The 121,896-nt window shown below is 44.4% G+C and overlaps 1 protein-coding gene across 1 annotated transcript; it reads left to right on the top strand.

Annotated features, from left to right (window-relative positions):
• Positions 1-5,150: 5,150 nt before the first annotated feature.
• Positions 5,151-103,359, top strand: RCAN1 (regulator of calcineurin 1). Its single transcript, XM_033232404.1, is given in 5 exon segments — positions 5,151-5,655; positions 5,658-5,800; positions 96,150-96,323; positions 98,180-98,339; positions 101,588-103,359. Coding segments are annotated over 5 exon segments (747 nt in total). The 5' UTR covers positions 5,151-5,558; the 3' UTR covers positions 101,761-103,359.
• The last annotated feature ends 18,537 nt before the right edge of the window (positions 103,360-121,896 follow it).

Below are 121,896 nucleotides of genomic sequence, written 5' to 3'. Positions count from 1 at the left end.
CCTCAACAGGGCCCAGGAAGGCAGACCAGCTTCTGAGCAGCATCAAGGTCCATCTTCTAGACCCTTCCCGAGGCGGTATTCTCACCTTAGGCTTCCAGAGTTGCCTTACATCCTTAATTTAAATGATCTCCTGTTTAAGCTGGCTTCAGAGGTTGTGGTTGCTGACAACCAGAAGACTCCTAACTCAGCATAAAAGTCACAAGAGTGTCAGCACGCTTCAAAGAGAACTTAGAGAAATGTCAAAGTCAGTGAAGTTCCTTTCCACACTCAGAAAGACAAAGTCACCAAATTCTACTATTTTCCCTCAAATCAAATTTATAGCTGTCTTTCTAAATTAAAAAAGCATCATAAGACCATCAAAAATAACAGAAAATTTAAAGAGTGGGTTTTAAAAATGAACTTTGAGTAGGGAAAAACAGTTCCTATTGCTAAAATAAAACAAAACAATAATAATAAAATAGCATAACATTTGTATTCATTTTATAGGTGGTAACAAAATAGAGCCTTCCGAATGAATTATTTAAGGGGTTTATTCATCGAAGCAGTCTTTGGTACTGTTCTTTCCTTGTGAAAGCAAACACTCAGAAAGTCAGCAATTTGCCTTCCACCTTAAATGAATTTTTTAAATGTCTGTAATTTCTCAGAATGTGCAGAAATGCCTTTGGTTCATTTAATAAACACTTGGCAAGTGACTACTGAACACAGCGTCCTTTAATTTCCAGAATAAAACAGGATGCAACTAAAAGTATCTGGAGTAAAACTTTCCCACCTGGCAAATGAATAGGCACATTTATCCATGCATCGGCACGTTTGCATAACCAGGCTGCAATTGATGTAAGAGACAGGTGCTAAGAACAAAAATAACCAAACACGGCTTTCTAAGCGCCTCTTCCCCTTTTATATTGGGTAATTGCAATGGCTGACATGAAGGAAATGTAAGGAGAGGAAATGATTGGGAGGTGGTAGGATATATTAATTAAAATGTGTGTCCCTTGCCTATTTGAAAAAAAAAATCACGGAGATTTTTTTTTAACTTATTTTGGTTCCTTCCCCTTCTGAAGAGCTGGATCAAATCAGCTCCATTGATCCAATGAAAAAGGAAGGCTCTCTACTTAGAAGCCAAAGGGGGAAGCAGAGATGGATTTTAGGTCCTGTTGCCACAGCTGGTAAAAGAGGCCCAGCTAACAATTTCCAAAGAACTAGTGAGGAATTTGTACACGTTTTATGGCAGCACAGCCTCTTAAGAGATTATCCCTAGGTATAGTTGATTTCACCCTTGGAGATGTCTGCAATGGTGTTGAAAGAGCATGTTTTATTTCGTTTCTGCCTGTGCTGTTGACAGCTCATAGATTTGCTTTTTCCTTTTATTTGGGAGAGGCTATTTATTGTTTATTTTTATTTTATTTATTTATTTTTGAGATGAAGTCTCGCTCTGTCACCCAGGCTGGAGTGCACTGGCCCGATCTTGGCTCACTGCAACTTCCACCTCCCAGGTTCAAGTGATTCTCCTGTCTCAGCCTCCCGAGCAGCTGGGATTACAGGCATGCACCACCATGCCTAGCTAATTTTTATGTTTTTACTAGAGACAGGGTTTCGCCATGTTGGCCAGGCTGGTCTCAAACTCCTGACCTCAGGTGATCCACCTGCCTTGGCCTCCCAAAGTGCTGGGATTACAGGCATGAGCCACCACACCGAGCTCTCTGCTTATTTTCTTGTGCGAAGGTCATTGATCTCTTTGAGCCTCAGTTCTAAGAATCTGCAGTAATAACACCAGTTTGTTAAGATGATGTGGGCTAGTTTACGTGTATACCCATTAATGATTTAAGAACTACACAGAAGAGATTAGTATTATTATTCTTGGAGTTACACAGACAAGTAATTAATCTGGTCGGAGAATTAAGAAAAGTCGCCCTCTTCACTTAGCTTCCTGGGGGGGTGTAGATGGGGAAGGAGAGGAGAGAGGTGAGGATCCACAGATGGGGAGGAAAACGTTTGGTGTGGTCTGTATCTGAGCAATGACCAGCTGCATTCTGGAGTCAGTTACAGGTAACTTTGTCCTCACCACTCGCCTGAGGTTGTTCCTGCTCACTCCTGTCTTAACACATCAGAGAGCCAGCTGCGAGGGTTTGTTCTGCTTGCATTTTGGCTTTCTGTTTTGTTGGTGCTTTCCTTCCCCTTGAACACTTTGTCCAACAGGCCCACTTTGCATGCTGTAAGCAGCTTATGGTAAGCCAGCAATGAAAGAGCATACCGTCCTAAGGATGAAAACACGGACCCACCCAGCAACAGGTTGACTGGGTGTTGTTTTTCCAAAACTAGTGCCTCATCCTTTTGTTACCCTTTTCACAGTGCCTGGCTGAGTTTACCAAGAGTTTTCAGCTTTGCAGTGTCATCCATTCTGCTGCATTTTATCCAACGTCTTGTGGTCTTTTAAAATACCAGCCTTACTGAAATATAATTTGCATGCCATGAAACTCACCCTTTAAGGTACAATTCAGTGATTTTTCAGTATATTCAAAAAGTTATGCAAGTATCACCACAATTGATTTTGGAACGTTTTCCTCACCCCCAAAAGAAACTTCGTACCTTTTACCAGTCATTTCCCATTATCCCCTTTCACAAACCCTGGCACCCACTAAACTACCTTCTGTCTCTGTGGATTTGCCTATTCTGAACATTTCATAGAGATGGAATAACATGTGGCCTTTTGTGACTGCCTTCTTCCAACTGCATAATGTTGTTTTCAAGATTCCTCCATGTTGTGGCATGTTATCAGCATTTCATTCCTTTTTAGGGCTGGAAAATATTCCATTGTATAGATATACTCCTGGTTTGTCCATTCTTCAGTTGGTGAACATTTGGACTGTTTCCACTTTTTGGCTATTTTGAATAATGATGCTGTGAACTTTTGTGTGCAGATTACTGTGTGGGCATATTTCTTCCTTCTCCCTTCCCTTCCCTCCCTCCTCTCCCCTCCCCTCCCCTCCCCTTCCCTTCCCTTTCTTTCGGAGTTTTTGCTTTTGTTGCCCAAGCTGGAGTTCCTTCCCTTCCCTTCCCTTCCCTTCCCTTCCCTTCCCTCCCTTCCCTTCCCTTCCTTCCCTTCCCTCCCCTACCTTCCCCTCCTCTCCCCTACCTTCCCCTTCCCCTTCCCTTCCCTTCCCTTCCCCTTTCTTTCGGAGTTTTTGCTTTTGTTGCCCAAGCTGGAGTTCCCTTCCCTGCCCTGCCCTGCCCTCCCCTCCCCTCCCTCTCCTCCTCTCCCCTCCCTCCCCTCCCCTCCCTCCCCTCCCCTCCCCTTCCCCTCGCTTCCCTTTCCTTTCGGAGTTTTTGCTTTTGTTGCCCAAGCTGGAGTGCAACAGTGCTATCTCAGCTCACTGCAACCTCCGCCTCCGGGGTTCAAAACATTCTCCTGCCTCAGCCTCCTGAGTAGCTGGGATTACAGGCATGTGTCACCACGCCCAGCTGATTTTGTATTTTTAGTAGAGATGGGGTTTCTCCATGTTGGTCAGGCTGGTCTGGAACCCCCAACCTCAGGTGCTCCACCCGCCTCAGCCTCCCAAAGTGCTGGGATTACAGGTGTGAGCCATGGTGCCCGGCTGTTTTCATTTAAGTATATACCTAGGAGAAGAATTGCTGGGTCACATGGTCATTCTACATAGAACTTTCTGAGGAATTGCCAAATTGTTTTCCACAGTGGCTGCGCCTTTTTACGTGCCCATCAGCAATATATTGTGAACCCTGAAAATTTGAGACAGGTCTCAATTAATTTAGGAAGTTTATTTGCCAAGGTTGAGGGCGCACTCATGACAGGCCTCAGGAAGTCCTGAGGACATGTACCCAGGGTGATCAAGGGACAGCCTGGTTTTATACATGTTAAGGAGACATGAGACATCAATCAATATGTGTAAGAAGTACATTGGTTTGGTCTGGAGAGGTGGGACAACTTGAAACAAAGGCAGGAAAACTACTGCAAAGGCAGGAGGTGGGAGGGAGTGCTTAGGGTACAGATAGGTGATACACAAACGGTTACATTCTTTGAGTTTCTGATTAGCCTTTCCAAAGGAGGCAAATCTGTCTCGGTGATCTGCATCTGTCTTGGTGAGCAGAGGGGTGACTTTGAATGGAATGGGAGGCAGGTTGGCCCTACGCAGCTTCCAGCTTTAGTTTTCCTTAGTGATTTTGAGGGCTCAAGATTTTCCTTTCACAGTATGATGGTTCCAATTTCTTCACATCCTTACATCACATTCTATTTTGTGAGTTATCTCTGCATGGGTATTACTATTCCTCTTGGGTTTCGCTCCTTGAGGACACAGACTGCCCTAAGACTGTAATAATAGTAATCATAGAACCATGCACATGGCAAGTTCTGAATAAATCTCAGCTGTTGGTTGGATATACTTTTTGTTATAATTACTAACACTTCCTAACTACAGAGTAAGCCTACTCTAAGAAAAATACAACTCTAATTTCACAACCTCCAAAGAACCGAGCGCATAAACAGAGCTACCATTTATTAAGCAATTACTGAATTCTTAGTAATATGTCATTTATTTAGATGAGGAAACTGAGATTCAGTTTATTTGTCCAAGTAGTTAAAAGCAAAACTGAAATTCAGACCCAAGTTCTCACTGTATCATACTGTCCAAAAAAAAATAATTCTATTTTTCAGGAAGAGACATGTCTGCTCACTTGAGGTCCTCTATTTTTCCGTTGTTCCCCAAAGGAAAGGGGTGATCTCTTAATTCTTTCGTTATGTCCTATTGTACATAACATATAGTGGTAATTCAGAAAAATTACTTCCAATTACATAAATTTTGGACAATGGTATAGTGACTAATACGCTGAAATAGAAAAGTAAGGCATTGTTATCATCGTCTAGTTCGGTCTTTATTGCGACTATATCTGACAATATACGGTAAGCATCTAACCACTTGCCAGTGGCCACAGAGCCACAGCGAGACTAGGTCTCGCTTAAATTCCCAAAAGTGGGCCCCTGTGCTTCAAAACGTCACCACATGGGAACCACAAAAACGTTGCCTCCCCAGTTATCACCCCAAGGGCCCAAGAGCCGAGGACTCTGCCCGGCGCTCTTCAGCGGGCACCAGCTGTCAGAAAAGCGGAACTCGCGACGATGACTTTGCCCCTAACCAACATGGCCGCCCTGAGGCTTCGGGCTTCGGGCGGCAGAAGGAGGGTCACGTGAAGAGAATTCCGTTCCTTTATTGGCCCCGTCTCCTGGAAGGGCGGGGTACAATAACACAACCGGCGCCGGCCTTAAAGGGGCCACCGTTGGATCCGCCGGTGGCCGGCCCTAGGGGCTGGGCGGGCGAGGTGGCGCCGCGCCGGGTTTCTGCCCCTCCCGCGCGGAACGGTGACGGGCGGGGCTGGCGCTGGGAGGCCGTGTCGCTAGGAGCCTGGTGACACCCGGCCGCCGGCCGCCGCGCGATCCCGAGGGGGTTAACCGCGGAGCTGCCGGCCGGGCGCGGACGGGAACGCGTGAGGCGCCGGCGCGCGAGCCCGGCGCAGCCAGCTGGGGCGCATAGGGTCGCGCGGGCGCTGGGATGGAGGACGGCGTGGCCGGGCCCCGGCTCGGGGCGGCGGCGGAGGCGGCCGAGGCGCGAGCGCGGCCCGGGGTGACGCTGCGGCCCTTCGCGCCCCTCTCGGGGCAGCCGAGGCGGACGAGGGCGGCGGCGACTGGAGCTTCATTGACTGCGAGATGGAGGAGGTAGACCTGCAGGACCTGCCCAGCGCCACCATCGCCTGCCACCTGGACCCGCGCGTGTTCGTGGACGGCCTGTGCCGGGTGAGTGCCGCACCGGGCGGGCCGTCGGGGCGGAGGGCGGACACTTGTTGCCCCAGGAGGCGGCGCGGGTCACAGCGCCCAGTCCCGGCCGCGAGCAGGGCGGGGAGGCAGCGAAGCTCCCCGGGCCGCCGGGCCGCGGACGCCTCAGGGCTGGGGCGTGGGAGCGGCGCCCCGAGAGTCTCGGTCTCCGAGCACCCCCGGGGCGCGCGCAGCTAACCGCGGGATCCCACAGGCTCGCCCCGGCCCGGTGTGCGCCCAGGCTTGTGCGACCAGCGGGGTGAATTCGCTCCCCAAGGTGGGGCAGCGCCGCCGCCCCCCGCGCTCTCGCCATGGCCCCGCGTTTACGCGCTGGAGGAGGGGGTCGCCTCATTCCTAGGGAGGAGGAAACAGACGTTGAGCGGCGACGTGACTCAGTGTTCATAAATAGGACGACGTCCCTGCATTCCCAATCTGCACTATTGGAAGCAAAGCCAATGTTTGGGTGAGGATCCGTGGTTGCTCATTAGCCAGCGGCTAGCCAGTTTTGGTGGAATGGTGTTGGGGGGAAGGGGACCATCTTTCAGACCTTTAGGATATTTAGTCAAGAACCTTGCCCCCTTGTATGAAGGTGTGGCTTGCTGCCATCGGGGACACCCAGTACATGGGGAGTTGACTCCCTCCCCCGCCTCTCCCCCGCAAAATCCACACAATTTAGACACTTTGGAGGGTGAGGGGCAAGTATGAATAATCAATAATGGTGGTGGGGAGGAGGAATTTATTTCAAATCTGCAGTTATTGTGCAGAGCAAAATTTGGCCAGCGTGGGCGTCGCAGAATGAAACCGGTCTTTGAGAGATGCCCCATTAGGAGAGCAGCTGTCAAAAAAAGCAGTGCTTTCAGCGCTTGGCTGTGGGTCCACAAATGCTGTCAATGAACTATAGTTGAAGGCTGCTGCCAATACACCACCACTGTGAAACACAGAATGGTGTGCGTAAATGTCATTTATTTATAACTTGTATGTTCGCTTACTTTCTGAAAGGAATTACAATGGCCGTGTGCTTAGGTAAGCTTCCAGGCATGCTTTCCAGAGCAACAATTGTCAGGAACTCAGGGTCTTACTGATTGATCTTACTCTAAAACCTTTTCCCCTCCGTATAAACTAAGCGCTAGCCAGCATTTCAGCGCTTTTCCTCAGGCGTTCTAGGCTGTCTTTCTGCTAGAACAAGGTCAAGTAAGGTAAGACGGCACTTACTTGCAGTGTTGGAGAGAATTCTTTCCAGTGTTGGAGACAATCCTGAAATTGCGTTGCATGAAAGTTTGCCCACTTCACTAGCTATTCATTTTAACAAATACTTATTGAGACTTTGCTACGGGATAGGTACTGTCCTAGGCTCTGAGGCTACATCAGTAAATAAAATAACATTTCAGCCTCCAGGGCGACATTTATTGGAAGGGAAACAAGCAATGAAGAAATATCAAATATATCAGAAAGTAATGATGCTATAGGAAAGAGTAAGACTTGGAAGGCAGGAGGAGGGAGTGGAGGTCTGGGAGAGGAAGGGAAATGGCTATTTTCCATAAGATGATCAGGGAAGGTCTTACTGACACGGTGATATTTTGAGCAGAGACGATGTAGCTTCATTCAGGCTTTGCTGTTGATTGAGTGCTTACTGTGTTCCAGCCACTGGTTTAGGCCCAGAGGATACAGGGGGGAACATTTCCAGCTCCCTGCTTTCATGGAGCTTAGGATCCAGTGGTTGAGGGGGAGATAGACAATAGGAAAAAGGCAAGTGAACAAGATCATTTCAGATAGTGATAAATGCAATGAAGAGACTGAATAGAGGTGAATAGAGAGCAAGGGGAGGGGGCTTGGTCAGAGTGGTCAGGTCCTAATGCTGTGGGGGTTCATGGGTTTTTTTTGAAGAGCTGGTGAATTGGGGCAGGCCTTAAGGAACCAACAAGGGATGTCCAGGCCTGCAGCCATGAGCAACAGCTGGATGCTGGAGTTGGGGGAGGAAGTCACATGGCCAGAAACCCAGGTGAGGAGCCGCCTGCCAGGAGCTGTAGACTTGAAGGTGTGGAGTTGAGATGCTAAGGCAGGGTACAGGCAGGGAAGAAATTCCCAGGCTTCTGATCTCATTGACAGAACTCAAAGGGCAGCCAGGAGGCAAGGGAGCCTCAGAAGTGGAGTCCACAGGTTGGGTCATCCTTTCAGGGCCCACAGAAGGGTAGATAATGGCTCTGGGGACAGTGTGGATAAAGGGGACTTACACAGGGGAGTCAGCAGGGAGCCACTTTAGATGGAGTGGCCCAGGGAGGCCTCTGCACAGCCTGGACCAGGCTGACAGGAAGAAGCTCCCTGGGGAGGTGTTTATGTGGCCGGCATCCCGGCAGACGGACTAGCAGATGCAGAAGCTCCAGTGCAGGGTGAACTCCATGTGTTTAAAGGACATGAAGGGTTGCATGAGAGACAGAGAGGTGAGTGGCGGCTGAGGCTGGTTGGATAAGCAGCCAGAAAACATCCCCTTGGGGCCATGGTAAGGATTCAGTGTGATTCTAACTGAACAGCCTGGTGGAGAATGGCCTTCAGGAGGGAAACTAGGTGGGCTAGAGAGGAAGCAAGGGAACCTGGTAGGAGGCTGTTGCCATCATCCAGGGGAGATAGGAAGGGAGTGGGACTAGGGTGGTGGTATTGGAGACGGAGAAAGGGGTAGAGCCTCCATCTGAGCCTCTTCTCTCCATTCGGAGAATCTGGAGCTTCAGAATGGGGGTGAGGGAGGGTTGTGCACTGGTGTTCAATTCTAGGGTCCTGTAAGATGTACAGCCATCAGTGAAAACCCAAAAACCAGCTGGGCTAAGGGAGTCCCAGTCTCTGAAGGCAAATAGTTCTATGCAGCGGGCAACCCGAGAGCTAAAGTCAGGGCGGGTCCTCGGTAAGCCTTCCAGCAAGTGGACCATTTCTCATTTAGCTGAAACCATCCTTCTAGGTGGGAATATGTAGTTTCTGAGGTTTCAGTGTGGCAGCCTTACTATTAAGACTGGGGTGTCACCTTTGGATGTTGTAATTTAAATGTCAGTCCACTTTAGGTTGGTGGTATCTCCCCTTGTGTAAACAGATCATTAACTGCAGTGCTGACAAAAGTCCCTGGGGGTCTGGCCGTCCCCTCCTTAGCCAGCCTGTTGGATCTGGAGAGTGACGGTGTGAGGAAAAAAGACTGGATCAGACTTCTTTACATACAGTCACGTGATTCTGTAAGCTTAGTCTTAAAGGAAAGAAAAAAAATTGACCTGAGCTACAGTTCTTTTGAAAATTTATGTCAGAAGCTGTTTGGTAACTATAATTAGCTTGGCCTGATACGTAAGATTTGTTTTCGTTGGCTGGCTCAGAATCAATATTGTAAATACTGTATAATGAGTTTGTTAATTAAATGTATTAGAGATTCACACTGTTACAGATGAATGAAAACTTTTATTAAAATATTATTTTCTGTTTGTACAAATATTTGATGAACATATTCCATTATAGTACTCTTTTTGTGAGTCTTTTTTTCTTTTCTATTTAGAAAAGCAAAGCAATTCAAAATGCTTTGAACCAGTAATTACATGTGCTTTGAATTGCTGAAAATGGTTAGTTGGTTCACTGGAATAAGAGTTTATTCAGTCATCATCAAGCTGACCAGGAATTTAAGAGTTCTCAGATAATATTCTGTTCATTTCCAAGCTGGGAATAGAGTTCTGTATAGTCATGGAAACAAATACCCCTTTTTCAGTTGTCCAAAATATGAATATATATTTGATTCATAGAGCTTTGCCCGAAGGCTAAGTCAGAAAATTATAGAAAAATTTACTCTTTTCTCTTGAGTAAACTTACTTAAAAAAAAAAACAAAACTCACCTAAGATTTGTGATAGATATAGTATTATGATGACTTTCTTTTAATAGCAAACTATTCAGATCAGCATAAAAGGAGTAGAAGTGACATCCTTACATTCTTTATGTGAGTGGAGACCTTTGAGCACGTCACAGTCTCTAGGAAGTTTTGAAAAATTCCCATTTCCAGGCCACTCCCATCCCATTCCAATCTCTGGGGCTGGGAATCGCCTGGGAAGCTCCTCAGATAATTCTAATAGTTGAGGTTGAGATTCGTTTTCTGAAGTCAGGGTTTGGCCTGACCAGAGGCATCTTATGTCTTAAAACGATCCCTGAAAATATGATGAAGCTCCACTTCCAGCTAGATGACTTACCCTTTCTGTGCCTCGATTTCCTGAACTGGGAACCAGGCCGTTGGTCTGCAGGCTTCCTTCTCCTGAGTATGATTTGACGGTGTGGCCTGCAGGCAGGGTTACTGGCACCCGCAGACCAGGAGATGGGTCATTTCTTTCAACCTCAGGTTGCCTCCCTTCGCGTTAATTGCTCACTCTCCACCCAAACGGCGGATCACGCACTTGGCCTCCCAAAACTTGTTTTCTGGTAGCAAGACATCATTCGAAAGCAATTTGATGATTGAAGTGTTTGAGGACCTAAGGTGGCCCTGCTGATGTACACAGTTTCCACTCCTGAGGTTGTATATACTTGGCTGCATTTCTGCCTGTTCCTTTTCCAAGTCAGTCTGTCGTAGCATATTGTAAAATGTGACATCCTAGCAGGAGAGTAACAGTTGGGTTCTATCGCACTGGAAAATCCAGGCAGTTTTAGGCCATTTTCACTTTTCACCCTAGTGTGAGAGTGAGGCATGCGGTTTCTCAGATTTAAATTATGAATAAAATTTCCCCTTAAATGAACTTATCTCCAATATGGTATGGCGTTTAATTTATTTAGGAAGGTTCAGAATGTTGTACATTTTTGAAAGCTACATGTTACATATGTGCGAAGTTTATTTTCAGTTATCCACTATTTTTCTAATTTTAGGATTTCTGACTCTAAAATCAGATGTTTTTGACATCCAGAGCTGCTTTTAATCCTCCTCACCACTCCACCCCCTAACAAGTGCTTGGTACCCCTCTCATCTCAATCTGCTGTCATCTTCATTACTTACAGCATTTTTTCCTCCATAGCAGTAGCTTTAAATGTTACTGCCTGCAACTTCAGGCTTTTCCAGCCTCAGGACAATTACATAAAGGAACAAAAAATAGGCTTTGTGCTAGAGCAGAATAGCTAAAGCAGGGGGGCTGTTGGTTCCAATGTTTATATTTCAGGCTATATTCTTTGTCTCTTTGTTTCTCTCCTTTTAAAAAAATGTGATCCACTCATTTTCATACATATCACCAAGGGGCCTGTTTGCGCAGGTCTGTGAATGCATCCCTCCTGGTACAGTAATAGTGACTGTGCACACATCAGTGTGTGTGGGATGGGTAGACCCTGGGTGTACATTTTCTATGCGGAATCATTAGGACTCATCGCAAGGATGTTGGGGAAGTACCAGTCATGTCACATACAGTTCAGTTGTGAGAGACAATATTTTCCTTTGTAAATACTAGTCACCATCAAAGCATGAGCTTGCTGATGAGACACAGCCAATCATTCTGCCTTGATCTCTGAGCATTAGGAGGCTATACCATGGCAGTAGAAAGTAAAAATGGCTCTTCTTGGGAAAAACAGAAACATTTTCAAAGTGTAACATCAGGAGAATATCAATTACCTTAACTCAAACTTTGTTGGGGAAAGGGTTGGCTTCATGTTGTGTAAATTTCAATCATCGCAGAAATTCTTTATTTGATTTAGTTGGGGTAGGGTTGTTTTATTTATTTTCTTCTCTGAAGATTTAATTGGGTTTAATATGCTCACATTCCCCAGTGAAGTCTACCTGAGGAGGCTGGGAAGCATACTGGTTAAGGCTATGGGTCTTAAGCATGCCTTTCCCACTTAGGCAGTGTGACTCTGGGAAGCTATTTATCCTACCGATGCCTTGGTTTCCCTGCCTGTAAATGGGACTGTTGATAGTACTCACATTTTATAATACACATAAAATGCCTGTCAGAGTGATTGGATCTGTATATACAATATAGGTTTGTGTATTAGTTATCTGCTGCCATGTAACAAATGAACCCAACATTTAGTGGCTTAAATAATCAATGTTAATTATGTCACAGTGTCTGTGGGTCAGAAATTCAGGGATGGCTTAGGCTGGTGCCTCTGCCTCAGAGTCTCTACCAAGGCTGCAATAAAATACCCGTTGTGGTTTCATCTGAAGGCTGAACTGAAGGAGTGGTATCTACTGCCAGGCTCACTCGTGTGGCAGATGCTGCACCCTCTCCGTAGGTGGCTTGCAGCCTGGCAGCAGGCTTTCCTCAGAGCAAGCCAGATGGAATGGGGTCCACCATCTTTTTGTAGCCTAATCTCAGTGATATCCCATCACTTTCACTGCGTTCTATTCTGAGAAGTGAGTCGGTAAGTGCAAATCTCACTCAGGGAGAGGCAATTACAAAAGGGCGTGAATACCAGGACGTGGGGCTCTCTGGGGGCCATCCTATAGGCCAGTGGTCCCCAACATTTTTGGCACTAGGAACCAGTTTCATGGAAGACAGTTTTTCCACAGACCAGGGGGCAGGGAGCTAGTTTCGGGATAATTCAAGTGCATTACATTTATTGTGTACTTTAGTTCTATTATTATATAATAAAATAATTATACAACTCACCGTAATGTAGAATTAGTGGAAGCCCTAAGCTTGTTTCCCTGCAATTAGATGGTCCCTTCTGGGGGTAATGGGAGACAGTGACAGATCATCAGGCATTAGATTCTCATAAGGAGCAGGCAACCCAGATCCCCCACATGCACAGTTCACAATAGGGTTCATGCTCCTATGGGACTGTGCTGCCGCCAGAGCTCAAGCAGTAATGTGAGCAATGGGCAGTGGCTGTAAATACAGATGAAGCTTTGCTGGCTCACCCACAGCTCACCTCCTGCTGTGCGGCCTGCTTCCTAACAGGCTATGGACTGGCACTGGTCTGTGGCCCGGAGGTTGGCAACCCCTGCTATAGGCTGCCTACCACAGATAGATATTCGTTAGTACACTTTTTTCTTTGTAAACTTTTTTGACTTCTGTGGAACAATCTGTGTTTAGAAATGCATATGAAGATTTCTTTCTAAGGCCGGGTGTGGCATCTCACGCCTATAATTCCAACACTTTGGGAGGCCAGGAGTTTGAGACCAGCCTGGTCAACATGGTGAAATCCCGTCTCTACTAGAAAATACAAAAATTAGCTCAGCGCCGTGGTGTGCGCCTGTAGTCCCAGCTACTCGGGAGGCTGAGGCTGAGAACTGCTTGAACCCTGGAGGCAGAGGTTGCAGTGAGCTGAGATTGCACCACTGCACTCCAGCCTGGGATACAAAGCAAGACTCTGTCTCAAAAGAAAAAAAGAAAGGGGAGCAAATGCAAACGAATCCCTGACATTATTAAAAAGACTTATTTGGGGGTGGGGGGGAAGGATTTTTTTTCTAATCTGATTTTTTTCTTTTTAGCTTCAGCTCCATAAAAGAATACAGTTTTAGCCACTACAGTTTAACATGGAACGCTTCATTGAGAGGACTATAGCTAGGTTACTAAGTTTCTAAGTATCAAGAGCAGTTACCCACTGTATTTCTGAACAAAGAACTCGGGAAACTAAACCTTTTTTTTTTTTTTTTTTTTTGAGGCGGAGTCTCGCTCTGTCGCCCGGACTGGAGTGCAGTGGCCAGATCTCAGCTCACTGCAAGCTCCGCCTCCGGGTTTACGCCATTCTCCTGCCTCAGCCTCCCGAGTAGCTGGGACTACAGGCGCCCGCCACCTCGCCCGGCTAGTTTTTGTATTTTTAGTAGAGACGGGGTTTCACCATGTTAGTCAAGATGGTCTCGATCTCCTGACCTCGTGATCCGCCCATCTCGGCCTCCCAAAGTGCTGGGATTACAGGCTTGAGCCACCGCGCCCAGCCGAAACTAAACCTTTTATAACTTGGAAAGGTCCAGTACTTTTCCTTTAGTTACTAATTTCAGCAGGTGCCACATGAAATTCCCATGTGCAATCATAATTAATGCCAAAGAGAGAGATATTTGAGGTCAGCCTGAATTCACAGTTCAGAGACAAAAATGTTATTTAATTCATAAAGTTCCTCAACATAATAATAACTTGTCTTATTTTATCACTGTATTAATCTTCTCAGGCTGCCATAACAAAAAACACAGACTAGGAGGCTTGAGCAACAGAAATGTATTTCCCACAGTTCTGGAGGCTGCAAGTCTGAGGTCAAGGTCCCAGCATGGTCCGTTGCTGGTGAGGCCTCTCCTCTGGGGTGCAGATGGCCCCTTTCCCCGTGTCCCTTTGGGGTCTTTCCTCAGTGTGTGGAGAGAGGAGCAAGCTCTCTGGTGTCTCTTCTTATAAGAACACTAATCCTCTTATATTAGGGCCCCACCCTTCCGACCTCCTTTAGCCTAATTACTTCCTTAGAGGCCTCATCTCCAAATAAAGCCACACTGGGGATTAGGGCTTCCGCATTTGGATTTGGGGGATGCAAGCATTTAGTCCTTAATAATCACCTTTAATTTTTGTTAATCTTTGTGCTTTAAAGATAATAAAATAGTTTCTGTTCATTAATACGAAGTGCTTTATTTTGTATATTAAGTACCCTGTTTATGTAATACATGTCACGGGTGCACCTAGCTGGGGCCAGTGTCACAGGCAGTAAAGGAATTTACCAAGACAGTTGTAGGTAAAGAAAGCCAGATTTATTAGAGAAAGTATGAAAATATGTTGCAGGGGTGCAACAGGCAGCACAGCAGAGAAGGGGCTGTCTGCCAAGCAGCAGAGGCTGGAAGGAAGTTTATAGGGTTGTGCTGGAGGGGGCTATGTGCTGAACGAGGTCACTGTGCCTGGGGGTTGTTTGTGATTTCTCAGAATTACTGTTCATTGCTCTGCCCCATCTGGGGCCCTTTTCTCATTGTTGTTTACTTATCAGGACTCCACAATATATATCATTTTATCTGTATAAGAACCCTATGGCATAGGTACTGTTATCATCCCGGTTCTACAGAGGAGGAATCTGAGGCCAAGTAACCTGTCTGAGGTCACATAGGTAAGGAACTGTTGATCCCTAGACTCAAACCCAGTTTCAGCTAACTCTAAAGCCTGTGCTGCTGCTCATCATCTTTTTTTTTTTTTTTGAGGCAGAGTCTTGCTCTGTTGCCCAGGCTGGAGTACAATGGCACAATCTTGGCTCACTGCAACCTCCGCCTCCCAGGTTGAAGTGATTCTCCTGCCTCAGCCTCCTGAATAGCTGGGATTATAGGCGCCTGCCACCACGCCCAACTAATTTTTGTATTTTTAGTAGAGATGAGGTTTCACCATGTTGGCCAGGTTGGTCTCGAACTCCTGACCTTGTGATCCACCCACCTTGGCCTCCCAAAGTGCTAGGATTACAAGCGTGAGCCACTGTGCCCAGCTGCTGCTCATCATCTTAAAGTGTGGCATTAATGCAAGTGAATTTTTCATATACCTTTCACATCTCATTTCAATCCTAGGACAGTTCTGTGAAGAGAGTATTTTTACCTATGGGAAACCGAGATTCACACGAGTTACGACTCTTCATTCTTTCCATCATGTGTTTATATTGTATTTGGGTTCTCTAGAGGGACAGAACTAATAGGATAGATCGATATATATAAAGGGGAGTTAAAGGGGAATTCATTAAGGAGTATTGACTCACACAATCCCAAGGTGAGGTCCGACAATAGGCTGTCTACAAGCTGAGGAGCAAGGAAGCCAGTCTGAGTCCCAAAGCTGAAGAATTTGGAGTCCGATGTTCGAGAGCAGGAAGCATCCAGCACAGGAGAAAGATGTAGGCTGGGAGGCTAAGCCAGTCTACTTTTTTCACAATCTTCTGCCTGCTTTTATTCTGGCAGCTGATTAGATGGTGCCCACCCAGATAGAGGGTGGGTCTGCCTTTCCCAGCCCACTGACTCAAATGTTAATCTCCTTTGGCAACGCCCTCACAGATACATTCAGGAACAATACTTTGCATCCTTCAATCCAATCAAGTTGACACTTAATATTAACTATCACATATATGTAATGGATGTTTATGCGTGCCAATGGCGTGCCAGGCAGGTGGCACCCTGGTACTCAGGTGGAAGGCAGTGCCTGGACACTGGCGCCAGGCAGACCCAGATTTGAATCCTGGCTCCATCATTCCATTCATTCATTCGTTTATTCAACACATACCTTTTGGGTGCCATCTATGTTCTGAGCACTGTGCTGGTTGCAAAACCGGCTGCAGGACCCCAGGCTGGCAGCCCACTTCCCCAATGTAAGGAGGGCACAGCCCTAGACAGATCTTGGTGAATGACAAACACCACCTCTCCCTTCATGGAACTAACAGCCCACTTGCCTCTCACTCCCCACACACTCATAAGGTAAATCTGACTTTTCCAAGTAGGAATCTGCTCAAAAAAGAGCATTTCTTCAGTGTGATTCTAGTTCTCTTCCATACAGCTTCTCTGGCTTCCACCTACACCCTGTTTTGTCCAGCATTTGGTTAGAGAGGAGATACATTTCAGTCACTTAAACTTTGTGTCTTCAATTGGTCTTGGAAACATACGCAGTACTGATCTGAGATGAACCGTGTGTCAGGGATGATTTAGATGATCCCAAGATGGCTGAGTGCTGTGGCTTATCCCTGTAATTCCAGCACTTTGGGAGGCTGAGGCAGGCAGATCACCTGAGGTCAGGAGTTCAAGACCAGCCTGGCCAACATGGCAAAAGCCCATCTCTACTAAAAAATACAAAAATTAGCCAGGCGTGGTGGTGGGTGCCTGTAATCCTAGCTACTTGGGAGGCTAAGACAGGAGAATTGCTTGAACCCGGGAGGCGGAGGTTGCAGTGAGCCAAAGTCGTGCCACTGCACTCCAGCCTGGACGACAGAGCGACCTGCGTCTCAGAAAGAAAAAAAAGTGACCCCAAGACGAATTCTGTCTGGTTACTGCTTGAAGATTTGCCAAAAATAGCCTCACAATGCCAGATCACTTGAGTAAAATGTTTCTCAAAACATCTGCCAGTCATTGAAGACTTTTCCAAATGTCATGATAGCAATATTGATTGATAGGGTGACATGTCTCATCCCACTTTGTGCATCCTGGTTTATGCCTGTCATCCAAGGAAAATCATTAGTAGCAACCCCTCCCACTCTGAAGCTTGAATGATAAATTGTAATTAGTAATTATACAGTCAATTATAGGTCCCCTATTTACTTAGCACTTACCACTTGTGCCAGATATTTTAAGTACATCACCTCTTTGAATCCTTCTTACAACCTTCTAAGATATATACTATTATTTCCCCGTTTCATAGATGAAGGAGACTTCTTCACCCTTTATAAAAATAATAAGCACTGTGGAATCCCGGGGTAACTGGATATCCGACTCTGGGGTTCTCGAAGTCCTGGGGCAAGAAGGTTCTTCCGAGGCTGTGCCTTTCATCTCTTCAATGAGAAATTCTTGCTGAGAAGGGTGACGAAATGTCCTCAAGGGTGCTCAATAGATGTTGGCAGAACTCAAAAGCAGGTCTTTTTTTCTTGCAGCCTGCTGGTTTTATTCTGCCCACTTAATTCTCTGACGAATAATGTTCTCCCCTTTCCCAGAGCCATCCAAAAGAACCGGGAGCATACAAACAGGGAGGACTTCGGGAGTCTAAGCCAGCTGAAACAGGGGTACCCGGTAACATTGCCAGGGAAGGCTGTCCCCAGGCTGCAGGTAGGGGTCTGCAGGAGAGCAGTCTCCAGCTTGTGGAGGGGCCGAAGAGCTTTGCACCTAGGGCTAGTCCAATGCTGGTCAAAGACCAGTGGTCACCGCTGGGGGGCAGTAACTTCATGTGTGTTCTGCAGTGGAGCTTGCTGGTTGACTTACACTTTATTTCAGGCATCAAAGGCAAAGTGCACTTTCAGAAGGAGAAGTCATGCCTTTTGCTGCAGAGAAGCTATTATTATAAAGATAAGTGTGTAATTGAACCTTTCAAGTGGAGAGACACCCCTCTCCCTCCAGCAGAAACCATGCAGGTGAGAAAACCGCTTCCTGAGTGGACCTATTCCCTGCTGCTGGGAGATGCTGTCCCCGTTGTTTAGAATACAAATAGGTGAGCGAGATCACCTGAGGGGGAGACTTTTGAAAGGAATGACCCTCCTCCTGAAGATGACTGAAATTATCAGCATTATTATGAAGAGAATATGAAATATGAAAAATCAGCATAAAGAAATACAGAGAGAGAACTCAGATGAACACATTTTATTTCAGAGATAATGGGAATTTTCTGAGCGGGCTTCAGATACTAGGTTACTCAGTAGATTAAGAAGGAAAAGCTTTTGCTAGTAGGCAGGACACCCGGAGGATTCCAGAATTACACCGCTCTGGTCCAGTAGTGACAGTGTTCTGGGCTGGAGTCACGATTCTGGGGAATTTGTACAGCTTCCCTCACATGCATCCAACCTGTGGTTCTCAGGGCTGGTCCACAATCAGTGCAACTGCTGTGCAGCTCCTCAAAACAGACCACCCTTCAGAAAAATTCGCTGTGTTACAGTTCATGAACTGCCTGGAAACACCTGCAGGTGTCTGGAAAGTGATTCAGGGTACATTACATTGGTATCACTTTCTAGAATAGCTGAATTCGAGATGTATCTTTCAACCTAGATACAGGGTGAAATGGGGTGGGGGTAGAGAGCTTGTTGGTTGTGGGGGTGACTGCAGCATAGAACATTCTGTGTTGCATTTGTGGCTTGGAATGAAGTGGACGCAGCTGGCTGCCTTCAGGGCTGTGCCTGAGATTCTGAGCATCTTCAGCTTTGTGTCTGTAAAGAGGGCTAGATGGTGGCTTACTAGGATGCTATGAGAATTGCATGTAGCGTAGTAACCTTTGTGATCGTATCGAGGACAGGAGGTACTCAGAAAATATTTATTTAGTCTTTATCAAGGATCTTGTTTTCGTGTCAGTGAGTATGTTGTTACCGGCTTTATCTTAGGTCACTGTTTAATTTTTGCTTATTTTTCTCTGTATTTATTCTCTTTTCCCTAGGTGCAGGTTTTGTTGCTGCTTATTAATCTTAGTAATTTTCATGGCTAAGCTGAGAGTGCAGTGAGTGTGAAGGTGTGTATGCCTACACTTGTGATCACTGTTATCTCTGAATGCTGAATGTGGACAGCATTCACCTTTATGGATGGACACCTACCTTAGTTTAGAGTTGTTCTTGTTAAACTACAGCAATGTACAGCAGTCGGGAGGATTGGCCGGGATTCAAATCCCAGCTCTGCCAGCAACTGGCTGTGTGACCTTGGGCAAGTAACTTAACTTCTCTGTTCTTAGGATTCCTGGTTTATCAAGTAGGATTATAAAAGCCCCTACCTCCTGGGGTTGTGTTGTGAGGATGAAAGGACATAATACAAATAGAGAGCTTACGATAATATCAGGCTCATAGTAAGTGGTTAGTGTGAGTTAGCAATTTTATTAAAATGCAGAGATTACAGTGTCTACATTGCTTGCAGCTGCTTAACCTGTTCCTGGAACAGTGCCTGCCACATAGTAGGCACTTAATAAATATTTGTGTATCAGTGGAAGTAAAAAACCATCATGAACATGAAAATATTGTTCAGTCTATTAAACAGTAAACTTTATTTTCCCATGAGTAGCTTAGGCACTTTCAGAAACTGTGTGTACTTTTTCAGGCCAGTGGGTTCTGCAGCTTAAAAATGTGCCTGCATGCATGTGTGTTTGTGAACTCATGTGCATGTGTGTATGAAATGAGCAGATTTAGATGCTGAATATTCAGAATACCGTAGCACCATATATGCTATGCCAGCAGACTAGCATGGCTTATTAACACTTATAAATGCTTGGAAAAACCTGTATTAATTCCACTATAGTATGTTGAGAGTTTGCTAAAAGGATGTTTTAATGTGAAATGAGCTTTACTACAAAGTTGCAAAAAACTTAAGATTGTAAACACTTTTTTGAAAATAAATCTCAACATAATGAATATGAAGGCCTCATGAACCATAAACCATAAAAATCATTATTATTGAAGAAAGAAATCCTAGGCTTCTTAGCACAATTTAAAATAAAAATATTGTAACTGAGAAATAAATGCTAATGCTTGGTGGTGAGGTTTTTCTCCTGTCTCCTTACCTCCTTTCCTTTCTCTCCCTCTCTCCTGACCTTCCACTTCCCCTCCTTTCTCCCTTCTCTGTCCTGATTCCTTGAATGCCTTTTAGAGGAAAAACAGACCTTTTCAGAAATACATTGTCATCTGCTAAATCTCCACCTACCGCACCAGCCAGCCCCAGCACCCTGCTAGGAGGTGGCTGGTCATTCTTTGCCATATCTTGCCCTAAGAGGGCAAAATCAACTTGTGATAGTTCCTGTCTCTGAATGCTGCCCTGGTTTCCGTTAGATTATGCTGGGGAAGATGACCTTTCTTAATGAAAGTAGGCAGCACCCTGCTGTGCTTTTAATTAAATGAACTAACCTTTAAAAACACAATTCTCAGCCCTGCAGCAGCATGCCACCCAGCAGTCTGTCCCCAGTGATGGTACGTGAGCCACCTGTGTCATAGGGAGGTACCAGGGACTGAAGATCGGAGTGAGGGGCTTTAGCATAGAGTGATCTAGACTCGTGGTTGTTGGGGCCAGTTCTCTGTGCTTTAGGTTCAGGGTTACTTGTCCCTTATCTGCCCTTCTAGCCAGAGAACACAACACAGCCATTACAAACTGACTCAAGCAAAAAGTTACCCTCCAGTTGCAATAGGTCTCCACCTGTTGCTCTTGCTGCCCACGAGGCTATTTTTTTTTTTTTTGAGAGGGAGTCTGGCTCTGTCGCCCAGGCTGGAGGTCAGTGGCCGGATCTCAGCTCACTGCAAGCTCCGCCTCCCAGGTTTATGCCATTCTCCTGCCTCAGCCTCCCAAGTAGCTGGGACTACAGGCGCCAGCCACCTCGCCCAGCTAGCTTTTTGTATTTTTTTAGTAGAGACGGGGTTTCACCGTGTTAGCCAGGATGGTCTCGAACTCCTGACCTTGTGATCCGCCCGTCTCGGCCTCCCAAAGTGCTGGGATTACAGGCTTGAGCCACCGCGCCCGGCCCCCCGAGGCTATTTAATGGCACTGGGGAGAAATGCCTGAAGAGCACGACTCATAGTAAGTACCATTTGCTGATAGTCAGCACCAACTATAGATTGCCACATTCGTTAGATGATTTTTTAATGATCAACTATCACTTTGTTAATTATGCCTCAAATCACAGAGGCGTAATTAACTGTCAAAGTAATAGTTGGTACCCCATCTTCTCTCAACCCTTCTTTAGGGATAGCCTCTGTTGAGTGTATGTATAGCCTTTCACACACACGTATAAACATATGTGGTGTGTTTGGAAAGATAAATACACTTAAATACGTACCATCTGCATGTTTACATTACATAGTATTAGATTGCATACTATATTTTGCTACTTGGCTTTTTAACATGTTGTGGATATCTTGTCAGTAGACTCAATGCCTTTCTTTTTTCTGAAACAGTCTCACTCTGTCGCCCAGGCTGGAGTGCGGTGACGTGATCTCAGCTCACTGCAACCTCCACCTCCCGGGTTCAAACGATTCTCCTGCCTCAGCCTCCTGAGTAACTGGGATTACAGCCACCTGCCACCACGTCCAGCTAATTTAATGCATTTCTTTTGATGACTACCTGATGATTTATGATTAGATCATAACACAACTCAACCAGCTATTCCTATTGATTGTCATTTAGGTTGTTTCCAGGTTTTTTGCCTATTATAAATAATGTTGCAAACAGCATTCTTTGTTTCTTATGTAAATGTATTTGTAAGATACATTGCTAGAAGTGGAATTTCTGAGCCAGAAGTATGGTTACTTTACGTTTTGATAGATATTGTCAGTTTGCTCTGCAAACTGTTTATACTGATGTATTACCCCCAGCATTGCACAAGTTCCTCTCTGCTCACATTCTCGCCAGTACTGGGGAATTAGAAATCATTTTGAATCATTGCCAGGATCTCTGATAGATGTAAAATAGTATCTCCTTGTTTGAATTTGCTTTTCCTTAATTAGGAACAAAGCTGACTCTCCAATATGCTTATTAGTCAGTTGTTGCTTTTTGTTTCCTCTGTAAACTGATTGTGTATATCTTGCGCTACTTTTCTGGTGAGTTTGTCATCTGTACTTAGGAATATGTAAGTTGTTTGCTTATTAAGGAAATTAATACCTTACTGCATATATTACAGATATTTTCTCCAGTTTGCCATTTGATTTTATGGTGCTTTTACTCCATAGAAATTTGTATTATTTTTATTTGTAGTTCAGATGCAGAAACGTTGCCTTCCTTTCTTCTGAGGTTGTCTCATACTTAGGCCAAGATGTATAGGAGTAGGTGTTCTTCTAGAACTTTTACAGTTCGTTGTTGATGTTTGCCTTTAATTCACTGGATATTCTGGTATGAGAAGTGAGTTAGATTTCTGGTTTTCTTGTTTGCATGTTACCTGTGGGGTGTTCCAATATTGTTTACTAAGCAGTGCTCTTTCTTTGAAGATTTGAAATACCACCTAAATGACCAAATATACTCTTCCATCAGGATTCTTCTCTTGATCTTTTCGTTCATTTCTAAGCCAGTTTCATACTGTTTTCATGACTGTGACCTTACATTTTAGCCTGGTTTAACAATTAATACAGTGAATTCTCCTATTCTTCTTTTTCAGTATTTGTTTTCCTGGCTAGTATCATTTGCTTCTTCTTCTTTGGGAACTCCAGAAGTGTTCTGTTACTTTCAAACTATCTTCTACTCCCTTACAAGAAAGAAAATGAAAATGGAACATCCAAGCCCATTGATATTTTGAGTGAGATTGCTTTGGCTTTATGGTTACTTAGGAAGAGTTGACGTCTTTATATCTTAGGTTCCTATGGTGTTATTCTACTTATGTAAGCCATCTTTTCTGCTACTCAGTACAGGGTTGAAGTTTTCTTTATATAGATCATATCTATTTCTTTAGTTTGTATTTATGTTTTTTTCTTCAATATGAACATTCTTAAGTAAATTTAAGAAATTATTTTAAAATGGGATTTTAAAATTACACTTATTTTTACCTCTATATAGAGAAAATTATTGTTTCTATGTATTAACTTTGTAACCAACCACCTGTACTAAAGCCTCTGACTATTTCTAACAGTTGATTCTTTTGCATTTTCTAGGTATAAAATCATATCACCTGCAAATAACGATGATTTTTCCATCTTGTTTATAATACTCCAAGTTGCATTTCAACATTAAATTATAGAGGCAGCAGATGGGTATTCTAATCTTATGGAAACATGCTAATCTTTCACCACTGACCAGGTAGCCTGGGTGTGGCAATATGGTATTTGATCTCACCTTCATGTATCTTGATGACTTTCCCTGTAACGGACCTAGTTACCCCAATAGACACATCTAGCTTTCTTTCATTACTTTTACATAGGCTACAAGCTGACACAATTCTTCTTTAAAGAAGCGGCTTCCCGAATGTTCTGTGAGCCACATCTCCATCGGCACGGTCTCGATGCTGCCCCATGGAGATCTGCCCAGGGTAATGAGAATGTCCTGTATCCACCCTGTCCACTGCAGTGACCACTGGCCACTTGTGGCCACTGGGTGCTTGAAATGTGGTGGCTATGACCGAGGAACTGAACTTTTAATTTTTTTTCATTTTAATTAATTTTCATTTAAATCGTCACACGTTATTGAGCACTTAAAATGTAGCTAGTACGACTGAGGAGTGTTTACTTTTAGCTAATTTTCATTGAAATAGCCCCACGTGGCTGGTAGCCGCAGAATTGGGCTGCACGAGTTCCTCGCTCATTCATGGCAAGGTAAGATACGAATGCTAGAAAGGCTCTGGTGACTACTCGCTATGCCCAGAGATGCTGAGATTGGGCCCACGTCACACAGCAAGTTCATAATGAAACTGAAACTGGGAGCCCAGGGTTCTTACTCTCCGTCTCAAGCTGGTGTCGCTGTCCGATCCCTACTTTACTCCTCCCCTCCGATTTCCCTTCTGTAAGTTATCACCGAAGTCCCAGTGTGTGCAGACCAACGCACAGCACAGTCAGCAAGCCCGAGCCTCGCGGACACCTGATCTAGTGTGGGTCCAGCCAAGGGCTGTGCAGTTGTTGAGTTTCCAGCCGAGTTCCTTCACTTCACAGTGTAAAGGTTCTCACAAGATAAAGGCAGGGAGGCAAAGTCCCTGGCCCTTTGTCGAGGTGGAAAGCGCCACGAGGCACTGTGTTGGTGTTCCATTATCATCAGTAAATGCCCGTACAGGTCCGAATGTATTTGCCAGTCCTTCTAACAGAAGACTTTCTGTATCTTCTGCATGGCAGCAGGGGTTGCTCCTGTCCCTGAGACTGCTCTAAACCTTACGAGAACCCAGCCTGCCATGGTCAGGGAATGGAGAGAATATAGAAAGCAGAGCCTTCAAGAAGGCCCTCAGCCGAGGCTCCAGCGGGCAAGGAGGCTCTCTCGGTCACAGAGGAGCCATAGCCTTGCTTGCACTTTGAGTTCTTCCAACTGTAGCCGACTCTTTCTCTCTTTCCCCAGTGAGGGGGTTCCCTGCATCAGTCCCTGGGCCCCTGTGGGTCTCTTCAGCCTTCCCTCCCAGTCGTTCATTCAAATGAAGTAGGAGGAACCACGCTACAGAGACTCTTGGCTTTTTTTGGAGGGCAGGAAGGCCTCCGCTCAACCTGGAGATCACCTGTTGGAGCTTAGAGGTTAAGAAGGTCGGACACTTGGTCTTCTTCCTGGCACTGCTGCTCCCTGGTAGCATGGCCATGGGTGCCTCAGTTTGCCCACTTGTTGGATGGGGCTCATAATAGCCACCTCACAGGGCTCCAGGAATGAGGACATGAGTCCACAGACAGAAAGTGCTCAGAGTCCACCCTCCACATGTATCAGCACTGATCCACCTGCTCTACCTGCTCCGAGGGCAGGTGACCTCCAGGCGGGGCCCCCTCTGCTCCTTGGGGAGAATCCTTGAGGCAGCCTTATCTGGGGAACACGGCCTACATCTGCGTAGATGGGCTGTGTGGGGGACCCCCAGACTCCCCTTTTCACAGCTGGACCACATATATATCCCACCCCTGCTGGGGGTTGGTCAGCTTATTTAACACCACAGGTCCCCAGCTCCTTGGGGCAGCCTGCCCAGTGGCCCCCATCAGAGCCGTCCAGGCACTGTGTGAGTGGGTGTTGGGAGCAGTGCCCTTCCAGTGGCCAGCGAAGGCAGTGTGCATGCCTGAATCTGCTGCCAGTTAAGAAGTCAACTCCTCAGGTGGGACAAGGAGCCTGGCCCTCCTGGGAACCTGAGCAGATTGCACAGTTTCCCTTTCTCAGCACAGCTCCTGCGCCGGCTTATGTAACAGCAACAACCTGCAGAGCCTGAGCTCCGGGGCTCATTCCCAGACCTGAAGTCTGTGATGAATAGATGGGTCTGCACACTCTTAGCAGAGAGCCAGTAATTTGCTCAAAGGTCAAACTCAGCTTGATTCAGAACACAAAATTACTAGCATTCTATTCTTTCTGCAGGTGTTGCTCCTGTGTTTTTCATGGTCAAGGAAAGGCTGTGAAGCACTTTCTTAGGCCTTAAGAGCTAAGGGATTTTTTTCCTCCTCCTTTGATGATCCTCTTTTCCAGCATCTCAGCACACCCCCAGATGGGAAAAGGCTATGATGCATTTCTCCCACCATTTATGCCACACCCACTCTGTGCCAGTCACTAGAGCAAGTGGTTTCTGGGTGTGCGTATAAGGAAATGCTCTTAGTGCATTTGTTCTGTATCAGGCACTGTTTTCCATAGTGTTTGTCCTGTGCCAGGCGCTGCTGTAAGTATGGCACTGCCTAGAAGTGTGAATGCATTTCATCCTCACATAAACCCTGTGAAGCAGATACTATGACTGTCCCCATTTTATGGATGGAGTCACTGAGGCATCTGGAGGTGAAGTAACTTGCCCATGTTTCACAGCTGAGTTGGAGGAGGGGGCAGGATTTGAACCCAGGTCATCTTACTCCAGAGTTGGCATTCTTAACCACTACTTGCACGGCCTGTCCACCCTGGTCCCCCATTTCGTTGGCCACCCAGGATCCCTGTGAGGTATGCACTTGTTACGATTCCATTTTACAGTCAAGACACTGAGGCCTGGAGGGTTTGTATGGGGGCCAATGCCTGCCTGGGACTCCAGTGCAACACCTGCAGGTCTGACTCCTAACACTGATCTCTGCTGTGCACCTGGCCCATTGGTAATTGTCATTTCTGAGCACCTGGGCTGTGCCTCATCCAGTGCTTCTTACGTTACGCCTGTCAAATGCAACCAACTGACTTAGGGGCCTGAGGCTCCCTGAAAGGGGTACCTTGCCACCCTTCTTCTTCTTCTTCTTCTTCTTTTTTTTTTTTTTGATACGGAGTCTCTCTCAGTTGCCAGGCTAGAGTGCAGTGGCGCGATCTTGGCTCACTGCAACCTCTGCCTCCTGGGTTCAAGCGATTCTCCTGCGTCAACCTCCGGAGTAACTGGGACTACAGGCACGCGCTACCGCTCCCAGCTAATGTTTGTATTTTTAGTAGAGACGGGGTTTCACCATGTTGGCCAGAATGGTCTCGATCTCCTGACCTTGTGATCCGCCTGCCTTGGCCTCCCAAAGTGCTGGGATTACAGGCATGAGCCACCGTGCCCAGCCCACCCTTCTTTTATGAAACATTCTCATTTTTTTCAGCTGTATCCCTGACTACAGATTATTACATCTTTCCATGTGCTTGTTTACTGGTTCTGTTTCCTCCTGTGAATTGACTGTTCATATCCTTTGCCCATTCAGCTCTCAGACTGTTTATTTTACACAGGTCTGCTTTCTAACTCAAGGGTCACAACAGGAACTCCTCCAATGTAATCCATCAACATGTAACATTTTTGTCCCCTTTCTGTTTTGCAACAACTCTGAAAATAATTACTTGCCTGTACTGCTAAATAAGAGGGTAAGAATGTGATTTCATCCATCCCCCACGCCTCTAGCCCCAGAATAAAAAGCAAGTGGAAACTAACGATTTTTTTCTTACACATATTGTAGAATTCCTAAGTCTGTCTGGAGCAGTGGGCACCGAGGCATAGACCACTTCTTTAGACTAAGCACCTGCTCTTTGAGGGCGGGGACTGTACCTGGTTCCGTTTTCCAGATATTCTTCCACTTGTTAATTTCCTAAACCTTTTTCCTATTCTGGAAACCGTGCATACCCTTTCCCCATGCATCAGCTGGCCCAGCAGCCAGAGCCTCAGCCCCACTTCCCAATGCCTTGAGGTCCAGCTCCTCAGTCTCTGGCAGGCCAGCATGTCCACTATCAGCAGGCACAGGTGTTCCGAGCCAGGCTGCCCCATGCCCTCTTCTGTGACTAAGAAAGACCAAGTGGGTCCATGCATAAGAGCTCTTCCAGTAATTGCAAAAGGTGGCAGGTGTGCTAGCCTTATTTGGCATCCCTTCATAATTTTGTGAAAGGGTGGCACTTCTGCCTTTGTCATATAAGCCAAGTGTTTTTCATAAAGATGTAATGATTTGGTAATTGGTAATGATGTATTGAGAGGGTTGGAGGAGGATGAGCTTTGCCTATGGTAAGAAGAGTTGTGCCTATTCTAGCAGCTCCAGGCACTCTGTAACCTGTGGTTAGGTGAGGGCTAGTTGGTATTATGTCAGAACACATGAAATTGCCAATACTTGAACATTTTTGATGAAAAGAATTGGTGCTTCACTATTGTGTTCCCCTCTGTGATCAGGTTTTTCCTATAGGACTATCTTATAATGAGCTTCTCCATAATTAAAGCAAGATTGGGAACGTCATAAAAGATGCTAGTGTATGTAAACCTGGGGTCAAATTTTATTGTAATCTAGATAAGAAGGATTTAACTCATGTCAGAGCAAAGGCAGGCAAATAGTAATTTTTAATACTGCACTGCATTGGCACATAACCACTGTCCTCACAGGTCTTCTGTACTGAAGCCCTCATGGGTACCCAGAGTCCAGTTCCCCGTCCTCTTTCCTTTGGTTCCCACATGCGCTTAGAAGAGCCAGCACTGTGGTCCTTTACCACATCCTCCTGGTGCTCCAATTAAGTAAAGCCACTGAGGTTTTCCTGTAGTTGTAGATTGATATCTCTGAATTAATCACGAGAGAACATAGACATCGTATAGGAAAATCTGGCCAGAAACAAGACAGCTTCAGCCAAGAAATGTTTTTTCTTGGAATCGGAAAACACAAGAAACAGATGATTGGGTTCTGTTCACGTTTGAAGGGAACATAAATCAACATGGGTTTATTCATAAATGATTCTCCTCTTACAGACTGGAGTCCTGGCGTAGAGTAAAGGCAGGCACGTAGATGGCTCCAGGAAGGGGGCCTCAGGGAACAAGGAGATCAGGGATTTGTGTGGGTGTGTGAGGGTAAAAATTGCGTATGATATTACTTTGCCATCTAATCCTAGGGCTGGGAAAATGGGACTTTGCTCCCCTCTGCTTGAACTGTAATCACCTCCTGACCAGTGTTTATGTTCAGAAGAACAGCAGCCCAGCCCTGATCCTTGGGGTTTATCAAAGCTTTTTTTAGCCCAGTCAGTCAGAAGACAGTTCCAAAAGGGTGTGGGCGTGTAGCAGACGCCATCATCAGGGACTCATGAGAGCTATGCTGTTACAGGAGTGTGTCTGAGCCCAGCATGGCATTGCATGCAGACCAGGGCAGAGGGTGGTCCTGATGCCAGGTGCCCAGGTGGGCTGCGAGGCCGAATGCTGCCCGTTCCTTTCCAGAATGGAAGTTCAGACACTGGACTGCACCTCCATAGTTTTCTCACATTATCTGGCTCCCCATCATTTTTTTTTCCTCTGTCTAAACCCAAGCATGGGGAGTTTTGATAAGACAGATCTGAAATGCTGGCAGAGTGCAAGGGAGGGGAGCGCTTCTTTATTTCATTGGGTGGCACCTTTCCCCCCAGCTTTATTAAGACACAACTGACAAATCGAACTGCGTGTATTTAAGGTGTGCATGGGATCTGCAATGGTGGATACTGAGAAATGACTGCCACAGTCAAGTTGGGGAACACGTCTTGATGGCACTTTTTAGAGCTCAAATCCCAGTCACACTGTAGTTTGCTACGTGACCACCTACATTGTAATTTGGGTGGGGCAGGGAGAATTGGTGCAATGAGATGATGGCCAAGTTCCCTGGACCTGTGTAAAATAATGGACATTTAGGTATTAGCGCAACATATGGATCCACCATGTGAGGATCTCAGAGTCCTTTATCGAGATAAATTTCATCATCAAATTAGAACCCAGTGGCAGCTTAAGAGACTTAATGTGAGCTCTATTTCATCTTAAAATAGTTGCACTCAAAGCTCAGCTTTAATTTTCCTCCACTTCATTCTGATCCTCCAGGGTTTCTCATGTCCCACAGAATAGAAGGTGCCCCTAGCGTGGCTGGTCGGGCCCTTCCTGTCTGCCACTGTGCTGTTCTTTGAATATATCGTGTTCCCCCCTCAGGCCCCACACTTGCCTTCTCCTGGAATAGTTTTCGCCCAGAAAGCCATGGCTCACCTCCGTTAGGTCTTGGCTCAGATGTCACTTTGCAGGAAACTGCCACTGGCCGGCTGGACCCATCCCTTGATCTTCTGTCCTCAGCCTACTTTTTTTTTTTCTCTGTGCCCCTCCCTTATGTCCAGAGGGCACACCGTGTTGTACTGATTACAAATTGTCCATCTTTTCCTATCAGAATGTGGACAGCATGTGGGCAGGGGTTTCATTTTGTTCACGGCTATGTTGTCAGCTCTTAGAACTGTGCCTGGTATATAGTAGGTGCATAAATATGTAGTTAGCATAAGCTGGGCAGTGTTCAGGGAGTGAGGACTGGATTGGGGATCTGTCTTGATTCCATGCCCTCCACAAGGAAAATAGGTTTTATGTGTCCTGGCAGGTTTCTTCTTCAGAACACTAGAGAGGCATCGCTGTGCACAGATCATAAGGGCTTTTATTCCATAAGCAAACCCTTCTTAGGACCTCCCAGATGAAGACGTAAAATATTGCTGTGCCCCAGGATTTCCAGACCATCCAAATCAAGTATTCGGATCACTCCAATGTACAGCTATCATTCTGTAGATAAACCTAATATTTCAACCACGACATAGTTGTATGTATCCATGAGATTCCAAGCTTCTCAGATACAGGAAGCACGTCCTCTAGTCCTCTTGTAGTCTCATCCTGAAGGCCTGCACTCAGGGACCATCAAGAATCTGACAGATCAGCCTTTCTTAGCCCCTGGCCCCAGCAGGAGGAAATGCTGTGTAAAAGCACAGCATCCTGGAATGTCAGACCCGGTAAGGTCACTAGGTGCTGAGCAGGTGCTGGGATGGGAGGAGGTTTGTTAACATGAAAAAATGTATGTCAGGATAATGTGGGGAAAACACTCACTTCAGGCGATGCAGTGTAGAAAGGAAATTCAGGACAGTTTTGCCTATAGGTCTCTAGTTCTTAATACCTTCTAGATGAGAGTACTGAAGTTAGTACCCTGTGAGATGTACTCATGATATATTCATTTATGTATTCATTTGTTCATTCAACAAATATTTATCAAATTGTTCTAGCAATGTACCTGGACCCAGGGGAAAGCAAAGCGATATTTTTGCTCTCATGGAGTGCACATTTTCATGGGAGAGACAGATACTGTTTTTTTGGTGTATTAGATTGTGAATACTACTGAAATTAAGCACATGGGGGCTGTGGTAAACAATAATGGGAGGTGCTGCTGGAGGGCCACTCTGAGGATATTTTTAAACTCAGCTCTGAAGGGGGTGGTCTGGACCTCTTTGGTAAGGTCCAGGCAGAGGGAATGGTTGGCACAAGGGCCTGTGGCCGACAGACTGTGATGTGTTCACACAGGAAGCCAGTGTGAACAGAAGGTAATGACCAAAGGGAAATGGGTATTGAAGAATGTTTGCTAGTCTTCTGTATTAGTCAGGGTTCTCCAGGGAAACAGAATCAACAGGATAGATACAGCGATAGATGTGTATATAGATATATAGAGAACTTCATCACGAGGACGTGGCTCACGTCATCGCGGAGGCTGAGAAGTCCCATGACCTGCTGTCTGCAGGCTGGAGACTTGAGGCTGGCTAGTCCGAAGGCCTGAGAAGCAGGGCAGCTGATGGGATAAATCCCAGCCTGAGGTGGGGGAAGATGAGATGAGCTGTCCCAGCTCAGGCAGGCGGGCAGGAAAAGGGGGCAGACTCCCCTTCCTCTGCCTTTTGTTCTATTCAGGCCCCCAACAGATGAGATGATGCCCGCCTACATTGGGAAGGGCAGTCTACCTTGCAGAGTCCACCAATTCAGGTGCTGATCTCCTCCAGAAACACCCGCACAGGCACTTCCAGAGATCATGCTCAGTCTGCACACGCCGGGGCCAATTTGACACGCAAAATTAACCGCCACTGAACTGCTCTAAGTCTTCTCATTTTTTTGATGATCATGCCCTTTTCCAGGAAAATTAGCATCGTTTACCTATTTCTCCTTCTTAAAACTGTAATTACCAATCCTGTAAAAATAGTAGTAAGGGGGAGAGTTTAAAAAGCCTTCCGGTTTTAGCACTTTGCCATCTACAAAGCTCTTTCACAACTGTAAGCTAATGAAAAGCAGTGAGAGACCTCATTTAAAAGGTCTACAATTAAATGTGTTCTTCTTGATCCCTTTGTATGATCCAAAGTATGAATACAATCCTTATTATGCTTTGATTTTTTTTCTTTACCAAACTTTTAAAAATTGTGGTAAAATGCACATAGCTTAGAATTTACCATCTTTTTTATTGTTTTTAAAGACAGAGTCTAGCTTAGTCGCCCAGGCTGGAGTGCAGTGGCGCAATCTCAGCTCACTGCAAGCTCTGCCTTCCGGGTTCACGCCATTCTTCTGCCTCAGCCTCCCAAGTAGCTGGGACTACAGGCGCCCGCTGCCATGCCCGGCTAATTTTTTGCATTTTTAGTAGAGACGGGGTTTCACCGTGTTAGCCGGGATGGTCTCGATCTCCTGACCTCGTGATCCACCCGCCTTGGCCTCCCAAAGTGCTGGGATTACAGGTATGAACCACTGTGCCCAGCCAAATTTACCATCTCAACCATCTTTACATGTATAGTTCAGTGGTATTAAATATTAAATATATTCATATTGTTGTGCAGCACATCTCCAGAACACTTTTCTTGCACAACTGAAACTCTGTATCCATCCAACATCAACTCCCCATTTTCTCTTCCCTCAGTCCCTTCCAGCCACCATTCTACTTTCTGTGTCTATGAATTCGACTACTCTAGGTTTCTAAGTATTTGTTTCTTCATGATTGGCTTACCTCACTTAGCATAATGTCCTGAAGGTTCATCTATATTGTACATGTGTCAAAATTTCCTTCCTTTTTAAGGTTGAATGATATTCCACTGTATGGATAGACTACATTTTGTTTATTCATTTTCCCATTGAGGGACACTTGGGTTGCTGCCATCTTGGCGATTTTGAAGGATGATGCTGTGAACATGATTGAGCATATCTCATCAGGACCCTGCTTTCAATTCTTTTAGATACATATGCAGAAGTGGAATTGCTGGATCATATGGTAATTTTATTTTCAATTTTCTGAGGAGCTGCCTTTCTGTTCTGCACAGTGGCTGCACCATTTTACATTCTCATCAATAGTGCACAACTGTCCCGATTTCTCCACATCCTTGCCAACTCTTCTTATTTTCTGTTTTTGATACTAGCCATCCTAATGGGTATGAGGTATAATCAATAAAAAGCTATACCTTTCAAATTGAAGTATAACATACATACAGAAAAATACACAAATCAAAACCTTGCTGAAATTTTACAAAATAAACACACCCATATCAGGTCAAGAAATAGAACAATACCAGCACACCTGGAAGCATCCTTCACGTCCGTCCTCAGCCATTATTCACCAGGCACCACCACGGCCCACCAAGTTACCCGCTCTGCTGACCTCCATCACCATAGAGCAGTTTTGCTTGTCTGGAACTTTATATAAGTGGAAGCATGTTTTTCATCATTTGCGTCTGGTTTCTTTTGTTCAACATTATGTTTATGAAATGCTTATTGACTACAGGGTTCTCCAGAGAAACAGAACCAATAGGATGTATATGTATACAGGGAAAAGTTTGTTTTAAGAAATTGACTCATACAATTATAGTGACTGGTAAGTCCAAAATCTCCAAGGTGGGTTGACAGGCTAGAGACCCAGGGATGAACTGATGTTACAGTTCAAGTGTAAAGGATTTCTGCTGCAGATTTCTTCTTGCTTGGGGCAGGCTAGTCTTTTTGTTCTGTTAAGGCCTTAACTGATTGGGTGAGCACCCCGCCTCCCACTGTGGGGGGCAATACACTTTACTCAGAGTTCACTAATCTAAATGTTAATCTCATCTCAAAACACCTTCACAGAAACATCTAGAATAATGTTTGTCCATATATCTGGTATCTGGGCACCATGGCCCAGCCAAGTTCACCTGTAAAATTAACCATTATATAGTAGTTCACTTTCATTGTTGTTTCTATTCTGTGGTGTGAATGTATCACATTTCCATTTGACTTTTCCAGTTGGGAGTATTATAATAATGCTGCAATAACAATCTCCTACATGTATTTTGACATATATATAGATATTCACTTTCCCTTGGTTATAGTACAATATTCTTTTTTATGACTCTGGCTTTGTTTTACTATTATTCTCATTTTGTAATTTTATATTTATGTTCATGAAAGATATAGGCTGATCACTTTTCTTTTTTATAATATTTTTCTCAGGTTTCAGGATCAAGGTTATGCTAAAAGCATAAAATATGTAGGAAAGGCCCTTCCTTTTGTTTCCTGTATTGAAGAGTTAATGTAGGATTCATATTATTTCTTACGTGTTTGGGAGATTTCACTGATAAAGATATCTGGGTGTAGAGTTTTCTTTTGAGAATGTTTTTAATTAGATATTCAGTTTTATAAATAGATATAGAACCAATTGATCTTCTCTTCTGTCATTTTTGTAAGTTGTATTTTTCTAGCAAGTAGTCCATTTTACTTAAAATCTTAAATATATTGGCATAATATTTATATAAGCTTTCTGATATCTGTAGGACCTGTAGTTACATCTCCTTTTTCAATTCTGAAGGTGATAGTTTGTGCTCTTTTCTTCAGTCCTGTCAGAGGTTTATTAAATTTATTAATATTTTGGAAAGTCAACATTTAACTTAATTTCTATTTTTTGTTTCCTGTTTCAGTGTTTTCTGCTTTTTTTTTTTTTTTTTAACAGAGTTTCTCTCTTGTTGCTCAGGCTGGAGTGCAGTGGTGCAATCTCGACTCACTGCAGCCTCCGCCTCCCGGGTTCAAGCAATTCTCCTGCCTCAGCCTCCTGAGTAGCTTGGATTACAGGCACCTGCCACCATGCCCGGCTAACTTTTTGTATTTTTAGTAGAGACAGGGTTTCACCATGTTGGCCAGGCTGGTCATGAACTCCTGACCTCAAGTGATCCACCCATCTCGGCCTCCCAAAGTGCTGGGATTAAAGGTGTGAGCCACCGCGCCTGACCTTTTCTCCTTCTACTTTCTTTAATTTCTTGTTCTGTTTTATTGCTTTTTAAAATCCATATGTAAATCATTAATTTTTACTCTTCTTATCGCATATATTCACATAAGATTAGAAATTTACCTCTAAGTATGGCTTTTGCTGCATCTTACAAGTTTTGATATGTCATATCCTTGTTATTTTTCAATTCAGGATGTTTTCTGATTTCCAGTGTAATTTCTTCTTTGATCTGTAGATTGTTTAGAAATGTATCACTTTGTTTATAAACATTTGAAGTTTTTTCAAAATGTTATTGATTCCCAGAGTAATTCCATTATGTGATCAGAAAACACTCTCATCCTTTGACATTTTTTCAGGCTTGCTTTGTAGCTCAGCAGTAAGTCGGTTTTGATAAGTGTTTCATGTGCACTTGAAAAAAATATGCCTTCTTAACAACAACATGTATAGATGCAGTCACGTAACAACAACATATATAGACAGTTGGGTTAAGTTTGTTGTTTGTATTGTTTACATCGTCTATGGCCTGTTCTTACCAGTTGCTGAGAGAGGTGTGTTAAAATTTCCCACCATGATTTGGAGTTGCTAATTTCTCCTTTTTGTCCTGCCACCTTTATAGATTTGAGGCTATATTGGATATATACAGATTTAGGATTACTGTATCAGCCTGGCAAATTGACCCTTTTTTATTATTAAATGTCCGTCTTTTTTGCTAGTAATGCATCTTGTCTTAAAGTCCATTTTGCATGATGTGCCAGCTCTTGTTTGGTTAGTATTTTTATAGCACAGTTTTCCATTCTTCTGTTTCCTGTCATCTTACTGTTTGTTTTCTGTTTGTTCTACTTGTTCTATAGTCCTTTTCTTTCTTATCTTCTTTTGAATTATATTTTTTGTTTGTTTTCTTTTTGAGATGGAGTCTCGCTCTGTTGCCCAGGGTGGAGTGCAGTGGCACGATCTCGGCTCACTGCAAGCTCCACTTCCCAGGTTCACGCCATTCTCCTGCCTCTGCCTCCCGAGTAGCTGGGACTACAGGCGCCCGCCACCATGCCTGGCTAATTTTTTGTATTTTTAGTGGAGATGGGGTTTCACCATGTTAGCCAGGATGGTCTTGATCTCCTGACCTTGTGATCCGTCTACCTTGGTCTCCCAAAGTGCTGGGATTACAGGCGTGAGCCACTGCGCCCGGCCTGAATTATGTATTTTTAAAAATTGTTTCATTTTCCCCCTCTTCTAACTTGTCTGTTAGACATTGCTGTTCTTTTAGTGGTTATTCTAGATATTACAAAATGGTCCTTGACTTATTTTATTAAGGTCTATTATGAATTTAAAATTAGAACTGATATCTTAGCATGTGCTGCTTCTGCAGCTAATGCATTATTCTAGGAATGCTTATAAATGTGGTTCTTTTTTGTATATCAGAATGGCCCTTAAAGACCTCTTAGAGCTGTTAATGTTATAAATAATCACCAAAGTAAGTGATTAGTACCTTAAATACATTAAAAGAGTGCAGTTGAAATCTTAGATAATCTTTAGAAATTATTCAACTTTTTTGAAATTATGTTACTAATTCTCCTAGAAAAAAAAGAAAATTTGTTTTAAACAAGAATGATTTATAATTATTTTTTATAGTAAACGACACTGTTTGTGGAAAATATTAAAACATTGCCCTTTGAGCATGCAGAAGTGATATCCATTAAATGCATAGCAAAGCATAACCTTCAGATAATTTTTGTTTTCAGTTTCTAATGCCACAGATTTACATGAAGTGATTAAGGACAGGTGGTTAGTGTGTGTTTAATTTTGTTATTTGGATTCAGGATGCTCTTATGAATCCTCTGGTGAAAGTCAGAAAGCAGAATTGTGGGTACAGGTTGATTTTCAGAAAGCCTCTGTCACCAGGCAAGCAGGTACACTCTTCTGCAATGGTTTGAAGAAGGTGTTGTCTTTTCAGTTTTTACCTCCTTTGGACTGATGTCCTCTGTGACCTTTGTAGTTTTCCCCCTGCCTATCCCTAATTGCACCATCTCGTCTAGCAATTTGATGAAAACCTCAATAGGTGTTACTATCAACAGGATTATATTTCATAGTGGAATGTAATTTTCCACTCCAGTCAGTGATGGAAGAAGAGTGGTCAGTAAGAGAAAACCTTTTTTGCAAGAGGGATGTATTTGAGGAGTGATTCACAAGAATGAACTCTCTTTATGAAGTTTTATTTTTGCAAGGTACAATTTCTTTCTTTCTTTCTTTTAACCATGGTGAGATCTGTTTTCTTAGATGTGGTAGAAACATTCAAAAAGAGAAATACTGTGGTGTTGGAAGGCTTATTTTTCATCATCATTTTGCTTTGAAGTTGTTTGGTGAATGCATTCTGAATGAGACAGTTTGGCTATTTCTAGCACAATTGAGTTTCTGATTTCCCTTTGGATTCTTAATATCTTTTGAGGGCCAGGGTGGGATATTAATAGAGATTACTTGAAATAAACTGTGAGATTTTTCTGCATCTGGAATACAGGCAACAAATTGTTACACGATGACAGCAGCAGGCTGTGATTGTTCCAGGCTGTCCTTGGCCAGTCCTATCCTCAGGAATCCAAGTAGGAGCAGGAACAACCAACCATTCCCTTATTCCCTTCAGGAGGAGGCTCAAAGAAAAGTTGTTCCAAGGTAATTGGGAGTAAACAGAAGCTGATCATTAGACTTTATTATTATAATCAACAACAAATATGTGTGTGTGTGTAATAACAAATTTTGTGTGTATGTGTGTGATGTAGGAGGGTGTAGTTTTTTCAATGGCCAGCCTTCAGGTCTCTGCAGTGGCTGATATGGTCATGGGGTCTCTCTAACTTGTGGTTAACTTTGTCAACTCATAGCGATTCAAAGCAAAATGGAGGCTATCTCTGTCAGTGTGCTAGGGCAGCTCTAGCATAATACCACAAATGGGGGCTTAAACAACAGACCTTTTTTCTCTCACAGTTCTGGAGGCTGGAAGTCTGAGATCAAGGTGCCGGCAGCTTTGGTTTCTCCTGAGGCCTTTCTCCTTGGCTTCTAGACAGCCGCCTTCTCCCTGTGTCCTCACATGGTCTTCCCTCTGTGCATACACATGCCTGGTGTCCCTTTATGTGTCCACATTCTCTCCTCTTATAAGGACACAAATCAGATTGGATTGGGGCCCCACCCTCATGACCTCATTTTAACTTAATTGCCTCTTTAAAGGCCCTATCTCCAACTGAGGTGGGTGGATCACCTGAGGCCAGGAGTTTGAGACCAGCCTGACCAACATGGTGAAACCCCCCATCTCTACTAAAAATACAAAATTAGCCGGGCGTAGTGCCACCTACCTGTAATCCCAGCTACTTGGGAGGCTGAGGAAAGAGAATCGCTGAACCCAGGAGGCAGAGACTGCAGTGAGCTGAGATCGCACCACTGCACTCCAGCCTGGGCGACAAGAGTGAAACTGTCTCAAAAAAAAAAAAAAAAAAGGCCTATCTCCAAGCGTGTAGTCCAGTTCTATGGTACTGGTGGTTAGGGCTTCAACACATAAACTTCTGGGGAGTGAAGGACATGAACATAGTTCAGCCCATAACGCTGTTAGAGTCAGCTGAGGTGTCTCAGTTATATTCAGAGTGTCTGCAGGAATTTATTAGCCAACACTGTTGTTCCTAAAACAACCAGCAAGAGGCTCTCTGTCTCTCTGACACTGTTTAGAATGGCACCAGCCTCTGTCTCCACACCGCACAACCAACCCAGCAGCTAGTCTTGGGTGCCTCTTCAGATGATGTTCTGGGCTCCCCTGCTTTTCACCCTCCCTCTCACCCCTGCCTGTGTTACCGTGGAGAACTCCCCATTCTCGCTTCCCTCTTGTCACCCTGGAGCTCTGCCCCTCCACGGAGCAGCCAGTGGTATTTTGAAAATGTAAATCAAACCTGGCCACTCTCTTGCTCCGAGTCCTCCCAGCACATTTAGCGTGGGCTCCAGATGCTTGCCTGGGCATGTGAGAACGTGGCCCACTCTGCCCTCTCCAGACTCAGCTCCTCCTCGTGTCTTCAATACCATAGCTGGGCTACTCTGGCCTTGCTGCTACTGCTCTCGTGTGGGTCCCTTCCTCAAAGCCTGGAATTCCTGGAAGGTTCTTCCCCCAGATACCCACACGGCTTACTCCCTCACACCTCCCAGTTCGCTGCCCAGATGCTCCTTCCTCAGGGACATATTCCCGAGCCCCTGGGTAAGCCAGCGCACTGTCCCCCGACCCCAGACCATCTGTCCTCAAAGCATCTTCATAGCACTGGTCACTCCTTGACATCGGGGTATATAATTGCCTATTGTCTGTCTTTGCTAGAACGTCAGCTTCACGAAGGCTTTTGTCTCATTTACCGCTAAGTACCCAGTACCTTAGAAGCTTAGAAGTTCTTAGTACCTAAGACTAGCGCTTGCTTCATGAATATGTATTAAATTGATAAATGACATTCTGTGGCTCAAGTGAGTCTGTGGTGTCAAAGGTTATGCTGGGCAGACTGCCTTTGGTCATGGGCATGGACCCCTCTTTAGGTCCAAAGCAACCCCCGGGAGAAACTTGTGTTTTTCTCTGCCTCGTGCCCAGAATACGCCTTGCCTGGGATGATGAGTTGAGAAGCTCTCCACAAGGGTAGATGATTCGTCTGGCTTGAAAGAGATTGGCTCTGTTGGCATTTTGTTAGCAAATTTAGAGTTGGGAGGTCACTAACAAGGCTAGTCCCCGATTCTGCAACCTAAATGGAAAGGCAGTTGCTTTGCAAGAGTGCCATAGAGTCCGTGGGAGACATGCTTCTCAGCCTGCCTCTTGGTCCACGTGTAGGCCAGCTACTTCCTGGGCTGCCTTTTTTTCAAAGATTTTTTTCATGAGTACTGTATTGAAACTTTCATGCAAAGTACCTGATAGTGTGTAATATTTTTAGGGCCTATAGGCAATGGAGGCTTTACATTTTTAGTGATTTTTTTTTCCTCATATACACTGGCATTGACCCTAGGAATGGTAGCTGTTTTTCTTTTAGGCTTGCTTGACTGCCATAACCAGAGCTTAGCAAATGGAGAAAGGGGAGTTGGGGATGTGGGAGTAGGGATTTCTTCTGCTTCCTCCTTCTCTTTCTTCTTCCCTTTATTCCTCTTCTTTGATTTGAGGGGGCTTTTCTGGTATGAGACTAGAGGGGCATGAATTATACTTCCTCAGACTGAAAGGGTCTTCCGGGGGCAACAGCAATTGGTTTTTCAACTCTCTGAGATACTCATTTTGTTTTGTTTTAAAATAAACCTTCACTTGTAGTCTTCCTTTCTCCACCCAGTCCTGGAACTGCCTAAGCAGAGGCAGTTTGGACCCTAGAAACAGCATCTTGATTTGGTTGGGATGTTGGAATAGGGATCTTTCCATTCTAAGACACTTAAAAAAATAGTTATTAGGGAAGTGCAAACATTTTAGTTATTTAGACTTTTCAGTCTAGAAAACATTTTCAGTGGTTTTTCCTGTAGAGACTAAGGCATCTCTGAGACAATGGTGGATCCATCTCCACAAGGACTTAGAACTCCCGAGTCACCACTTCTGGGTGGTTCTTCTAGTGCTTGTCTAAAGAACATTTTTGAGCTTTTGGCCTAAAACTTTCTTCTTCCTTCTTACCCGTCCTTTTCCATAGACCTCCCCTGTGTTGCCTGCCTGCCTATGCTTTGCCTTGATTTACAGCATGCGCATGCTTACGTAGGTGCACGAGACAGCCAGGTGCTAGAAAGTTTGCAAGGCCAGGAGGGACATCACAGGGTCCTGGATTTTGGTCTCTTCTTCGTGCAAGCACCAGCTAGGCACTTGACCTCTATAGGAAGGATTCCCTCATCTATAGAGTGGGGCGGAGATCATGGTGAGCCGTGCACGAAGCTGAGGAACTATAGACAGAGCATCCAGGAGCCACATCAGCCCTTCACAGGTGGCTGTCTATGCAGGCAGTCACCACACCCATCTCTCCGCCCAGCTTCAGCTCCAAGGAGCCCGCTTGGCCTGCTTTTGCAAACACTGTCTCCAGCTGCTTCGGGTTGCAGCATCTCATTCCTGAAACCCAGAGGACGTGACTGGATAATAGCCGGGCAAGTGAGCTGCGGTGATGTTTTAACACAGGCCTGATCTGATCATTCCTCACTCATTCAACCCTAGGCAAGCCTGGATTCATACTTTCCGTGGCCACCCGCACCAGCCGGTTTCCATATCAGCCAGGGCCTCAGGAAGGTGGAAGGACACACTGTCATTCTTTCCATTCGCGCTGACCCTGCCTGCTATCAGGCCTGAATGCCAGCAGGTTTAGCTAAAGAAAGTTGCAACTGCTGACCAGGCTGTGCAGGCTGGCCTCTGTCTCTAGCACACCCGGGGGTAGATAAGATGGTTCTTGATGCTCTAAAGCTGGGTCTGACTTCCCAGGAAAGGAAATCAAACAGGGCCTCCTCCATTCTCGCTGGGAATCCTTGGTTGGGCTCTCTTTTGTTTGAGCCATTGAAGTATTTGTGTAGACACGATGGGTCTGCAAGTAATGCACTGTGACACTTTCCCCTCTGTTCTCTGCCACCGGGTGTTAGTGGGATAATCAGACAGCAATTTCCCTGTGGATTCTCAGTGGCCCTAGGAGATAGGTTAGCAGTGGTTATTTCTGTTTTACAGAGTGGAAAGGCAATTTTAAAGAAAAAGATATTCTTCTGCTCAAGGTCACAGCTGCAAACCAGTGGCCCGGCTCATGGCTCTGGACGTGCCAACCTACCACTCTCCCCTTCTGAGGACTGGGTTGTGTCTGGCACTGTGTTTCAGTTTTAGAAAATGTATTTGAAGGAAATGGGAGAGTGGGGTCTATTTTGGGACTCTTGAATAATTCCTTTTACTCTGTTTTCTATAAAGTGTAAGAGTGATTCATTAGCAAGCATAAGTAATATCTGAGTGATGCAACTGTGCTAGGTTAGGTTTTGGGACCTGGTTATTGAATTGGTCATGAACACTTGTCACATACATGCATGGAGTCATACATTGTTGGAGATGGAAGGCAGCTTAGTAATCATTTAGTCCAATGGGTCCCAAATCTAGCTGTTTGTCAGAATCACCTATAGAGCTTATTAAAAATTCAGATACCGCGGTACTACCCAAGACCCTTTGTCTTTAGCATTGCATTTTTGGGGGGTGGGACTCTCGCTCTGTCACCCAGTCTGGAGTGCAGTGGCACAGTCTCAGCTCACTGCAGCCTCTGCCTACCAGGCCCAAGTATCTTCCCACCCCAGCCTCCCAAGTAGCTGGGACTACAGGCAGGCACCACCATACCTGGCTAATTTTTTGTATTTTTGGTAGAAACGAGGTTTTGCCATGTTGCCTAGGCTGGTCTCAAACTCCTGAGCTCGAGTGATCTGCCCACCTCAGCCTTCCAAAGTGCTGAGATTACAGTCACGAGCCACCGCGCCCGGCCATAACATTGCATTTTTAACAAATTTTTGCAAGCAGTTCCTAAACAACTGGCCTAAAAACCTTTAAGGAACCCCACATTTGAGAATCACTGGATGCAAGTCCTTTTTTTCTTGGCTTGTTTTTGTTGGTCTGTTTGCTGTATGTGTTGTTATTCAGGTGAGGAACCAGCGGCCCAAAGGGTAGATGACCTTGCCCGGACTCACACAGATCTGTCACTGTTGGAGTCGGGATGGGAAACCCAGCTCCGCTCTTCCCAGGCATGAGGTTGGGCACTGCATTTAGAGCAACCCAGAACACTTCTGGTGACACTTGGTAACATGCCCTGCACTCTTGGAAAGGCACTTTTGTCAGGGTGGATGTCTTACAGGGCCTACGATGTTCAGGAGATTCTTCCACAGCCCTTAGCAAAGGGCCGTCTACAAAGCCTCTCTTCCTCCCTGGGCAGGTCTATCCCCCTAGGGCCCAGAGCAGGGCCACCAAGACCATAGCAGACACCAGGAATTGACCCTGGTCTAGAACTAGTCTGTCCGTTCTGATCTGCTGCCCTGTGAAAGTCACCTGCCTGGGAACTCTGCTCACAGATGACCAGGCCCAGTGGAGAGATGCTAAGAATAGGTAGTTTGTTCGGATGCAGATTCCTAGGGGGTCTGGCTGATCCTGGCTGATGGCTGCTTACAGCACGAGACCTCAAGTTTCTTAATCTAATATTCTTAGTTCTGCATCAAACAGATGGGAGTTTGTTTTCTGGATCCTGCCTATTCATGGAACTCATTTAATATGGAGGATGTTGTTGATGTCCTTCCTCATCTGCTTCTCAAGCTAGATATTTGCAGGTGAGGGGAGAAGAATCAAAAGGTAAGCATTCAGAGATACAAGGGTCAAGGAGAATATAAGATCTTACGTTTCCAAACATACATCTTGCTCTTTTGTGTTTTTGCATGTGACCTTCATGCTGATTGTCCTCTGGACTGTGTGACCTTGGCACCCTCGGTTTCCTCATCTTATTGGTCCCTGTACCTCTAGTAGTCAGTGGGCTGACAGTCCACACCCCTCTGCAGGGCTCCAGACCTGGCTGTCTGACTTCCCAGCAGACCTTCCCCTCGGTCGTACCGCAGACTTTTCACACTGTGTCCGAAGCTGAGCCTTCATCTCTGTTCCTGGACTTGCTTCTCCTCTTTTGTCCTCTCCCATCCACTCCACTGTTTGTGCTAGAAACTGGGGAAGTATTGTTGGCACCTTCCCTCTCACTCCTACATATTAGCCAACGGTTTTATAGATTTCACACCTAAGCAGTGATGTTTCAGCCTGCTTCCACTTTCCTGTGCTCAGGATAACTGCCTTGGTTCAGTCACTTTCATGTAACACTTCTTGCCTGGAGTACGCAGCAGCTCCTACCTAGTGTTCTTATTCCGCTGTGGCACCCCTCAGTGGCCCTCTAGTGCTCCCTGAGTGATCTTTTCTTTTTTTGTTTTTTTGTTTGTGAGACAGGGTCTGGCTCTGTCACCCAGACTGGAATGCAGTGGCATAATCACAGCTCACTGCAGTCTCTGCCTCCTGGGCTCAAGTGATCCTCCCACCTCAGCCTTCCGAGTAGCTGGGACTACAGGCACATACCACCATGCCTGGCCAATTTTTGTATTTTTTGTAGAGACAGGGTTTCACCATGTTGCCCAGGCTGATCTCAAACTCCTGGGCTTGAGCGATCCACCCACCTCCGCCTCTCAAAGTGCTGGGATTATAGGCATGTGCCACCATGACTGGCCCAAGTGATTTTTCTAAAAACCTATGTATGTCATCATCTCACTATCATGCTTTTAGATACTCTTCAGTACTTGTCTGTTGTTCATAAGATAAAGCTCAAAATCCCTACTTGGTGAATAAGGCCTTTCATTTGGACCCTGTTGCCTCAGCTCTTGCTTCTCCCTCACTCAGCTCATCAGTGCAGTGGTGCTCAACTACCTGAGGTTCCTAGGACACAGGGCGCTGTAGGATGGAAACTGCAGTTGCCTCCACCTGGGATGCCCCAGACCCCTTCTTCATGGAGCTGACCCCTGCCGGCCTTCCGATAGCCTTTTCTCAGTAGAGGTTGACTCTGTTCCCAACTAATACCTGATGTTCTGGAATGAAGAAACGATTTTAGTATTGCCAGCTCCTAGCACAGTCATTGCCGTGTTATGTGTGATCAATATGTGTTTGATGAGTCAATGAATGAGTTAGCAACTCCTTTAGAAACCAAGTCCTATAATTGAACCAAAGAGAAAGTATTATCCATTAGGTATCTTTGGGTCTTCTTCCACCTGCTTGTTTGTGTTATAATATTGATGTGATTATCATAGATTTCTTGCTGAGCAGTGATTAGAGTCTCCGTAAACTCCATCCGTTTTAAACTTTGAAACATTCACAGACATTGACCAAAATATTCAGACTTCTTTAGTGCTAGTACATTGTTTTCAACCTGCTGTGACTTATTTCTTCTAAAGACTACTGCTGGCTGATTTGCGTTTTGTTTTTAATATTCATCATTCTTCCTGTGTGCACACAAGACAATCAAAGACTGATTTAAAGGTAAAGGGGAAAATACCATCAAGCCTGGAACGTGTCACAACTGCCCACCCCACACTTGGGTTTGTGTCTGAGTTGGACAGTGTCCCCGGGGCTCTTTTTCCCTTGTCCTGGGTTCCTCTGGAAGCTGTCCAGATCCCTGCCCTTGGAGGGGCCCCAAATTTTATTGCGAGAAAGAACAGCTCAGGTAGAGGGCACAGCCTCCAGAGAGGGGTGGTACAGATACGAACCTGCAGAGGTCTGTGACTTGTTTATTGCACTTATCTGACAAAGACAGTGTAAAATCCTGCGCTTTTATTGGGAAACAGAAGGAAGAACTTGTTGGACAATTATGGAATCAGAATTTTGTCACTGGGTGGTACCTTAGTGATCATCTAAGGTAAACGACATTGTTGAGCTCTTGGGTATGAATGAAAATTTTCCACAAGCTCTCCTGCATTTCTTCCCCTCCAGCTACCATATATAGGGCACAGCAGTTTTGGAGAATTCCACGGGACCCTGGCTCACTTGCTCACTCACTCGGAGTTAAGGATCCCATGCAGTGTGATGGAAGGAACCCAGACTCTGGTGCTAGACTGGCCTGAGTCTGGCCTATTCAAGTTCTTTGAGTTTATTTCCTCATTTGTAAAATAATGCCTACCTCAGAGCTGTACTGAGGATTAAATGACATCTTTTGGGGTCACTAATGGTCCCTTACCACACCGCTGTCTCGTCTCTTCTTCTGCGGTTCAGCTATAGGAGCTCGTTTTGCATGTGTCCTTGCTGTTAATGGAACTGCACTTAGGAAATCCAGTCACCAATCTTTCTATGTTAAATGCCTTTTGAAAAACACTGTCACCCAGCACGGTGGCACACACCTGTAACCCCAGCTACTTGGGAGGCCGAGGTGGGCAGATTGCTTGAGCCCAGGAGGTTGTGGCTGCAGTGAGCCATGATCGTAACACTGCACTCCAACCTGGGTGACAGAGTGAGACCTTGTCTCTAAAAATATACATCTAAATGCAATAAAAAACACTTTCACTTTGCATAGCTTCTTTCTTACCTGCAGGCATCAATTCTCTGGGCTCTAGGTTTGACCTCCTTTGGGTGGGCTCGCCTTGAGAATAAGACCATCTCAGCCATAGTGCTTGGCATACACTAGAAGCTCAATAAGTAGGAGAGGCAAGAGGGAAGGAGGAAGAGAAGGAGGAAAGGAGGGAAGCGGGAAATGCTGATACTAGCAAATGAGCATAGCCGCTCCAGATGGGGAGAAGGTGAACTGTGTTTGTGCTCCCATGGAGCCCTCCGGTGCACGCTGTGCAGGCTTGGATTGTGAAGAAGGGCCAGGTAACGGTGCAGAGAGGCTCCTTCTGACCACATCCTCTGATCTGGTGGAGAGTGACCCACAGGTGCTGTTCGAAAACATTTGATGTAAATGAACCAGTTCTAGCAGATGCCCTCACATTTTGCAGTTGTGAGTTTCCTCTCATTTCTTCTTGATTCCCGTCTGCCTGTGCAGTTCTGCCTCCATCAGCCGTACATTGACATTTAGGTGGTTAACACTTGATGCCATAACCATTGTCCGTGTTTTATTCATAATTTGACTCTAAAACCTGAAAAGTTGTCAGTATGGTTTATGCTATTACAGCTATAAAAATGTTCTTCGATGCCAGCTAAACAGCTGGTGAGGATTACGTTCCTTCTGAGTAGGTCCAGCTTCTGACGCGGGAGGCACCCGAGGAGAACGTGCTCAGCCACGGAAGCAGACAGACACTCCGTGTTTACACTCAACAACTGCTGAGAATCATTTCATGTCACGTTTACTTCATATTTGGATCTGACTTTCTTGAATAGCATTTTTATTTTTCTTAGAGTTTCTATTATCTTTTTTTGACATGTTGTGTGCTTTATTAGAGCCTCAAGTTCTTGTATCTTCTCCGTTATAGCAAACATTCTATTATTCACGTTTCCCATTCTGGACTGGCTTTTCCCAGGACCTGAGGCTGAGCTACCTCCTGGGGGCTTTTCTTCACTCTGTCCCTAAGTTGGGTCTAGTGTATCCTAAATCTCATGTCTTTCTCCTTTATGGTTTATGCCATCATTTTGCTGGACTACATTTATATTTTCTCCCCTAGAAAAGAGAATGAAAAGTCAATTGTCTGATTTCTTGAAAATATATGTAGTATCTCACCCTCACACTTGATTGATAGCTTATCCACATGTAGACTTCTCCAGTGGACATTGTTTCTCAGAACTTCTAAGGAAGCTCATTGGCTTATAGTGTCCAATTTGGCTGATGCAAAGACTGATGTCAGTCCGACTTCCACTCCCTTGTAAATGACTGATTTTTTGTTTCTCTTGAAACATCCTTCTTTGTCTTGGATATTCTGAAATGCTTTGTGGATGTGTCTTCACATGGGTCTCTATTCATAGTAGGCTTCATTTGGTGAGTCCCTTCCATTGGAAAATTCATCTTCTTTAGAACCTGAGGATTTTTATTGCATTCCTTAAGCTCTTCCCTTTGATTTCCATTCTTTCTGGGCCTCCTAGTAATGCTGGGCCTCCTAAGTTGGAACTCTGTATGTCTTATATTTTCCTCCTTTATATGTTTTCATGATACAGATAATTTTGATGGTTTTCTAATTAGAAAAGCAATGTATATTGTAACAACAACAACAAAAATTATAAGTAGGCACGATTATAAAATGAAGCAAGGCCTTGGAGGAGGCAGGAGGAAGCAGAATTGAGGGAACAAAAGATGGCATTATCTTTGGGAGGAAGAGGAATGCTCCTTATTGACAGACCAGAGAAAGGGCTAAGAAAGAGTCCAGATGCAGGAGCATGTTGTAGCACACAGGGGAGCAGTGAACTCGAGTCACTTGGCCTTGCTAGTTTTATAAAGTGGAAGTTGAGGTCTCCTACTTAGACTGAAGACTTGGGGTCATAAGAAGGTGTGAAACATGTACAGAGGAAACAAGTGGTGACTGGCAGTTTGACCCAGAGCCTTGAAGACCCATCTGAACTTATATAGGATGCAGTCGTAGTGGGACCAGTTGGCCTGGTTTTGTAATGTTCAATTATTGGAACCTATGAGCAGGAGCAGGGTTGAAATTTGGCAAGCTAAGCATGGTAACAGGACATTGATGAGGGAACTCAGCAAAGGCAAAATATTTCCATCAGTGATGGTTAATACAGATGATTAGCTAAATAATCCTTTTTCCATGTTTGTGACTTAGTCTCTTTGTGTATCCCTGCCCCATTCACCATTACCATGCCAAAATCTGTCCCAAGAAGAACTGAGAAAAAAAGGATATTGGGAACTTTTGGTCCCAGAATGGTCTCTGCTAAAAATCTATCCATTTACATCAAGTCAATTATCAAAAACCATCCTTTGATCACTGTTATAAAACCAACATCTCACCCAAGAGAATAATTGCATCTTGCATGCAGAATTTGTAGCTGACATTTGCTTGGATCTAGGAGGAGAGTCCTGATAAGCCAATGATATGGTTTGGCTCTTTGTCCCCATCCAAATCTCATGTTGAATTGTAATCCCCAGTGTTGGAGCCTGGTGGGAGGTGACTGGATCATGGGGGCGGATTCCCCCCTTGCTATTCTTGTGATAATGAGTTCTTACAAGATCTGGTTGTTTAAAAGTGTGTAGCATCTCCCCTTTCGCTGTCTCTCTCCTGCCATCATGTGAAGACATGCTTGCTTCCCTTTCGTCCTTCTGCCATGATTATACATTTCCTGAGGTCTTACCAGCCATGCTTCCTGTGCAGCCTGTGGAACTGTGAGTCAATTAAACCTCTTTTCTTCATAAATTACCCAGTCTCAGGTAGTTCTTTATAGCAGTTTGAGAATGGACTAATACAACCAAATTCACCCTTTTTCGTGGACTTTAGAATGTTGACACTGGAAGAAACCTTACAGATGGTCAAGCCCAGTGGTTAAACAGTTTCATTTTATTTTGTTGTTGTTGTTCTGAATGTCAGATCTTTATAAGTGAATTCTTTTGCTGAACTTCAACACATAAAACAGCAAAGTGGAGCAGCCCCTCATGAAGTAGGGGTCTACCCTGGAGCCCCCCAATTAGCTCCTAGTCACCCCCTGTGCCATCTCCACCAGCCCCAGGATGTCCCTTATTTTCTAGTTAATGGAACTGAGCCAGAAAGAGGCACATGGTGTCAGAGCTACATGTGCCTCCAGTATTCTGTAATCTTCTCCCTGCCACTGGAGAAGCAGTGGGTCCGGGACCCAAAAGGCATGTGAGTGAGTCCAGCCCTTGGACATCCTAGTCCTCACTGGGCAGAGGGAGCCATCTCCTGGGATTTTTAATTCGAGGCCTTTTTACCTTGAACTCTTGAGAAATCTTTGGGCATAGCAGGTTAACTGCTTGTGTTCTAGTCCCACCAATTTTCTGTGTTCCCTTCAGAGAAGGTGAAGGTGAATTCTGCAGATGTTCCATCCTACTGTCTTTCAAACAGCTGGGTACTGTGTCTCCTTAATGATAAAAGAGAGCTCTTCTTGAAATAGGATGATCATTTTCCACAGTTTCTTGGTTATCCAATTATACTAGTGGTGATTAAATTAGGTCTTTGATAGGCATGCAAGTAAAAGCAGTTTGTTGTAATTTACAATAATAAGTAAATTGTCTAAATGGTTTTAATATCATTAAAAATTTTTATCTGGTGGGCACAGTGGCTCACACCTGTAATCCCAGTACTTTGGGAGGCCAAGGCGAGAGGGTTGCTTAAGCCCAAGAGTTCAAGATCAGCCTGAGCAACATGGTGAAACCCCATATTCATAAAAAATTAGCCAGGCATGGTGGCACACACCTATATTCCCAGCTACTTGGGAGGCTGAGGTGGGAGGATCACCTGAGCCTGGAAAGTAACACTACAGTGAGCCGTGTTTGTACCACTGCACTCCAGGTGGGGCAACAGAGTGAGACCCTGTCTCAAAAAAATTTTTATCTGTATTCTCTGTACAGTTCTAATTTAAAACAAATTTTCTGACACTGTTAGGGACATTTGCTCTCTCTAATTAAAAATACATTAGTATTTTAACACAATACTTAACATTTAAGAGGTAGATACAAGTTTAAATTTTGTAAAATGTATTTAATTGATTTTAAGTGGTAATTTTTTTTCAGGATAATTTTGCAACTATGTCAGAAAACTAAATAATGTGACAAATTTAAACATGTTCCATTTTATTTATTTATTTATTTATTTATTTTTGGAGATGGAGTTTCACTCTTGTTGCCCAGGCTGGAGTGCAATGGCGCGATCTCGGCTCACCACAACCTCCACCTCCCAGGTTCAAGCAATTCTCCTGCCTCAGCCTCTTGAGGAGCTGGGATTATAGGCACGCACCACCAAGCCCGGCTAATTTTGTATTTTTAGTAAAGATGAGTTTTCTCCATGTTGGTCAGGCTGGTCTCGAACTCCTGACCTCAGGTGATCTGTCTGCCTCGGCCTCCCAAAGTTCTGGGATTAGAGGCGTGAGCCACCACACCCAGCCACATGTTTCATTTATTTATAAAAGAACTCCCTGTAAGAACAGATCCTTTTTACTCTTCATCATCATGATTAATTTTTGTGAATTTTTGTTAACGTTTGAAACTTGCTTGAGTCTATGATTGGGGAAAGAATTTTTTAAAAAATATATTTTATACTAAGTCACGTAAATTTCTATTAAAAAAAGGATATTCTAGGACTGTGCTAAAAGCAGTTTGTAGCTCTCTTAAATTGTATTTGGAGCAAGTTCACTCGAGAAAATTAGATGTGGATTCTGGTCACATTCTATTTTTGGTTTATCGTAGTGTTACTGGGTTGATTGTGCACTTCATGTATCATATTTTGGTTTTGAGTGTTCCAAAAAAAAAAGTCCACTATCATCACAAGACAGAGATGTATCATCAGAAAAAAGTGTTCTAGATGAAGGCAAAAAGAGTTTTCAGCCACTCAGCATGGATATGTGGAAAACATGCTCCAAGTGTTTCAGTGGTAGACCACTAATTCAAGACGTCAGTCATGCTGCTTTGTCATCTTAACTCATATTGCCTAAGAGGTTGTCATTTACATCCTGTTCTTAGGATGTTTTTTTCCATACTTACCAGACCTCTTACACCACGGGTAAGTAACGAAAGCTATATGCAGAAGCAAATCACTCTAGTCTTTTTGATAATCCTTGTGCTTAAAAAGCTCCTTCTTTCTTTTTTCTTATTATTCCCTTACTTGTCTAGTTCTCTTGTTTTCTCCAGATCATATTTTTAGACATCTTTAGAAAGGAAAGACCCTTTTTCACTGTCTAGAATTTTCTAGACTGGTTGGTTTTTAAAAAAATCTCTATAGTTACTAGACTTACTGAACACTCAATTTCTGTAGGGGCTTAGGGTCCTTCAGCTACCCCAGGGGGCTTGGGCCTGGGCCCTCCCGTCTGTCCTTCAACTTTAGGCTGTAGTTAGGCTGTGCCACCAGCTTCCAGGAGAAGCCATGGGCAGGCCTACCACTACCTTCACCCCCCCTTCCTCCAGCCCCTTTGCCTCTACCAAACCCCACCCGAAGCCCCTTGAGTGGATCTTGTCCTGAGCCCTGTGGTCTCTGCATTCAAAGACTGGATCCAGGAAGGAACTAATCAGTGTCCTTGGGCAAAGTCTTGAATCCTTTATTATTTGAGATTATGACATGATATTATTTCCTCATCTGTAAAGTGTAAATAACACCCGCCTCAGAGCCGAGATAAGAAATTTAAGATGATATATATGAACACCTAGCACAGTTGCTGGCACACAGGATGTGCTTAAATTGTGAGTCGCTTTTCCCTTCTTTTTCCTTCGTTTCTCTCCAATTGTTCCTCCCCTGCAGCCCATCATGCGCTCCATCCTGAAAGCTCTCCCACAGTGATTTCTCCACCTTAGCCTTCTGGCAGTAACTCCAGGGTGGGGAGGTGGGGGAAGGACAGGCCCTGCCTGTCTGTCTGAGCTCACGCATGCTATCATAAATGGGTTTCTAATCTAGGATATGGTAACATGCAAAACATCACCACGGAAGAAAGGTGTGTTTGTTAGTATTTGTATTAAATTATTTTGAGATAAAGGAAAAAGGCTCTTATTTGAGTCCAGTCTTTCAGGATTTATGGTGATTCCTACACAGCAATTCTTCCAATTTCAAAAATAAGCTTTAGTCCAAAAAAATTCTCTCTCTGCACTTGCTGTTTAGTGCTGGAAGGCGTTTTCCACAGAGACAATGCTGTGTTCTCAAGCCCACAGAAACCTATGCAACCTGTAGTGTGACTAAATAATACTGCTTAAAGGCTACTCTAAAATGTACACACTAAGGGATATGGTTTGGCTCTTTGTCCCCACCCAAATCTCATATTGAGTTTTACTCTTGTAATTCCCATGTGTTGTGGGAGGGAGCTGGCAGGAGATCATTTGAATCATGGAGGCGGTGTTCCCCACACTTTTCTTGTGGTAGTGAATAAATCTCGCGAGATCTGATGGGTTTTGTTCCTCATTTTGTTCCTTCCTCATTTTCCTTTGCCGCCGCCGCGTCAGAAGCACCTTCTGTCTCTCACTATGATTCTGAAGCCTCCCCAGCCATGGGGAACTGTAAGTCCAATTAAACTTCTTTTTCTTCCCAGTCTTGGGTATATCTTTATCAGCAATATGAAAACAGACTAATACACTGAGAAAGATCTTGCAGAAAGGAAGACACTGAAGAAAAAAGGGGTGAAATGAAATCAGACTTGTAATGGCTCCTCAGAGCTGCCGGAAAGAAGGCCCAGGTGCACCCTGCCCTGCTGGTTCTGCCCCAGCCGTTCATGAGTGTGGTTCCTCAGAGAAGCAAGGCTCCTTTCCTCTTGAAGACCCCCTTCATGTATGATTAGCATGGAAGTCCTCCAGTGGATGGAGAGAGAGCCCTCTAAGAGCTCATTCTGCTGTAAACACAGGGAACTAAGGTGGCAGAAACACACCGTGACTCCGGGAATTGCTGCCATCTCGCCAACAGACACACTTTCTAGACTCAAAGTTACAAGCTCACTTCACTGTGAAGCTGGAAAACCGAATTCTCAAAGTTAGCTGAAAAGTTAAAAAAAATTTGAGGTCAAGCTCTGCCAGCTCTTCTAAGTATATATAGCAAGGCCCTGTGATGGATCTGTGGGAGGCAGGGGGGAGATTTACATCAAAGGTAGAGCACTTTTAGTTGCTTTTTCTAACTTGAGCACAAAAAAGTGTCTAGATTTCAAGGCTGAATTCTGATTGTGGGGGCTGATGAGGTCAGTGGAAGTGGCCCCAGGCAGCTGCAGTGCTGAATGTAGCAGAGGTCAGCTTTCACCGTGCACTGCAGACCTCCTTCTAAAGGGACCATGGCATGCTGTCAAAGCTGGGGCAGAGGTCCCGAGTAGGAGGCTCCCATCCTGGTGGAAGCTGCCTGAAGAGCATTGCCAACGCCCTCACTGCTCCCAGAGCCGGGCCCCTCCTGTGCACTTAGCCATCAGATGGAATTTGGTCCTTACTTGGACACTGACCAACCACATACAGGAGAAGCGTAGGGAAATATCTAGTTAACTCCAGTTATCTTCTGTCCACATAGCAGAATGAACTCTGGAAGATAAGTGGCAAAAGCGAGCCTCATGGCTCCAACCCCATTTTCCTCTTAGGTTGCAATTTCCTTGCATCAGCAGCCCCGACAAGTGGGAAATTCCAGTGGAGCCCATGCTGCTAGGGACTTCTGAGGTGTAAGTGAAACCTTGGCACTTTCCCAGTCAGTAATTAGACAGAAATTCTGAATTTGAAAATAGATTTCAGATTAGCATGAGTGGTGAATTACTTTTTTTCCAACAGAAGGATGCCTCTTAGAGCTTGTGTTCTCAACTTTAGAAGTATTCAGGGTTTTTTTGTTTTGTTTTGTTTTGTTTTGTTTTTTATTTGAGATGGAGTCTCACTCTCTCTTCCAGGCTGGAGTGCAGTGGTACAATCTCGGCTCACTGCACCCTCCGCCTCCCAGGTTCAAACAATTCTCCTGCCTCAGCCTCCCGAGTAGCTGGGACTACAGGCATGTGCACCATGCCTGGCGAATTTTTTGTGTTTTTAGTAGAGACAGGGTTTCACTGTGTTGACCTGGATGGTCTTGATTCTCCTGACTTCCTGAACCGCCCGTCTCAGCCTCCCAAAGTGCTGGGATTACAGGCGTGAGCCACTGCGCCCAGCCTTGGGGTTTCTTTTTAGTGGAAATTACCTGTACCTTTCTTACTTTGAAGCGTTTTGTTTGTGTCTACACAAAAGTTTGAAATTTTACATAGAACCACAACAGGATTTGGGGGATGGGGAGGTGGGAGGCAAAGCAGTACCACGGATCAGGTTTGTTAGTTTAAAGCTGGCATAGTTTAGATGTTTGTCCCATCCAAATGTCATGCTGAAACGTGATCCCCAGTGTTGGAGGGAGGCCCGGCGGGAGATGTTTGGGTCATGGGGGTAGATCCCTCATGAATGGCTGGGTGCTGTTCTTGCAGTAGTGACTGAGTTCTTACTCTCTGAGTTCACAGGAGAGTTGGTTGGTTAAAGGAGCCTGGCACTTCCTCCTCGCTCACTCTTTCTCTTGCCATGTGACACGCTTGCTCTGCCTTCACCTTCCATGAGTAGAAGCTTCCTGAGGCCACACGGGAAACTGAGCAGAGCTAGTGCATGCTTGTACAGCCTGCAGAACCATGAGTTAAGTAAACCTCTGTTCTTTATAAATTACACAGTCTCAGGTGTTCCCTGAGAGCAACACAGCAGGGACCAACACAAAAACTGTCAGGTCATAGAACAGTGAAGTGGGTTTGCTTGGTGTGCTTCTGGCCCCTCCTCTGCCCCTTTATTCTGGTAAAGCCTAAGTCTCCCTGGTCCCACTCTGCATTCTCCATCCATTTCAGTGAGGGACTCAAGGGTGCTGAGAATCAATTTGAACATGGTCTTCCAGGTCACTGTGACCACATTTGTTTTCAAGGAAGGAAGATGGAACATATTTTATTTACAGTGTTGCCGTGAAGTGTAACTTTCAGCCATGTGGACTCATGGAATATTGGTGGGCATTTGTTCAGGAAGGACAACCTGCAGCAGACCCAAGTCCTGGAATATGGAGTGGATCTGGGGTTCACCCTGAATCTGGAGACCCTGGATTAGGAGAAGACTCTGGGAGTCATTTGCCCAGAAGCACTCCACTCGGGGACTGGACTGCCCCGCCCCATGCCACGTGGTTGCCCGGCCTCTACCTACTCTCAGGAAAAGGCAGCTTCCTCTGTCCCTAGACAGCCCATTTCATCTTTATGCAAATCTGAAATAGTGCCCCTTTCCCTTAGGCCAGAAATATCTCCACTTCTGCTGTAGTCTTGCGTAATACATTCCAGAGAGGTAGCAGGTTCAGTGAGTGGTGGAAGGCGTTCCTGCGTGAACATAGTCACCAGCCCCCGACACCCAGGAGATGGTGCACACGAACACACACACATTGGAGAGCAAAACCCAGGTGTGAGCTCCGCCCTTGCAGAGCTTCCGGCAAATGTGTATGCATGGTCACTGGGGAAGAGACACCGTGCAGTATGTTATATTACAAGGTATACCGGCTCTTTATGCTGGTATTTATTATATGTAAGCCACACATTTTGCCAAGCACACATAGAAGGGGGGTCATTGAATTCATCTAATACTGCCTTTTGAAATGACAAAAAATGAATGAGTTAGTCAGGAAGGGGTTCTGGGGCTATTTAATGGCACCATTTCTTGTGTAGGCAGTGTTTTCCCATCTGTTGAACAGTTTGTTCTATATATATACACACTCATATAAGTGGTCATTAAAGAAGCGTCTTCCTCAGTTATGGCTGTATTCCTGTGTAATACAGCTGTTTCAGCTGCAGCGCCCTCACCTTCCCAACCAGCATGTCAGTGGAGCAGTAGCCCCCATTGGAGGGCACAGGATGGGGTAGGAGACATTGCCACAGAGTGTGAGCTGGAGCAGGCTGCCCTTTGTGAACCACCAAGCCCTGAGAGCCCAGCAGGCATGTCATGTCTTTAGTTAGCACTTCTCAAACTATCTACCAGGGAAACCTGGTTTTTGTTTAAATTTCCAACCTCTTGCCAACAGATAAACGTAATATGATAAAAGTGAATTACTAGAAGAATGAAGTGGACCAAAAGAGACATGGAATACAAGCCTTAGCTTTTTCTTTTCTTTTTGAGACAAGGTCTCACTCTGTTGCCCAGGCTAGATTGCAGTGGCACCATCATGGCTCACTGCAGGCCTTGAGTTCCTGGGCTCAAGCAATCTTCCCCAGTAACCAGGACCACAGGTGCACACCACCATGCCTGGCTAGTTTTTGTTTGCTTGTTTGTTTAATTTTTGGTAGAGATGGGGTCTCACCATGTTGCCCAGGCTGGTTTTAAACTCCTGGGCTCAAGCAGTCCTCCTCCTCCTGCCTTGGCCTCCCAAAGCACTGGGATTACAGGGGTGAGCCACCACACCTGGTCAGCTTTTTCTTATTAGCTCCAACAGTCATACAAATTTTCTGATAAATTTAAAGGTTTTAAAGGCTAATTCTCTTTTTCTGGTTTTCCCTCATGGCATGTTGACGCCTGCCCAGCGATCACATTTTGGGGAGCACTATCCTAGATGACAAGCAGAGGTGAAGCTCCGGATTTTAAAATATAGATGTGTGTATTTATAATTATGAGGTTTTTATAAACTTTATAGAAAAAGAATTAATGAATATTGTATCCAACTTACATTACTTCAGCTTTACTTTAAATCTTTTCCAGTGATCACAGCCCACATTTCGTTTGGTTGTGACTCTCTGCTGTGTTGCTATTCCACTCTTATTCACTGGCCTGGCCCTCCTTGCTACCCAGGCTGTCTGTCCCCTGTCCCTGCCTCCCTGTTCTCCCCTTTCCCCAGTCTCCTTTCACATCAGGCTCTGGGCAGCCCAGGGCTGTCTTCCCTGAAATCGCAGCCTGGCTGCATTCCTTCCTTCTGGCGGTCTCACAGTTCTTATGGGGCAGCGTCTGGGTTCCTCCACCAATGGATCTGGCCCCTGCCTGCCTCTCTAACTTCATTTCTTATTCATTTTCTGCCCTTTGATCCCCCCTGCCTCACATGGTTTGGCTGTGTCCCCACCCAAAATCTCATCTTGAATTGTAATCCCCATAATCCCCACATGTCAAGGGCGGGGACCAGGTGGAGGTGGTTGGATCATGGGGATGGTTTCCCCCATGCTGTTCTTGTGATAGTGAGTCTCCTGAGATCTGATGGTTTTATAAAGTGTCTGACGTTTCCCCTGCTGACACTCATTCTCTCTCCTGCCACCCTGTGAAGGGTACCTTCCGCCATGATTGTAAGGTTCCTGAGGCCTCCCCAGCCATGCAGAACTGTGAGTGGATTAAACTGCTTTCCTTTATAAACTACCTAGTGTTGAGTAGTTCTTTTTTTCTTTCTTGAGACAGAGTCTTATTCTGTCGCCCACGCTAGAGTGCAGTGGCACTATCTCGGCTCACTGCAACCTCAGCCTCCCCAGTTCAAGCGATTCTTCAGCCTCAGCCTCCTGAGTAGCTGAGATTACAGGCACCTGCCATCATGCCTGGCTTTTTTTTTTTTTTTTTTTTTTTTTTGGTATTTTTAGTAGAAATGGGTTTCACCATGTTGGCTAGGCCGGTCTGAAACTCGTGACCTCAAGTGATCCACCTGCCTCAGCCTCCCAAAGTGCTGGGATTACAGACCTGAGCCACCATGCCTGGCCATCGGGCAGTTCTTTATAGCAGTGTGAGAATGGACTAATATACTGCCTACCCCATGGGCTTCAGCCATGCTGAGCTCCATGCAGTTCTGGAAGCCTTTTCATGCTTCCCTGCCCTTGGTGCTAATAAACCAGCACTCCACTGAGTGAATGGTAGCTGTTTCTTCATTTCCCCACATGTTTTTCTGTCATAAACAGCACTGACTTAAACATCTTCATACAATTTATCTTTTTTAATGTAGGAATTAATTTCCCCAAATGGAATTACCAACTCTCAAGGCTACGGACCCTTTATAAATATGGTTGCATATTGTCAAATGGCTTTCCAGAAAGGTTGGATTACTTTTCAGTGTCCACATCATTAAGCTCTAAATTTTAACTCAAAAATCTTGTGTCAGATTGGCCCCAAGTTGAGTTTTACGCTAGATTTTACTGTGTAGTCTCACATTTCTGGTGGCTAAAGTGGGTGAACTGGCTTTCTGCTTTAGATGTTAGTTCTTCTAAGGTGGGGTCTTTGTCTCCCCACATTCCTTTACCCTGAAAACAGCGGACATGACAATCAATACTGATGGCAATGGTGTGTGTGTGGAGGTGAGGGGAAGTTAAAAGGTTTGTTTATGGAAGAGTCTCTGTTCTATGTGTCAAACAAAGGTGGAAATGAAGAGGAACAAAATAGCCAACTTACTAAAGATATTCTGAGGGCGTGCTGGTGGCAGCAGGTTGCCATGGATGCAACATGAATAGGATCTCTGATTATCGTAGATAAGAATGTCCTACTGTGCGTTATTATAATGTCACTGGGCACCATGAGCATTTTACACGTGTCTCATTGAATCCTCATCACCACTGCACAAGCTAGGTACCATGGTATTATTATTGTATTTTATGGATGAGAAAACTAAAGTACATGGAGATCAAATAACTTACCAAAGATGGCAAGGGCTGAGCGAAGCTGGGATTTGGTCCTGGGTAACCCAGAGCCCTGATACCACCTGTGACAATGGAGAGTTTAACTTTTGCCTTTGCCTGAGTTGATGTAAAAGTGTCCTTTTGAAAGTATTCTAGACTTTCAAAGTCTGGGATAAGTTTCAGGTGAGTGAGAGCACCTTGGGAAGAGGGACTGAGGTGGCACCACCCATATTGCCTCTGCTCTCCCACATCACTCCTTGGGGACCCTTTTTGCATGCTCCCCTTGCCCACAGCATTTGTCACCTTTCTTCATATGCCAGCATAGAAATATGCTTCCCTGGGAATGCCTGGCACATGGTAGGCATCTAATCAGTGATGACCAAATGGAGCAGAATATTCAGGTAATTCATGGAATATAGAGTGTTTGATTTTCCAGGAACATAAGAATGTACCAAAAGATGTCACTGCAGAGTAAATCAGTGCTCCATGAAGTCTTTATTGATTTTTAGCCAAAATGTAGCCTTAAGAAATTGCCCCTGAGGGAAATGGAGCAAGGTGATTGTTTTATATGCCTTCATAATGAAATTCACAGAGCATTCAGTCAGATTTTCTTGAAGTGCTTGTTCAGTATGACCTCACAGAAAATATGGGGCAGATCTGGGAGTGCCCCCACTCTAGTTAATGCAGTCATATGGAAGGAAGTGTATTTGAGTGTGGCACTAGTGCACTGCAGTGATAAATGACCCAGGATTTTCTGGGTAGTCTCTGAATGAGAAGGGATAGGATCTGGAGTCTTTTAAGGAACCAAATCCCTGAATCCTGTGTGCCTATGGAAAATTGCAGTGGGCAGGAGCAGCCCACTGTGCTCCAGCTGTCCTCAACTGTGGGGCCACTGTGGCCCCGAACACGGGGCCAATATTGACAGAATATTCTTGAGTTAAAATTCAGGTCTTATGGGGATTGACACGGTGTATGGATTCATGTTTAGTTTCTGTTTTTTTCATAAGCAGGTTACTGAGGTAGCTAACTTCTTTGTAAAATTATCCAGAAAGAGGTCAACACTTTCCAGAAAGTGCTAGTTCTTGCAGTTCTGCTTTCAAGTATTCAAACCAGCCAAGCAAAACTAGCTCCAATATTTTTAACTCTTGGAGAAAGATTTCACTATTTCAAATGTATTTTTGTTTATGTAGAGAGCATTAGAATAATATTTAAAATAAGTTGGATATTGTAGGTGGGATCACAGCTCCTGACATCAAAAATAATCAAACCATAGCTTACAAATGGGATCATTTTCCCTTGTACTAAAAATAAAGTTTTAAAGTAGCCACTTGCCCCAAAAAAAGTTTCTGGTGCTGGAGAAAGTTGCATAGCTTGGGAATTTTTATCCCGTACTTACTCTGATCATGATGTCAGCACAGCACTAGTTTGTCAGTTAGTCCATTCTCATGCTGCTATAAAGAACTGCTCTAGAGAGGGTGATTTATAAAGGAAAGAGGTTTAATTGACTCACAGTTCTGCATTGCTGGGGAGGCCTCAGGAAACTTAGAATCATGGAGGAAGGCAAAGGAGAAGCAGACAACCTTTTTCACAGGGCAGCAGGATGGACTGAGTGCAAGCAGGGGAAATGATAGGCACTTATAAAATCATCAGATCTCCTGAAACTCACTCATTATCACGAGAACAGGATGAGGGAAACCATCCCTGCCATCCAGTTACCTCCACCTGCTCCCACCCTTGACATGTGGGGCTTATGGAGATTACAATTCAAGGTGAGATTTGGGAGATTTCGCTGGGGACACAGAGCCAAATCATATCAGTTTGTAAGAGTATAGTAAGAATGGCTTTACTGGACATTGCTCTCTTTTGTTTCTTTATTTGACCACTAATTCTCCATTTAGCTTCCCCCAGGCTCTTGCTGTACTTCCTAAACAAATGCATCATTCTTCTGACGTCTTTGTGAAATCATGTCGATATTTCCAATTTTTCACACGTATTTCTTTTTGTCATCACTTGAACCAAATTTTCTTCTGGTACATTCTAAATTATTCAGTACTAAAATTATTAAAGAATTGAGAAATAGTTTCCATTATAAAGCCCTGTTTTCTTCAATTAGAACTTTACAACAATCCTCTTTTGTAAAGTTTTCCAGGAAATGGATGTCCCACAAAAATCAACAACCTTAAAATAAATATCATTATGGGCACTATTGTTTGCCTCTGTTCTTTCTCCTTGATATTTATTCTTATTCTTTGTTACTTCTGTGTTCTAAGCGTAAAAGATGGAAAAATGATAAAGGAAGATCCTGCTTTCAAATTCTTAGGGAAGCCTAGGTTGCTGTGCTTATGTGGAGCCGTTCACAGAAGGAACTTTAAAATTAGCTGCCTCTCTGAAGCTCTGAGCCCCTCCCAGTGTGGACTTCCTTCCCTGGGACTTTCATGGGCTGCCTGCATCTATCCTAGAATCTGCCTGTACTGGCAACCCCTTCAGACTAAACCAGGCTTGTTACAGTCATGACCTGTGCAACCTCTTTTGCTCGCTTAGGCAAATTCTGGATTCGTGTTAGAGTGGTCAGAAATGCCTAGAACTTGACTTCTTAGATTAAAAGATAAAATTGCTGGGGGAGAAAGGTTTTTTAATGGTCTGAACATTTTCTCAGTTCAGAGCCTGAGACCTGCATGAGCTCACCCAGTGCTCTCTTTAAGTAATGTTCACTGACTCACTGTGGAAACTTGAAGGCGTGTCAGTGTACCTGAACCCTGCCTTTTTCAGGACTAACTCAAAGACCTTCAGGAAGGAATATTTGAGTACAGCCATCCTGGATCACAGAGTCACAGGGCAGGAATTTGAATGTTGATGCTGGCGATTGTGAGCTGCCTGACTTTAGGCAAGTAGTCTCAATTCGCCGAGCCTCCTTTCTGCAAGGGTAAGGATAGTAACACCTTCCCTCCATCCTCTCCAGGTTTTGGGGAAACTTGAATGAGTTAATACATGTGAAATGACCTTGTAAACTGCAAAGTGTAGGTTGACTGTAACAGAATTATTATCAGTCAGAACCAGCATAATAAACTGGAAAATGTATGCTATGTTCAAAGAACATCAGGACCCTCTGTGGGACCCAGTTCCAGATACTTTGGCTGACTCAATCCACTGAAACAAAGGGTTATTTCAGAGCATGGCATTTAAATCGTTAGGCTTATTAGACTATTACCAGCCGGGCATTTGTGTACCCTGCAAATGAGTTCTTTATCTTCCTCCTTGCCTACGAAAGTTAAAGAAGTGCTTTGGTGGCTGCCTACGTAATTGGATTCATCGTGGAGCTCTACTTTTAAGTTGCACTCGTCTGAACTCATTCTTGAACATATAAGCCACTGCCCAGAACAAACAGGGCTCTTCCTCCAGAAAGAATCCTGTGCTGTGAATCAGTCACAGATTATATTAAACTTCCCGACACTACTTAATTTGTCAGGCAAGTTTTGTTTTATTTTTTCCCTAATCCTGGCCTTATTCCACATTTTCCAACTATTCCTGGAGTAAGTAGACTACATCCATCCATCTTTGCATTCTCACAATTTCCAGTGGCCCTAGTGGGAATTTCATGTAGCTAGACTGACAGCAATTTATATTTTGTTAAATTATGATTAATTGGACACCTATTTTTAGCATTTAGATGGAAGGTTTTTTATAGTATTCCATTAGCATAGATATTAATACACTTGAGTGCTAATACCTCTGCCTTGCTTTCCCACACTGTGTTCACTTAAATAAGCTGAATGATACTATCCATGATCGTGTTCTTTCTGATCACATCCTTTTGAATTCCCTGAATTCCATCTGAGCGTTGGAGCCCAGGGAGCCTATACCATTGATTTTGTGACAGACAGGGCTGAGATCCGGGAGGTGAAATGTTCTCCCCAGTGTAACTCAGTTTGTTACTGGAAAAGCCAGGGCTAGAAACCAGGACTTCAGACTCCTAGAACCAGTGTCCTTTTGAAGATGTCACAGTTCCTTGAAAAACCAGAGTAAAACTCTGCAATTCAAAATCTTTAGGAACTATGTTAAGTTATTTGAGATGGCCAAATAATTTTCTGTAGAGCTGAAGGGTATATAGCCTCTTGGTTGTTAGAAAAATGTAATGTTTAACCATTTGAGGGATCAGTGTCTAAAATGGACAGTGCAGCCCTGCCTTTTAAACAATGATGAACGTTTTCTTCTTGATCATTTCCTTTCCTGATGATTCTTAGCAACACCTTTCTTGATCTTTCCAGCTCCTCAGTCATCCCGAGTCTCAGTCACGGTGGAGGTGGAGTCAGGTATCAGGTTAAACAGGTCTGAACCTGAGGCCTGCTTTCCTAGAGGAAGTCCTGGCCTGGCAAATCTTTCCATCTCTGACTGTCTCATGGAGTTCTTTGTCAGATTGTTGGTGGAGGGCTCCTGCACCAGGTAACAGGGCACCCCAACTGCAAAGTAGTTTGGTGACGGGAACCTGAAGCAGCCTTCTCCCTGGGAGTTCTCTCACTTATTAGAATTTCTTTTATGGAATAGCCAAACGTCTTGTGAATGGTCAGCAGCATGAAAAACATTATCCTTTTCTATCAGTAACGCACAAGCATCTCCTCAACAGCTTGAACTTGTCAACATAGTTCATCACGGGCTTGATGGATTCTTCTTCACTATTTTAAGAATTTGTGTTAGGCCAGGTACAATTTTGTTGTCACTTTACCTCAAATTCTGATTCCAGGTGAGACATCCAAGAGAATTAAGCACAACATGTAGCCTTAGTTCCTCACCTATAAAAAAGAAATAGTACCTGTCTCCTAGAGTGGCTTGCGGGTTACATGAGAGAGTGAGTGTTGACTGCTTGCATCCATACCTGATAGGTGCCCAGCAGTGGATTTCAGATCGATGCTATTTCTCATCATCTTCATCATCGCCATCTTCGTCACTAGTGGCTTCTAAATCTATCAACATCATCTTTTTTTGTGAAAGATCTTTCAAGTATGTTTCTCATCTTTCAAGTATGTTAAATGAGAAAGTTGTGTTGATGTTTACTAGTTTAAAAAATTATCTCAAATTTTAAAAAGCCACCATGTGATGCTTGCTAATGTAGCTGAATCTGTCACTCATTTTAGCGTCTTCCCCAAGCTTGGGAAAGGCACACTGTGATAGTTAAAGGTGCCTGCTGGGATCTCAGGATGTTGGGTTGGACTCTCTTTCTAGCCTTCTGTTTGACTCATTCCGCAACTTGAGCAATCACATGACCTGCATCAGCCTTCCACAGATGGAACAGAGTGTAGGCTGCCACCTCCTACACCTCAGTGGGGCGTTATGGGGAATTATGAGTTAGTGTTTCTGACATAGGTGCCTGGAGTGAGCCATCCGAGTGTGAGGTATCCACGTGGCTTATCTGGCCAAATGGACATTACCTTTACCAGGGGCTCTGGTGTGGTCTTCACAGCTTTTATTTTATTTTATTTTATTTTATTTTTTGAACAGAGTCTTGCTCTGTCACCCTGGCTGGAGTGCAGTGGCATGATCTTGGCTCACGGCAACCTCTGCCTCCCGGGTTCAAGCAATTCTCCTGCCTCAGTCTCCCAAGTAGTTGGGATTATAGGCGTGTACCACCACACCTGGCTAATTTTTGTATTTTTAGTAGAGATAGAGTTTCACGATGTTGGCCAGGCTGGTCTTGAACTCCTGACCTCAGGTGATCTGCCTGCCTCAGCCTCCAAAGTGTTGGGATTATAGGCATCAGCCACCATGCCCAGTCTTTCACAGCTTTTAAAGGACCATAAATGTGTCCCCATATTTTCATCAGGAGTGCAGTGAAAGCACCCTTCTCAGCATGGCCCTGCAACCTCATAGGTAATGTGATTGATGTGACACCACTGGGCTCAGTGTTCTCTGTTACATTGGAAGAAACAAAAACCTTAACAATACTTGGTCTTCACCTGAATGGTGCACTGAAACATTTTGTCGTATTTTCCTAGCCTTTTGAAAAGGGTTCTAATATTTTTGCTACTGACTGTATTACAATGATTGCAAAAATAAACTATTTCCAAGAGAGTTCTGTTGTATATTTTTAGTATCGTCAGAGTATCAGAGACCTCACTTGAAAAATCATTAAAAATTAAATTATGTATTTTCAACTTATATGAATTGTGCATTTTATTATGAAAGCCATCTTATGCCACATCCCTTTAGAATTAGTATGGATAGTGCTGACCTTATTTTAAACCTATTATTATTATTATTATTATTATTATTTTGAGACAAGGTCTCAGTCTGTCACCAAGGCTGGAGTGGAGTGCAGTGGCACGATTTCAGCTCACTGCAGCCTCAACCTCCTGGGCTCAAGCGATTCTCCTACTTTAGCCTCCCAAGTAACTGGGACTACAGGTGCACACCACCATGTCTGGCTAATTTTTCTATTTTTTGTAGAGATTGAGTTTCTGACCATGTTGCTCAGGCTGGTCTGAAACTCCTGAGCTCAAGCTATCCTCCTGCCTCAGCCTCCCAAAGTGCTGGGATTACAGGCATGTACCACCTCACTCAGCCTCGAGTCTTTACTCCTTTTTTTTTTTTTTTTGCCTTTTATTTTTTAAAAAATACCTTTTTATTATGGAGGTTGTCAAGTGTATACAAAAGCATGGAAGATATTCTAATGAACTTTCTATACTCAACTCCTCACCCAGCCTCAACAATTATCAGTACATGGAATCCTCCTTCCCACCCTTCACACCATGGAGTAATTTTATTATTATTATTATTATTTTTGAGACAAGGCCTTGCTCTGTCGCCAGGCTGGAGTGTAGTGGCACAACCACAGCTCACTACAGTGCTGACCTCTTGGGCTCAAGCAATCTTCCTGCCTTGGCCTCCCAAAGTGCTGAAATTACAGACATGAGCCACCCTGCCAATCATGGGATCATTTTAAACATATCCCAGGCATCATATCATTTCATTTGTATGTACCTCTAGGAGATAAGGACACTTAACAAAGATAAAGTAAATGTACTTTCTCAATATCATCAAATATCCATTCTGTGTTCAAAAGTCCCCAACTGGCTCATGCATATCTTTCTATAATTAGTGTCTTTGCATTAGAATCAAAATAAGAGGCACTCATTGCATTTCAGTGATCTGTCTCTTCTGTCTCTTTTCATCTGGGTTCTCCATCCTTTGTCATAGGTCCCCAGTGAACTGTTTTCATCTGTCTCATAGGCTGTCCCACAGTCTGGAAATAGCAATTGCACTGTTAGCACTGTTTAGCACGTCTCTGTGTTCCCTCTGATATGGTTTGGCTCTGAGTCCCCACTCAAATCTCATCTTGTAGCTCCCATAATTCCCATGTGTTGTGGGAGGGACCCAGTGGGAGATAATTGAATCATGGGGCAGGTCTTTCCCATGCTGTTCTCATGATAGTGAATAAGGCTCACAAAATCTGATGATTTTAAAAACGGGAGTTTCCCTGCACAAGCTCTCTTTGCCTACCGCCATCCATGTAAGACGTGACTTGCTCTTCCTTGCCTTCCACCATGATTGTGATGCTTTCTCAGTTATGTGGAACTATGAATCCATTAAACCTCTTTCTTTTGTAAATTGCCCAGTCTCAGGTATGTCTTTATCAGCATCATGAAAACAGAGTAATACACCTCTATTTATCTAAACTCAGAGGTCTGGGAGCTTGCTGAAAAATCAGTTTTTTGTTTTTGTTTTGTTTTTGTTTGGACGAGACTACTTCACACGGAATATCCTGTACTGACTATTGCTGTACACCAAGAGGCATGTGATCACTGAGTGTCTCCTTTTGTGATGTTAAAAGCGCCATCCCTGGCTTCAGCTGTGGTCAGTCTGGCCCAGCTTCTGCAACCCCCATCCGCCTTTCACCTGGTGGTTTCAGCAGCCAGTGTTTACCCTAGCCTCCAGATGTGTCAGCAGCTCTGAGGTTTCAGCACCACACTTTCAGCACCCAATACAGAACTCACTTTGAAAGAAAAATTTCTAAAAATGACTTGCTAGTAGGTAGTTAGAAATACTGAGTGATTCTTAATAAAGTAACGTTTCAAGGTGAAAGCGATGGCATAATTCAAAATGTGTTTACATTTTTTTCCCATAGAAACACATACTTCTGAGGATGCTAACTAGGAAAATAAAAAGAATTCTGTCTCAAAGGAAGAAGATGAATATGAGAAGCAACCAGTAGAGTTAGCTTGTTTACTCTCCTCCCGAGAGCTCCAGCTAAATATTTGAATAGTGCATTGTTTCTGAGATTTTTGTCTTAATCATAAGTAATTCTAAAGCATTTATCTTCCTTAAAATGCCAGCAAATTGAGGCAACTTAAAGTACTTCATTTCCTTGAGGTAATAATGTAAAAAATCACTGATTAAATATTGAAGCGTCCCTTTGAATAAGGTATAATGACATGCCATCTTACAGAGCAGGGGTGTAATTGCCGCTTCTTATCCCCCTTTGCATCCTAATCTCGATTTCAGACCTCTCTTTGGTCTGAAAAGATTTCACTTTATAGCTTATTTGTTTCATCACAAGTAGAGCTGACTCTGGAATGAACTCACTGTGTTTTCGTAATGAGCCCAACACTGTGCTACAGGCTCGCCTACGGGAATATACAGTGTCCTTTAGAATCCAGAAAGAGTGGTTCATCTTAGGAATATATGGCCAAATGTTGATTAGGGATTTAGAGTTAAGATTTTAAAATTGTACCTAGGTGTCTGGGTTTTATATACCGTTCCACTTTTTATGTGGAATGAGCTTCATCAGAATCATTTCAGGAAATGAGAAAAGTAGGATATGGTTATGAATCAGCCATGGAAAACTACGGTATGGAATGAATTAGTCAGAAAAAAGGTTTCAGTGGCCAGTGTGAGCTGTGTGCTATCAGGAAGTGGCATGACTTTCCATGATTTTATGTGCTATAAATCATGTGGCATACTGATCCAGACACCTGGAGTCTTTTTTTTTTTTTTTTTCATTATACTCTGAAATAAAACTGAAAAGCATCAATGGAGCAAAAGTACCAAAACCCTTTCAGTAGTTACTATCGGCTGGAATGGATCTCCACCCGCTCTGTGAGCTCTGCTGGGCAGGGATCATTCATCTAAAAGCCCATTGTGGCTGCTGGGTCAGGTTTGAGAAGCAGTTGGCTTCTGCAGAGTTGCTGCTACAAAAATGTGGCATCTGTCTGTTTCTTTTGTTTGTAATACTTTTTCTCATACCCCTGGTCTAGCCGCTTCTAGAGCTCTGCCATTTATGATCTAGAAGGTAGTTGCTTTTCCCTGTGTTGTGCTGTGTTTAGAAAGGTAGTCTGAAATTCAGAATTAGGCAGTTATGTTCCAGTCTTCCATCATCCTATTAAAGAGAAAAAGAAAAACTTGGGCAAATGGGGTGGATTAAAAGTTTGGGTCATGTGATGTTCATAAAGCTATATCTCCAGAGGGAAATGCTAAAAATATACTCAACCACTAAAATTGCCCATGGAGGGAAATAAGTTTATTGCTTTATTGGTCATGTAAGTCAGTTAAAATGTAATCAAGTCAGCCTCCTCGCTGTCTTTTATGATTGATGCGTCCATGCATAGGCATTCAATAATGACAACTTGGTATGTGTCTATGTGTGCATGATTTTTTTTTTAATAGGCACATGTAATGGAATAATTCGTTTAGGAATGGAGTCTGCATGTGAGTGGCTGCACGGCTATTGAACATCGATGTCATTCCCATTGATTCTGATGCCCTTGGCAACCTGGTAAACATTTTCTCTGGAAAAAAATCTCGTAAACCAGGTTTGCCCTGTTTCTCTGCCCTGTTTGCCATTTGTGGCAACCTGGCGAGCTTCCTATGGAGAATTGTTGGTCTGGAAGTTAACCCAAGTTGACATCGCATAGTATCACTTAGCAATCAGATGGCAAAAATTGGCATGTTCTTCCTCCCCCTCTACCTTAGACCAGTGCCTCCCAAACCTTACTATGCACAGGAGTCACTTCGGATCTTGTTAAAATGAAAATTCTCCTTGAGTAGATCTCAGGTGGAGCCCAAGATTCTGCATTTCTAGCAAGCTCACAGGTGATGCCGCTGTTCTTGGACATTATATACTGAATGACATCTGTAGAGTTCAGCAAGAAGCCCAACCCTAAAGGGTATCATGCCTCTAATGCTAGTAATGCAGAGCCAGCCCTTCTGTGTCCAAGACCTCAGACCTCTCTACATCATATAAACATCAGCCCCCAGCAGGACTGAGGAACACCCTAGGATGGAGAGGAACCTTGATAGGGACATCGCATGTGTCCTACCGGTCTTCCCACCTTGTGTCTTAAACTTCACTTGATCCTCTGAGCGCACAGCCATCTGTCCCAAACTCTACCAAAGCCTCATCAAGAGCTAGTGATGCCTTCCTTTCTCCATTGACTGGACACTTTCTTAGCAAGGAAGGTGGTTAGAACTGTTGGTCATCTAAGTCTTCCCCTGGGACCCATGACCCCTATTCCTAAGTCTTCATTCTAAGATTTTTCTTTACACAGCCCACTTGTCTTCATCCTCCAACACGCAGGGAGAGTTCAGAAAGTTTAGCAGGATAAGAAGGGATTTTGACATTAGTGGCAAGGAAAAAATGCTGGAAGTCCAATGAACAAAGGTTTAGGAGGCTTCAGAATTCTTTAAGATTGACTTGGCTGAGCACGGTGGCTCACATCTGTAATCCTAGCACTTTGGGAGGCTGAGATGGGCGGATCACGAGGTCAGGATATTGAGACCATCCTGACTAACATGGTGAAACCCCATCTCTACTAAAAATACAAAAAATTAGCTGGGCGTAGTGGCAGGCACCTGTAGTCCCAGCTACATGGGAGGCTGAGGCAGGAGAATGGCATGAACCTGGGAGGCAGAGCTTGCAGTGATCTGAGATGGCGCCACTGCACTCCAGCCTGGGCAACAGAGCGAGACTCAGTCTAAAAAAAAAAAAAAAAAAAAAAAGATTGACTTAAAGAATCAAAGAAGAATGTACACTAGGGCAAGTGGCCCAGCGTGGACACTTTAGCAGCTGTATTTCAGAATCACCAATCACCAGAACATGGGTTTTGGACTAGCTGAAGAATTGTTGAACCAGTGAGAGAGCTGCCTTCTGCCTTCTCCTGTTTTCCCTCAATCGCCCCAGTAAAAGTAGGTTAAATCTTTAATTGGTTACTTTATTACCATGGAATTTTCAAATAAACCAGCAAATCAACACCATTATTTTAAAATTTTAGGAAATATGATTCAGGGTTTGTCATTATTTTTTCCAAGGAAGAAACGATTATAGATATTTTCTGCAAGGGTATATATCTGTGACTTTTCCAGTTTAGAAGCCAGCCACAGACCTTCATACACAGCATCCAAAAAGGAAGAGTGTTCAGGACATAAGATTAAAAATAGTTACTATTGGTATGCACCCATTCTAATGTTTTCTCTTAGTGTCATGGTGCCTTTAAAAGCCTTTCTGCTGTTTCCCTTGGGTCTTCCCAGTTTTAAAAACAAGAGCCCCATTCCAGATGATTGCCAAAATGTGGCATTTGACAAGATGAGTTTAATCATTGTCATAGAGTTGCTTGTCTGACTTTATCAACATCATTGAGTTATGTGATGGTGCATATGTGAATGAGTTACTTATGGCTTGGTATTAGTTGATGGCAGGATACAGATTCTATCAGCTATATGATAAAGCTCTACCCACTCCACTGGATGGATCTAAAAGTAGCGGGGCATGCCTTAGTATGGGAGACTGAAGCTACATTCATTACATTCCTGTCTCATCATTTTCTTTCAGAGGCTTTTCCTTGAGAACATTAAAGCCAACTGTAGAGACCTGTAAGGGTGAAGGTGGTAGTTCAAGATGGGCATATTTTGTATTGTTACATGCTCTTAAGTTGGAAGTGGTATTAGTCTGCTTGGGCTGCCATGATGAATGCTACAGACTGGGTGGCTTAAACAACAGAAATGTGTTGTCTCGTAATCCTGGAGGCTGGAAGTCCAAGATCAAGGTGATGGCAGGGCTGTTTCCCTCAGAGGCCTTGCTCCTTGGCTCGTAGATGACATGCTCTCTCTCTCTCCTCACGTGGTCTTTTCTCTGTCTGGTGTCCAAATCTCTTCTTCCTATAATGACACTAGGCAGATTGGATTGGGCTCCTCCTTAATGGCCTCAATTTAACTTAGTCACCATTTAAAGGCCCTTCCTCCAAACATGGCCACATTGTGAGGAACCAGCCTGGTTAGGACTCCACATATGAATTTTTGGGAGGAGTTTATTTCAGCCAAAACAAAGTTCACAGAAACCACTTTTAATCTGCAAAACAGTTTCTCAAATGGAGATTATTTCATGGTTTTTCCATTTCTTTTTGAGAATAGTTCTATCTTCATCTTCGTTGAGAGATGACAGATCTGCTGTTTTATTGTGGAAGTAAGCATTGGGACAATAATAACGTAATTCTCTAAATGATATTTTAGGGTATCAGGTGGTTTTGCTCTGTGAGAATACTTCTTTAGAAATACAATGAGGGTGTCCTGCAGAGAACAGAATGGGCCTCTGCCACTCAGGAGTCTTGGCAGTGCTTCCATTCTTACATACTCCACCTCACCATTGATGTGCCACCCTGTCACTGCCACCACCAGCAGGCACATCTCAGGGAAGGAGTAGGGTGGGCCTCAAAATTTTACCTGGGTCTGTGTACCTCCTGGAGTCAGTCTGGGTGGCATGGTCATCTCTGGGTTCCAGCAGCTGGCATGGTCCATGCCTGTAGGTGTTCAGTGGATGGATGGATAGATGGATGGATGGATGGATGGATGGATGGATGGATGGATGGATAGATGGGTGGATGGATGGATAGATGGATGGATGGACAAATGAATAAACCGATAATGTTGGCAAACCACTTCCCACTTAGCTCCACTCAGAAATATTTCAGAACATCAGCCATTGAGGCTGCTGACCTCCTGGTCCCCATCATTGTCCTCTGTCTTGGAGACAGCTGCTGTAGATGACACAAACAGAGTTAAACCTTGTTTTGCTTGACATATATTAAAAACAAGGCAGATATATTGCTGTCGTGTTTTAGCCTGGACTGGAGGGTCGCCAGCACCACTCTGGCTGTGAGAGAGTACTAATTTTCTCAGTTTCCCTCCGTCATTTTTCATTTTGGGATCCTCAGTATTCACCACCTCGGCAGCCACCATGAATCATCTGGTAGATGCATTTTCAAACTCAAAAGCAGATTAGAACATCATCTGAACCACCTTCAGGTTAGAAAATGAATGTTGCTATAAAGGAAGTAAAAATAATAATTATACAAAGGCATAGGTTAAGTCTTTGGAACTGCCTGCATGGCAGATTTGACATTTATGAACCAAGGCTGCCGCAGCCGTGGCTAGTGGTTGTCTGACCCTCTTCTTTCACCTAGTGCCTTCAAGGGCCACTGAGAGCGTGAGTCAGAGCACACCAACACCCAAACACAGCACACATGCTCATGGCACCTTAGTCCCTGGCCAGAGACACGCCTCTCTTTCATCACATGGGATGGAGACAGTGAAGAGCCTGAGCAACAGAAGACTGATGAAGAGCTTCAGGCGTGAGATGATTAGGCACTGCACCTGGCAAACAGTCTCATAGTCCCTTTTCCTGGGTGTTGGACCACAATGAGCTGTTTGCTGACCATGCAATTTGGCAAAATCATCAAACCTACACAAAACAAGAAACAAGCGCACAAAATAAGTGCAAAGGGGAAAAGCAGGCATTTTTCTCTAATTGCTATATATTCTGGCATAGTCCTTTGCTTCGTTTACAATAGAACTTAGAAGAAGTACAGTTTTATTTAGATAGCACTAAGACAGAATTTGACATTCTATTGCCGGCATATTTTGCACTAAACTTTAGTAGGTTTACTGACAGATGTAGAAGTTAATAGCAGCTTTTTAAATTATCATGAATAATGTTTTCTATTAAAATAATATTTCTTATGCTGTTAAGCAAGGTATCAATTTTATCACAATATAAAGACAAAGATCTTACAAGTACTAAAATGGGATATAAGGTGTACCTCAGTAAAGCTGTCTTTAAAAGTTTTATATTTCAAAAATTTCGACATTGCAGAAAATTTAAATGCTCAGCGGTACTGCCTTAACTTTTTTTTAAATTATTATTTTTACTCTTTTGAAAACTACTTTCCCAGCTTCCAGTTTGAGAGGATATTGAAGAGCTTTTGCAGAAATCGGACGTGTCATTTTATTAGGAGAACTGATTTGATTATTGATATGTTAATTATAAAATTCTTAATCATCCAGCACATATCTAGCCATGCAAAACAAATTTCATATGTAACTTTGAAAGCAAGGAGTCCACTGTAATGAAAATCAGTTGAAATTACATTGATTGTCTTAATTCAGTTCTTCTCAAAGAGTAGTAAAATGCAGTTGTTAAGAACATAGGATCTATAGACTTTGGTTCAGAATCCTGGTTCCAAAGCTGAGTGGTGGTAGGTGTCTTCATCTGCTCAGGCTGCTAGAACACAATGTCCTATTCTAGGTGCCTTAAACAATAAACATTTATTTCTCACAGTTTTGGATGTTGGGAAGTCTGAGATTAGGTTGCCGGCATGGTTGGTTCCTGGTGAGGGCTCTCCTCCTGGCTTGTAGACTGACACCTTCTTGCAAAAAGGACTCTACTTGCCTGACTTCACTTAACCCTAATTACCTCCTGAAGGCCTCACCTCCAAATACCATGTCTTAGTCCATTTCTGTTGCTATAACAGAACACCACAGACTGGGTAACTTAGAAAGAAAATAGATTTATTTGGCTTGCGGTTCTAGAAGCTGAAAAGTCCAAGAGCATGGTGCTGGCATCTGGCGAGGGTCATCCTGTGGCAGAAGCTGAAGCAAGCACAGGAGACAGGAAGAGAGCATGGAGCCAAACTCATCCTTTTTATCAGGAGCCCACTCCCACCATGACTAACCTACTCCTGAGACAATGGCATGGATCCCTTTGTTAGGGCTCTGCCCTCATGGCCTCCTCACTTTGTCAAGGTCCTACCTCTCCACACTGTTAAAATGGCAGTTAAGTGTCTAACACATAAACTTTTGGGGGACACATTCAAACCACTCAAACCACAGCACCATTGCACGGGGTGTTAGGACTTCAACATGTGAATTTTGGGGGAACAGAATTCAATCCATTCGCATTGGACAAAGTACTGAATTGAGGTCATTTGCCTGGCCTCTTCATGACAGCCTTTTAGCATGATTTCTTTCCAAATTGTATGTCTCCTGGGGTGCATTCCCATACATGGCAGCAAGCAGGTGAGGGAGGGGGAGAAGGGTGAGGGGAAGCCGTGATGTGGAAAGAGGGATAGACCTAAGTAAAAACCTGGCTGCCGTGACGGGCCCAGACTCCTGGATATGCCCTGTTCTCTTGGTGTGTGGGACAGACCCTGCTCCTGGGCTCAGGCTTCTGTGGCACCTGGGTGATGGGAGCCCGAACCCTTGACTGAATCCTCAGCTACTCGATTTTGGCAGGGGCAGTGGCTGCAGCTGTGTAGGAGTTTGCTTGCGACCATTTGTGTTCCGAAGAAAACGCCAGCCACAGAATTCACTGTTTTGCTCACTGTAGACCTTGCAAAAGCGTGGACCCCAAACTAGGGTTTGGGGAGAGATTTATTCATGTAGGTATGTCTCTGTTACCCAGAAAGTCATTTTTAATAAGTCATGCACTGATGACTAACCATTTTCTCCACTTAAAAAAACTTTTTTCCAGGTAGGACATAATAATGGGTCAAGCTAGTTATACTTTTCCTGTTTCCCCCTTTTAATGGGAAAAACACGCTCTTTTTCCATATCTAAAATGGAATTGAATGTTTCTTGTGAAATGTACATCTCAGGGAAAAACCCATTGCTATTCTAAACCTGCTTCCTCCTATTCTTCAGTTCCTGGTACGGTGGATGTTGTTTGTGTCTTCTGACTTCTACTCTCTGAGTTGGAGGCTGATAATTATTGTTAGTATGTGAGCATGCAGTGTCTGTCTTTAAACTGCTAAGACAGTGTTGCTTTTAAGTGACAGTAATTTTTTTTCTTGTTCATGTTTGTGCTGTCCTCTTTGCGTCAGCTTCTAAAATAGAGGCGAGTTGTGCACCTGTTAACAATGTGTTTACAACATTGTTGGGGTTTTTCAGACAATTTAATTATACCAGTAAATTATTTTAAGTGAGAGCCCATTAGTTTGAAGCAAAGAAAATAGTTTTTACATTTCTAAAAAAACAAAAAACTAATAAACTGCCAACAAATGCTAGACTATATAGTTTTATACTATAAAGTCAGCATTTTAATGTTACTTTCTTCTAGAGCCGGAGTTCGGTAGTTCTTGGCCTGCTGGGAAGAAATGTTGTAGGTAAGAGAGTGTTGTTAGGTGGGGATTTTTTAACGCAAAAATATAAACTTGCCTGATGTGATTTCTTGCCATTTTCTAAGTCACTGAAATGTTTGTTACATATTTTATTTCAGTAAATCACTTTCTTTTAGCATCCTTCAGGTGTTCAAAGAGCATGTTGTATCTCTGAGGAATCTCGTCTTATTAAAGATTGACTGACATCCTTCAACATTTCTATGGGTGTTTTTCAACCCACAGAAATCCAGTTAAGATACAGACAAATGTCAGGATCGTCTTAGGACTTGTTTGAAATGGCACATTTCAAAGGAGCTCTGTATGAAAAGAAATCATTCTTTTCTGTTGAACAAGAAATTAAATGAATGTATTTGGTGTGCTGGGGCTATTCTTAGGATGTTAGAGCAGCCTGTTTAATTTTAGGGCCTAGGGTTGTTATTCTCCACGGGTGGTACCACTATCCTCCCAAGGGCATTTGAAAATCCTTGGGAGACTTTGGGGTTGCAGCAAGGACTCGGGGAAAGCTGCTGGCATTTGTGGGGAGAGGGGACTGACCAGCAGGGAGGCTAATCAGTCTAGAGTGCAAGGGGCAGGGCCATGCAAGGAGAAGCTGTTTCCTCCACAATGTCGTTAGTGTAACTGCTGAGGAACACCGGGAGAAGTCACAGGCTCAGGGAACACAAAGGATCTTTGTGCCTGGTCAGCCCCCTACTTCTTCAAGGAAGCGTACTGGGGGTCACATCTATTTTCTCAGTGTTTCCCTTTCACCCATGCCCTACATTGCAGCATTTTTCATCAGAAACCACAGGATCCTGAAATACACTTCCTCATTTCTGAAATGCCTTTCTTAGTCAGGGCTGAAATTAGTTTTCAGTGGGCACCCACACTCGGGCACTGTACTGGCAAAGCCTTTTGTTGGAAACTGTCACACTGGTGTTCAGATTCTCCTCTGCCCGAGTTTTGGAAGGGTGGGTGACAAATGCCAGCAAATAGTCAACACTGCCCGTTGTGCAGTATGCTGTGATCTCCGTCAGAGAGCAAGAAGCAAACTTGAGGTGACACTGAAACTAGGGGCACTGAGCCTGCTTTTGTAGCTTTGCTTTGTTTTTGCCTTTTGGTTTACTTTCTCTGGGGAACACATCCCGTAAGAAGGCTGGTCCAGCCCGCACCGTAATGGCAGGCTCCACTGATGGTGAGGAGTAAATGACACAGCAGGCTTTGTAGATGTGAAGTCACAAATCAGAGGGCTCCATCTATTCAACCATTCCCTGGCGTTCAAGGATAGATCTTGGAGTTCATATCATACAGCCTTTAAAAGGCTCTCCTGCCCGCAAGTTGCCCTCACCACCCCTCCTCCACCTGCATCCCTCGCACTGCTGTTTGCTGAGACTTACAGCCTTGTCCCGTGTGTGACTTTTACTCCAACCTGAGGCAGGCGCTTCCTGACAGCAGGGCTGGGCCTCCTTTACTTTCTCTCTTGGGGACCAGTGGGCTCCTCTGACAAGGAAGAGATTCAGCGAAGGCTCGTTGAGACCAGCCTGGGTGACACAGTGAGACCCTGTCTCAAACAAACAAACAAAAACCAGCTGAGTTTCTGATTCAGTAAATATATATTAGTTTTCTATTGCTGTGTGACAAGTTACTACAAATCAAGTGGCTTACAAGGCCCATTTCTTAGCTGACAGGTCTGTAGGTCAGAAATCAGCGTGTGCACAACAGGGTTCTCTGCTCAAGGTTAACAAGGCTGGAAACTGTTCTCTCCTGGGCTGTGTTCCTGTTTGGAGACTTTTGGGGGAAAATCTGCTTCTAAGCACCTTCAGATCCCCATGGCCACTCTAGCTCCTTGAGGCCACTCTTAGTCCTTACCACATGGCCCCCTCCATCTTCAGAATCAGCAGCAGAGAATGTCTCTCACATCCTTTCTCTGACTTCGGAAAGAGTCCAGTCCCTTTTAAGTGTTCACCCCGCATAATCTCCCAGGGTAATGTAACCTAACCGTGGAAACAGAATCCATCATAGTCAGAGTCTGGGGATCATGCAAAGCTTGTCCAGCAGGGGCCAAGATCTTGGGGGCCATTTGAGAATTCTGCCTACCAAAATAGGTAGGGCAAGAATTCTGGCAAGTTCCCAAGTAAGGCAGATACTGCTGCTGTGGGAGCCCCAGTCTGAAAAGCACCTACCTATGCACATTCTACAACAACCTTTAACTTAGATTGTTCCCAAATTGCAAATGAGGAAACTGAAGTTCATAGGATTCAATCTAGAGGTAATACTCATAGTACATAGTAACTGGTACTTCATGGGCACTGACCACTCTGAATGGCTACCAAAGCAATTGACTATGGCTGTCCGTGCCATTGTGGTCATCCTGGCCAGCACCACCAGTTGACTGAGGACCCCCAGCAAGTAAGGACTGCAGCCAGGATTCCCGCCCAGGCCCATCTGACACCCAAGCCTGAGCTTTGGCCACTTCACATGCTAGGATTAAAAAGAAAATGTCATCCCTCAAAGCCTAAGTCAGGAGTAAAAGAAATAAAGAGACAGCAGTTTATAGGATTCCAAAGCCCAACTTCTTTTGAACATTCTAGCTGCTGGGTGTTCTATAAAGCTACCTTTCTCTAGTCTTAAATTTGTATTTGTTTCCTGTTGCTGATGTAACAGAATACCAAACAGTTTTAGTGACTGAAAATAGCACAGATTTGTGACTGTATGGTTCTAGATATCAATCTCCAAAATCAGTCTCAATGGGCTAAAATCAGGTGTCAGCCTGGCTCCATTCCTTGTAGGGCAAAATCCATTTCCTTGTCTTTTCCCGTTTCAAAAGGCTCCCACATTCCTTGGTTCATGGCCCCATATCACTCGATTCTCTGCTTCTATCATCCTGTCTCCATCTCTGACTCCAACCCTGCTGTATCCTGCTTATAAAGACACTTTGATTACACTGGGCCCACCCTGGTAATCCATCATCTCCTGGTCTCGAGATCCTTAGCTTAGTTACATCTGCAGAGTCCCTTCTGCCATGTATGGCAACATATTTGCAGGCTCCAGGGACTAGGGAGGGGCTGTCATTCAGCCCGGCTCACAGTCTGAGGCCCACACCTATGTGGATCATAACAGTGAACACTTTAATAGAAACTTCCTATGCACCAAGCCTCAATGTAGGCATTAGGTCAATTTGTGCCACCACCACCACATGAGGTAGGTCCTGCGATTATCCTCTTTACAGATGAAGAACCTGAAGCACATGGGACTTGAGAACCTTGCCCAAGGTCACATAGCTAAGAAATGGAATACCAGGTTCAAACTCAGGTGGCCTGGCTCCAGAGCCCACACTTCCACAACTCTGTTGTACACCTCTCACAGATGTGCAGGTAAAAGGCAAACCCTACATATGTAGACGGCAAGAAGCCCCATACCCACCCATCTCTCCTTCCTCTTACACCCACTGTTCCACTAAGGACCCTGCTCACTCAGGTGACCTCGCCTTCTGAGTCTAATGAGTTACACAATGCTTGCCACTTCTGCCCATCTCAGAAATGTTGTTCCAGTTACTGTTGCTGCACAACAAGCCACCCAAAACGTAATGGCTTTAAATAACAAGTCATCTGTTTTGCTTGTGAATCTGCAATTTCACAGAGATGGTTCTTCTCTCCTCCATGCATCATCCTATGGGTTTGCTTGGCTGGCAACTGGAGGGTCCACTCCCAAGATGTCACACTTACATAGCTGGCAAAAATACCAGCTGCCAGTGAGGAGCTCAGCCAGAGCTTTGGGCCAGCAGCCTCAGTTCCTCTCTGGATAGGCCTCTTCATGGGCTGCTTGGGCTTCCTGACAGCATGGTGGGCAATGAGTTCCAAGAGAAGTGCCCTGAGAGAACAAGGCAGAAGGGCATGGCTTTTTATGACCTAACCTTGGTGTCTGTTCCACCATATAGTGTCAGTTGAGGCACTCACAAAGGTCCTCCACACTCAAGGGCAGAGGACATACATTCCTCCTCCCAACAGGAATGGTAAGGCTGTAGAAGAGCACGTGGAGTAGGAGACAGTGTTGCAGCCATCTTCAGAGAATTTGTTCTTCCAGAATTGTCTTTATCATAGCTACCTATGACATCCCACCACACCACACATGGCATCCTCCCCACCTCACCTCTGTTTATAGGCACTTTTCAACCCCAAATTTGGGTGTAGGCAGAAACATAAGATTTTGTCTAATATATTTATTTTGATGTCCTGACCAAAATTTTTAAAATGTGTTGCATGAATGGCATTTTTTAAAAAATTTTATTTATTTATTTTATTTTTTTGAGATGGAGTCTCGCTCTGTTGCCCAGGCTGGAGTGCAGTGGTGTGATCTCAGCTCACTGCAAACTCCGCTTCCTGGGTTCATGCCATTTTCCTGCCTCAGCCTCAGGAGTAGCTGGGATTACAGGCACCTGCCACCATGCCTGGCTAGTTTTTTGTGTTTTTAGTAGAGATGGGGTATCACCATGTTAGCCAGGGTGGTCTTGATCTCCTGACCTCATGATCTGCCCATGTCGACCTCCCAAAGTGCTGGGATTACAGGCATGAGCCACCACGCCTGGCCCACTCTGAGCTTTTTGAAGGAATAACCATACCTTCCTCCTCTTTGTTTCTCTGATGAAGAGTCAGTTACTTAGCTGCATGCATTTGTTCAACAAATATTTATGAAGGGTTTTAAGGGTTCCAGGGTCTCTGGCTTGGTCTACTCTTAGCACAGTGAAGGAAATCAATTAAAGTATGGTAAATACTAAGAACTAGGGGTAATTTTACCCAGCCAAGAAGTTCGAGAAGGCACGTGGCAGATCTTTAACAACTAGTGGTTGAATGAATGGAGACATGAGTGATTTCTTGGAAGTCTGCCCTTAATCCCAATCAGTCCACACAAGAATCTGCCCAGTGTAGGTGCTTGAACAATATGTAGGCCGTACCCAGCCCCGGAAGAGCCCACCTGTGCAGGGAATTTTCCCCTGTAACTGACGTACTGCCTGGAATTTTCCCCTTAGCAATGCATTCCTTTGAGATGCAGACTGATCTCCAGAATTTGCTGATTAAATACTAATTCTCTGGGAAGGCCTTATATATTAAACAACTGTCATCATTAATGCCATAATGGGGAAAAGTTTATTACGTCACACTCCAGTCTTGTTAGAAAGAAGATTCAGAGGAAGGGCCATCCAGGGAGAAAGAAAAGGGACTTGGATGTGATTCTGGGACTGCAAGAAGAATGGGGAAAATAGTGCAGATGAGCAAGGGACAGATGTGGGGACATGGCAGTAACAAGAAACAATTCAGGTGAGGGTCCCCTGGCACTCAGCCCTGACTCCAGTGAGAATGGCTCAGCCAACACTACTGATTAAATGGGAATTTCACCAGATAAAGATGGCGGGCAGGAGAGGTCATCAAAGAAAGACAAAATCAGTATTTTCTGGTGAAATCCCTGTTTCTAGGTATGAAATAGGATTCTTTCAATAGCTAGCACTCCAAAACGTTAATGGGTTAAAAACAGCGGTTTAGAGATTGTGCATAACAAATACCATGCAAACAAATTAAAGGCCGTGATACCAAACCACTATACAAAAACAGGGAAAGTCAATTTTGTCTCCAACTAACCTTTACCCTTACATACTGTGTCTGTTAACAACGGTTACCTTAACCATTGATATATAACATCTAGTGAGGACAGGGGAAAGAAGCCTTTTTGTTATTATAAAAGTAGTAAGTGTTCATTGTGGAAATTCATACTAGAATCTAAATAATCCAAATCCAAATAATCAAAAAGAAAAACACAGGAGTCTTCTAATACTATCACGCATATTCTTTCTTTTCACCAAAATGAGAACAGTAAACATTGCTTTGTAAACTGTTTTTTTCTCTTAATAGCGAGTCTTGAACATCTTTTTATGTTGTTAGTTTTCACCTCCTTACTGTGAGTGACCCTATAGTCTACTGAATGAATTTAGCATGTGTATTATCTGCTCATGGATCTTGATGTATTTTATTTACATAAAACTATATTATTTGCATATTTTACTTGCCTTGCAGGGACATATTTGCATCTAAATGTTTGCCCACAGCCATGAGGATTTCTTTAGAATAAATTCCTAGGAGTGAAATTGTTGAGTCAGTATTCAGGATTTGAGTTGATGCGGTTTATACTGAAAGTTTAAACTGTTTGAGTTTACCACTAATCTTACATCATTCCTCTTGAAGCTCCTTACGTGGATGATGAGCTAATAATGATTTGGGATGGAATAAGCAGCACTTTTGTGGTGTTCAGTTTAAAGGCCATCACATTTCTGAGATTTCAGATGATTAACGTAGGGTGCAAGTCTGGAGCCTTCTAATTCCTTGAGCTTGGGCCTTGCAGGTTGGTTGGTTAATTGGTTGGTGCACAGGTCACAGGGACACACCCCAGGTCACTTCAGAGAAACAGAATTTGTCTCCCAGCCTTCCTTGACAGTCAGCCCCATTGGGGCCGAGCAAAGCCACCTTGCCCAAGTTCCACCCCCTTCTCAGGGTAACCCCTTCCCAGAACTGACCAACGTGGGGGTATCAAGGCCCAGTCCTCCTGCTCCAACAAGGGTTGTCTCATCCTCAAAGCTCCCCGAAGGGTTGGCTAGGCTTCCACTAGGACCACTTGATAACTTCACTCTCCCTCTGCCCAGTTTCCTTTACCCCTCCCCTCCCCTCCCGCTAATAACCTCCCCTGCACAAGAACCTCTGTCTTAGAGTCTAGAAGCGGCCAGTAACCAGGGTGGGGAGTGGGTGGGGAATTGGTTGGGGAGTTGGCAGGTAGCTGTGGTTGATCACAGTATGTGCTACGTAATTTCAGTTCTACAGAGGACAGGAGAGCCACTGTGTCCTCCCTCAGGATGGAAGAGTCCAGGGTGGCTTGGACCAACAGGGAGGGTTTCTTAAATGGATGAAGCAGGCACAATCTTCCCATCATTTTCAACGTAAGAAATAAAACGTACCATAGATTTGTGCAAGAGCAGTTAAAACTGCTCTCTTCTCAGAATGGTCTTCTAAAAAACTGTCTTAAAGACCACACTCTGAAAACACCGGGACCTCAGGCTGCTTTCAAATCGTTTTTCTGTGTCTTCTAATGCCAGTCCTGACAAAACTTTTTTTGTCTCCATGAATCATAAGCTAATTCTGTAGAAATCTGTAAGTGAATTACAGTTTAGATTCTCAGGCATACTGTCTGCCTCTCTGGTATGGCCCAATCATTTCTTAATAATTGCTAAAGAAACCAACTGTGGTTTATGTTTGAGCAGAATCAAGATCATCACTATAACCATGTCACCACCATTCCTTGGCATTTACGGCATAATTTCAGGAGTGGGGGAGAAGATTTCACAGATGCCCAGGGAACCACCCATAGGACTATGATGTGCCCATAAATGGGCCAGGTAAAAAAATCAGTACATACACACACACCCACACACACCCACACACACCACACACACACACACACACACACAGAATTGCCATATGGGAGTGAGGGCCATGCCCTCTACATGTGTCATTCGGTATAAATTGTTAGGCATAGAACAGCTTGAGCTCCAGAGGTGAGTCAGCTTCTCTGCCTGTATGCCTGGCACCTCGCACCATGGCTGGCCCTAGCAGGTGACTAATCTGTTTTTGATGAATTACCAAATTAAGCTACAAATTGAGACGCCCTAGGGGCTGGTCAGCCAGCAGCCATCATTGGTGGAAGGGCGAATAGACCACAGACAGTGATGGGACCTGGGGTATTTGGAGAGCACGGGTTCCCCAACAAGGGGCATCTGCTTGGCCACAGTGAAATGGAGCTCTGGGCCCAGGGTCGCCACATCTCTCCCCACCACCACCACCAAAAAAAAAAAAAAGTCAGAGGTTCTATTTCTGTGTGACACCTCACAATTTTTAAATATTGACGACTAATTTTCCTTCAATGTTGATGGGCTGCAGTTCACCAGGAGAAAACTAACGGGGCCATTCTAGGCCTGATGGAAAGGGGACAGCTCTCAGGTATCAGATACTTGGTGCAAAGACGTGTGCCCACATTTTAGTCGCTTGACGGGAACACCTAGATTTTACTGATGAACCGGGTTGGCACAGTTGTTCTCTCTTTGGGTGGACAGAGATAATATCCAAGTTGTGATGGGGTTTTGCTTGTTCTTTGTGTGTAGTTTATTGTTCCTTAAGTATCTTTTGAATCGTTGGTGACCCTCATGAAGATGACAGGACATGCTTCCTCATGTGACTTGTTATCAGGCTTTTAAGTCATCAGCAAAGAATGTAGTCCAAGTGTAGAAAGAAAGCACTTGCAGTGCCCTGTTGGGACTTCTCAACTACAGACGTGGAAACAGGGTGTGTGGATGGTAATGGAAATAGCAGGTAAGAGCACATAACTCACTTTTCTCCCAGCACTTGGTGAAAAAATAAAAAATAAAAAAAAAAACCAATAACAGAAAACCATTTCTGACCTGCCTCCTGAGTTTTGAAACTGGGTGTGGATACAAACAATACTTAGCGAAGCCATTGAGAACTGGGTTTTCTGTCTTTATTGAAGAGTTGCAGATTTTGATCTTGCCCATTTTCTTCCCCTTTCCTCCATGACCCTCTCACCTTTACTCCTCCACTGACACTCAGCCAGCCATTCACCAGGTGCCGGCGTGGGGTGTGCCTGGACCCTTGCACTGCGCCAGCCTCCCTGGGAGAATCTCCTGGAACAAGACCCGACCTCTGCTTTCCCAGGAAGCCATTGTGTCACGTCTTCCAAGGACAGTATGGAATGCTGCAGCGGAAGGAAAGGTTTTCCAGGCAGCATTAACCCTAGAATGTAGAATTCCTAATTTGAGTGTGAAGGACTGAGTTGCTGAGAATGAACCAGCCGCGGGGTTGTGAGAGCTGCTTAGCGCAGGAGTGAGGGCTAACCAAACACTGGTGATCCCTGGGCCTGAGTGGACCACAGCCAGCCCACTCCTGGGCGACTGTTCTTCCCCAGGTTTTTGCTCCTGCAGTACTGTGCCCCTGGCTGAGAATGGCATCAAAGCAGAAATTAAAGTCAGTAATTAAAGCAAGGTGGGTCTGGAAAGAGAAAGCAAATAAAGAGTAATTAATTAGGGTGGCTTTGGCCCCAGTAATCTCCAAATAAATGTTACCTCCCCTAATCCTCATCTGCTGGTCTCCAAGTCATTAAGTAGAGTTTTGATTTGCCTGTGGCTATTTTTTCATCTTAAACATTGCAAGCAGTGCGTTTCCAAGAAGTTACAGTGGGGCGGTTAACCTTTATATATTAAGGAAAGATTGAGGCAATACGGAATAAGAGTTAATGGAATTCTGAGCGCACATGGAATTTAACAAACAAGATGAAATCTAGTATGAACTGTGAACTGTGACCTCAGTCTTAAGATGTACATTTGTACACACTCTTCCTCCCTGTTTTTCCCCAATTATTTTCTTTTTTTCTTCTCTTTCTTATTTTTTTCTTTATAGTTGGAATTTTATTTCTACTGTAAGTGTTAACAGATCATGATCACCATTGTACTAAAAAAAAAAGTCTTTAGCATTTCCATCTTTAACAACATGAATATCGAGCAGACATAATCGCAGCCATCATTTTGGTTACCGGCATAAATCAGCCACTCAGACTTTTTATCTAAGGAATAAAAGTTCTGTGTTATCCCAGAAATACATATTTGTAAACTCTCTTGTAGTAATGCATGCAAAGTATCAAAAGATACTTCAGGATTTCTTATTTTTTTCAAAGTATCAGAACCGTGCCTGAGTGAAGTTTAATATCAGTTACTGTGTTTTCTTACAGAAGATTAATACTCATTAAACTTCAAAATGTTTTTTTAAATGATTTTATTATTTCAGATTTAGAATTCTTAATTGTCATTCTCTGTAGTTGGAGAACCAGCACCTCCCTTATTTTCTCCAGGGCATTCTGGTTAACACCTTCAAAGCCCATCAAAAAAAAAGGTTATGTGTTTTGCTTTATATTTTCTTTGAAATGTTTGCCCTTCCCTTGGCCAAGCAAATTTTACCAGTAAGAAAACAATACTAAGAGAAATATACTCTTGAGCCCATCCTGATTTCCCTAAAAGTGAACAAAAATAGAAATTCCTTTAACGATATCAAGAAGAATGTTCTTCTGTTATCTTTCTTACACTTGCTTATCATGAAAAAGCCTAAAGAAAATTGGGAATTTAATCACACTATTGCTTAGACACATGGTCTCCAAATGTTTGGGATCATGAACCTCATTGGTAAAAGCTTTTTTAGTCCATCTGCCAGTAAAGCATTTTATTTGTAAATTCTATACACATTTTCCTATATGCTGGATACTTTATGAAACATGCCCTAAAGACAGGTCCTTAAGGTGGACATGCATTCAGCTGAAGCTGCTCTTCCTCTTGTCATGGAGTTGGTGCTGGAGACCTCTGCAGTGTACCCATAAGAAGAATCCTGAGTCTCTGCAGCATCCATGTGGTCAGGCCTCCCGGTCTCCACGTGATGGTGTGGACCAGTGCCTGGCATCCTGCTAGGCCCCCCACAGCAAGGACATAGGAAGCACATCCGGGAATGTGTCACCCACTGAGCACACATGTGGCCCTTAAGCACAGCGCTTCCCCTGCGGCCTGTGAGAAATGTCATCACAACCCTGTACCACCTCCTGTGACCACAATGAATGGCCTGGCCTTTGCTCAAACCAAAGACAAAGGCTGCCCTTCAGCCTGTCACACCAGCAGCCATGGCCTTTTGATGCCCTGGTGAATTCTGGCTCTTGGCTTGCATCAGATGAGCTCCCACTGGTGCACTTCTCTGAATTTCGGTGTTATTGACTTGCACAAGCTTTTATCTACATCTCTGGGGAGCTGCAGGACAAGCTGTATTGTCTTCATGAAGCTTTTGTTGTAGTAGGAAGATTGCCATGTCCCAACATGACTATGATGCCAAGCAGACTATGGTGACAGCGGGAGGTGGGAGTCACCAGGTTAAAGGAGGGAGAGAACACTTAGTCAGGGGAAGCTCCTGGAGGAATGGACTTAATGATGGGCTTTAAAGGATGAACAAGAGTTCAACAGGCAGGGATGAGACAGGCAGGAGCTGGCTGAGGAGCGGTAGAAAGTGGGTACTGCAGAGGGGGTCCCTGGAGGAGATATGGACACATGGCTGGAGAAGAAGGTCCCACTGCCCCGCCTGCCCCAGCTGCTTCCTCATGGGCACCTTGCTTCCCCCTTGCCCCTTTGCTGTATTCTGAACGCAGACACCAGAGTACTTCTGTAATATGGAAATCATGTCATAACAGACCATGCTAACCTTCGCCCAAACCCCCTTATAGCTCCCACTTCAGTAGAATACAAGCCAGGGTCCCTCCGATGGCTAAAGGTCTCTCTTGTCCTCATTCCCAACCACTTTCTCTGTGACCCTCCTCTGCAGCCACCCTGAGCGTCCTTGCTGGGCTTGCAGCATGCCAGATTCTCCTGCCTCAAGGCCTCAACACCTAGTTCCCTGGACTAGAATGCTGTTCCCCAGCATCCCACGGTTCACTCCCCTGCCTGCTTCAGGTCCTCATGCACTCACATGTCCCCTTCTTAAGGATGCCTTCCCTGGCCAGGCTTGCTTTCACCACTTTTCCATCTTTTCTGCCCCTCCACACTGCTCTGTTGCCCACACTCAAGGCTGTCTAACCATACTGTGGATTGTACCCATCTATCTTGTTTTGTGTCTTTTTTCCCCATCTGGAATGTAAGCTCCAAGAGGGCAGGGAGTTTTGTCTGTTTTGTTCATATTTGAATTCCTAGTACCTAGAACAGTGTTTAAACAAATGAATGAATAAATGGAGGGATGCATGAATGAATATGAACCAGAAGACTCAGGTTCAACTTCAGGAGCAAAGGGAAGTCATTGAAGGTTTGTTTTGTTTAAATATAGCATATTACCTTTTATTTATTTAAAGTGGGGGAAATAAAATCATAACTGCTTTTATTTGATAAAGAAACCCCAAAATAATAAAAATGTGTTTAAAACAATGAGGTTACACCTAACAGGCAGAGGGAGAATGGAGTGGACAGGGACAGAGGTAGGAATAGCTTTCTCAGTGCATCCTATAAGGCCTGGTGCGGTGGCTCACGCCTGTAATCCCAGCACTTTGGGAGACTGAAGCAGACAGATCATGAGGTCAGGAGATTGAGACCATTCTGGTTAACATGGTGAAACCCTGTCTCTACTAAAAATACAAAAAATTAGCTGGGCATGGTGGCGGGCGCCTGTAGTCCCAGCTACTCGGGAGGCTGAGGCAGGAGAATGGCGTGAACCCGGGAGGTAGAGCTTGCAGTGAGCCGAGATCGCACCACTGCACTCCAGCCTGGGCGACAGAGCGAGACTCCATCTCAAAAAAAAAAGAAAAAAGTGTATTTTATTTTTTATCATATGACGGTGTTATCAAATTATAAAAATATTTATTTAAATGAGACTGATCAGGTGGGCAGTGGGGGTTGGAATTTACAGTGGAGAAGGTACGATCCAGGAAAACTATCCAAAGTTCTGCTCATCTTTATGGCAGGGTTTACACTTCATTTATCTATTCTTTTCTAGAGTGTCTACAGTTATACCTGTCATGTAAAAGGCTATTCAGTATTTGCTGATCAAATGAATGGATATGTGAATGAGATGACATCTGTTGTCAAATGTATGAATGACTCTTGTGTCAAAGTGGAACTAGTTTTTAGTTCTATGTGATCAAAGCAGAACCACGGATGACAGTGACAGGAAGAAAGACATCCGTTTGTTTCTTTAGCTGGCATTTTTGAGACTATTTTGCACCAGCACCAGGACTATCAAGTGGAGTAAGATGTGGCTCAACCATCAGGAGGTTTACAGTTTAGAACCAGAGTGTCACCATATAGGTGGTCACCTGCTGAAGTGAGCACAATGCTAGAGACAGACGTAGGAAGTTTGGAGAGTGCTGAACAAACCTTGGACAAGGGTGCATGAGTGGGTTTGGGGTGACAAAAATTTTTTGCTTGGCCAAACTTGGGTCAGGCTTCTGAACCTTTTCCTAGGCTCACCTGTGCACTTCCTTACAAAACCCAGTTTTGGCAAAGAATCCTGCAAAGTCAGTTTAACAGGAGCACCCCCACCCTTAATATCTGATTGGGTTCTTCATCTTCTACCATCCTCCAGGTGATATCTGATCACCCAGGCCTGTCTTCAGGAAGAATCCTATTAGGTCAGTTTAGCCAGAGTCCTCTTTATCCCGAAGCTTCCTCTTAGTAATTTTCCACCACTGACCCTGACACTGCTCCTTGGCCATAAATTCCCACTTGCCATGCTGTATTCGGAGTTGAGCTCAATCTACCCCTGCCCCCAACCCCCACTGTAAGACCTGGTTGCGGTGGTCTCTATACCCATCGTGGCTTTCCTGAATAAAGTCTGCCTTGTCGGGCTTCAGCAGGCATCATTAAATAATATATATATATTTTAACACAGGGGGTCATGGTTCGCTTCCTGGAGAACGACGTGCCTGCGCTCAATCTTAAAATAAAGAAGGAAAGGAAAGGGGAGAAGGACGAATAATCCAGGGAGAGGGAGAGCAAGAGCAGAGACTCGGGGAAGAGAAGAGGGGAGGTGTTGTAAGGCACATAAGCCATTTGTCCTTGGAGGAGCATAAAGATGAGAGCAGCACTGGCAGGATATGTGACAAGAAAGACACAAGACAACCTTGAACAGTCTGCCTGGGCTACCGCAGGAATGGTGCTTATCACTGAAGTTTATGCAGCGGGAGAGGAACATGACTGAGCTTGGTCAGCATCAGGGATTTTTATGTGTCAGAATCGCACACTAGGTTGGAGCGGTAAGACATGGGCCAAGCGAGGCCAGTTAGGAGGGTATTACAGTTGCTGAGGGCTGCCTGCAGCGCTATGCAAGGTGAATGAAGGATGGGATAGAGAACCAGAGGACTTTCTGTGGACCTGCAGGGCATGTAGGAGGACATTCAAGGTGCCCTGGACCATCCAGAGAGATGGGGAAATGAGCTACAGTACCACAGGACGTTGGCACTAGGCAGGCATAGTTCCTTGGAACAAGCGTGGAATCTGCAATCAAAAGCCCAGAGTGAGTTCCGGCTCTCCTAAACGTAGTATGCCACTCTGAACCTCAATATCTTTATCGATGAAATGGGAAATAGAAAGGCAGCTGACATGCTTTAGCCACCACCTGTGTTTCGGGCATTGTGCTAGGCACTTTGCCTCCATCACTAGAGCAATCCTCTCCACAACTCTGAATGTGATATTCATCCCTCTTACAAGTTGAGAACAAGTACCCTCTCCTTAGTTAATAATGCCTTTTAGACCGCAGAGTGGTAAAGATGAGGAAGAGAGCAAACCCTTGCGGTTTTGTTTTTGTTTTTGTTTTTTTGTATGGTAACTTAGCCTGGGGAACAATGCTGCACATTCTATAGGGAACGGTTACACATATGAAGTAACAGTAAAACTATTTTACCACTTTGGGAGGTCGAGGCATGTGGATCACGAGGTCAGGAGTTCGAGACCAGCTTGACTAACATGGTGAAACCCCATCTCTACTAAAAATACAAAAGTTAGCTGGGCATGATGGCAGATGCCGGTAATCCCAACTACTTGGGAGACTGACTTGAACCCAGGAGGCAGAGGTTGCAGTGAGCCGAGATCACGCCACTGCACTCCAGCCTGGGCGACAAGAGCAAAACAGTCTCAAAAACAAAAACAAAAACAAAAACTATTTCACTATTGTAGAAGCAGAAAACTAAAAGAAAATGTTGTCATTTTCATTCACAAGAGAGTCTTTGCAAGTTGCCTCATTTTATGCTCAGTGTTGGAAGTCAAAACTCAGTTTCTGTCTTTGGTCAGTTCATGTTATAGACAGCTTCACAGGGGGCACATTCTTGGTGCAGTTGTCAGCTCCTTAGAGTTAATAATGGATATGCTGAAGTCATCCTAATGATGCTTTCAGAATGCTGTAATGGGAATGATGGAATTCATCATAAACCTTAATTTTTCCTCACTGAAAATAGAAACTTCCTAATGGAAACATGCTCTAACTGTTTGGAGCCAGAGGAGGCAAATGCAGGTTAAAGAGACTCATTTATGATTTTTATGGTGTGAATGGAAGAAATGCAAAGCATCTAAAGCTTTGAGTTGACTAAAACATTCATTTACTTTAACTTCTGGGTTCAGTTTTATCATGGTGAGTGCAGTTTTTAAAATGCTTCTCAAGAGCTCTAATGAGACTGTATTAGTGCGTTTTCACGCCGCTGATAAAGACATACCCAAGACTGGGAAGAAAAAGAGGTTTAATTGGACTTACAGTTCCACATGGCTGGGGAGGCCTCAGAATCATGGCAGAAGGTAAAAGACACTTCTTACATGGTGGCAGCAAGGGAAAATGATGAGAGAGCAAAAGTGAAAACCTGATAAACCCATCAGCTCTCATGAGACTTATTCACTATCACGAGAATAGCACAGGAAACGCTGCCCCCCCCCCCCCACCGTGATTCAATTACCTCCCCCTGGATCCCTCCCACAAGACGAAGGAATTCTGGGAGATATAATTCAAGTTGAGATTTTGGTGGGGACACAGCCAAAACGTATCAGAGGTCTTGCTGTAGGCACTGCTTTCTTCAGATCACTCACATTCAACCAGCAAGCAAGAATGAGGAATATACTTGCCTCCAAAATCACAAGGAATATACAAATAGGAAAGTCAGCTTTTTAAATACTTGCTTTGGATCCATTTTTATTCTCACTGGGGAGAATCACTATTTATAAAGTAAATTCATTTGCATAGGACCTTTAGAAATCCAAGTTCACATATAATAGACATGCAATCAAAGACAGCCTTTCTTAGCAAGAATTGTCAGATGAGCAGATGAGGAGGCATTGACATGAGCATAAGGCAGTCTTACCTATGGTTACAGGGACGGGTGTCCCAGGAAACCCTGTGCTTTGCCCTTTTGGCCAACAAGAGTGTCCAATTGCCACTGAGGATTCCTGCTACTCAACAAGACGCACTTTGGAAACTCAAATCTCCTCCATACCTCTTACATTTTAGCCAAGGAAAACCAAGGTGGCAGATCCTAAGTGCCCTCCCCCTGTTCCAGGGCTCTGGTACAATTTGTGAACCAGTGTTTGTTTGTTTGTTTGTTTGTTTGCCAGAGAACATGCATTCCAGCCTCCCTACAAAATGCCAGCCACCATTTTGACCAGCTCTTACTCCTGATCTAAAAATAGAAATGCTCAAATTTACTAAATTCAATTCAGGTAGATAGAACCGATCAATTCAAAGGCAGATACAGAATTACGTGTTTGGGGGCAATCTAGTGAAAGATTTATCATTTCTATGAGCAAAGACAGTTGAACAATCTTCAAATACCTCACTGTTCTTTTTTTTTTTCCATCCATATAACAAAATCAAAATTGTAAATTTGGGTGAGCCCATACTGTTGTCTCAGATGAACAGAGATGTTTGAGATTTGCCCACAAAATTGAGCTGGAACTTTGTCTTGTGATTTTAAAGGAAAAAGGAAGACAGTGAAATTAGTCTCTTGTGTCTAAATTAGCCTCTTCTGTCTCTTCTGATTGCCTTTTAATGAAATTTGCCCAGGTGCATGCCAGGAGAAGAGAAAAGGGGGAGACAAGAGTTGGAGATGGGGAGGGAACATCAGAGAAGTTCCAAGCCCCTCGAGAGGAGTGGAATGCAGGACTGTGTCTGCTGCCCCCACCTCTGTTTCCCCTTAGCCTCTCCTGCCCACCACCATAATCTTCATGTGCGCCCGCTGGACAGACAAAGGCTCCCTGTACTGAAAATGCAGCACTGCAAGCACACACGCTCCCTCTCGAAGCCTCCTCCAGGATGACCACTTCCCCTTGGTGTTTGATGCATGTTGCACTGTTCAGTATTCTACACTTTTTTGGAATACATGCCTTTATGTCTTTTCAGGTTGGGTGTTATGGGTAATTTGGCAAAGCAGACACCGTAACTGGTTTCTTACATAACTCTACAGTTGGCAGCAAGGCACAGTGCGTTGAAATTAAACAACGTTCACTCATCCAAGAGGACTTTGCTTTTCCTTTTTTGGAAGGCTAAATGCCCTCCTTTATTTTTTCCTCTTGCATGTATTTTAAATTATTGGCTGACTTTAATGATTCTTTGATGTTAATTTTTAAATGTGAATGGCAGCATTCCATTTAACTTCTGGAAGCTTGAGAGCTATCCCTGTGTGCCCCTAAATTAGAGAAAGCTTAACTTGAGTGCTTTTAGGTGATAACAAAATTGGAGAGAGTGAGAAGAACATAGGACTCAGGCTGCCTTAGGGATCTAAACTGGCAAAATACTTAGAAGGTTCAAGAGTTGCAACCTTTTGAGAGAACTAGAGTCAGTCTTGCATCCCAGTGCACTTCTCCAAACCAGGCATCTTTCCTGCATCTTCCCTTTCAATTATAGTGTACATTCTTTCCATTTCTTCTTCCTTTCCTTTTTCTTTTAACATTTAGTTTATGAGTCTTTAAGCAGGACCTTTTAACCCATTTATGCCTAGTGTTCCATTATTGGAACACTAAGCATGTGAGAGTTATTTATATCCTACTGCTCAAGGTCATCACCAAGGTCTGATGGCAAAAATTCAAAAAATTGCAACCTCTGGCATAAATGGGTTAATGCTTCTTAGCTCAGTTTCAAAGGCTAGGTTCTCTAAAGTGTTTTTGTATCCTTTGCCGGAATTCAGTAGTGCTTTGAAAATGATCAAAGTGTTGCATATTCCTAGTTCTCAAATTATAATAATAAAGTTTTCAAATGAAAATCCTAGGAGTGTTTTAGGTTCTCTTTGCTCCATTCCACTGTGGGATACAAGTACAAATTGGGACATTCATCCAATAAAATATCGTTGGAAAAAAAAAAATTTAACTACATTTCAAAATGATTCCTTTTTTTCCTTTAAAATTTTTATTGACCGAGACAGATTTCAAAATGTTTTCTCTAATACCCCAAAGTGAAACTTTGATTGAGGTTTTCAGGAAATTCCAGGGATCAAGTATGTCACCCGGACTTTGGTTTCCAGGTTTCCCAAAGCCTTGAAATTTCCCTACAGTCTAATTGCTGTTTACTGCCACAGACCTCCATCCTTTTTCTTTTGTAACATTTTCCATCTTAAGAAGGGTCGTCCCATTCAGCCAAGGAGCGTGTTGTCTGAGTAGCTGAATGGAATTACTACCAGTGGAAACTATGCTGCAAGAGGGGTTGATAAAGCAGCTGCAAAGCAAACCTCAGCTGTTTTTTCCATTCTCCCCAAGCAAAGTTAATTAGCATAGGGAAAATGACTAAGGTGTTGACGTCACCTCTTTCCAGTAGAAACTTACACTTTGTCCCTGTCTGCCTGCAAGCATGCAGGACTTGACTCAGGAATTTGCTGTCCAAACAGGATGCTGTGGAAGCTGCGCTTTTTTTTTTTTTTTTCCCCAGGGAGTGGGGGCTGGTCCTCACTGCTTTATAAGCACCGGCTCAAGAAGGAACCTACAGCCTCTTGGAAAGGAATCTCACTAGGGGCTTGACTGCGTGGGTCCCTAGCGCTTTCACTGTAAGAAAGCAAGATGCACTTTAGAAACTTTAACTACAGTTTTAGCTCCCTGATTGCCTGTGTGGCAAACAGTGATATCTTCAGCGAAAGTGAAACCAGGGTAAGGCTTCTAATGTAACGTGATTTTCTTTAGTTTTCAAAGCATTATGCTAATTGGGACTACTAACTGAAATACTTGGGGGAATGTGGCTGTCTTGTGGGTTTGGGGGTTTTGAAAGAAATCCAAAGTCTTTTGAGCCTTGAAAATCAAAAGCTGTTGCCTGAGGAATTAACTGAGGAAGGAATTTCTAAAGATCTCAATATTTGACAACATCCAGGTCCCTGAACCAACTAACCAGGAAGGTGAGAGCTGGGCATCGTGTGTTTTTCATTCTGTGTATGTTATAAGTGAACTTTTCAGAAACTGGCCTCTTCTGACAGTGAATAGTGTTTTACTTTTACAGCCAGCGTTGCGAATAATTTTGTATCGTCTTAGGAAATAAATGTTATAAAGATATTTGTATGTTGGTAGTAATTACGAGGGCCTGGCCTCAAGTGCCTAGATTTCTCTAATGAGAGAAAATGCAGCCAGAGCAAATAATAAAACTGGAGAAATTAAGTGTGAGATCAGTGTGCCTCCTGGGCAGCAGCTCTCTTTGATAGGGATTAATATATTTTAATCAGTATACTTTTCTTCTTCATTTGACTAAAATGTTAACTTTTTTCATCAGCAGCTACCCAGCTATCTAATTGAACTTTAATAATATCATATAGGAGTGAATCCTGTATGTTCTATTTGAGAGGTGGTATTTGTGCATGGTGGTGTTATATGCTTTATACCCAAAGCCATATTGGGACATGTGAAGGTTTCTTTTTTAAAATCAAATGTAAGTCCATAATTGTATATAATGCTTATGATCTGGCACCATAGTGTTTGGACTAGATCGCAGAGCACATTCTATGTTTTTAAAGTCCTACAAAGTGAGTGCACTTAGCATTAGCCTTATGTGAGTAAAATCACTATTTTTTTAAAATGAAATAGAGATGCCATCCAAAAGCTATAATAACTGGATATCAGTTATTGGAACAAATAAGATTCATTTATAAGAGAATGGCATCATAGTAATCTAGATTTTAAAGATAATGTGAGTTCTCTTTTGTTCTGGTCCTAAGCCCTGAACCTGTATTCTAAAATATTCTTCAAAGTCATCTCTCCCAAATTCTGAATCATAACTTCAAAACTAAACAGTGGGTCACAGTGCCTGTTGATGAGGTCATACAAAATTCCAAATGTACGAAGACACAGTTTTGCCAGAAACTTGCTGGTGCTCAAGAGAGGTGGGGAAAAGAGTGAGAGGCGGCCAGATGGACTCCACTGTCTGCCAGCTCCGCATTCCTTCGCACGTGCCTCTGCAGGATCCCTTGTGGGAAAGTCGCAGAAATGTTCATAAACTGAAGAAAAAGCCAGGGAATGCAAGGAGAGCAAGGTCGTAGGTTGTTCTGACTGCCCCTTAACGACCTGCCTGGCAGGGACCGGCTACCCTGTTCCTTCCTACCCGCAGCCCCAGCCCCAAGTGGAGCAGGCACCATCCACCCATGCTTCCCCGCGCTTGCCAGCAGTGAACATTCCTGAAGACACTCTCCTCTCTTATCCCGAATTCTCGCTCCCGCTGCAGAAACACTGCCTTCCATAGGTTCTCCAAGGTCCTCAGTGAGCTCTGCTCGCGCTGCCTACCATCCACACCCCGTGCCGTCGCCTTCCTCCTGGCCAGCCCCTTCTGCCTTTCACACAGGCTGCCACAAACTGTCCTAAGTGTTTTTGCCTGGTAAAAAGATTCACAGAACCCGGCGACTAGAAGCCCATTTGGAGCTTTGACTGTCCACCAGTTAAACTCCCTCTCCGAGGAGTTGCAGTGGCCCCCAGCTGCCCCCACTGACATCCACACTCCAGGACCCAGCCCAGGGGGCTCTCCCCTGAGCAACCTAAGCTTGGAATCCCCCACCTCGGGCTTTGCATTCTAAGAGCTCATGACATCTCCTAATTCTCACTAGCCCTATGGCACCAGAGCGAGGTGTGCATAGACATGAAAGCCAGGATGCAGAAAACAGTCCATTTGCAGAACATTAATTTTTAAACCAGTATCATTTTAGAGAGTTAAAAAGTAACAGACTTGAGATAAAAGCGATCGTGGAAATTTTTAAAAACTACTGATTCTAAGAAATGCAAAACTTTCTTTCAATTTTGTTATTTTTCAAGTATTTCTTTTTTTTCAAATTAGCTGCAGTGTTTTTAAGCCTTAAAGAAATACTTCATGTATACAACATTGCCCTGAGCTGAATGGCGGGGTTGGAGTTGGCTAGCGGGGAAACGCTAGAGGACAGAGAAATATAGGGGGGTAAGCGGGGAAAGTCATAGGACAGAGAAACACTGGGAACATTACCAAACTGTACCTCCCTGGAAAATGCTCATTCGACTTTTTTAAAAAGTTTGTTACCATAGTAGTGTCTATGTATTGGCAATTGTTCTGCTGATTAGATGAATGTAGTAAATCATACCTTCTTACCTTCTTGTAAAATATCTGCATTAGGACTAAAAGGCCATAGGCCCCTAAGAGGGGAAAGGCTTTTCTCTAAGAAGTTAGGAGTTCTTGAAAGGATTGATGATCCACTTCCTCAGTAAGAAATGTATTGAGGAGACCAGGCACAGTGGCTCACGCCTGTAATCCCAGCACTTTGGGAGGCCAAGGTGGGCGGATCACCTGAGGTCAGGAGTTCGAGACCAGCTTGGCCAACATGACAAAACCCTGTCTCTACTAAAAGTACAAAAATTAGCCAGGTGTGCTGGCAGGCACCTGTAACCCCAGCTACTCTGGAGGCTGAGGCAGGAGAATCACTTGAACCTGGGAGGCAGAGGTTGCAGTGAGCCAAGATTACGCCACTGCACTCCAGCCTGGGTGACACAGCCAGATTCTGTCTCAAAAAAAAAAAAGTAATGACATCATCTAGTCAAGGGTCATATGCAGGTAAATTTCAACTCCTTTTATTTTTATTGTTATTTTTCAGGCCAAATTTGAGTCCCTCTTTAGGACGTATGACAAGGATATCACCTTTCAGTATTTTAAGAGCTTCAAACGAGTCAGAATAAACTTCAGCAACCCCTTCTCCGCAGCAGATGCCAGGCTCCAGCTGCATAAGACTGAGTTTCTGGGAAAGGAAATGAAGTTATATTTTGCTCAGGTGAGTTGGGTTCCTTGCTATGCATGCTTCTCCCTACTCCCTCACTCCCTTTTATAAAGCATCTTGTATGTCACTTATGTTGTATGCTGACCGGAAACTCTAAGACTTTATCTTAGATGAACAGAAAGGCAAAATTCCTAATCGGAATGTTCAGTGCCTCCCTTGTTTTAAGAAGATATCAAGGTGCATTTGAAAGCAATGTTAGAAATTGACCCTGACCTTCCTGGGTTGATAATGATGGGGGAAAGAAAGCCTTCCCTGTTCACTGGGGAGCTTGCAGGGTGCAGCAGGGTGGGCATGGCTATGCAAATACCCTAAGATTTGCACAGCAGGTTTCCATGGATTTGCTCCAGGGTTGGAGCTAACGACCCACTCCAGACTGAGCAGACCAGAGTGGTTCCCAGCTCATGTGGTGCTGGGGGCACTCAGCAGAGAAAGAGGAGTCTGCAGAAGATGCCTGCAAATCAGCCCAGGACTGCTAGGTCTGGCTTGAAAGGAAAATAGGGGATAACCAGACTGGGCGCAGATGCTAAGAAACCCTCCAGTTGGCAAGGTTCCCAGCCCCAGGGTACCCACGGTAGGGAGAGGGGTAGCTGGGGTTGGGCTTGCTTTTTCTCCTGCCCGCTACCATTTTGACCCTCCTCTGGGGCACTTAGGACAGGTGACCCACCTTCAAGGCAGCTCCCAGAGTTCCATCTGATGTCCTTAGGGGCTGACAGATTGTCAGGGAAGGGGAAGAGCTTCTAGAATGCGGCTCCTCAGTAAAGCGAGTCCCCCTCAGGCTCTGAGCACCCCCCCACACACATACCTTGCTGGGATGGGAGAGGACCCTGTCCAAAGGCTTCCCACAGAGGGAGGAAGCTCATCTGACTCCATCCCAGAGAGTCAAAGTGTCTTTTCTTCCCCAAAGTGAGGACAGGGAACTTGCTGGGCCCTTCAAATATAAATAAAGCATTTGGGATGCCCGCTGCACCCCCGACCTTTCTGCCCTGGGAGGCATAGGCCAAGCTTTGACCTTGGGTGCCTAGGGCTTCCTCTGTGAGTACACTCCTTTCTGCACTGGATGAGATTTTATGCAAATAATTACTTACTACTACTCTGACCTTTTCTGATTGTAAAACAATGCATATTCGTTGTGAAAACTTGGGGAGGGCAATCTGGAAGTGCAGAGAAAACCTACACTGTGCAGCTTGTGATATGTGTAAGAGCTCTCTGGACAGCCCTCTCATCACTGGTCAGCATTTCTAAAACCAAACTAGGATCATAGGTTATTGTTCCTTATTGTTATTTTTTAAAGTCTTCTGGGAGGTGGCTTTTTTTTTTTCTGGCATCTGATCTAGAGTCCCCGGGAGGGAGTCACAGGGCTGCTGCTGGGTGGGGAACCCTAGGGGCAGGTGGAGCCCTGGCTCCCTGTCCCTGAGAAGCTGTGTCCTCTCAGAACGGTCGCTTAGGCTTTGGACTTTCAGAGTGTGCCTCTGTGGTGTGAGGAGTGGGGAGAAATTGATTCCAAGAGCCCTCTTGACCTCAGTGACAGTGACTTTAATTTTCCATGTATACTGAAGTCACCTCTGCTGATCTTCTGTCCATCTAGGTCAAGGGTAATTATTTGCAGTCCCTGTGCCTGTGACTCCCACAGCCCTGGGAGGGGGCTGTCATCCTGTCTGCACCATAAGCAGAGTTCAGATGTCCTTTTGCCCTCCCCGTTACAGACCATCTTACAATTGGTCCTGGAATCACACCTGTCCTGACGCCTGGACATTGACCCGCCCATCTCCTGGAAGCTGGCGTTAGGTGCTATTGCCTCACTGCAGTTCTTCCCTGGCAACAACTGACCTGTGCTTATTTTCTCCCCTCAGACCTTACACATAGGAAGCTCACACCTGGCGCCACCAAATCCAGACAAGCAGTTTCTGATCTCCCCTCCCGCCTCTCCGCCGGTGGGATGGAAACAAGTGGAAGATGCGACCCCAGTCATAAACTATGATCTCTTATATGCCATCTCCAAGCTGGGGCCAGGTGAGCAGGGCCCTCGAGTGGGAGGGAGGCAGGGGGAGACACAGCTGCTCCCCTGCACTGGGGAGCAGTACCCCCACTACCCCGTAGCTCTCCTGAGCCCATGCAGGCGTGTTTTGTGAGCTTCTCTGTATTCTTCTGCACCACGATCCCTTGTGCTGGGAGCATGCCTGCCTCTTGGCGCCACCTGCAATGTTAGACTGGGGCTGATCGTGGGGACCCTGCATCACGCCCCCCCCAACCCCCACAGTGTCCCAGGAATCCATTCTTGTGTCCACTGAGCACAGCCTGCATGGGAGACCTGAGCCCCGGCCCCAGGTCCTGTCGCTCCAGATAGGGATAAGTGATTGGACTTTGGAAAGGGAAAATTGATGCCCCCTTTAAGAAATGTTATTTTTAATCAAGGTAAATTCATCCTTTCCTGTGATTCTCACCAGGCCTTCTTAAAGGAAAAGGGAAGGAGAACCGTAGGCCATGGTGAGGGAAGGGCCGCGGCCAGGCTGCCCTACCCCAGGGCCCATGGGCTGGTCCCCTACAGGGCTTGCCAAAGAAAGAGGAGGTTCCCGTCCTCTGGAGGGACAAAAGTGTGAGCACTGCGGGGAGGGGGTAGGTTCCTCAGGCTCTTTGCCCAAAATGTGGGCCTTACCTGGTGGACTTGCAAGCAGTAGATGAGATCATGGAGTGAAAGGCGCTTCAATCAGCGCCTGGTTCACAGTGTTCAATGCAGGTTTTTTGAAAACCATAAAATGGTGGTGGTTCCTGTCCTGTCCACTAGGGTTTGGGTGAGGAGGCAGGTGTGAGGGAGAGTCCTGGGGTGAAGAGGTTTGAGCCTTCTGTCCATGGAGCAAGTTGAATAAATGCTGAGACCATCAGCTCCTCGTTTCTCCTTGACCAGCAATCTGATGTTCCCTTGGGTTGAGGGTTTTGTTTTCTTGGACCATCAGCAGTTTCATATTGAAAAGATTATATTTCTGAAAACATTGCCCAAACGGAAATTCCCTCTGTGGAATAAAGCAAGAGTCACATTACTTACTGCTAATTGCGGCGTGAAGGTCAAGATCAGAAATGGCCATTCTGAGGAAGTGTGTGCCCCCCCTACAGCAGCTCCTGGCCAGGGGCATGAGCATGGCTGAGGGTGTGGAGTCTTCCCCTAGGTTAGGGATGGGAGGAAACAGGGTCTCCACTTGCAAAGAGGTGTGGCAAATGCTGTTAATAAAAATTCTTCATACTCCAGAATCTACCACTTCCTTCACCGAGGGCTTATTGGAGAAGGCTTTTTAGGAAATAGATGTAATAAAATCAGTTTGTCCTTGGTTCACTTAATAGTGAGCTTGAGTGAGATTTCATATTTCACCTGTGCTTTTCAACCAACGGGATTGCGGAGATTTTGCAAATTATGATCCTAAACCCTGAGCTTTCTGGATTTTGGCTGATTAGTAGGTAGATAAGAGACTTGCAAAGAGATAGATTTGTAAGAGGCTCTAACCAGCATTTTCAGCAATCAATCTGACCTCCCGTGCCTGAATTCTGTCTCTCAGAGAGCTGAAGCTCCTTTACCTTTTTCAGTGCAGTTATAATAACATTTCAGTCCCACGTGTGATAGAGAAAAGACCACCACCTTCCTTATAAGTAAAAGTATCTTCCAAGTTTAGAGGAATAACCAGTGTGGCTGGAGGTAGGAAGCTCTGCTGGGCCACTCCTGCCTGGTGGAAATCAGTCATGTGATGGGCACACAGTGGTTGGTGAGGTGCCTCCTCGCTTAGCCAAACTGCAAATAAATCCCAAGCACAGGCCAGGCCGGGTGGCTCACGCCTATAATCCCAGCACTTTGGAAGGCTGAGGCAGGCGGTTCATGAGGTCAGAAGATCAAGACCATCCTGGCCAACATGGTGAAACCCTGTCTCTACTAAAAATACAAAAATTAGCTGAGTATGGTGTCATGCGCCTGTAGTCCCAGCTACTTGGGATGCTGAGGCAGGAGAATCACTTGAACATGGGAGGCGGAGGTTGCAGTGAGCCGAGATCTTGTCACTGCACTGCAGCCTGGGCAACAGAGTGAGATTCTGTCTCAAAAAAAAAAACAAAGAAAGAAAGAGAGAGAGAAGAAAAGAAAAGAAAAGAGAAAAGAAAAGAAATCCCAAGCACACAGCCCTGGAGGAAAACTCACCATGAGGCCACATCCTGTGGGTGTAGCAGGTTGAAGCAAACCTCCTGCCCCTATTTCAGACCCCTGCCCAGCATCACACCAGTAACAATGGAGCCTCAATTCTTAAACATCTTTCTAGGTGACATGGGTTGGACAAGCATGTGGTGAGCCGGGTTCTCAGTGCCTCGGGCACTCACTTATGCTCTTAGCTCCATGAAGTCAATACCTTTACCATCTCCTTTACTGAGAAGGGAACTGAGGTGCACAGGGAAGCAGAATAAAGTGCCTATGAGCCCTGGGTACTAAGGAGCCAGGCTCAGAGCTGCCTTCACGAGCACCAGAGATGCACACTTCCTGTGGCCAGAGCGGCACCCCAACGGGAGGCCCCAGCCCCTTTTTTCTACATTGCTGGGTTTTTCAGTTGCAGAAAGCTCACCCTACCCTTGCTGGACCAGAGTGGCCTGAAATTGGCCAACCTGATAGAACTCAGGCTGACACAGAACAGCAGGGCACTCCTGGTCCCGGGGATTAGAAGTTGTTCTAAGGAAAAGATGCCGAGGTCAAAAACGTTTCCAGGGCACCTGGCTCCGTGCAGCCACCCCTGCGCCTGCTGCAGGACCTCCCATGACTCCCTTCCTGGGCGTGCACTGCGACCCTCAAACAGGAGCCCCACGAGGGAGGCACAGGATTTTGTTTCCAAATGCGCTTCTTCATCCATCTTTTTCCTGAACCGAAGTTTCTCACATTCACACTTGAGGAAATGCTGACAGAAGGGGAGTTCTCTGGGTAGTCTAGATGTCTGGTGGACGTGCGAAGTATATCTAGAAAATGCGAAGTATAACTAGAAAAATTCCTTCTATACTTTTCATGTGCCTGGACTCCCAGAATGTTTGACTAAAAACAGAGCCATGCACAGTGGAAATATCTCTTTTTCTGAATGAGCTAGCAAAGAAATACAAACCCAAAATATATCTGGCTGTGTCTCTCAGCCCAATCGAATGGTCACAAGCAGCTGGCCCAGCAGAGCCCTGAATGCTCTTTTATGTTTGCCTTTTGACTCCCAAGGACTTGCCGGAGTGACCCTGCAGTTATTTTCTTTCCTTAGGGGAAAAGTATGAATTGCACGCAGCAACTGACACCACTCCCAGCGTGGTGGTCCACGTATGTGAGAGTGATCAAGAGAAGGAGGAAGAAGAGGAAATGGAAAGAATGAAGAGACCCAAGCCAAAAATTATCCAGACCAGGAGGCCAGAGTACACGCCGATCCACCTCAGCTGAACTGGCACGCGACGAGGACGCATTCCAAATCATACTCACGGGAGGAATCTTTTACTGTGGAGGTGGCTGGTCACGACTTCTTCAGAGGTGGCAGCCGAGATCGGGGTGGCAGAAATCCCAGTTCATGTTGCTCAGAAGAGAATCAAGGCTGTGTCCCCTTGTTCTAATGCTGCACACCAGTTACTGTTCATGGCACCCGGGAATGACTTGGGCCAATTACTGAGTTTGTGGTGATCGCACAAGGACATTTGGGACTGTCTTGAGAAAACCGATAATGATAGTGTTTTGTACTTGTTCTTTTCTGGTAGGTTCTGTCTGTGCCAAGGGCAGGTTGATCAGTGGGCTCAGGAGAGAGCTTCCTGTTTCTAAGCAGCCTACAGGGCCACTCTCTACTGGTAGGAAGAGGTACCACAGGAAGCCGTCTAGTGCAGAGTGGTTGTGAAAACAGCAGCAATGCAATGTGGAAATTGTAGCGTTTCCTTTCTTCCCTCATGTTCTCATGTTTGTGCATGTATATTACTGATTTTCAAGACTAACCTCTGTTCGTATATAAAGTTAAACCATTGTTGTTTTACTTCTTTTGGGAAGCCAGGAAAGTGTTTGGAAAATGTATCACCTTTCCCAGATTCTCGGATTCTCGACTCTCTTTGCAACAGCACTCGCTTGCAGAACTCTCCTGGAATACATTCACTCGGCATCCTCAGCTGTGCAACGTATAACTTGTGCTTTTGCAAAAGAAGTTGATCTGAAATTCCTCTGTAGAGTTTAGCTTATACAATTCACAGAATAGCAGTTTCACTGCCAACTTTTAGTGGGTGAGAAATTTTAGTTGAGGTGTTTGGGGTTGGACCTCAGTTTCTGTTACTTCTTTTATGTGGTGGTTTCTATACATGAATCATAGCCAAAACCTTTTTGGGAAACTGTTGGCTGAGATAGTTGGTTTTTTACCCCACTAAGACATCAAGATACACTTGTAAATAAAGCTGATAGCATATATTCATGCCCGTTGTACACTTGGGTGAAAAGTGTGGCAATGGGAGACTAAGATATATTAACCTACCTGTGAATCGTATGTTGTAGAAAAAGCTGTTCCCGTGTCTAACAGGACTTGAATTCAAAGCATGTCAAGTGGATAGTAGATCTGTGGCGATATGAGAGGGATGCAGTGCCTTTCCCCGTTAATTCCTGATGGAATTGTTATACTAGGTTAACATTTGTAACTTTTTTCTAGTTGTAATGTGTATGTCTGGTAAATAGGGATTATATTTTGGCCTTACAATACCATAACAAAGTTTGTCATTTTGAAATACCTAATGCCAAGTAACAATGCATGCTTTGGCAATTTGGAAGATGGTTTTTTCTTTGAGAAGCCAATATGTTTGCATTAAATACTTTGATTGTTCATATCAAGAAATCGATTGAACGTTCTCAAACCCTGTTTATGGTACTTGGTAAAAGGGAGCCTGTTTGGGAGAGACCATTGCATCGCTGTCCAAGTGTTTCTAGTTAAGTGCTTTTAAACTGGAGAGGCTAACCTCAAAATATTTTTTTTTAACTGCATTCTATAATAAATGGGCACAGTATGCTCCTTACAGAAAAGTTGTTTGTCATTTTATTTCTAGAATAGATCTGTGAACCTTTTAAATGCTGCAGTTTAAAAGGCTTTTAAACCTTTTTAAACATTTTAAATTCACGAGGACACATGCCTTTGTCAGTTTGAGCTTAGAAATTCCTGATTCTGTGCTGTGGTCCACAGAGGGTCCACCACACTAAGAATGCTTCACTTGCAAAAGAAGAAAATGGATAAAACTGAAATCAGAACTTTGAGTATTTCCTTTGTACAGGTAGATGCTACTATGATGAAACCCCTGTTCACCAGCACCTCCACAAGACAGCAATCGTTTTGGTCATTTGAAGAGCTTCTTTTCTATTAGAAAAGATGTCCATGGAAGGTACTAAGTTATAAAAGCCAGTTCTCTTCGGAAGATACATCTGTAAGCCTTCTGTTTAATCTCTGGCAGCTTTTTCCCTGAAACTCTCGTTTCCAATGGTGGTGACCTTCCTGGGAAGCCCACAAAGGCCTAAGTAACGCAGTGTTTATTTGCCAAAATCTAGGAAATGACATTAATCCTGACCAATATTAGCATTAGATATTTATCTATGAAAATTCACATGCTACCTTTTTTTCCCTTTCTTGAGAACCATCATCCTGTCATTTCCAAGAGCATTTGCACATTTTCAAGCCATATATGTTCAAGGTTTAATCGTGCTGGAAAATCCACACTTTAGTCAAGTTGGTCAAGTCTGATTATTGGACAGATTCAGGCGTTGACCCCCCTAAGGACACGCAGGAAATATTTCCAAATAGAGACTCTCAGCAGGTCCCCTTAGATAAAGGAGGGAAAAAGTCAGCGATCCCACTGCCAGTGAAGCCAATAGACCTTAGAATTGAAACACAAGTCAAGGAACAGGCTCACTCAGGACAGCCTGTTTCTTTTGAGTTGTTCTGTGGCAGCCTCAGCTGAAATTGTAAAACCAATAATGCATGAAGTTTCTGGTTCCCAGGCTGGTAGGCCTGAAAGTCGTTGAATAATGAATGTACCTAGGACCTATGCCTTGCTTTGTAGGAGAGGGGTTCAGTAAAATGTGAAACGACCGACATTCAACAGGCAGAATCATGCAGGATGCACACGTGGCCATTGATTGAAAGTGTTTCTTCAACAGGCTTTGATAGAATATATTACTAATGTGATGGGAAACAGCTTAGGGCCATGCAAGAAAAGAAAGTCAGCCCCTGGAGACGAGTGGCTAGATCAAAGCAAGGGCAGTAGATGGAGGGGGCCGAGCAATTCACAGAGCAATTCAGATGCAGGCTATAAACATTGATTTCAAGTCAGCCGGCATTTAGGATTCTACATTTCCAGAATATTGTGTGTGAATTTCTGCCCACAGGAGATTTGGGTTTTCAGAGAGCTTTAATTTTATGTGAAACGTACAGAACTCACTACAAAGTAAATCGATTTTCTCATACGTTAAATTGCAGGAGATTAAAAGCACTCTATGGGCATGTTATGACCAAAAGTCATAAAAAGCCAAAGTCTGTCACACTTCACAGTGCCCGCAGAACCCGCGGAAAGTGTGCCTGGGTACCGTAGGTGCATATCCAGTAGCATTCACCCCAAATCAGCGACTCAGGTGGAAACCACATACATAATCCCCCTAAAAATTCTTCAGGAAGAAGGTCCACTACGAGTAACAAGTACTCGTCCCTCCTGCTTCTCTGGCCTCTTGATTCTAAAGTAGAACATGGAGTAGAACATGGAGGAAACCTTTCAAGTATATCAGCAATCCTTAATTCACATCTCAAATTCGCACTCCGTGACTCACCAAAAGTTACGTGGCAATCAGGTAGATGGATTTGCTTCTCACATACCTCATTTTCTTCCACAATCCTTCCCTGCTGTTCGTGAAATGTCATTTCAATCATAGCTATGTTTATGAAAGACAGAAGGAAATTATTCACAAATGATTGAGGTACGCTGCCTGGGCCCACCGTTTCTCCTTCTTTCAGGATTCTGATGAGGGACTTGGTGACCCTTCTACACAGCGAACAAGTGCCAAGTAGATGCAGTGGCCACTGCTCAAATCCCTCTTTCAAGAGTGTCAGGGCCTTCCTGGCTGACATTTGTACTCTGGCAGCACAGAATTTTCAGTGTTTTTAACTTACCATGTTATCTCTTTTCTCTGCCTAGAAAATTATCTCACTGTCCCAGCCCGGCCCTGCTAGCCCCACAATGAGGCCCACCATGTTCAAATTACCAGCAGCTACCTCTGTGCCTAGCCACAGAACACGTTTCGAGGGGCTGATTTTCTTTCCTTGCATGGCCCTAAGCTGTTTCTCATCAGATTAGTCATATATTCTATCAAAACCCGTTGAAGAAACACTTTCAATCAGTGGCAAAGCGTGCATTCTGCACATTTCTGCCTGATGAATGTCGGTCGTTTCACATTTTACTGAACCCCTCTCCTACAAAACAATGTGTGGGTCCCGGGCACATTCATGACGCAGTGACTTTCAAACCCATCAGCCTGGGAACCCAGAAACTTCGTGCATTATGGTTTCACAATAAGTGTTATTGAAATGATTGACTCTTTAATATTTCTCCTGCAGGTGTCCATTAGGAATGTCTCTTCCCCCTGAGAATCATTGCCAGCTACCTACTCCTGCTGGGTCTCCCATCGTGCCCCCTTCTTTTCCATTGTATGGCATATTTTCTTTTTTTATCATAATTGTTAAATTGTTTGTCTTCCCTGTTGAAACATAATTTGGGTGGAAGTGGGATTCCTGGTAGCCAGTGGCTCATAGTAGACATTCAACATGCAAGTGGATTGGATAGATGGAAGGATAGATGGATAGATGGAAAGATAGACGGATCAATGGATGGATGGATGGATGGATGGATGGATGGATGGATGGATGGGGATTTGGGAGGAAGAGGAGTGAACAGTCACTGAAAAGAATAGAAAAATAATGAGGCTTGTTCCCTCTTCCTAGTCAGAAGGGCCAGTAAGCAGCTTAGAGCTTTAATCCCACAAATTGTCAGGCAGCTGGTGCAAGAGCAGTGAAAGAGAGAGAGAGAGAGAGAGAGAGAGAGAGAGAGAGAGACTCTGTGGTAGGTTATGGTCATCAGTGAGAAAGAAAAAAAAAAACCTTTGTTTCAAAACTCTCCTCAAAACAGATGATTGACTGGAGGGTGCAGCACAAAGGAACTTGTCAGGTGATAGAGACCTTCTGTGTCTGGATAGAGCAATGCAGGAAACTAGGTAAAGACACAGTCATGGTAACAGCTGTATACATCTGTTGAAAACTCATCAAACTTATAATAATTAGAAAGGGCACATTTTGCTTCATGTAAAGTATACCTCAATAAAGTGTATTTGATTTTAAAATCAGGATAAAGGAAAAAAAAAAAACATTTATCCTGGATAATGGGCAGGAGTTGGGGAGAAGGTCTTAATTATCATCATATCCTTTAAAAAAAGACTTTTCAAGTGTGTAATGCTTTGATGACATTCTTAAGACACATTATACAGCAAGGCAAAGCAGCATCCCAAATGAGAGAATGAACATTCTAATAAATATTTTCTGTAAGACACTGATATGTCTATGACTATTTGCTAAATTTAAAAATCAACTTGGACCATATTTACTTCCTTAAAGTCTAATAGATGACTAATTTCTTATATATTCAGAACCAATATGTTGCTCCTTTAAGAACAGCATACATAGGTGTGGTCGACCCTCTGTGTCTGAGGCTTCTGCATCTGCGGATTCAACCAACCATGGACTGAAAATATTCCAAAAATAAAATAAAATTAATGAAACAACAATAAAAATAAAACAAATAAAAAATGCTAGGTAGCAACTACTTACAAAATATTTACATAGTATTCAGTGTTAGAAGTAATCAAGAGATTATTTAAATCACCATCTATGATTGGCTGATAGGCATAGGTTATGTGCAAATACTATGCCACTATGTATAAAGGACTTGAACACTCACAAATTTTGGTATCTGCAGGGGATTCTGGAACCAAACCCCATGGATACCAAGAGATGACTATATATAAAATACTGAAAGAGGCATGGAGAGTGATTTTCAGGCCTCTACCTAAAGCCCTGAATATTAGAAATTACTGAATTTCTTCTCAAGAAGGAAATTACGCCATACACCAGTGTTGCCACACACCCAGAGAACAAGATGACCCGACGCCCCAGCCTGGTCGTGCCACATGAGCTGAGCAGTGGGTGGGCCACTGAGCCTGTGATAGAAATCACAAATTACAAAACATCAGAGTACTTTCTGGAAATAAGTCTTCCTCTCCAGGGAACAACACATTTGACACTTGACTGGGATACACTACCGGATCCTCCAAGGGTAATGGTTCTCAAGAAGGCAGAAGCGATGGCGACCAACAGACCTCCTTAAGGCTCAGATGCTGGAGACCTTCCTACTCCTCTCGACCATGCTAGGATGACTACAGCAGAGTCCCTGAGTCCTTTGATGCAAGGGTCTAGGTGAGTTCAAAGGAGAGCCATACAAGGCCAGGCAGACAGACCCATGCTGTTCAAGGGAATTCTAGATTCAGGCCATGTGGCAAGGTCACCTTGAGGGACATGCTTTGCTCTAAGCTCAGCTCAAGTTTGTCTGAACGCTCCTCACTTCTTCCAACTGCAGAAGCACATGGAGAAGGGGGAGAAAGGGTTTTCCGCCTCCTAAAATGAGGGCAGCGTGAAGAGCCTCATCATGCCCCACCCAGGTCCCGTGTGCAGGGCAGGGCAGTGCCTATTTAGCAGGCCAGACCTCAAACTGCTGTTCTGTAGGATGTCAGGGCCTCACATGCAGGCTCCTATAAGCTGGCTGTCTTGGCAAGAGGGCCCTGGTACAGCACTGTCTTCATCAGAGAAAACCACACCCTGCATAATTTGTAACAGACAGAAATGCATTTGGCTCATGGTTCTGGAGATTGGGAAGCCCAGGATTAAGGGGCCACATCTGGCAAAGGCCTTCTTGCCACCACATGGTGAACAGCATCACATGGTTGTGGAAGGAGGGTTGGGCGGGGCGGGAAGAGAGAGAGAGAGAGAGAACAAGAGAGACAGAATCCATTCATAAGGGTGGAGCCCTTATGACTAAACATGTCCCATTAGGTCCCACCTCCCAACACTGTTGCTTTGGGGATTAAGTTTCCAACAGGTTTTTTTCAAACCTTAGCAACCACCAAACAGACAAGCCCTTCAGCCTGTCCTGGAGGGCGTTGAATGGCATGGCCTGGAGCTCACCCAGGGGAACCGTGCTCAGGAGGAGGAGACCAGAAATTCTGAGAAGTTCCTAAGACCACCTGAAGAGAAGGAGCCTGCTGCCAATGGTGTGGACACCACAGTGTGCTTGAGGAGCCTTCAGAAACGAGAACGGGTAGGAAAAGGGGGTTGCACAGACCCTTTCCTCAGTTAGGCACCCTCTGCTCCCACTCTCATGCCCACCCTGACATCAGGCTAAGGGGGAGGCACTCATCCACTGACAGGCGCCAGGCTGTCCCGGGCCTGGCAAACCCTGGCCTTGTATACCCACTCTCCATACCTCTGCCCCTACCCTCCCAGGGGCAGGGCAGGGCTCCCCTGCGGAGACACAGGGTACAGAGGGAGAGAGAAGGCCTCAGGCCAGGGCATGGCCTAGTGCCTCCCAGCGCCAGGTCCTGACAGCCTGAGAGAGCTGGAATCAAGGAAGGCGATCCTGGGCCCCAGACAGACGTAGGTGAGCTTCAGCCTCTGGTGGCTGCATACCAGCCAGGGCAGCAGCGCCCCCTCCTGCCTGTGTTGAGCTATGTGGGCTGCAAGAGGACTAAGGAGAGTTTAAAGGAGGCAGGCAGTGAGGGAGGAAGTGTCCCAGGTAGAGGCTGAAGCTTTAAGGAGGATGGGAGGGGAGGCTTCACCCGGAAGGAGCTTTTGGAGCAAGGGCCTGAAGGAAACTGGGGAGAGAGCCTGAGTATCTTTGGTAACTGGGAAGAGAGCATTCCAGGCAAAGGGAAAAGAAGAGAGGCTGTCGGGCAAGGGTGCACCCACCATGTCTGGGCACATAGAGGAGGACCCTGGGGTTGGAGGGGAGGAAGGAGGTGAGAATGGAAAGTGAGGCCAGAGGTGACCTGGCCAGGACCTTCGGGGCCGTGTGGAGAAGGTGAGGAGCTCAGCGGGTGGGTGTCATGGGTGTGAAGAGGTAAGTCCCTCGTCACCAGTCAGCAGAGCGTTCCCTGGGCTCAGCTGAAGTCCTGCTGGAGTGTGTGCCCCCTGGGCTGGAGGGGACAGGATTGGAGGGGATAAAGTTGTGAGTTTGGGGTTGTGGTGAGCAGAGCGCTAAGTGAGCCCCCAGCACTCCCACTTCCACATGAGGCGTGAACTGGCCCTGCACACACTCCTTGAGTGTGGGCAGGACAACCCTCTCTGCCTACTACAGTTCAGCACTCGTACTATAATGGGACAGTGCTTCTATGATTACATTCCTTTATAGGAAAAATTGATTTTGCAGATGTAGGTAAGATCCAGACTTATTTGACTTTGAGTTTATCAAGAAGGAAGATTAACAGACACAGGGGCTACTTGAGAGTGGATGGTGGAAAGAGGAAGAGGATCAGAAAAAAATAACTCCTGGGTACTAAGTTTAGTACCTGGGTGACGAAATAATCTGTACAACAAACCCCCGTGACACAAGTTTACCCGTGTAACAAACCTGCACATGTACGCCTGAACATCAAATAAAAGTTAGAAAAGGAGTGGGGTGCGGTGGCTCACGCCTGTAATCCCAGCACTTTGGGAGGCCAAGGTGGGCAGATCACGAGGTCAGGGGATCGAGACCATCCTGGCTAACACGGTGAAACCCCGTCTCTATTAAAAATACAAAAAATTAGCTGGGTGTGGTGGCGGGTGCTTGTAGTCCCAGCTACTTGGGAGGCTGAGGCAGGAGAATGGTGTGAACCCGGGAGGCGGAGCTTGCAGTGAGCCGAGATTGGGCCACTATAGTCCGGCCTGGGTGACAGAGTGAGACTCCGTCTCAAAAAAATAAAAAAGTTAAGAAAAAAGAAAGAAGATTATCCTGGTGGGCCTGACTGAATCAGGTGAGCCCTGAGAGGACACTGGAGGCAACAGTGGCACCCCCTGCTGGCCTGGAGCTGCCACAAGGTGAGGGAGGGGGCCATGTGGTCAGGACCTGAGAGCAGCCTCTAGAAGCTGAGGATGGCCCCCCAACAGCAGCCAGCAAGGAAGAGGATACCTCCGTCCTACAACCACAGGGAAATGGATTCTACTAACACTACATATGTTCTGGTGAGTTCTGCATTAGTTCAGATGAGACCACAGCTCTGGCTGCCACCTTGATTTCAACCTGGTGAGACCATGAGCAGAGGACCTAGCTAACCCACACCTCCAGTTCTGACCCACAGAAACCGAGATGATGAATTTGGGCTGTTCTGACCCACAGAAACCAAGGTGATGAATTTGTGTTGTTTTAAACCTCCACAAAGTAGTGTGAGAAAATACACAGTAGTTGTTTTATACCACTACATTTTTAGGAAGTTTGTTATCACAGTGGATAATTAAAACACCAATTTAAATCTTTTCTCAGCTAATTTTGTACCATTAGTGAAGCATAAACACTCCAAACCATAGTACTGTAGTCAAGAAAACCACCTGCTTCTATGCGTGAGAAGAACACTTGGGTGAACACATCAATAAAAATGGTGAAGAAGGAACTCTAGCTGTATTGCATTTTGCATCATTTATATTCACTTCTATGACTATTTTTATAATACTATCCAATGACTGTGTCCTCTCTTTTTGCATGCTTTCTATTAAAAAAATAAAATTTATTTAATAAATTAATAAATTAATAAATTAATAAATAAAAAAATTAATAAATTATTTATTATTTAATTAAAATTAAAATTAAAATTTAAAAAAACCCAAGCCAGGCACAGTGGCTCACACCTGTAATCCCAGCACTTTGGGAGGCCGAGGCAGGCAGATCACCTGAGGTCAGGAGTCCAAGACCAGCCTGGCCAACATGGCAAAACCCTGTCTCTACTAAAAATACAAAAATTAGCCAGGTGTGATGGCGTGCGCCTGTAATCCCAGCTACTCAGGAAGCTGAAACAGGAGAATTGCTTGAATCCAGGAGACGGAGTTTGCAGTGAGCTGAGATGGTGCATTGCACTCCAGCCTGGGTGACAGAGCAAGACTCAGTCTAAATAAATAAATAAATAAAAAATAAAAAATAAAATAAAATCCAGCCAGTGCAGTGGCTCATGCTTGTAATCCCAGCACTTTGGAAAGCTGAGGCAAGCAGATTGCTTGAGCCCAGGAGTTTGAGGCCAGCCTGGGCAACATAGTGAAACCCTGCTTCTACAAAAAAAAAAAAAAAAAAAAAGCTAGGTATGGTGGCACACACCTATAGTCCCAGCTACTCTGGAGGCTGAGGGCTGAGGTGGGAGAATTGCTTGACCCCAGGAGGCAGAGGTTGTGATGAGCTGAGATTGCACCATTGCACTCCAGCCTGGACAACAGAGCAAGACCCTGTCTCAAAAAAAAAGAACCCAAAAGCGACAAACCGTCTTGATTGTTCTGAAGCCTTTCAAAAGCAATCACCTCATACATGTTCTTCCCGAAACACCAGTAGCATGCATGAAACAAGGGAGCTAACCTAGACCTAAGGTGATATGTGAAGCCCCTTGTGTGCCTCTGAAGAAAGACGGTGTATAATTCCAGGTAGTGGTGTCGTTATGCATGGTATTTGCTCTAGAAAGCATTCTAAAAGCCAGAGTAGAGGTCTTTGAAATGTTTTCAGAAGCATGCCATAGTTGCTAAGTCGGTGGGACCCTCTCACCTCTCATATAAACTCCATTCTTAGAATGCAGGGGAGCGTTTAAGGCAAAGGCTTTGCAGTCAGCTGAATGTGACCTGCTCAAAAAATCGTCTCTCTTCTCTAGGCCCTCTCCTGTGCAAGGGACATTCTGGGGTACCCCATCCCTCAGCCATCATTTAATCCCCCAGGAAAGATATTTGAGGCTGACTCGCAGGTTTGTGGTTATTTCTGTCATCGTTAGAGATGGGCTTTATTTCTTTCAGAAAGAAGTCTTGATGAGCTTACGGGACCTAGCCCCTTACTCGTTTCATACTCATCCTTGTGTGTTACTCAGTTGTCTCTTAGGAACTTCAGAATTGCGTATGAGCATTTTCCTCTCCCAGCTTTCTGGTCTCAATGACGACCACTCCTGTCCACATAGTGACTCAAGCTATAGCCATAGAAGGTGTCCCCTGTCTCCCTTCAACCACTCTCAAGTCCTGGTCATTCTCTCATCTATCTTTAGGACATACCCTCATGCTCCACCCCCAGAGCCATTCTCTTAATTCAGCCCCCATCATTTCTCACTTTATTATAAGCAAAGCCTCCCCCATCCCTTCTCTACGCTACTGTCAGAGCGAGCTTTCGAAAGCATCAAGTCTTCAAGCCTATGTCTGATCATCTTCGAAGACCAGTCTCAGCTTCGTAACATGCATCCATCTACCCTGGGAATTCTTTCTCACCTCCCGTAAAGACTGCAGGCATGACAGGGCGTCTGCACTTCTCTGGATGTGCCATGCTTCCCCCACCTCTATGCCTTTACATTCAATGCTTTCCTCTGACTTTCCAGCTTCGAATCATTCTTCAGGACCCTTCTTGAACATCGTGTCCTTATGGAAGCTTTGCCTGACATCGGCCCAGTCCCACCAAGCAGAACTACATGTCTCTGCTCCAGGCTCCTGCAAAGCCATTGCATTCCCCAGCACAACTTTCACCACACTGAACCAGACTGCAACAGTTGGCTTCCCTGCCCATCTCCCCAGCTAGTTTGCCAATGAGTTCAATGTATTTGTTTCTGATTTCTCAGCACCTAGCAGAATGCTTGGAATGAAATAGTCACTCAATAAATATTTATTGGATGTTTTGCTTATAACTCAATTCAATTCCTTTTTCTTTAACTCTTTGTAGATGCAGATCTCCCCTGGAAGTGCTAAGCCTGGTGCTATTGAGCAACGCCAGGTCTGTCCCTTAGGTAACGGAACCTAAGGCAAAGTGGGTGACACACATAAATGTTTCACAAGGGTTGTTTTCTTGGTGGAGACAATGTAATGCATTCACATATGGAAACTTGGGCCTGGCTTTCCCCACGTGCTGCCAGGATTGTCAGGATAGCTTGGTTCTCATCCTCCATGCCCCCCTGGCTGTGTTCAAATTGTGAGCTGCCTGATCTATGGGGCCAGTGGGGTTAAGCTGAAGCAAGAAACCACGGAGTGACAAGAAGACATTTCAAAGACGTGATTGGTCTAGAAACCCAGCAATTTTCCAAAAGCTGTCCCCGTGGGATCTGTAGGGCCCAATTTGAAGAGTTGGGACAGAGGGGACATTCCTGGGTTCCCAGCCTGCAATATGGAACTGCTACAGCCACATAATTCTGAATGCACAATAGCACTTCATTCCCAAGGAATTCTCTGTAGGAACTCAAGAACAAAATAATCTCCTAATGTAGAACATGTAACATACAAGCACTTTTACAAATCACCTGACAGTAGATGTCAAAGTAATTTCAAAATAATGTTCTATTTTAAGAATACTGTAGTTAAAAAACTTTTCCCCCAGAGTCTACTGCCTTGCTGTGTCATATAAGCAGCACAATACACTTAGAAAGTTGCAGCAACTTGGAGGCAGGACCTTTGCTTGTCCTGGGAGGTGGGATGACTGTAGAAGATGGCCCATGCCAGGTCTTCTTTAGGATCTAATCTGGCCTCATTTGAGCTACAGTAATGCATAAGGGTGTTTGTACTCACTTTATCTCCTTTTATTTCAAGCGAGGAGTTCAGATGTAGAAATCTGCTTGGGCCACTCAGAACACACCCACAAGGCAATCACAGGAGGTGAGCAGCTTATAGGCATTGCAGTGAGGATAAGAGGACATTTGTTTGTAGCCTGTGTCAGCTGGGCCTGCTCAGGTCTCTAAGACCTGGGAAAGATGGCTTCAAACCCCAGTCCCAAAGCTTTGGGGATACCCTAAGCCTGGCATGATGACCATTGATCCCTGCCTCACACTCTCCCTCCGGCCTCTGCCTCCATGCCTCCCAGGTAACAAAGTGTTGTTCCCTCATTGCTTTCCAAAAAAAAAAAAAAAAAAGGGTGGTCAAGGTGGTCAGGCGTGGTGGCTCACGCCTGTAATCCCAGCTCTTTGGGAGGCCGAGGCAAGTGGATCACCTGAGGTCAGGAGTTCCAGACTAGCCTGGCCAACATGGTGAAACCCCATCTCTACTAAAAATACAAAAGATTAGCCAGGGGTGGTGTTGGGTGCCTGTAATACTAGCTACTTGGGAGGCTGAGGCAGGAGAATTGCTTCAACCCAGGAGGCGCAGGTTGCAGTGAGCCGAGATCACACCATTGCACTCCAGCCTGGGTGACAGAGCGAGACTCTGTCTCAAAATAAATAAATGAATAGGAAAGAAAGAAGATCTGTGTTCTTAGTTTTTGTTTGGTTCTTACTGCCTTCACTGAGATACAACTTGCATGTATACAATTCGCCCATTTAATGTGGATGATCAATGGTTTTTGGTCTATTCGCAGACATGTGCAACCATCACTTTGGTCAGTTTTAGAACATTTTCATCACCTCCAAAAAAACTCCAAACCCTTTAGCTTTTACCTCCCATCTTCCTGCCCCTGCCCCCACCTCACAAGCTGAGCCCTAAGTTCCCACTAATCTACTTTCTGTTTCTATAGATTTCCCTATTCTGGACTTTCATATGAATGAATCATATAACAGGAGGTCTTTTGTGACTGGCTTCTTTCACTTAGCCTAACATTTTTGAGGTTCATCCATGGTATATCATGTATCAGTACTTCATCCCTTTTTATGACCGGATAGACCACATTGTGTCAGTTCATTCATCAGTTGATTAACATTTGGGTTTTGGCTACTATGAATAATGCTGCTATGCACATTTGTGTCCAAGTGTCCATGTGGACCTGTACTTTCATTTCTCTCAGGGTATATATGTAGGAGTGGAATTGCTGGGTCCTGTGACATCTCTGTGTTTAACATTTGCGGAGCTGTTTTCCGAAGCAGCTGTACTGTTTTACATTGCCACCGGCAGCGTAGGAGGGTTCTGATCTTTCCACATCCTCCCAATACTTGTTCTCGGCCTTTTGTATTCTGGCCACCCTGGAGAGTGTGAAGCGGTTTCTTACTGGGGTTTGAATTTGCATTTCCCTGATCACTAGTGATGTCAAGGATCTTTTCCTGTACTTATTGGCTATTAGTTTTAGTTTGAGAGGAAGGGTCTCATTCTGTGGAACATCCTACCTTCTCACTCTCCCAACTCCTCTTCCTCACCCTCTACCCTCTGGAATCCCTCAAACACACACTCGAGTCCAAAGTGTTCTCCCTCCACGACAGAGTGGCTGTCCTTTCCTCTGAAGGCCCTGTGCCCATTGATGTGGGGCCTAGGGACTGGGGATCTTTCCCATGTGGGCTCAGCTGACAGAGGCAGGACTTCTCACACCAGCTGTTCAGGCGAACGTTTCTCCATCTTCTCACATCTGTGTGACTGGACATGGGGTGTCCAGCCTACTTTTCAGAAGAATCTACTTTCTTTAGAGTAAAACGGTGGTTTCTAAAAAAGAAGGAACCTTTGAATGATGAGACACTCACCCATGGCTGATGGCAGCTGTAATATTGTGAAATATATATTTGGTCTTCATCCATGTTTCCTGATATACAGTTGGGATCTCCAGAGTGATGAGTGTCTTTTGTATGCTAATGAGTAACGGGTGGATGAGTCCTCTAGGTAACTTCAGAATGGGGAGTGGTCGCCCATAGACCAAGGCATGATTAGAGGATTAGGACTTACAGCCCAACTCTCAAACTCCAGGGCAGGAGAGGGGCTGAAAGTTAAGCTGATCACCAATGGCCCATGATGTAGTCAGTCATGCCTATGTAATGAAGCTTCCATAAAAACCCAAAAGGGCTGAGTTTTGGGAGCTCCGCACAGCTGAACATGTGGAACTTCCTGGAGGGTGGTCCCTAGGAGGGCATGGGAGCTTCTCGGCCCTTCCCACATATCTCATCCTGTGCCTCCTTTTCAGCCGGCTATTTTACCCTTTGTAAGGTCCTTTATCATAATGGATAAACATAAGCAAAGTGTTTCCCTGAATTCTGTGAGCTGTTCTAACAAACTAATTGAACCAAAGTAGAGGATTGTAGGAACCTCAATTTGTAGCTGGTTGGTCAGAGGCGCAGGTCACATCCTAGGGCTTGCAACTGGTGTGCAAGGTTGGGGAGAGTCTTATGGGACTGAGCCCTTGCCCTGTGGGATTTGATGCCGTCTTTGGGTAGTTAGTGTCAGAAATGAATTGAATTGCAGGACATTTCGTTGGTGTGTGCTGCAGAATTGCTTTACTGATATGTGTGGGAAAAATCCCCACCTATCTGGTGCCAAAAGTGTGGTGCTGAGTGGTGAATGAGAACACAGAGTAGGGAAAGCCCTGTAGGCTTATGCGATCTCTAATAGAAGTCATGGTGAGATGTATATGGAAAGCTCAGAGACTCTAAAGCCATGCCTAAGGCAAACTACTGTGACTTTAAAAAGAGTGTTGTGACCTCTGATCATGTGTCATTACCAGCCTTGACTGAATTACGGGCTCAGGCCAGTTCCCTTAGCATGTCTTTGTGCTTCACATGTGTCCACAGACAACAATGGACAGTAGCTCTCCAGTGCACTCCTGGACTCATAGAGGAACCAATATGTCAAGTTATCAGGTGGAGTCAGGTGAGTGAGTGCAGGGGCTGGAGCTGGCTCTCTTAATCATAGCCCAAGGTGAGCTCCATCCGGGTAGGCACAAGAGGGAATTATTAGGAATGACAAGAGTCTAATGTAAGTCCACACCCATATAAAGGACAGGACATGTCTTGGGATGAAAAGCCAATCTAGGTTTTGGCCTTTATTCCTAATTGGTGTCAGGAGGTGAGAAACTAACAAGCTGGATGAATTTGGCAAATGGGCAAGTCATTTTCAGGCCAGTTCCTTCATCTTTTGGAATCATTCATTCATTCATTCACTCATTCTCTGAACAGTTACTGGGTACAGCTAGGTGCCTGACACAGTGCTAAATACTAGGTATAGAGATGAATTGAAGTCCTTATAATCCAACCAGGACTGTCTTAGGAACCGAAAGGAAGGACTAGGCCACCCTTCTACCCAAGGCGGCCCAAGACAAGCTCTATTAGCAAGGTGATGCTAATGCTGATAGTTGACAGATGGAAAGGTCTCTGATACATAGACCAAAAAAGGCAAGGTATTTTAGAGAGCTGGCACAACAGCAAAAGCATGCATGAATGGAGTTTATCTCCTCTGTCCCCAATACCCATGACATCAACATTCCTGCACTAAGGTATGGGACTCCCAGGTCCACACCCACTGGTTGGTGACAACACCAAGTTCAAAGCCCACCTTGCAATTTAGTGATTCCCCAGGGCATACAGACAATGGTGCACATTGTTACTACAGTCCAGAGTGTAGCTCAGGTGCACCTTGACTGGAGATTAGCAGGTATCATTCTTTAACCTGCAGAAGTCCTGGACATTCAGCTGCAGAGCGGGGGCCTGCTAGGGGTGAGATCATAGTATGGGGCTGGGTTCTTGCGTCTGGGCTTGTTTCTGGGCGCTTGCCTGGGGCCCATGTGCTTAGAGCTTTGTTTTGTCTATCAACCCTTACACCCTCAGGTTCTGCTAGTTCTTCTCCCATATGCTAACCAATCACCGCCTCTTGGACCCAAAGACTAAACCCTCTCATCCACCTCTATCCTGCCCTTAGGGTCCTGCAAATCTATTTCTAGGTCCTAAAACCAATAGGGATGATTTCATACTCTTTATCAGACAACTGAGCATCTACTTCTGAAAAAATAGCAATGTTTGAGATGTGGGCATAAAAGTTTCTTCTCAGACTGATGGATCACTGTGCCCACTTCCATGCTTGAAACCCCATCTCCATTCTCAATGGAGCCATGAATGTATACCTCAAGTTCTATGAGAAGAGTTGCCTGTCATCTTCTGCCTAAAGCAGACTGCTTCTGTGTTTAAGAATGTGGAGAACCTTTTCTTTCAGTTTTCCTTTGAGCAGTAACTTACTATAGTGGATAACCTTGACTTACCTGGTCCTACTCTCTGCTGTAAAATGTACATAAGTAGAGTCCCTCATCCCTCTGCATGAGATTTGGGATGGTTCCAATGGTCAGCTCTTTTATGCTGATTGAGAAGTCCAACTTGCATAGCAGTGCAGCTTCATACCTGACATTATACACATGCTTAATCCCACCTTTGCTGAAACAAGAGACAGCATTGGCAGGCAGAACAAGTCCTGTAGCTTTGGGACAAAAGTGGCTGAGTCTTGAGTCTTGTCTCCAAAGGTCTTACCTTCCTTATCCACTCCAAAGCAGAAGTTGGCAGGCAGTTGAGGCAACTGACCAAGTATCGAGAGATAGGAGTTCTTCAGGTGTCCATCAATGGGAAACTGGTTGAATGAATTTGAATGAATTATGGTATAGTCACATAGTAAAGTGCTATACAGCCATAAGAAAGAAGAATAAAAAATGTCTGCCTTTAACCACTATGGAATAATATCCAAGATATATTTTTAGTAGAAAAGGCCAAATACAGACAGTGCACATACATGGTGTTATTTTTTGAAAAATAAGATTATATATGTGTGTATATATACATATTTGCTTATTGTAAAGAAACACTGGAAAGACAAGCCAAAAACCAATAAAAATGATTAACCATACAAGTGGGTAGGAATGGCATAGAGGGATAGGGCTGGAAGAAATAATTCTCTGTACTTTCAAAAATAGTTTTGACTTTTGAACCATGTAAGTGTTTTACATATGCAAAAATAAAATGAAATAAAAAGGATCAGAGAAAGCAGTCCAAAAGTGTACACACAAAGAAATGAGGCCAACTATATATCAAATTGATAACACGGCAAAAAGAATCATTTTAAGAAAGTGTCAAACATGGCACTTGGGCTATACATGCTTAGTTGGATACTCTCTGGAAACAGAAAGTATTACAAATAAGCTTTGCCCTTACTGGATTTATTGTTGGTAACAAAGCTATTATTATCATTTTGAGACTATGTGAACATTTTTGGACAGAACAAGAAAGAACTGTGTGTATATATATTAATCGTGTGTGTATATATATGTATGTTATACAAACATGTTTTTAGGAAACATAATTTTCTTTAAAGGGGAAGATAGATGCAATCATTAAATAAAATAAGGTTAAATAATAATTTAGTAATGTTAAATTTAAATTAGAAATTATTTGGGAAGCTTGAGCCCAGGAGTTTAAGACCAACCTGGGCGGCTGGGCGCGGTGGCTCAAGCCTGTAATCCCAGCACTTTGGGAGGCCGAGACGGGCGGATCACGAGGTCAGGAGATCGAGACCATCCTGGCTAACATGGTGAAACCCCGTCTCTACTAAAAAAATACAAAAAACTAGCCGGGCGACATGGCGGGCGCCTGTAGTCCCAGCTGCTTGGGAGGCTGAGGCAGGAGAATGGCGTAAACCCAGGAGGCGGAGCTTGCCGTGAGCTGAGACCCGGCCACTGCACTCCAGCCTGGGCGGCAGAGCGAGACTCCGTCTCAAAAAAAAAAAAAAAAAAAAAAAAAAAAAAAAAAAAAAAGACCAACCTGGGCAACATAGTGAGACCTCGTCTCTATAAAAAATAAAAATAAATTGCCCTGTCTCCTATCTGTCATCTTCCTCTTGAAACCTGGCAATTTATTTTTTTTTTTTATAGAGACAAAGTCTCACTATGAATGAAAACTTCTCCAGATAAATAGATATTATAAAGAAAAAAAATCATAATTTCTGGAAATGGAAGACACACTTAGAGAAAAGATAAAATGCACTGGAAAGTGTCAACAATAGATTAGAACAAGTAGAAGAAAGAACTTTGGAGCTTGAAGACAAGACTTTTGAATGAACCCAATCAGATAAAAAAGAAAATAAGAAAAAAAAAAGAATTTAAAAAATGAACAAAGCCCCAAGAAATGTGGGATTATGTTAAACTGCCAAACCTAAGAATAATTGGTCTCTTGAGAAAAAAGAGAAATCTAAAAGTGTGGAACCTATTTGAGAGAACAATTGCAGAAAACTTCCCTGGCCTTGCTAGAGACCTAGACATCAAACAAGCTCAAAGAATACCTGGGAAATTCATTGCAAAGAGATCATCACCTAGGCATGTAGTCATCAGATTATCTAAAGTCAAGATGAAGGAAAGACTCTTAAGAGCTGTGAGGCAAAAGCATCAAGTAACCTATGAAGGAAAACCTATCAGATTAACAGCAGATTTCTCAGCAGAAACCCTATAAGCAAGAAGGAATTGGGGTCCTATCTTTAACCTCCTCAAACAAAATAATTGTTAGCCAAGAATTTTGTATCCAGGAAAACTAAGTTTCATAAATGAAGGAGAGATAAAGTCTTTTTCAGACAAACAAGTGCTGAGATAATTTGCAACTCCCAAGCCAGCACCACAAGAAATGCTAAAAGGAGTTCTAAATCTTTAAATGAAACCTCAAAATACGCCAAAATAGAATTTCCTTAAAGCATAAATCTCACAGGGCCTATAAAACAATACAAATAGAAAAAAAAAAAGTTATTCAGGCAACAACTAGCACAATGAATAGAACAGTCCCTCACATCTCAGTACTAAAGTTGAATGTAAATGGCCTAAATGCTCCACTTAAAAGATACAGAATGGAAGAATAGATAAAAATCCACCAGCCAAGTATTTGCTGTCTTCAAGACTCACCTAACACATAAGGACTCACATAAACTTAAGATAAAGGAATGGAAAAAGATATTCCATGCAAATGGACACCAAAAGCAAGCAGGAGCAGCTATTCTTATATTAGACAAAACAGACTTTAAAGCAACAGCAGTTTAAAAAGACAAAGGGGGACATTATATAATGATAAAAGGATTGGTGCAACAGGAAAATATCACAATCCTAAATGTGTATGCACCCAACACTGGAGCTCTCAAATTTCTAAAACAATTATTACCAGACCTAAAAAATTAGATAGATGGCAACATGATAATAGTGAGGGACTTCCATACTCCACTGACAGCACTAGATGGATCATCAAGACAGGAAGTCAACAAAGAAACAATGAACTTAAACTATACCCTAGAACAAATAGACTTAACAGATATTTACAGAACATTCTACCCAACAACTGCAGAATATACGTTCTTTTCCTCAGCACATGGAATATTCTCCAAGATAGACCATATGATAGGCCACAAAAAAAGTCTCAATAAATTTAAGAAAATGGAAATTATACCAAGTACCCTTTCAGACCACGTGGAATAAAACAGGAAATGAGGCCGGGCGCAGTGGCTCAAGCCTGTAATCCCAGCACTTTGGGAGGCCGAGACGGGCGGATCACGAGGTCAGGAGATCGAGACCATCCTGGCTAACACGGTGAAACCCCATC

This window comes from Trachypithecus francoisi, unplaced genomic scaffold, assembly GCF_009764315.1.
Source record: "Trachypithecus francoisi isolate TF-2019V2 unplaced genomic scaffold, Tfra_2.0 Lachesis_group14, whole genome shotgun sequence".
In the NCBI taxonomy this organism is placed as follows: Eukaryota; Metazoa; Chordata; class Mammalia; order Primates; family Cercopithecidae; genus Trachypithecus; species Trachypithecus francoisi.
Note: the sequence above shows the minus strand (reverse complement) of the source record. Positions and strands in the feature narration are given on the sequence as shown.